The sequence below is a fragment of the Electrophorus electricus genome, chromosome 4, assembly GCF_013358815.1.
Source record: "Electrophorus electricus isolate fEleEle1 chromosome 4, fEleEle1.pri, whole genome shotgun sequence".
Classification (NCBI taxonomy): Eukaryota; Metazoa; Chordata; class Actinopteri; order Gymnotiformes; family Gymnotidae; genus Electrophorus; species Electrophorus electricus.
Genome location: NC_049538.1, coordinates 10,859,724 through 11,001,784, shown reverse-complemented (window position 1 = coordinate 11,001,784; position 142,061 = coordinate 10,859,724). Strand labels below are relative to the sequence as shown.

The 142,061-nt window shown below is 45.7% G+C and overlaps 7 protein-coding genes across 13 annotated transcripts; 4 read left to right on the top strand and 3 right to left on the bottom strand.

Annotated features, from left to right (window-relative positions):
* Positions 1 to 2,981: 2,981 nt before the first annotated feature.
* On the bottom strand, positions 2,982 to 5,220 carry rap2b (RAP2B, member of RAS oncogene family). Of its 2 annotated transcripts, XM_035525492.1 has the most exons (2): positions 4,581 to 5,220; positions 2,982 to 3,951 (listed from the first exon to the last, which is right to left on the bottom strand). In XM_035525492.1, the coding sequence occupies exons 1-2, from the start codon at positions 4,892 to 4,894 to the stop codon at positions 3,924 to 3,926; spliced, it is 342 nt and encodes a 113-aa protein (XP_035381385.1). In that variant the 5' UTR covers positions 4,895 to 5,220; the 3' UTR covers positions 2,982 to 3,923. The 2 variants fall into 2 exon arrangements, with proteins under 2 accessions (XP_035381385.1, XP_026887868.1); XM_027032067.2 differs by having other exon boundaries at positions 2,982 to 5,208.
* Positions 5,221 to 24,695: 19,475 nt separating this feature from the next.
* p2ry1 (purinergic receptor P2Y1) lies at positions 24,696 to 27,472 on the bottom strand. The gene has a single exon (XM_027032071.2). It carries the CDS (start codon positions 27,082 to 27,084, stop codon positions 25,960 to 25,962), a length of 1,125 nt encoding a protein of 374 aa, XP_026887872.1. The 5' UTR covers positions 27,085 to 27,472; the 3' UTR covers positions 24,696 to 25,959.
* An 11,723-nt stretch (positions 27,473 to 39,195) lies between these two features.
* fam219b (family with sequence similarity 219 member B) lies at positions 39,196 to 47,392 on the top strand. Of its 2 annotated transcripts, none has more exons than XM_027032068.2 (6): positions 39,196 to 39,400; positions 40,247 to 40,358; positions 40,640 to 40,721; positions 43,558 to 43,629; positions 43,979 to 44,024; positions 44,456 to 47,392. In XM_027032068.2, the coding sequence occupies exons 1-6, from the start codon at positions 39,329 to 39,331 to the stop codon at positions 44,603 to 44,605; spliced, it is 534 nt and encodes a 177-aa protein (XP_026887869.1). In that variant the 5' UTR covers positions 39,196 to 39,328; the 3' UTR covers positions 44,606 to 47,392. The 2 variants fall into 2 exon arrangements, with proteins under 2 accessions (XP_026887869.1, XP_026887870.1); XM_027032069.2 differs by lacking the exon at positions 39,196 to 39,400 and adding an exon at positions 39,941 to 40,049.
* A 961-nt stretch (positions 47,393 to 48,353) lies between these two features.
* Positions 48,354 to 78,301, top strand: LOC113591534 (AT-rich interactive domain-containing protein 3B-like). Its single transcript, XM_027032066.2, has 9 exons — positions 48,354 to 48,389; positions 49,703 to 50,371; positions 63,367 to 63,441; positions 63,641 to 63,713; positions 73,493 to 73,676; positions 74,435 to 74,706; positions 75,615 to 75,884; positions 76,107 to 76,196; positions 76,449 to 78,301. Exons 1-9 carry the CDS (start codon positions 48,354 to 48,356, stop codon positions 76,625 to 76,627), a joined length of 1,848 nt encoding a protein of 615 aa, XP_026887867.2. The 3' UTR covers positions 76,628 to 78,301.
* Positions 78,302 to 81,552: 3,251 nt separating this feature from the next.
* Positions 81,553 to 92,084, bottom strand: LOC113591539 (semaphorin-7A). 2 transcript variants are annotated; one of them, XM_027032072.2, is made up of 14 exons: positions 91,563 to 92,084; positions 91,106 to 91,251; positions 90,568 to 90,609; positions 90,099 to 90,197; positions 89,824 to 89,902; positions 89,004 to 89,111; positions 88,397 to 88,536; positions 87,273 to 87,451; positions 86,452 to 86,566; positions 86,104 to 86,281; positions 84,065 to 84,180; positions 83,463 to 83,608; positions 82,509 to 82,552; positions 81,553 to 82,210 (listed from the first exon to the last, which is right to left on the bottom strand). In XM_027032072.2, the coding sequence occupies exons 1-14, from the start codon at positions 91,669 to 91,671 to the stop codon at positions 81,861 to 81,863; spliced, it is 1,851 nt and encodes a 616-aa protein (XP_026887873.2). In that variant the 5' UTR covers positions 91,672 to 92,084; the 3' UTR covers positions 81,553 to 81,860. The 2 variants fall into 2 exon arrangements, with proteins under 2 accessions (XP_026887873.2, XP_026887874.2); XM_027032073.2 differs by having other exon boundaries at positions 89,824 to 89,899.
* Positions 92,085 to 93,643: 1,559 nt separating this feature from the next.
* LOC113583352 (synaptotagmin-11) lies at positions 93,644 to 105,709 on the top strand. Of its 2 annotated transcripts, none has more exons than XM_027019656.2 (5): positions 93,644 to 94,066; positions 95,576 to 96,573; positions 101,267 to 101,435; positions 101,633 to 101,799; positions 104,043 to 105,709. In XM_027019656.2, exons 1-5 carry the CDS (start codon positions 94,057 to 94,059, stop codon positions 104,190 to 104,192), a joined length of 1,494 nt encoding a protein of 497 aa, XP_026875457.2. In that variant the 5' UTR covers positions 93,644 to 94,056; the 3' UTR covers positions 104,193 to 105,709. The 2 variants fall into 2 exon arrangements, with proteins under 2 accessions (XP_026875457.2, XP_026875466.2); XM_027019665.2 differs by lacking the exon at positions 93,644 to 94,066 and adding an exon at positions 94,473 to 94,771.
* Positions 105,710 to 119,871: 14,162 nt separating this feature from the next.
* On the top strand, positions 119,872 to 136,066 carry LOC113583413 (collagen and calcium-binding EGF domain-containing protein 1-like). 3 transcript variants are annotated; one of them, XM_027019750.2, is made up of 12 exons: positions 119,872 to 120,029; positions 120,127 to 120,269; positions 121,376 to 121,456; positions 131,922 to 131,974; positions 132,274 to 132,408; positions 132,761 to 132,898; positions 133,063 to 133,196; positions 133,357 to 133,477; positions 133,584 to 133,723; positions 133,841 to 133,876; positions 134,006 to 134,041; positions 135,033 to 136,066. In XM_027019750.2, the coding sequence occupies exons 2-12, from the start codon at positions 120,157 to 120,159 to the stop codon at positions 135,207 to 135,209; spliced, it is 1,164 nt and encodes a 387-aa protein (XP_026875551.2). In that variant the 5' UTR covers positions 119,872 to 120,029; positions 120,127 to 120,156; the 3' UTR covers positions 135,210 to 136,066. The 3 variants fall into 3 exon arrangements, with proteins under 3 accessions (XP_026875551.2, XP_026875559.2, XP_026875566.2); XM_027019758.2 differs by having other exon boundaries at positions 119,872 to 120,269; XM_027019765.2 differs by lacking the exons at positions 119,872 to 120,029; positions 120,127 to 120,269; positions 121,376 to 121,456 and adding an exon at positions 130,489 to 130,727.
* Positions 136,067 to 142,061: the final 5,995 nt, after the last annotated feature.

Sequence of the window (142,061 nt, the reverse complement as noted above, 5' to 3'; positions counted from 1 at the left end):
AGAGTGTGTGGAAATCTCATGTTAGTTCACCACCCTGCAACACACACACACACACACACACACACACACACACCTTTTAAGCTCTCCTCACTCACACTGGAATCTCAGAGACAGGTCCAGGGCCAAACGCTGCAGCCAGGCAGGATGCTTTAAAGGGTAGTTACCGTCTGCTGTTAGCGCTAACGCTAGCTGAGCCACTAGTACGCCCCTTCACTTCCGATCCCAGCTGTTCTCTAGAAGCCCAGGTGCTAGTGTTAAAATCACAACGACCGGGGAAACCCAGCTAAAAGACACAACGGCTTTGACCACGAGGAGCAGAGAGAAAAGAACCTTCACAGAGTGCACGCGCTTCAATTACAGTCAGCAGCTGCACAATACCAACCTCCCTCCATCACAAACTTAGAGATAGAAATATGGGGCGAAATATTGGGGGCGGGGGGTTGCTTTGAAAAATGTTACACCACTCTGGTGATGAATGTTGGTCAGATAATGACCGGCATATTTATGGACTCTCGCAGCTTTCAAACCAAAACAAAACAAAAAAATCCCTAGACCTGCAGCTCTTGAGTGGTTCCTGGGACCAAAGTTCACTCTTTAGCTCTGAAAGGCCAAGGGCAAGCGGCACCAGGCTGCAGCCGCAGGAGGCGTCTGGGTCCTAGCACCTCTTCTGTTTTTAGCACAACACCACCACATCTCCAGGCATGCTCCTCCAACCCTGTTCAAGACCAGGGACGCACCGCTAACACGTCCTGCGCCACAGCACAACCTGCAAACCACATGACACCACTGACAATTTCCATTCCAACCACTAGAATCATGGGAACTTATTACTATGTAACACTTTATACTATGTAAAAATCACTTTCATAATGTCATTTAAAAATGGGGTTTTTTGCATTTTAATGGGAAATTGTATAAAAACTGTTAACTTTCAAAAGAAATTCTTCTGAACCACCTTGTGGGTAATACAATAAAGGGCAATTGACAACTTATAACCTTGTGAAATAGTCTCAAAAAACAGCACTTCAGTATACATCAGATTAGTTGACTATGATACAAGAAGCACTGAAATCAAATTTAGAGAACTACAAGGCAGTAAAGACAATGCAGAAAGAGGGTAAGGGGAAAGCAGGAAAAAAACGTGTTTCTAACAGCACACACACACACGCACGCACGCACGCTGTGGGCACAGTACTTCCTCCAAGTTATCTGCTGCAGCAGACAGCGATGCATTGCCCAGGGCTAAGAGTAAAGGCACTGCAACAGTGCAACTGCTATTGCAGGCCAGTAGAGTAAGTGCTCCACAGCACATCTCACACTAATCTACACAAATCAATATAAACCAGCGCGTGGCCGACTCGCGGCGAGATTTCAGAGGAACTAACCTCGCAGCTCCATGTGACCTCAGACACATGCTAATGAACGATAATGGGAACAAGCAGAAACTTTGACATGAACACAACAGACTGCTGACTGAAAAGATTACATAAACACCAATGTGTCTGCAGCCACAATATGTTTTTTCTGCCATGCACAGAAACCAAAAGTTGTCTGATGGACACGAGCATGATGCAATGAGTGTAACTCTGGATCTTATGGTGTCTTTTAAAACTCCCCAAAAAAGAATCTACTCTTCACACCTTTGGGCCACCGTCTCCAAGGCAACAAAGGTACATAACACATGCACCAGCGGACCTGTGACAGTGCAGTCATCAACAGCTGACTGTCACTTACTGTTTGTGAAAGGTTTTTTTTTTTTTTTTTAAGAAAATAAATAAATAAAATAGTAGTGAAGCGGATATTCGAGGAAGTGAAACTGTCAACCTGTTTAGAGAGAGAGAAAAGAGGTCATGGCAGGAAAGCACCCAGTCCTGCCCTTTCTAAAAAGGAACTTTAAACATATTTGCAGTAAACAAACTTTAAGAACTAGTGAGACATGTTAGCATTCCTGGGTTATTCTGTAACACGACAGCTAAACTCGACACCTTCCACCCCGACAGCACGCGCGGCCAACAACGTTAACAATTCAAGGGCGTGAGGCAAAGCGCTCCAGTCATCGTCCCGCGTGCGCTCGTCGAAGGCCGGAGGCCAGCGCGGTTCGGTGGACGCCGCGCGCCACCGTGCTGTTCGCTTCACGACGGTTAACTGCAGGGGGCACGCGCTACGTCTGCCAGCGTGACTCAACACCGACACGTTTCAGCAAGCTAACCTGAGCACCGCGAGCGTGCTCCGGGGGAGCACTTCAAGCCCACCTTCATTAGCACCTCAAAGTCCGGAGGTCTGGCGAGAAAAGGCGGCATCACCTGGACGCTCGGTGGGCTGACTTACGTGAAAGAGGAATGTGACGGGCAGGCGCATATGCAATTATAAGAGGAAGGGGGGAAATACTGCTCGTGCCAGGTTTCCAGACACAAAGGGGGGGGGAGACACACAACCTATACTACATCACAACCTTATAAATGTAGTTTGACAGAAACCACAAAAAAAAAAACCCACTAAGAATGCTCCGTCCGCGGGTGTCCGTACGCGTCCTTGCTGAGACGGCTACTTCTGTACGATGTCATTTACTGCACGAACGTTTTTTTTTTTAGCTCGGCCACCGAAAACGAATTTTACACCTTCACCAAGAGGATGCCCAGGTCACGTGACGCGACGAGGACTGCACTGCCAAACCGCTTCCAACGTGCAACTGGTTTCCCCAGTTTCAGCTCGAGCGCATTTGACGGCCAAAATTCCCCACCGAGCAGAGCTGTCAGTCAGAGCCTCATAATCTCATACCTGCACCCCAATTCCTCAAAGCAGCAAACTGACTGAGATGAGACCCACACACAGAGCTGTCTTAGTAGGTATAAAGATCCTTGTCAGTAATATCTACATAGCAATCTCTATTATGTAATAGCATTTTAACAACTCAATGTTATATACATTTTAAAACTATACACCTTTTAATAATCTTACAAAAGGAGTGCAAACACTGAACATATTTTTTAAAAATTCAATTTGTATTAAAAGTCTTTTAAACAGTCAGAACAGCTGTTAAAAAACTGGTCTGAAATTAGACGTACAATCGGATTAGAATTTCAATGGTACATCACTTTGTTAAAAAAAAAAAAAAAAAAAAAGAAGAAGAAGAGAAAGGGAAAAAAAACCAACAACATTTGTTTTCACTGGTCTAGAAGACATGAACGAGGGTTTTGAGTCGTGGGGATCCAGTACCTGTTTTCAAACATTTGGCCAGGTCTAGACCGGTTTTTCAAGAGGGAAAAAAACAATAATAAAACACTATTAAAGGCCAAATTGTGGGCAAAAAGAAAATCATTCGTTTGACATGGAGGTTCGATGTATATTTTAAAACCCCTAAAGATTACAGAGTGTAACAGTTAAGTACTCTGGATTGCCATAAAACTCCTTTCAAACTTTCTCGGGTTGGCACTAAAAGCTGAGCAACTTTTTTGGAAGGCACTCGACACACGGGCGTAAACTCCACGCCCCTACGTCACTACAGTAAGGTCCTCGCGCACGCTGAGTTAAAAAAGGTGGCACTGATCAGAGTGAAGTGGTTTTACATTAGGACGCCATCCGCTGCCAAACGCTCAAAAAAGCGCTCCTTCAACCCGAGTCATTTGCAGCAAGTGATGCAATATAGCCATTAGTTTCCCCAAGTTCGTCCTCTGAAGAAACGCTCGAGCTTATGTCGCAGTTTCCACGTCTCTGGTTAGGGATGAGTTCCAGTCACGAGTGCAGGCCGAGACGAGCTAGGCGCTGGGTCGGCCGCGCGTGTTGACATCAGTGGTGTACATCAAGTGTGCTGCAACAATACTCCAACCAAGCGGAACTCCTGAAGTGTGAGCGGCTGCTCCGGGAGTCTCCACCTCCCCTAAAGTAGTGCTGCCAAGACCCGGGGGGGGAGAGAGACGCGGAGCTCAACAGTTAAGAAATCCTGCAAAACACCTCCAGAACAGAAAAAAAGAATTACAAACGTCCGTTTTATGTCGCTAAAGACAAACTACCACACAGCTAGGCACCAGGAGATCACGTTTCCAGACTCGAGTGCCCATGGTTAAGCGTGTCGGGTTTGTCTAAATCCCAGAACGTTCAAGTATTGTGTCATTGTAAACACTGATGCACGTTTGTCGTCGTTGTATTATGCGTGTGCAAGACAATATAGGACACTTTAGAATACTGATGACAGCTAACACCAGAAAGAAATCTGCAGAGACGAGCGCGTGCTTTTGTCCTCGAGCAAACTTGTCGGTTCCATTCCTCGTTCTTTTGTCTTACGGAGTCGTGTTACGAGTTGCTAACTCGCCATTGCAAACTTAAAATACTACATGTATTTCTTTTAAAGAATAACGCAAGAGGAACAGCACTGGTCGTCTCCGTTTGGCGCAGAAGCGTAGTTCATTTGTCTGACAATCTCCGCGAACAGTTCGTCGACTGAGCCTTTATTTTTGGCTGACGTTTCCATAAACGGGCAATTCCACTCGTCCGCCAGGGCTTTGCCTTCCCCGGAAGAGACCTCTCTCTCGCCTTCAAGATCCACCTTGTTCCCCACCAAGATCATGGGCACTCGCTCGTACCTTTTCACGCGGATGATCTGATCCCTCATCGGTTTGATATCTTGGAAGCTCTGCTGGTTAACCAGACTGTAGACAAGTATAAACCCCTGCCCATTTTTGATGTACAGATCTCGCATGGAGGCGAACTGCTCGGTCCCCGCCGTGTCCAGAATCTCCAATACGGAGGGCGACGAGTCCACTTCGATCTCCTTGCGGTAGAAATCTTCTATCGTCGGGTCGTATTTCTCTATGAAGGACCCGGTAACGAACTGCACCGTTAACGCCGATTTCCCCACGCCGCCGGACCCCAGCACCACTACTTTGTATTCTCTCATGGCTCCGGACGGGCGCTAGTTCGCTCGCTCGCTCTCGCCTTCCTCTAGCTGGCCGCCCTGCTCGTCCTCAGCCCGCTCGAGGCGCCGTCGCACCGCTGGTGGATTTCCACCCAAAAGCGTCGGACTCGGTGATCCGTCGTGGGTGAGCGCGGGCTTGATTTGGGCCGTGCCTCAGCATTAGAGTCCCGTCATGCTCGGCCCCCCGTGGGTCCCTCTGCGCCGTGTCTTGGTCGTGGAGTGATCGACGCGCTCTCGCACACTCTTCCTGCCCACAGGCCACGGCGCGCAGCGGCTCACGTCACCGAGCGAGAGCGTCTTAAAGGCGCAGTCGGCAGCTCGGATCAGATTCGCCCTCCTGAAAAGTTCTTTTATAGTCAACAGGCACCACGCCTTGTTCGAAATCTGTGTCGCAGTCGCCTGATTCACGGTCGATCCTCGATTAAGTTTAAAATTTAACTTCTTAACGTGCAGTGTGGGGTTACAAACCAATTCAGAAAACTAATTTACCCACGTTGGCAAAATTCCGACGTGTTTGTTTTGCACAGATTCGGTGATTTTTCACTAAAACATGTACATCGACAGTAGCCTGGTGAGTTTTGGGTTTAAGATTATAGTTTTGTTTTTATATAATGATAAAGCCCATTGATTTTAGTGTCAATGATATTTATAATACTCTTCTAGTTGTAGGTTTATTTTCGTGTGTTTTCTTTCTTTTTTTCTTTCTTTCTTTGTTGTTGTTTTTACATTTACTATTTCCTATTTACATTTACTATATTTTACTATTACATAAACATAACTACCTATCCAGGCCCTGTCCCTGGTACACTGGACCATATTCTAATCACTAATTTCAGTCAACATAAATTGACTTTTCAAACACAGATTAAGGCCTCATAGCTTTAACATTGACTGGATCATTATTTTCCTTCCAAAACCCGGATTAACTGTTTCCGTGGAAACACTGATGTCACGGTGTGAACATACATATGCTAGTCTAGACTTACACACACAGGCTGAGGCTGGATATTCCCCTCAATAGCTGGGTCACTTAATTACTGACTTCAAAACCAGTCTGCGCAAAACAGGCTGTCTCAGGTGTGATGAAGACAAACAGTCTATAAATAGCTGCTAACCTGTGGCACTGACTGAATCACTCTGCATTTCCTGTGCATCATACGTCCCAGGAGGAGCAAGACTGACGCTTTGTCAAGAAAATGCCATTCTTATGTAAATGGCCTGGTTAGGTCGTGCTGAGCAACTGCCCTCCTGTGGACAGGTATCACCACGTACCCTGGGGGTGCCTTTGTTGGGTCATCGATGTCGTTGCACCAGAGCAGAAATTTTCACCGCAAGCAGAATGGACAAAAAAATACGGCGTAAGAATACGCGTGGGATGATTTCCAGAGTTTCGCCATACTCGACTGGACACACCCACCCACTGTCCTCTGTGCCATGTGTTGGATGTTTTTACAGTAGACATGATTCGCCTGTTATTCATTTTATTTATTAGTTCCAGATTGCTCCTTCAGCACCCCCCACCCCCCAGTACACAGAAATGACTCAGAGAGAAAAGAAACATGTTTCACATGTTTTCTCAATACAATATTAACTCTGAGGAGCTGTGGCCAGCCGATTAATACCATGCCTTCCAAGAGATCTGCAGCCCTCCCCCTGGACATCTAAGAGCAATTGATGTCTCTATTCTCCGTCAACTCTTCCTGTTCAGCAGTGAGCTGATGGAGCTCAGCCAATAGGAGTGGTCACCTTGCAACACTCATTCGTGTGTGTTGACTGATTCTATGTTCTGGGGTCCTGAGGGAGAGATGAGATGAAAACTGCTTGGGCAATACCACAGACACCTCGGTACAGCAGGAAACAACGTTATTACAGTTTGTCTTTTTTTAAGTCAGCAACAAATCGGCATCCTATGGCCCATTAATTCTGTGTACCAGCTCACCTACTAATAAGTGCATTTTGGTCTTTGTGATCAGTGCCGATTGATCACTGAGCATCCTCTAACTTGGAGAAAACACAATTAAAAAGTGAGTGAGAACAACCAGCATCACTCTCAGGTAAACATCCAGCTAATCAGCTCTGGGCTTCAGGAAAGCTTCCATCGATCTCCTCCCATCCACACCAATGAAGTCTCTTTTGGTGCCATTGATCGTCTTTTTCTGTAGACACACACACACATACACACACACACACACACACTACAGATGTGGATTGACAATGCAGGGAGTGTAAAAGGCAGTCCCATGCAGAAGGCTGGGGGGTGGGTGTATCACACCTCTGAACAATTCTAATAGGCCTAGGTAAACACATTCAGACAGGTGTATGTGTTAACAAGAGTAAAAGACCAGCAAATCAACACAAATTTATTGAATTAACATCATTCCTCTGCCAGTTAAATGGCTGTTTTTACAAAGTGGAGAACTGATTGGATTAGGCAAAGTAATTTAAAATTGACTCCCAAAGTTATCTGTTTTGGGGGTAAGCTACAGTGATTAAGATAAAGCTGAGAAGGGTTTGTTAACGGTGAGGTGAGTTCTACTGCAAATGCCTGCACACAGACTGCCACACACTGGAAACGCTCTACAGGCCAATCACAACAGGCCGTTACATGTTTCATGTTGCTCTAGGAAATGTAGTGTAAATTCACAAAACAGACAGCCAATTTACATAACCTGTTCTGTACAGAAAGTGTGTATGTGTATATATACACACACACACACACACACACATACATATATATATATATGTGTGTGTGTGTGTTGGTGGGGGGAGGGTGCAAAGTGTTCCCTTCACCTGATTAATTAACTGCATGCCACAGAACTGTTCAACAGGTATAGATTTCCTGCATGACATTTAATTAGTCTCTCAGCCTTCAGGTCTGACAGGATAGCCTAAGTGCTACAGGACAGAGCAGGATCAGACTCTTAGGAGTGTCACAAAGAGGAGTGTCCTGAAGCTACAGCTCCCCAACCCTCTTCAGGCCAAAGTGGGAAGCCCGCTCCTGACTCTGAATGCTCGCCCAGCACGTGCAGTCACTGCATTCTGGCTCATTCTGCTTTCTTAGGCTTTTCAAACTGTTTTGTTTAAACAAATCTGAAAAGGGCCATAAGCTGGTGGGGAAGAACCGCCCATGAAACAGCACATGACAGTGAGACACATGGCAGTGAGACAGTCGCACAGCTCCTGAGATTTTTAGACATGGTCACATCTGCACATACCTTCAGTATAGAAGTCACCGCAAACCTGTTTCTTACATGTACAGTGCACTAGCATTCCTGCTGAAGTAACTGTGTAATAAGAACACCACACAATTAAGACAGAGTCTTTTTATATATTACCTTTATTCATTTAGCCACAAATGAGTCTTAATCCCTGATTTGAGCAAATTAACATGTGAGCGATAGGAATATAGCTAAATACAATCTAATTCCATTCCCTTCCCTTCCCATATCCCTAGCATACCTTCCTGCTAGAATGTGCTGGGCAACATTCTAGACTAACGTATCAGTACCAGCACATGACACAGGGAGGCTAGCGTAACAGTACCAGCGCATGACACAGGGAGGCTAGCGTAACAGTACCAGCACATGACACAGGGAGGCTAGCGTAACAGTACCAGCACATGACACAGGGAGGCTAGCGTAACAGTACCAGCACATGACACAGGGAGGCTAGCGTAACAGTACCAGCACATGACACAGGGAGGCTAGCGTAACAGTACCAGCACATGGCACAGGGAGGCTAGCGTAACAGTACCAGCACATGACACAGGGAGGCTAGCGTAACAGTACCAGCACATGACACAGGGAGGCTAGCGTAACAGTACCAGCACATGACACAGGGAGGCTAGCGTAACAGTACCAGCACATGACACAGGGAGGCTAGCGTAACAGTACCACCACATGACACAGGGAGGCTAGCGTAACAGTACCAGCACATGACACAGGGAGGCTAGCGTATCAGTACCAGCACATGACACAGGGAGGCTAGCGTAACAGTACCAGCACATGACACAGGGAGGCTAGCGTAACAGTACCAGCACATGACACAGGGAGGCTAGCGTAACAGTACCAGCACATGGCCCAGGGAAGCCAGCGTAACAGTACCAGCGCATGACACAGGGAGGCTAGCGTAACAGTACCAGCGCATGACACAGGGAGGCTAGCGTAACAGTACCAGCACATGACACAGGGAGGCTAGCGTAACAGTACCAGCACATGGCACAGGGAGGCTAGCGTAAAAGTACCAGCACATGACACAGGGAGGCTAGCGTAACAGTACCAGCACATGACACAGGGAGGCTAGCGTAACAGTACCAGCACATGACACAGGGAGGCTAGCGTAACAGTACCAGCACATGACACAGGGAGGCTAGCGTAACAGTACCAGCACATGACACAGGGAGGCTAGCGTAACGGTACCAGCACATGACACAGGGAGGCTAGCGTAACAGTACCAGCACATGACACAGGGAGGCTAGCGTAACGGTACCAGCACATGACACAGGGAGGCTAGCGTAACGGTACCAGCACATGACACAGGGAGGCTAGCGTAACGGTACCAGCACATGACACAGGGAGGCTAGCGTAACGGTACCAGCACATGACACAGGGAGGCTAGCGTAACGGTACCAGCACATGACACAGGGAGGCTAGCGTAACGGTACCAGCACATGACACAGGGAGGCTAGCGTAACGGTACCAGCACATGACACAGGGAGGCTAGCGTAACGGTACCAGCACATGACACAGGGAGGCTAGCGTAACGGTACCAGCACATGACACAGGGAGGCTAGCGTAACGGTACCAGCACATGACACAGGGAGGCTAGCGTAACGGTACCAGCACATGACACAGGGAGGCTAGCGTAACGGTACCAGCACATGACACAGGGAGGCTAGCGTAACGGTACCAGCACATGACACAGGGAGGCTAGCGTAACGGTACCAGCACATGACACAGGGAGGCTAGCGTAACAGTACCAGCACATGGCACAGGGAGGCTAGCGTAACAGTACCAGCACGTGACACAGGGAGACTGGTGTAACGGTACCAGCGCATGACACAGGGAGGCTAGCGTAACAGTACCAGCATGTGACACAGGGAGGCTAGCGTAACAGTACCAGCACATGACCCAGGGAGGCTAGCGTAACAGTACCAGCATGTGACACAGGGAGGCTAGCGTAACAGTACCAGCATGTGACACAGGGAGGCTAGCGTAACAGTACCAGCATGTGACACAGCAGCGTAAAGGTACCAGAACATCCAGTTAGAGCACTAGATTTCTCTTACAGTAATGCTGTTTCAAGGATTAAGAAGTAAAGTGTAAAACCAGAGAATCATATATATTAAACTCAACTTGAAGTGATTTAATGGCTTTGCTGTGTAGATGTGCAAATGAAAAAGTGTTGGGACACTTAAGAGTGGTCACTACATGTGCTATTGCGCCACCTACTGGTAAAGGGAAGAAATACACCACCTAATGCAAATGATACATTGAGAAGGAAATCTGATATAAATGCAATTAATTCATAAAATTATTATTACAAACACAACTCCAAAACTATAGGTTTCTGGCTACTGTTTAAAAATGGCAGTGAACAATAGTATCAGTTTAAACCCTGTGGAGTAGCGTTAAAAGATGAATGAGCATCTGAGACATCTGATCTAGGATCAGACACTTTGAACAGGAAAGGTAATTTCATATCTCATGTTCATACTAGCCATGGTCCCACTGTCAGCTGCTGCCGTTTAGATTCTCACATCCACTCCCACAGATCCCATGCACTGCAGTTTATTTCTAATTAGTAAGTAATTATTGGGTAATTATCAAGACGAGGGCAGCATGTTAAATCAGGAAACACCAATGTGCCATGTGTGCCCAGATAGTGAGTTTAATAGCTTCTATTATCATTATGTTTTACGCTTTTTCTGTAAAACTGGCTGTAAAACTTCTTACAAAGCAAAATCAATTTTAGCCTCAAAGCTTTATATCTAATTAGTCAATCTTTTGTAGCCGAAACGTCTCTCGTGTTGTCTTGTGTGTACTTCGCCAGAAGAGGGCAGCATTGTAAAATGGAAAACGCCCCTTCTGCAGTTGAGGCAAGAGAACGCTGTGCGGAGCGAACTGGACTTCTAGGAGCCACGCTAATGACTGAGAAGCATGCTGAACTGTCTGACTTTGCACAATACAATTTGTTTTGTTTCAGTCTCTCATAAAACGCAGACAAAAACGTCTGTGACGTGGCGCTCGTGTGCGTGCACGTGCGACCTCCGTCACGGCCCCCGTTCACAGAAAGTGAGCTCACGTGGTGTTTTACCTCTTTTACAATTACCAAAGCGAATAAGCTGTCGCGCGCTTCCCAGAATGGACATGTGGCGAGGGAACTTGTCAGAGGAAGGGAGTAAGTCAAGGGAGAAGCTCGAGAAGAGAATAGGGAACGTGTGGAAACGGCCGTGACGTGAGCTCCGCTCGGCCGCGCGGCGCCCAGGCCAGCGGGCACAAGCGAGGTGCATTGTTCTCCCAGCGGAGCCGCAGAAGCCGGCCGACCGCGGCACCTCACAGCCGCGCGATTGTCCGGGCCTGCGGAAGGCCCCGGCGGCCGGATGGGGAGGACGGCGCACGCACACAGGCTCTTTCAGCCGGCCGACAATGGCCGCCTTTCACGCCCGCTGTTCTCGCGCGCGGGCGGCCGATAGAAAGCGCGGTCAGGGGTCGCGGCAATTGTGGCTCTGAGAGCGGAGCGCGGGGACGCGCTCTGGGAGATGGGCGGATGGGTGGCTCAGGGTCACGGAGGAGCTGTCCAGATGTGCGTGTCTAGAAGGGGAGGAAGATGAGAGCAAAAGCACTCAGCGCAGAGCCATTAGCGCCGGAAGCTAATCGGATTTGGCAAACGCTGAGGCGCAGGAATGCTTATCTTTTGTATGTTAGCACAAAGAATATGGACCGCTTAGGAAAGGACCAAGATTCCTACTCAGAGCTGTGTCTTAGTCCAGGTGTTGAGACTCCGCTGAGATCATTGTAAAGGAAAGTCCTGCATCTGCTGGCGTTGGTGGTGGTGGGTACGGGCGGACTCCCGCTCCCAGGACTCACCCAAGCGCTGTGAGGGTGTGCAGGCAGTCACGTGAGCAACCGCGACCCTGGAAAACTGCAAACATGGCGCCGTACAACAGGATCTGCCACAATCCCATTTATGTCCCTTTTGCCTCCTATCTGTCAGACAGCATATCTTGGCATCTGCATGTCCTGGTTCCCGCACACGTGAGGGTTTCTAAAGCTGGCGTGTTTAAAGCATTCTGCGCAGAGCTGTTAGCGTGCAACTGACAATAACTGTTCAGTTCCGGGAAGCACATATTTAGCACTACAGGTTTCCAGTCACTGAAGGCGAGTGGAGACTGTGTCAGGTGTGCGGGCTTACTGCTGGAACACCACACCGCGCCAGGTCCATATGGCCACTAGCACTTTGGACAGGTTCCTTGAGGGCCTTTTAGATAGTTGCGACTCTGGAGTCTGTCTGCCCACACACACTCACACAGCCCATCACAGCTGCCATCAGCAACACAACAGGCAAGGCTGAGAGGCAGGAACAGAGGCGATGCTAGACATGTAGAAATGGATGGATTGGGCGCTCAGGTGTGTGCGCTGGGTGCCAATGGGTTTTGTCTGTGTTGGGGAACGGAAATGGCCCGGGGGGGGGGGTTAAAAGGAAGAGGAAGACAGAAATGAGGTGGATGCATTTCTGCTACCCACGGAAAAAAAAAAAAAAGATTAAATAAATGCATGACGCAAATTGCACAAAGCGATGCTGTAATATCCACACAAGTCTAATGGGTACGAGTACGTACTGGTGAACCGTACAGCAGGACAGGCGTGCTTCTGTGTGCCATGCGAGGGGGTGCATCATTGCACATGCACCGTGCACTAGGGAGCCTAGAGCTGACAGGACGGCAGGCCGAGTTATTTTCAGAGCCTGTGCAGGGAGAGAGGGGCCACGTTTAATTAGATGCTTTCTGGGTGCCGGTATCAGTTTGCCCTGATATGCCCCTGCAGGCAAACAGACAGACAGACAGACACTCGTTACACTGCAGCACAGGACACTCACACTCCAAACCCGGTCCAGTGACACCAACAGGCGCAGAAACCCCTCACCCGCAGGGCCAAAAGCATAACTTAGAGGTGAAGAGAGCTGTTCTGTAACAACTGAAGCCTTTTAATAAGACCTCAGACATGCTGGGGTATCATGTAAACGTGCCTCAATGAGACCTATGCCCCGGTGCATTAGAGATGCACTCAAATACATTAAAAGCTGCACTCATATTCATTCGTACATTAATTATATGTTAATTAAATACATTAAGAGAACTCACACTACAAATATTTCATGTGAAAACCCTACTTTTATTAGATTTTCCCATAAATCTCTCCTGTTGCATACCCAAGGCGTAACTGTCTTTGCAGAGCTGCTCCACTAGTTCCCATGAGGCAGTTCTGCCATTTAACTAATGAGAAAGAGGAATGGCCCTCGAGCTGAAATAAACAAATGCAGAATTAATCGTGATGAAACGTTTACTTTACTTATTTTCTGTGGTTTTGCCTGTTTGGGGAGGGGCCAGGTTCCTAAGAGGCTTGACTGTGTACGGTTCCACTCCACAGTCAGAAGACTGCGATACTGAAGCCCAGATACGCTGAAGCCATCTGACTGCTAGTCCAAGGCAGAATAATTGGCTCCCTCTCTGGGTGTGAAGGATTGTCTAGTCCCTCTCGTCCTGTCAATCAGAGCGCTGCTAGCCAATCACGTGGCTTGCCAGTTGCCAGGTTCCATCTGGTTGCATACGCAGGACTTGGCCGGTAGCCGTTTCAGATGCACGCCTAAATGCGTCTCTAAATAGACGTGAGTCTCCGAGAAAGCATGTGTGAGATTCCGGGCGGAGACGGGCTGGTGGACGGTGGGAACTAGAAATTAAGGGATTAATAATCTGTGGGCTACGCTCAGATCCTGTGATGCATCTCTTCCACACCAGACCCAAGAACACAACGCACTGACATGCTTTAACAGACAAAGCGTCTACCAGCAGTGAATGCAGGAAGCGCTAAATCCTGGGGCTAAAAGCTAATGCGCAACACCAGCTTCCTATAAATGCACTCCGTATGACATGGAATTATGAGCATCATTTTCATGATGATAGTAAAACAAAAATGTAAAGATAAAGCTGGTAAGTGTCTGCACCAAGCGTTGGACCTCGTGAAGGCAGAAACATGATCTCAGATTTCGCATTTTGAAAATGCCGGGGTGCCGACGGCCCCACGGCTGCCCCGCTCCACACCCACCCCCGCCACAAAAGTGGCTCCTAGTTTCTGTCCACAAAAGAGCAACTGAGCAAAAATGGGGGGAAAAAATTTGGATCATGCCCATCCAAATTGGCATCACACCACTAAACTGTGCACCCTACACCCTCTGTAGTGCAGTGCCTAGTGAATAGGGAGCTATTTGAGATTCAGCCGGCTCCTTTGCTCTGTCTCTTTCAGAGAAACACCGGCAGGCATCGAGGGCTGTTTTTTGTGGGGTTTGTGCGGATAACCTCACGGGCGAGCGTTGCTGCGCGCACGAAACAAATCGCTGCTGCCTGCCGACCTACGCGCTTGGAGAGCAGAATGATCGGTTCGTGGCTCAGCCTGTGTCCCTAGGCCCAATAGGACATAAAAACACACTGGTACTGGACCATCTTACTAGTGAGAATGAAAGTGAGCGATGGAGAGAGAAAGACAAAGAAAAGGAGTATGAGAGAGATATAATAGTAAGAATTAGATATAGTCGATGGTTATTGAGTTTTCATACAAGGTTTCGTCATCCGCAGAGAAACATCAGTCTGATGGTGACCGCAAGGCAAACCGGACCTCCGAGAGCAAACCCCTAGGCTTTTAAAGTAGATCTGTATGTGCTGACCCACCAGAGGTCACGTGCCCCCGATCCAACCTGCGGACGGTGCGATGGGGCCGTAATTGGCGGCGCGTGGCTTCCCGGATCCGAGGCTTTGGCTTGGCGTCACGTGTGCGTCAGCCCAGGGGCACGCTGGGAGGAGGGTTCGGATTGTGTCTCTATGGCCTGCCTTAAAAATAAGAGCCATAAATTATCCATGAGGACAAAGCGCTGAGGGGGCAGGAGACAGGCAGCGGAGAGAGCGAGGATGATGAAGAGTGGGGGAGAGGAAGGCGCAGCGCAGCAGGAGATAACCTGGCAGACTCTACACCTCCCTGATTAATGAGCCAAGGTCCCCTTTCCCTCCCAGTCTCTCTCTCTCTGCTTAGATATCTCAATGCATCTCTATTTCTGTTTATTTTACTTTACCACTCTGCATCTTTACACATCTCTCTCTCTCTCTCTCTCTCCACCTGGAGAGGTGCTGTAATAAGGTCAGTAATAAAGCATCAAGTTTTATATGAAAGCAAACAGAAAGCGGAGTCTGGAAAGTGGATGGGGCTGCGACTTTTACGTGGAGGATTTAGAGTGGGTAAACACATACAGTCCTTAGGTCAGGAATGAACGAACCCTGGTTTATGTAGAGAATTGTTTCTCTGTAACACAGTGTGAATGTGCTCTCTCTCTCTCTCATCCATAACCACTTAAGGGAGATGAAATGGATTTCCTTCATTCTGCCAAACTGTGTATTTGTGAGAAGGAAAGAAAAAGTGAGGGAGAGAGAGAGAGAGAGAGAGAGAGCGACAGACAGACAGAAAGTCAGGCGGCATCGTCCACTCCTAGTTATACACATTAACTCTGGTTAGTAATTAACATAACTGCAGCATAAAGTGCAGTACAGACTGCAGCAGCTGTAATCTAGATAACAGCGAGCAGGGTCCGAGAGAGAGAGAGAGAGAGAGAGAGAGAGAGAGAGAGAGAGAGAGAGAGAGAGAAGGGAGCGGTTTTATTTGTCTATCATGCAGGAAGCTTACAGGGTGGTGACAGAGGCTCCGTGGCTCGAGTTGTTGGAGTCTGTTGGAGAACAGCAGAGCTTTGGACTTGGAAGTCCCTCCCCTGACTTATGAAGAGCGTGCATGTTTGACTCTTTAATGACCTTTAATGACCTTCCCTGCCCCCCCCCACATCACGCTCACAGATTTTACTTCCGTTCAGACACTGACACCGCAAAGAGAGACGGAGAGGAGGAGAGAGAAGGGTGCCAGGCTGAGACTATCCGTCACCCACCCCTCCACACGTGCACGCTGGACACAGCAGCTCGAAGCGTGGTGTTAGCAGGGGCCAGAGATCAGCCCAAGCTGCAGGGGTGGGCAGGGCTGCCTCCGGGACCCGCCGGCCCCACTGCGCCCGAGTACACACCCAGGCCGCAGTGTTTATAGGCACAGCTGGGCCTGACGCTGTCAGCAGTGTTCTTGGAGTTAACTGAGAGCGTTTATCTCCTTTTACTGGGGAACCACAGACAGGTTTTAGAAGCGTCGGCAATAATTATTAGATATCTCCCTCACCCTCAGTTTGACCATATCCCAGATTTCAGATTGTGCAAGGTATGTTGTAAATGATTAAGCAAGATGTGGTGGATTTCCTGGTGTCTCTCTCTCTCTCTCTCTCTCTCTCTCTCTCTCTCACACACATTTCAAAGGTGAGCAGACCGCCATGCGGACACTTAGTGTGTCTTCTCTCCTCTCCCCTCATAATCCTCTCCTCAGATTACATCCTTACATCATAGCTTCTGTTAGGACACCTTTATGTCACCAGCATGGTGGCAGGATTTAAGACTGGAGCCAGGAAAGATCTTATCTCTCTGCCAACCAGATTTTATCTTTACTGCTTTCTAACTTATTAGTCTTAAAGTACCACGAACTTCTAAAAGGTCTAAAGGTTTGACGTTTTCACTCTCCCCCATGGCGCACTTATGTGGTCTCGTGCTCTTCATGTAAATAACATTTTCCTCCGGCTCTTCTATATCATAATCTGGTATACTGTTTTTAAACAGTGGACGTCTGGGGCTGCCCCCCAGGGCTCTGGGCACTGCTGAGAGTTCCTCGTTCCTGGAATGTCAGAGCCTGAATCAAAAATATCCTGAATGTGAACCATCACCCGAAAGGCCCCTGTGGAACCCGCGGCGGATCAAAGACAAATCGCCACTCTTAGCAAACTGAAACTACACATCGCAAAAAGAAAACATCTTTTGCTTGAAAAAATTGGAACCATTCCTGTGGTACATTTAAGGTGGACACTTACCTGTTAGTAGGATTAACCAGGTGTGCTGCGGTGGGTTCTTGTGGCCTGGACCGTCTCGCTGGGCCCTTGTGATTTGCATGTTATCAAGGTCCTGTGATGTTTGTTATGCATTTAAGGAAGACTTGCCTTAAGCCTCTGCACAAATGTAACAGTGTATTTGGATTTGACTTCATTGTGAAACTATGATATCAATTTAACAAACTTACTCTCTGCATTTGGGTGTATCAAATATGCACACATGCGCTGGCTCGCATTTATTTGATTATCACACAGGGAGAGGCACCGAGTTTGCACACAGAGGTGTGTGCACCTGAAAGGATCAATCACACACCAGAATGAACATGGGGTAATCTGTAGTCCTTAACATAGAGTAATCTGTAGTTCATAACATGGGGTAATCTGTAGTTGTGTAGATGGGCTAATCTGTAGTCCTTAACATAGGGTAATCTGTAGTTCTGAACACGGGGTAATCTGTAGTCTTTAACATAGGGTAATCTGTAGTTCTGAACATGTGGTAATATGTAGTCCTTAATATAGGGTAATCTGTAGTCCTTAATATAGGGTAATCTGTAGTCCTTAATATAGGGTAATCTGTAGTCCTTAACATAGGGTAATCTGAAGTTCTGAACACGGGGTAATCTGTAGTCTTTAACATAGGGTAATCTGTAGTTCTGAACATGTGGTAATATGTAGTCCTTAATATAGGGTAATCTGTAGTCCTTAATATAGGGTAATCTGTAGTCCTTAACATAGGGTAATCTGTAGTTCTGAACACGGGGTAATCTGTAGTCTTTAACATAGGGTAATCTGTAGTTCTGAACATGTGGTAATATGTAGTCCTTAATATAGGGTAATCTGTAGTCCTTAACATAGGGTAATCTGTAGTTCTGAACATGGGCTAATCTGTAGTTTTGAACATGGGATTATCTGTAGTTCTGAATATAGGGGCATGCTTTTCTGTAAAACATAGAGGGATTTCACATTCCCTGATGCTGGCAGTGAGGCGCACGGATTAATATCAGCGCATAGCGAAGACGTCTGTGTACATGTAACTGCAAGGTTTTCCCTTTCTAGGCTGTCGTTAGTCGACAGATGACCACTTATGCCAGCCTCATAAACACCAGCACACACACACAGACACACACTTATCAATAGACACAAACCTTACAACTGAACCCCTCTCAGGCAGGAACACACAGACAACACACAGATGCATCTGTGCACAGTCCTCTTGAACAACCTCATGCAGTTTTCTGTGATTAATTCTCTAATATGATGTGTGTATACACTAACCCACAAATGTAATGGGAGTAAATGGAGAAAGTTTTAGGAGTGTATAACTTGAAGGGAAAAAAAACTTTAGTGTGCCATGCTTTTTCAAGATAAAAACAAATGGGGTAAGATCTATGGTGGTGTTAATCTTATGTCAGACTCCAAGCCAAATTGTAAGAGGATGCAGCTAAAATTGGAAACAACCTGTCATATGGTTGCTATTCCAGAACACATGTGGCACAAGGACAAAAGTTTACCCTTAGCAAACATCTTCAAAAATAAAACTGCCCTCCCAGCTTGAAATCAAACACACACACACACACACACACACACACACACACACACACACACACACACACACTTTCCACATTTGGACAAAGAATCAGGATGTATGATTTAAGTGACTATTCCTGAGGTGTCAGTCTGTCTGACTCTCTTTTCTTTGATAATTCCACCAAATTAATTTATGTGATTTGTTTGATTCTGTAACTTATTTTGTGTTTCCAATTTAATACATGTGAGAAGCAGCAGTTGGGAATGTGTGATTGGATCTCAGTGTCAATACTAGTAGCAATTTTCAATCTAATCTCTGTGCACATCTTCAGCATGTTGTGGGTTATCATGGACATTCATTCTGAAGTAATTCCCAGTGAAACACAAACATTCACTGAAAACACACTTACAATGGAAGCCTAAAAATGTTGCCAAATAGGTAAAAAAAAAAACTTCCCTTAGATCAAAACAGTATGAGGGTGGACATGTTTTCTGGGTGTTTCAGGCAGTTACATCAGGAGTGGCATCAGTATTTTGTCTTACTTCCTTCCTTAAATATGCATTTAACAATCTTAGACATCAATTCCTTTTACTTTTCACTTCCTCTGTGTTTGTTTATGTTAATGGATAAAAGCACATGAATCCCACATGAATAGAACAATCCCACCAAGAACACATGTTTTTGGAACTAGAGTTTGGTTTGGATCTGAGCTCCTGTCGCCACCTCCCCGCCCCCTCCGCGGCCGATCCTCAACGTTATTTTCACACAGCGCCTGGCTCTAAAGCAAATGTCATCTTACTTTGATTTTGGCCAAGCAGACTGTATTAATCCTGGAGGAGGACAGGGTTAGCAAGGGAGACAGGCAGCGTTATCCTGCGTTTCAAAATCATGAGACGGAGAGATGTCGCGACCCATCCTTTTGGTGCTGATCAGTGGCCGCATTTGTGTTCTGACCAAACAACAGATGCACGGCACCCTACTGTCCTATTAAAGCAAGGAAGGAGATCACATTGAACCAGACAAAACTGCAGACAAGTGTCCATCCAGCCCTGTGAGCCGCATCCCATGATCTCTGACCTTATACAGAGGCTGTGAGATCCAAGGCACGTTCAGCAGCTTAGAAGATTGCTATAGATGCCTTGGGCCTCAGGGAACACGTGCTGCTGATCATTAAAGATCACCTGCTAGAGTTTTTTGAGCACAGATAAATACTATTACACTCAACACTGTTAACACTCAACCTGACTACTGTGCTTAGGAAAGTGTTTGTTCATAAAAACGCTGCATTAAACTTTGCATGAACAAAAGTGAATTTTCATGGCCAATACCAATATGAGTGACTTGTCATTAAAACTACTTTTTGCTTTTTGTCATTGAAACATTTTTGTCTTCTTTTTACAGATATCTTCAAGAGAGCACAGTGTTAAATTGTACCCAAAAGAGTAAAATATGTCTCCTTTAACAAATATAGAGTAAACGCAAAAGCATTACTCAGTGCAGCAATTAGGAATGTTATCTAATCCTTGTGAATCTTTTGCCATTGCCAGTCTAAAGTTCAGATGAGACAGGACCAGAGTCAAAAACAGGACTTGCAATTTGGCCCCAAAAACCTCCCGGAACAACTAGAATGAATTCAAACTCCAATGCTATCAGCACGGAATCAGAATTCAATCACTATGACAGTGGTGGAACAATGTTGTGTCCTGGGCCTAATGAGGAAATCTGAAAGATGATGATACATCCACTAGGTGTCAGGATAATGGCTTCAGCTTTTATTGACATCCTGAAAATGTGCCTAAATCATCACACAGATTGGAACAAGGAACGGACAGACTGTGTACCAGATACCAAATATCTTTGGTATCAGTGAAATTTGATGGACAGTCAGTTATGGCATCCTTTGTCAGATGGAAGCCAGCCAGTGATTGTATCATCTCGGCCCATTTTGTCACCACCCACATAAATGACAATTGTTCAGGTTTACACTCTGGCATAAAATAGTAAAGGTTTGGATACAGATGAGGATAAAGGATGATTTTACGGCCAACTCCAAGACATCACTGATGATACAAAGAGGCCAACTGAAAATTATTTCAGGTACCTGGAGAAAAGGGCCATTGTTAAGCTTTCAGAGGCAATATTTCCTTGTGTACCAACTGGAGAGGCAGTATCCTCCTCTCAGTACCTGTGAAGACCTTCTCTGTGGTCCTCCAAAGGAGGACCCACGCGGCCATTGACCAGCAACTACAGGAAGAGCTGGACAGGTTCCAGAGTGGACCACCATACTACGAGCAGATGTTCAAGCTGCGGAACATCTCACTATAAACTTCGCACACCATAACCTTTGTGGAGCTTTGTCAAAAGCACCGATCAGAAATCACTCTGGCATATGCTTTGGTTGTATGGGGAGTCTTCAACTTTTACTGACATCCTCAAAAGTCTATATTTCCAGTCGAGTTATTGTGTCAAGACTGGAGCTGGGCACCGGGGTAGAACAAGGACACATCCTCTGCTTCCTCTTCCTCCTCATTGCCCTGGATTATATTACACCGTGAGCAGTAGCTCACCTTGGTGACTTGGGTTTTTCAGATTCCATCTTTAGAGGAGCAATCGGTCATCTGTACCACTTTAAAGTAGCAAACAATATTTATGAAAGTGATTATGTATCTTTACATTTTTTGTATGAAGTGCAGCTCACAGGAGATAAAGAATCGGATTTCTTTGTAGACCTCAAACCATGGATCCAAGTCCCACACATGAAAGCAGCCATGTTTAAAATAGATTTAGTATAGACACTTTGATACATCCAGATCTCTAGGTGTCAGCATAATGAGAAAAAGAATCATTGGGATCATGAGAAAGGGAAACGGTGCCGCGCTCTGGTCTTCTGTTGTCCCGCCCAGTGCCTCTGCCCTCTTCCTGAGAAGTGAAAGGCAAAGCAGGCCCAAGCTGAGGAAGTGAAGGAGAAATGAGAAATGTGACACCAAGACATAATGATGAAGAAATAAGGGATCATGATCTTTTCCTTAGTTTTACTGGCGTGTTGCTAGTTGCCGCCTACATGTTGTGTGGACTGTTTCGTTACACTTCGCCCACTTTCCCCCATTAGTTGGTTCCCTTTCTGCTCACTTTTGCTGTGTGTGTGTCTCTCTAAAAGTGCTTGTTCCTCACGCAGAAATCTTTCGACTCTTCTTCTGTGTCAACAATACAATATGTTGGGCTTTTTTTGCTTTAATGTGAGGTTACTGATGCTGAGGTCACTGGGGCAGGGCCTGGGGGGCTGTGGGCAGGAGGGACTGGTGCTTGCTACTGATCTGTAGGCAGCAGAGGCACAACTCGGTAAAGCTGCTGGCACAGAGCATTCATATTTCACCCAGCTTCATTGCCATGGTAACTGACTTGGCCCCTCCAAGTGGGCTGTTACTCTTCTACGACTGGAAAGCTTTGTTCTGTCCGTCTCTCTCTCTCTCCTCAAACGCTTTCCATCCTTTCTTCTCTCTCTTTCTCTTCCCACTCTCTTCACGTCACAAGGCGGTTTGTCACAGCAGGAAAGAGAAAGACAGAAAAAGAGAAACAAAGAGTATGTGAGGGCAAGAAAGAGAGACGGTCAGCCAACCGGAGAGAGAGAGAGAGAGAGAGAGAGAGAGAGAGAGAGAGAGAGAGAGAGGAGAAAAGAGAAAAGGCGAGAGAGAGGGGAGAGACGGGCAGAGCTCATTGTGTCCTTCATGCCTCAGCAGGCCTGGCACGGAGACCATGCACCCCTTACTACACAGGCAGTGTAGCACTGGCGCTAGCACTGGCACTGACCTGGCACGGAGACCATGCACCCCTTCCTACACAGGCCGCGGCACACAAGCGTGGGCTCGCACACACGGCCTGAGCAAGCGCTGACAATCACTCCATTCATTCCACACATCCAGCCATTCATCTGTCAATGTACTCGAACTCCTAATCAAAGGAAGAACAAACCCATTACGAAGCACTAATAGTGTCCGTGGTGCCATGGAGGGAGGATGGCCCCCACACACAGGCGCTAGTGCCTGGATACGGCACTAGCAATGACTAAAACGACAACACGATTCAGTAACCCGTCACAGTACGGCAAAGCAGACAACAGGAACACAGCCACCTGTTTGTCTAAATGTCAGGCTTCTGGATCTATAGCCAAGTCCATACAGCACTCTGTAAAGCCAGGAAATAAGTCACTCGGTTTACACAGAGGACTGGGGCGGGCGGTGGCGGTGAGTGCCAGTCCAGACCTGCAGACACCCAGAGCTCTGCCGCAGGCCCCCGGGCCCCCTCCGGACACCCTGCCCGGCCTCCGTGAAGCCCCTCCTCCTTTGTCCCAGGGTACAAAGGCATGCGTGGGAAAGGGCACGGAGAAAGGGAAACGGTGCCGCGCTCTGGTCTTCTGTTGTCCCGCCCAGTGCCTCTGCCCTCTTTCTGAGAAGTGAAAGGCAAAGCAGGCCCAACATGAGGGAGGGAGGGAGGGAGAAAAGGGAAATGTGACACCCAGACATAATAATGAAGAAATAAGGGATCAGCACATGAGCCGCTGGCATCTGTGAAGCTGTGTGTGTGCTGCCTCCGCAACGCTGCGTTTCATAACGCGATGCACGGTTTTTCCTCTTCGTCTTCTTTCGATGAGATTTTCATCGCTGCCACTAGGCAGCTGGCGAGAATTCTTCACAGCAATCTAGACGCTTGGTAACAGTTGAAATTCCTTTCTTCCAGAGTTTTGATTTGTTGAGAAGCTACATTTGTCTGACAGCTGAGAAAACATTAAACTCTTAGCCATTAGAGAAACTACATTTGGGATTTGAAACTTACCTTGTTCTTACAGCAGAACTGCTAACCGGTAGAAGATTTGTGTTTGATAGTATATATTCATCCAAGACCTGATTCTTGTCTGTTTTTTCTTTTTTAAAGTTTATCTATCTGTTTTTATTTACTATGGATCTACGCTCTAGAACTTTCTACCTTAAAACATGAGAGTGATTAAAAACACTTAATTAATACAGCATTTATTTAGACTTTGATTATGTTTATAATTGTCCTGTGATTTAAATGTTACTTTTACTCCATAATGTGTCATTTTGTTTTATTGCCTACTATTTTACTATTTATATTTTTTAATCTATTGATCATCTCACACACACACACAGATCAATGCCACTGCTGACTGAGGCAGTCCCACCAATATAAAATAAGTTTACTCTCAGCTAATTCCTTATTACAAAAGACACGTCTATAACAACATCGACTTGATGGGACGGGTTTAAAATAAGAGGCTATTCCTTCCCTGATATTATGCAAGTGTCTGCTGTAATTAGGATGCATTACAAGAGCATTTCACTTGAATATACATATTAGAGATGCGCGCCAGACTCAGGCGGTGGCTTGCCAGACATTTTAAATCCCCACAGGCTTCATGGATGTCTGGATTAATCCATCGGAACAGAAAAAACACAGATGACGAGGTGTTGTCTCCTCATCACCATGATGCTAATGAGCATGTATTTCCAAGTCATCGGAGGGCACGTTCGGAGCCCCTCCTCCTCACTTTAGGACATGGAGTCGTTGTCCAAGCATTCCAATATGCCTTGGATCTTAATGAGATGGCTTTGGGGTTTAATGGTGTTTGGCAAGGCTGAGGAACAGCCGGTACGAACTACGATGCCCGACCCAGGGCTGTAGCTCTAAAGGTGCTAGCTCACACACACACATACACACACACAGATGCATACATACACAAACGGTCCACAGGAACCACATATTCCAATGAGACTCTGTTAACATGGAGAAAGTCTGCAGAATGTATACCGCCTCCTGTAGTTGCAGCTTTTGTAGTTAAACATTGGACAAAAACAAGAGTTGCCTCAGCTGCACTGTGTGTCTAATGACTTCGTCATTGATTATTCTATCCCTACGGCAGGATCCGCTGCAGTAAGTCGCTGTTTTGTTTGTGGTTTGGTTTTTGTCATGACATAACAGTACATGCCAAAGAAACATACAAAACACATGTCAATATACAGCAGGGTGTTTACTGGGAATTTGAACACACAATTCAAGGTAGTTCCTTCATGTGTCACAGCATAAATTATGATCCACAAGACAGTGTTCCGGTAACAGAGCTTTGCTCTGCATTGTCAGCAAGTCTTATGGGCTTTTACCCACAATTTCGCATTTAAGCCTTAGATGTACACCTCAGGTCCTTAGCGACCTGTGACCTTTCTGTCCTTGTCCATTTTTCAACCGTGATTTGAACTATTTACAACTATATTTGTTTCAAAAATAAATTAATTTAAATAAAATTAATTTTTAAAAAATCTAATTCATGTTGCTGCAATAAAGTGGTTATTAACCATAAATAAAGTGGTTTTGTAATTTGTAGTCTGTGTTATATAGTGACAAACAAAATGTCAATACTTAAAATATAATGCATTATTTTGTTTTTGTCAATAAAATTGGACAGCTTTAGTCCAACACGGTAGTTTGTTTGTAGATCAGTTAAGTGTTGGCGTGGCAGGTCACTAATAACCTGAGGTATGCACTCTACCTTCTGGCCACCACCAGGTGTTGGGTGATTTCAGAGTTTAAAAATCAGCGAAAGTTCTGCCTCACATTCTTCTTCATCGCCGAGTGAGGGCATGTCGCTTCTCAACGTCCGCGTGTCTTGCAACACACCCTCCTTTTATCAAGTCGGGACCTTCTGAATTAAAATTGGTAGTGGATAAACAACTCTGTAGTGGATGAAGGACTCCGTAGTGGATGAATCGCTCCATAGTGGCCTCTCCAAACTCCTTTCAGACATGATAAAGAGAAGGCTTCTTGCCTCATATAACTTTTAATGTTGCTACTGTATAATACATTTGTTACCTTTTGCGTGATATGTGCCTTCATGCCCATCTACAGTTGCCCTGCTGACCAACTCTGACATGTTGGTTTGGGTCAAGCTTTGGCAGAACCCAAAAATAACATTACCCACCAGACAGCAGCTTTTTTTTTTAAATGTTCCACTCGTATAATACTGACAAATACAATACAGTACTATGAAGGAATATTCACACAGAGAATTACGACTGATTACGACATACACGACGTGTCAAAGATCCCATTAGCCTGGAAGGAATGTCTGCTCCCACATGCGGCTCTGGCTCAGGGATGGATGTTCAACAGATTGACGACGCATCATGGCATTAACGTGGCAAAAAAAACCAACCACAGTTCAGCGCTTTTCGGCAAGCGCTTTCTCGGACACAGGCTTCATTCTATGGCCAGGTGTTCCTCACAGAGGCCTGTTCCCGTTCTCTGTGAACTCGGGCAGGCTGTTGAGAGCGGTTTCCTCGCTCTTGGACTGGGTTGGCGCGTCACCCTTCCTGGACTGCTTCTTGGTGGCCCTGGAGAGCCTGCGCCGGAACGTGTCTCCAGCCAGGAAGTACAGAATGGGGTCCACACAGCTGTTGAGGCTGGCCAGGCCCCTGGTCACCTGGTAGGTGGCATACACTCTGTTGTTAAAGTCGCACATCTCCGGGCTCTGAAAGTACAGCCGCGCCCTCATGTTGAGGTTCTTCATGACATGGAATGGCAGATATGAGACGGCGAAGACGGCGAGGACTATGATGACGAGGTGGATGGATTTCTTCCTCAGTGGTGCGTTGTTCATGTCCTTATATATGAGAGCTCTGACAATGAAGCCATAGCAGCCCAGGATGATGAGGAACGGCACGCAGAAGCCGAACACCGTCATGCACATGCTGTAGACGAAGTAGCCCGGCAGCTCGTCCTCCGTGGTCGTGTCGTAGCACGTGGTCACGTTCCGCTTGGGTCCCGTACGTGAATAGTACAGGATCGGCGCGATCCCGGCTATCACTATGAACCACACCAGCGCGCTCGTGCGTATGGCGTTCTTCTTCTTGAGGCGGCCGAGGGACTTGAGCGGGTGCACGACCCCGGAGTACCTGTGCACGCTGATGCACGTCAAAAAGAGGATACTTCCGTAGAGGTTCACATGGAATATGAAACGTTGCAACCGGCACAGCACGTCGCCAAAAATCCAGTCAGTTTTATTAAAGTAGTAAAATATGAGGAATGGAAGCGACAGCACGTAACAGAAGTCCGCCAGCGCCAAATTAAACATGTACACCGAAATACTGCTCCACGGCCGCATGTGGCAAACAAACATCCATATCGCCAAACTATTCCCGATGAATCCGGTGATGAACACAATAATGTACACTATCGGCAGGTAATAAAACTGAAACCCGGTTTTTGTCAGCGAGCAGCCTTTTGTGTGATTAGGAATCTCAGTCACATTGAGAAGTGAGGTAAAGTTCAGTTCCGCTGTCATGTTGTCGGAAAGACGTGTGGCTCGATAAAGAAAACACCCGTGAAGATGGGCAGATACGGTCATCAGTCACGCCAACATCGACTCTACGGGCATCATTAGAAACAAGAGTTAATAACATCAGCAGGGAAAACCGTGTCCTCGTGTGGCAAAGTTCAGGGGCATGAGTTACCGCCGCAAAAAGTGCATTGCGAAATCCGCCAATCCGGTCCCTCGATGAAGAAAAGCAAAAGTTGATCTCACTCACCACGGAGACGCGCCTTTACATTCTTCAACGCGGTTACTTTCACTTTTGGCGAGCATTGCGGCGCTTTCCGCCCTGTGCTGGACAGAGTCGTCCTGCAGAAACGACGGTTGAGCCGGTCGAGCCTCAAGGCTCTGGTCCCGCACGCGCTGACGACGGTAGCAGGCGCAGGACAGACGGCGCCGCGAGCCCGTCTCAAGCGTCTCGCGCGCTGGCACTTCATAAGGAGCTACGGCATCGCGTGAGCGCGTGGGAAGGGGCGGGGCGAGACAGTCTGTGTCTAACTGTATACGCACCGTTGTTTCGTTCAGGTGCCAAGCCGTTTCTCCAGGTGCGAAGCATCCTTCAGTGAGGTTATAAGCAACTCATTCTCCATGTCTTTATTTATTAAACCCGCGTGTACGTGTTCAGACAGAGAAAACTGGTTATATTGCATTCGTGCAGATATTGTGTTTAGATTTCGGCTTTTGCATGTATGAAGGACAGTGTTTAAAATAATTTTCAACAAAACTCCTAGATTTAAAGATAAACGACTTTTATTTATTGAACAAGTAACTATTTATACTCTCCTACCAAAGAACAAAAAAAATATTGCATGCTTTAGTGGTGTCTCACACACACACACACACACACACACACACACACATACAGAGAGAGAGAGAGAGAGAGACAGACAGACAGACAGACAGACAGAGACAGACCTGCATTGCTGTTCTCACTAATTTCTTCTTCCTTCAGGAGAAAATGTCAAGCTGCCATTTTAACTCTCAAGATTCATTTATCACTTCTTCTCACACACCAAGTCCTACTTCAGCAAACAGGGTCCTGTTGTTTTCCATCATATATCAAGGAGACATTCCATTTCATTTCAGATTTCTCTCTCTCTTTCCCTCTCAGTCCTGCCTTTTCTTCCCATATGTGCCCTTAAAAATCACATTTTACATCAGACAGAAGAGGTGGTATTACCACACCCCCTATATTAGAACAGGTTCGATTTGGCCTTATTACTTTGATCTGATTCATGCTACACAGACAAGTTTAATCCAGATCTGAGTTCCCAGGAACCTGAAGATATTGTCCCCTTTGTACATTTAGCGTACATTCTTTGCCAGGGCAACAGGAAACAGGAAACAGCCCATAGAAAGGGCATTGTTCACCACACAGAGAGGTTTTCGCATGAACCCTGTTATCTTACACTGCACCTAAGAGGAGTGCACCAACAGCAATTAAGGTGTGGCAATTGAAAAGCAATTTCCATGGCGCAGAGAATCAGACGAGTCGGAAATAAGATGGAGAGGTCCTAAAGCCTCAGGAAAATCCTCTCCGTCTGCTGTCCTGTAACCGCATGATGTCACGGTGATGTGCAAGATGTCCATCATGCTCCACCTTCCATACCTTTCAAACGCCTTTTCCCCGAAACAATGTCGCTAAGCGGCAGCCTAACTAATCAATAAAGACATTTATTGTCAACAGTTTTTATTAATGATGTTATCAATGTGACCAATGAGTTGTTGAGGACCTAGAAAGCGGAATACAAGAGGAAGTGAGGGAAGAGGCGGACAGAGAGGATAAAGAGAAATACAGAGGGAGAGGGAGAGCTGCAGACCTAGACAGAAATAGGAGAGGAGGATAAATTGCAAGAGTGAGAGGGCTGATTGCATTGAGGAGTGCGTGGGCAGTAAATCAGTCAGTGCCATGGCCATCTGACACCTGATTTCCGAGGGATTATACCTGAAAAGTATCTACTTGCCACGAGTGCAGTCAAGGATTAATGAGAATTAATACACCTGAAAAAGAGAAATGACATTACTGCGTCCAAGAGGAAACGTTTCTCTCTAATAGTATGGAAACCGGTATCATGTCATTTTTGGGTTAATTTTCAGTGGCTTAATTAATGCTGAAAACAAAACCAAACCAAAACCAGAAGGAAGAAGAGTTGCTGGTTTAAATGTGAGGTGGAATTGTGGTAGCGTCACACCTACCACATGAACACAGTCTACCACGGACTACATTACCCACAAGCCTCCTGTTCATTCCCAGTCTCCTGATTATTAGTTTCACCTGAGTCTCATTTACCCCCTTGTGTTTCCCTATATAAACTGTTCTGTTAGTCTGCGTAAAGTCTTGTTTGCCTAGTCATCCCTTTCTGAGATATTCCCTTTCCTGCTCCTATAATGGCTTTTGTCACCTGCTACCTGGAGTTTGACCTCTGCCTGTTTTGTGCCAACATCTCTGGATTAGCCCTATGATATTAAACTACGTTTGTGGTCCTGCGGGGAACCCTGACAGGTTGAACGCTGGGTTAAATGTCATGTAGAATTCTGATTTAAGTCTCACATAGATGTTGACTCTAACCTTTCTCTGGCCTCTGTTATCATCTCTTCGAAGGCTCATCCCCTTCTGGAATTAAATAAAGACAGAAAGGAGGGGGAGAGATCAACCAAATTTTGAACAATTACAGCATCAAAATAAAATTGTGGGGTGAGTCCATTGGCAGATATGTTGAGGGACAATCTCAACTGCTGCCTGCAGTGACAACTACAAATTAAGCTCAGGCCCGTGTAGGCAGCGGACAGGGCACAAACCGATACCACTTACACAAAACGTCATTTCTGTTAAACGGGAATATGGACAGACATCATTCCTCTGTGCAGGTCAGCATGTCCTCATGAGTTCACCCCTGGTCCAGGCTAAGCAGATGTCCTATGCTTGTGTGACACAGACCAATTTCCTCTTCCTTCCCCTGCTCTGATTTTCCCTGCATCATCATCGCATTACTGTAAGAGAGCAGATAGCGTTTCGAGACTTTTCGGTGAGATGATTTCAAATCCAGCACAGGGGAGCCACATCAGTGCGCACACACTCGAACGGTTTCAATGCTCCGACATGCTAAGTTGGAGAAAACCCTAATGTGGGATGTGCTTTGATTCGATGGTGGAGCCGGGAGCCCAGTGCGCTGGCTACGGGAAAGGCTTCCTACATCCAATAATAATGAGGATGTGTGTGTGATAGATATGGGGGAATTCATGTGTTTTTAATCTCATCCTCACTGATGACGTCAGCATTACTGTCGTCATCACCAGTAATGCTGTTTGTTAGTCTGCTGCCTTTGGGATGCTAATGGGCCCAGTGGACCACAGCCCAAGCAGTGTCCCCACGCCCATATTTCGGCTCGCCTTTTCAGCGCATGCAGGGCTCGGCTAACAGGCCGACGAGCTGGGTGGAGTGCGTGAAAGCACAGGGAACGGTCTGGTGTAGGCAGCTGCAGCGCCGCTTTGAGGAGTGGGCAGCATGCAGGAAAAATCCCAGCCTGCTCTGCCTACTTGTATTTTTACTTATTGTACTCTATATTGAATTAAATAATGATCTTCATCTTTTTTCCAATTTCCCAAATTTGCATTTCTTGTTAGGTTTCTCTCTCATTAACAGGTCTGTATCTGTCTCTCTCTCTCTCTCTCTCTCTCTCTCTCTCTCTCTCTCTCTCTCTCTCTCTCTCTCTCTCTCTCTCTCTCTCTCTCTCTCTCTCTAATGTGTCTTCAGCCATTTGTCTATCTGACATTATTGATTCTCCTCGTCTGTCCTCGGATACCTCGCTCCCCAGGATAGTCTGTCTCTCTGTTCAGGATAATCTGTCTGCCTCTCTCAACATGTCCTTCCCTGAAAATTTAAATCGCTTTAGTCTGTGTAGCAGGAAAGTAGGTGTTTAGACCATAAAATCAGCAGCGCTTAAGGAACAGTATCTGAAATATGCTTCCCCAAATTAGCACCAAGGTTGATAACGGAAGCTTTTAATTATTCAGTGAAAAGAAATGTCAATTTATGTCCTTTATCGCGAGCCATTTCAGCTCCTCCGGCAGTACGAATTCTTCTCCCAGATGCGCCCCCCGACATCGTAACATAACATTTGGATGGTTTTGTTATAAAGGTGGCTGCTGTTATATTTGTTATATAGGCTGCGTCTTTTCGTAACAAGCTACTTAAAACGTTGGCGCTTGTCGTGGCCGCGCCGTCGCTTTTCGGCGGCGCTCGGTTGTTTAACAGGGTGATGAACGAGCCCGTGGCAACAGCGACTCACCGAAGACTACGAGAACGGAAATAAGTGGGAGCACTGGGGATGTTCAAGGCCTTTTGTGTTTAACGAGGCCACTGGGACGACGGAGTCAGACTGCATGATTTTGATGTCACAGACAAAACCGTCGTACTGCCAACAAACCCAACAAGTGGGATATAGCGAGACAGGTCTGGGCGTCCCCTGCAAGTCCTCGGATGTGCTGACAAGATGCTGGCAGCAGCAGCGGCGATCCTTCGCTGAGACGGAGCAGGGCCACTTCCTGCCCGCACAATGGACGCAGATGTTGTGGTGATATCAGTAAACAAAAAAAACCCAAATACGCAGAGCAAAGGGGTCGGCTATGTAAACACACCGTCCTCTCAAATTATAGCAGACTTACGACTGCGTGTCTCATGTGTCTGTCCTGTTGTGAAGCGAGCCAGTTTTGGGAGATGAGGTGCTGGGTTATTCACCAGCTGGTTAGACATACGGAGCTATTCTCATAGTCTTGCTTGCCGTCTGCATAAATAAGACATGATTGAAATGTTAGCACTCAGGCTCGTCTTCGCTGCTTGCCCCAATACATCTCCAAACATGATCTAGTTCGTGTGGAACATGACCTAGTTACCTCCTACAATCAGGCAAATGACAGCAGGAAATGTAGGTTGTGTTTTACCAGCTGGCCAATGGGGACAAAAACCAGTAGTAAAGACTTGGTATTTAGCTGACTTGGTATTTAGCTTGAATTTGCACTCGGTTTCACTTGAGCGCTTTTCACCTTCCAATTATAGTTGTATTTATCCCAGATAAGTTTTGCTATTCCATTTTGCCTACTTAAGCCCGGCATCCTGCAGGTAGAGGGATCCTGGAACAGTGACATGATTAGGCGGGAAATGTCCCGTAAGCCAAAGCAGCTGATCAGTGGCAAATGACTTGCAGTCACCTTCACCCTGACGCTCGCCTGCTCCCTCTGTCTTTCTCCATGTGCACACGCTCAGATCAGGGCTGCTCTAGATCTGATCTCAAACCCTACCAATTACAATGGATACGATACAGCGAATGGACCAGGAGATGAAGCCAGTCCCATGATTCCAGGCTGGGAAGTTGCAAAGCAGACAGGAGCATTTCGCGCACCATGCCAGACCACTGACCAGAGTGTACACACCTTCTTCATCGTCACTCCTTCATCACCAGTCATCACTACTCTACACTATTTTTTTCTCCATCCATCCATTCATCTCTTCACTGGAAGTCAGGCATAACCTGTTGGTTCATGGATGCTAGTTTTCACCAGGGTGGCCCATGATTGCCTATCTGGGAGAATTTGGCCGAGTTTTCTGACTGTAGGTTCCATTTGATTGCCAGGAAGGGTGAGGACCCACTGCTAGTGTGTGTGATGAACATCTATATGCTTGAACACATGATTCCTGCAAGTAATACATCCATCTACCTACCATCTACCATCTGTCTACCTGACTCTTCATCTGTCTGCCTGACTGTCCGTCTGTCACTTAGATCATTAATCATTTATAAAAACATTATCGTATTCTATGATGGAGGCTTTTGTGGTATTCATAAGACAAACAGTTCTGTTGCTACATATATATTGAAATGCCACAAATATGATGTGCTTGTTCGAGTGAAACAGATCTGATAAGCATTATCAGATAATAGCTGTAGCTGTGAGGCTCAAGAGCTAATGGGAAAGACTGCATTAAGGTACACATGGTAATCGTGTGCATTAAGGCTCTCTACTCATAATTCCACAGATGAGAAAAGCTGACAGGAAGTGCTCTAATGCATCCCCTTTGTTGCCCGAGAGATCGAAATCCTCCATCTCCTTCAGAACTACACAAAAGCAATATAGCTCGGTTTCTCTGACCATAACAATGCACGGAGACCACTAATGTGCAAGCTTTGTGCCACCTACCTCTTTAACCTTGGGGTGGGGGGGATGGTTTGCATGCTGCAGTACAGCCTACCTTGGAAGAGTATGTCAACAACTGCTGGTGAAAAAAAGTATAACAGAAACGGAATATGTGAAGCAAGTGTCAAGGTTCCGCTGGCATGAAGATGCACCGCAATGAATCACAGCTCGTCTTCCACCTACGAGTGATGACAGACAGCCAAACAAATTTAGAGGTGTGTCCGTGACTCACCTGTAAGCCAAGCGGTGTTGACACCCCAACACACACACACACACACACACACACACACACACACACACACACACACACACACACACACAACCCCAGCATTCAGATGAGCACATCTGCACATTAATTACCACAGAAATATTTACCTGAATGAAAATGCTATTTTTGTTTTCACACTCAGACCAGTTTGGCCTATGGAAAGCAAAGCTTACCAGAAAGTAAACACGTTTGTTGTGGTACAGGTAGAACTCGATATGGACATTCTACAGCATGCAATCACATGAAAAGATACCATAGTTATCAGTTGGCCAACCTCACAGTGCAGATTTTACACAAGCACAAAGACTAAAGGTGTGGAACTGTTTTTTAAAAAAATGACATTTTGAGACAATTACTTTCTTCATGTCGGACTCGAGTCATTTGCTGCCCTGAGCTGTCAGATATGTTTATCTTGTCAGTTCCACCTCTTCATGCCAAGAGCACTGAGTTGTGAGGTAAAGGACAAGCCTTGCCTGAGTTAACAATCCGACTCCAGAACGTGCCAGTGTACCTACAGGAGCGTCACTGGTACTGGCCGTTGGCTTCCGTGGGATCTGGCGCTATGGGCTGAGGACAGGAGACTCCAGTCTCACCCAGATGGATGGGACACCTGTCCTAGCTTGTCTAATCCCAACTCTGCCAGCCAGCCACTGTTATGCGAACTACACGGATGGAGTAGGCAGTACTATAGTCAGTCTTACATAAACTGCACTCCACTTTTGAAAATATAAGCCTGTGTGTGCTTGTGTATTTTGGAAAATCACCCCTTGGGCTTGGAATGACCTCTGCCAATTATCGGGGCAGGTTATGTTGTGGAGGGAACCGGCGATATAGTATAAGCTTTCTCACACACAAATGCATGAGCACACCAGGGTGGTTTCAAAAGGTCACGCTTTTCTGAATGGTATCAAAAAGACCACCGACTTTGATGTAACCTGTTCTCATAAGTGCTTTGGGAAGGTTGCCAGGTAGACGAGGCTCCTATTAGCTTGCTCTGATTTGTCACTTATGTCTCTAAAGTTGAATGAGCTGCATGGATACATGTCAGTCTCAGACTCTCAGTACATAAGATTCCTTGGTAAGTGAAGACACCTTGAAATAATGACAGTACAACACTTGCCATATCTGAACAGTTCACTTAGCCTATACAGGAATGATTAATTTTAAGTTTGATTCCATATTCTGAATCTCTCATAATTTTGTTCTTCTGTTCCTGTGTTGTTTCATTACACTTGGAAATAATTTTACTTGGGCACAGTTGAGTTTATTATGAGCTTGGCAGCACAGCACAACCAAACTAAATTTGGCTAATACATCAGTATGTCAGAGAAAGCAGTGAATGTTATTTCATCATGATGGGCTCATGGGAGAGAGAGAGAGAGAGAGAGAGAGAGAGAGAGAGAGAGAGAGAGAGAGAGAGAGAGAGAGAGAGAGAGAGAGAGAGAGAGAGAACTGTTAATGAGAGAGAAACCTGAAAAGAAACATAAACTTGGGAAATAGGAAAAAGATGAAGATCATTATATAATTCAATATAGAGTTAAAGCCTGTTTTAGATTTGTCTCCCTATCACAATATGTGACCTGATTAGAGATCAACATAATTTACTCTGACAAACAACACCCCTACACGCTAATAAAGACATTCATTTTATTCTGTCAAGAGCACTTCTTTTTACAACACACATAGGGTGTACCTTTAACACACACAAACACAAACACACACGTGTGCACACATGCACCCATGCACATGTAGACAGATGCATGCAGAGTATGTGCCTGAAGAGCTGCTTCCAGCCCTTTGGTGCCAAACTCTTTCTTTCTGCACTTATTTCATTTCTTAAAGCAGTCAGCTAGTGAGATGAAACATTTTATGACTGAAGAGTGTGTGAGAGAAAGGGGCCTCTGACAGACATCTACTTTGTGTGTGTGTGGTTGACAGAAAATGGCTACAAAACTTTCCAAACAAGAGAATAACCGATAAAATAAGGGATGATCTTCAATAAAAGAAAGAGAGAGAGAGAGAGAGAGAGAGAGAGAGAGAGAGAGAGAGAGAGAGAGAGAGAGAGAGACATTCCCCTGCAGAACAATTCTGCCCTTTATATGAGAGAGTTGGTATATGAGAGAATTGATATATGTGAGTTGGTATATGAGAGAGTTGGTATATGTGAGTTGGTATATATAAGTTGGTATATATAAGTTGGTATATGAGAGAGTTGGTATATGAGAGAGTTGGTATATGTGAGTTGGTATATGTGAGTTGGTATATGTGAGTTGGTATATGAGAGAGTTGGTATATGAGAGAGTTGGTATATGTGAGTTGGTATATGTGAGTTGGTATATGTGAGTTGGTATATGTGAGACTTGATATATGAGAGAGTTGGTGTATGACATAGTCCTTCTAGGATGAGAGTAAAATACACGCCTCCTACCATCCAGAAAAAATAGCACTGCTACTGCTTAATGTGCATCAGTGTGTTTCCCGAGCACTGAACATGCTTAGTAAAAGCTTTTAGTGCATAAGGGCTTTCATTGATCTGGTTAGTAACTGGCATGAGGAGACTGGTATCGACTGACAGTTTTATCCTTGAGAGGGGTAGAGTGTAGAAGCTGATGAGCTTTCCGTACTAGCTCCATGGTAAGGCCCTTTCCGGGTGCACACCAGGGCGCATTCCTTGCCGGAGCGTGAATTAGAGCTCCGGACTTACGGACAGGCATATTGTGATTCCGAATGGGGATTTAGGAGATTTACAGTCTTGAAGTCCAGACATTAGTGACTCAAAACTTTGCTCCCTCATTATGAGGAAAACTGTGGTCCTGGACGTTGGATCCTGGAACTGTCAGCCAACCAGACAATATTTGCTTTGACATTCACTACAGTTACATGTACACCTGTGGTGGTTCAATATTAGTCCGAGTAATACTGTAGGTCAGATGAAGTTGTAGACCACGTAAACATCCTGCTATAGCTGTCATGGTCCAACTAAGGCCTTAGTCACCCTGAGGCTAAGCCTAACCTTAAGCATAAGCCTAAGCCTCAAAATGTGCAGGCCATGTGCAAGACTGTTGGAGGGAAATTCTAACAAAAAAACGCTCAGATGGAGGGCCTGACTCAGGAAATGAGTGGCACTTGCACACATCTGATGCCAGCTTTATGATACCAAAACAAACAAGCTTCTGTTTGGGCTAAAATAAAAACAAAAAACATGCAAATGAGTAACAAAAGGGGAAAGAGTCCACATTTAGCTGGGGTGGGGAGGGAGAGGCCATGTCCCTTCTGGTTGCCGGGTAGTATGGATTTTTGTTTCTTTTTAACTGGGAAACTTGCACATGGGTTAAACGTTGTTGAATGAAGGGGGCATTCACTGCTGTAAAGTCAGACTACGCATGTAAAGTAGTCTTATATTCAGCTCTTATAAACATCTTTGGTCCACTTTCATAGACTGACAAAAAGCTTTAGTCAGGCTATTGTGTGTATGTAAACACAGTCGCTGACTTTATTACAGAAGAAAAAACCTAGTGCTCTGTAAATCTGCACCTAGCAACGAGAGGTAGCCTTTCCACCGTTTTAGGGATAACAGAGCATGAAATAAAATGAGCACATGTGTGAGACACACAGCATTTCACCCCTCTGTTCTGGTGGCTGGACTGATGAATTGAACCACTCTATTCACTCTTTTCTTTTGGCATTTCACTGAAAAAAAAAATCACCTTAAACAGTAATGTTAGAAACTTCCGATATGTAGCCGATATTATAAGCTTTAAGTAAACTAATTAATTCAATGTATTCAACTTTACTACTACTACTACTACTACTACTACTACTACTACTACTACTACTACTACTAATAATAATAATAATAATAATGACCATAACCACAACAACAACAACAACAACAATGTATTCTATTAGAGGAGCAGGTTATTAACCTGTTTCATGTATACGGTACAAGTCTCAGCCCTGAGGGGGGAGGGTGGTTGACTGCTGCTTTCTTGGTAAACACAGAGCGTTGCTATTACCAGCATTTACCCCACTGCGGGTGTCCTGTGTCATGACTGCTGGCATTTTCACACTGGGTTCTCTCAGGCTCCGCTTGCCTGAGCTTTCGTCATGGAGTCTGCACACACTGCAAGAGAGGAGCATCATTCTGTGTCCTGCGTGAGTCTCTACTGCTGTCCTCCTAGGTCCTGTCGTTGTCACCTGCTGGACTGGTGGTGTTCTCCATCCTCACAGCAACTTAGAAACCGGTTTCTCCCATCACCACCCCCAATAGTGTAGCTGCGGTTCTGACATCACGTGGAATAATCTCTCTCTCTTTCACTCACATACACACACACGCACACACACACGCACACACACGTACACACACACGCACACACACGCACAGAGAAACAAAGACATCTTTTCTCTCTCTCTCTCTCTCTCTTTCTCTCTCTTTCTCTCTCTCTCTCTTTGTGCTCAAGTCATGTCCATCTTCTGTAAAAAGAATTCTTAATGTGTTGAGGGTCAGGAAAGGTCTTTTGACTGAAACAGCCCCGCCTCCACGCCTTGCTTACTAGCTGCATTATAAAGTGAATGAATCTAACTGTCTTGCATAATAAAGGTCTTCTCCTGTGCACTATTAATCCAGCAGCTAATGCAAATGGCCAGAGAGAAAGACATGGCAGCAGTAAGGAGTGCCATATCTACTCCAAACATAGTGACTTCACATTAAGTGCTAGAAGTTCGAGTTGCATCTCTGCCATTATTGAATCAGCACTGTATCAAATCACCACCAACAATAAATAGTAAATGCACCTAAGAAGGACAAGAGGAGAGAAACAGAGAGTGAGAGAGAGTGTGCATGAACACACACATTAACTCATCACATTGTAATGCACAAATGCATAAATTATCATTTACATCTGAATTATGTGATGGTACCTGAAAAATATTGTTTACATGGAATTTTTCATTTGCTCAAAGCTTTACAGTACAGTGAGGATTTGTTTCATTTCAAGCAAGAAAAAGTCATATCATAATCATATTTTTACAAACCTGATGAATAATTTTGAGTACGCTGACGGTTAATGTAATTAGTGCGCATTAGTTCCACCTTGTGGTCATCCTTTGCAAAACACTGCTTCCACTTCAAATTCGTTTGGTAGTTAAATGTTTGCTAAACGTTGAGCTATGTAACTTAGAATCACATCTAATCGCATATTTTCATTTTTATTTCTGATTATATTTGATGAATTCATATATTAATAGTGAAAATTATACACATTAACCCAAATAAATAAAGATTTAAAATTCCATCATGATTTCTAAATTCATAATGACTTATAGTTGGTATAAGATTCTCTAATTATTTTTTTTTTTTCATTTACAATTTTTGCAAGCCTAATACATTTTTATATATCTTTGTTTACGGAAAAACTCACGCAAACAAACGCAATTTAAAACTGGCCTCAAGTAGGTGTAACTGGGGTCAGGCAAAGCCATTCAAAACCTGGCATTTTATCCAACTACAAGTGATTCTTCAAAAGCCTTAACCACTAACCATAAACTACAAAAATCTCTTATGCTACGCTGCATTTAGTATTACATCAAAGTATGTTTGGAACAATAAGTAGTATTTTATACGTACGGTAGCCAGCTAGGCTAACTTGCTTTGGTACTTTTAATTTGAAAATACACCTTCGCGGCCGCCCTGTTGGAAAGCTCCTGTTTTCATCACGTTTCTGGTTTTAGTTGACCTGTGTAAACATGACATGCATTAGGATTATATGAGACATGACTTTTGCCTTTGGGGTTTTTTTTTTTTTAGTTTTTGGCTGAAACATGAACGATATCATGGAAGAACAAGAGACAGACAATCTTGCTGGTGATTCTTCGAAGTCGACGCGAATAACGGTAGCGTTAGCTAACAGAATCTGACTAAAATCATAACGGTAGCGTTAGCTAACCGAATCTGACTAAACTCATAACAGTAACGTTAGCTAACCGAATCTGACTAAACTCATAACGGTAACGTTAGCTAACCGAATCTGACTAAAATAACGGTAGCGTTAAGTAGCTAAACTCATTTTTACTGGCTCGCGAGCTAACAGTAGCTAGCCTAATTTGACAGTCGGCTAACTAGCTGTATATCTAGCCAGCCAACTAGCTGTCAGACAATCCAGTTTTTCAGCCTTGATCATTGTTGAGATGTATAGGTTAGCTTTGAAGCTAGCAATGTCAAATTATATCTAAATCTAGAACTATGTTGTTTCCATGAACCGCCATACGTGTCGCTGGTTAGGTTAATTAACCGCTAGCTTGCTGGCTAGCTAAGTTAGCTATTTTGTCAAACAATGCAATAAATTGTAGCTAGCTATTTGTAGCAAACAGGCTACTTGTTGATTTCATTTCCAGCGTCCAATTTGTAATGAGTAATATGCGAAATACATAGCTAGCGTTAATTATTTTTATTCTGGTTCGTCAGTAAACTCGTAAAGCCCTTATGTGCGGTACGCCAGACATTTTGTCCTTGCCTTCCATGTCATCATGGATTGATTACTAGGTAAGATAGATAGTTATCCAGCAACTCATGATGTAGCTACTTAAAAAGTCTGACAGACAACCAGACACACACACACTTTTCTACCTTACCTGGGCTAGGTTACCTTAGTACGTCCTACCTTGCCAGAAGCAGCTATGATTTCGATGTCGCATTGATATAATGAAACAAAGTATGTTGCTACATTTCTTTACCCGCAGAACGCGGGTTGTGGCGACAAACCCAAGGCCGTTCTAGATGGGGGAAATAAACTGGTTGAGAAGAGAGGACCGTATCTTATGTCCAAGGTTCCAGCTATACACATGAAACTACGTGAGGAGTACTTCTCTGTTATTGCAGAAATAGCTCAAATAACAGCTAAGCTTCCACTTCAATAGAGAGATGTCCCCAGTCGCTGCTGGCATTAACTAATTCAAGCCTGTTTGAATGTTATTCCTTTGTAAATATACTCTGCGTACTTAGTTAATACAACCAATCACTTGTCTTTCTTAAATATGAGATTTTCTGTAGCATCTGGGGACTGATTAATCTGATTAAAATAGTGTTTCTTTGGTTGTTCTGCTGCTACTCTGTCTGTATATGAACATGTGCAGAGAAACACAGAGAGATGGCGAGGAGAGCGTTAAAGAAGAAAGGCAAACCCCTTGTACTGCCACTCAGGCATGGTGCTAAAACGTGAGTGAATTCACTGTTGTTCAGTGTTTTCCCAACAACCTTTTGCTTGTCACATTAGTTTTGCTAAAATTTACATTAGTTTTGCTAAAATGTGCTAATTGTCTTAACATTGCTTGCTTAAGATACACTGGACAACAACAAAAATGCTTCTGAATTAATAAGGTGCAATTCTTAATGATTTCAATGTCCTAAACACGGATATAACCATGAAAATTAGTTATTGGCTCTTGTTTTAAAGATAAGTCCATGTGATCCATAAGAGACATTGTATTAGGTCCAGCTATAAGATACAATTTTTAATATTTCAAAATACTGAGAAATATTGTATCTCATCATGATGATCATACCCAGGAAGGTCTGTTGCATCACTGTCTGACATAAGATTACGCAATAGGGAGATAGATAAAGCAAGACACCATAGGACAAGTAATTTATTTCTGTTACTTCTTGTGCTAAGCGTAATGTTAGATGTAAATTCAGCTGCGTTAGGTTAAATGTAATTCCAGCTGTGTTATAAACACTACTGAAGTAATTCAGATAGTGTCCATCAACAAGTATCAATGGCTCATAACTGTATCAATATTGTGGACAATTCTTGTTACATTTGTGGAGAAGTGACTTTTTCAAATCAGAAGAAGGACATTGCTTCAAATGCAAAAGTGAAGAAGGCATATCATCTGTATTTCGGATGCAAGATCGGTGACTTTGGCCCCACACATATGTTGTTGTACGTATGCAACAAATCTGTCACAATGGATCAATGGAAAAAGAAAGTCGATGCTCTTTGCCATTCCGATGGTATAGAGGGTGCCCAGCAATCACATAACTGACTGCTACTTCTGCATGGTGCCTCCTGTTTCTGGAGGCATTACAAAGAAGAAGAAGTGGGCAATAGCATATACAAATATACCTTCTGCTATCTGACCTGTTCTGCATGGCAAAGGACTTCATGTTCCCGAACCTCCGACAGAAGTTTCTAATGATCCTTCAGACGATGACAATGGAGACTAAATGACTCTGGAGTTTCCTGGACCTTCGACGTCAGATGATCATCAGGAAACTGATCCTGACTTCAGTCAAAGTGCATCAACTGCACCACACAGAATAACACAGGAAGAACTGAACAATCTCGTTAGTGATCTAGAGCTGTCCAAGAGCAAAGCAGAATTACTAGGCTCAAGATTTTCAGCAATGGAATCTTCTTCAGGAAAATGTACGAGTGACATTGTATCGAAAGTGGCATCTGCAGTTAGAGCCTTTCTTCAGAAAGGTAGATAAGCTTGTGTTCTGCTCTGACGTCAACAGCTTGTTGAATGCCCTCGGAATCCAACGTTACCCGCAAGAATGGTGATTGTTTATAGACTCTTCAAAAATGAGTATAATGCAATATTGCTGCATTATAGAAATCGTCTTCCATCTATTCTTGTCTGACACGCCATGGATATGAAAGAGACATATGACAACATGAAGCAGCTGCTGGATTGTCTTGAATACAGTAAGTATGGCTAGCATATCTGTTCTGACCTTAAGGTAGTTGCTCTGTTGATGGGTCTGCCGCTGGCATATACAAAGTACTGCTGTTTTCTATGTGAATGGGACAGCAGAGCACGTTCTTTGCACTATGTGAAGAAAGAGGAAGTCCCTGAGGAAGTCCCTGAAGATTGGAGAGAAGAATTTGCAGCATTCAGCACTGGCAGAACCGGACAAAATACTTCTACCACCCCTACACATCAAACTCGGTTTGATGAAGAACTTGATAAAAACCATGGATCGGAATGGATCAGCGTTTAAATACATGTCTGAGAAATTCCCTCTGATCAGCGAAGCAAAATTTAAAGAGGGAATTTTTGTGGGTACTCAGATCCGTCAACTCTTCATAGACGAGAAGTTCGACTACCTGCTTAAGGGTAATGAGAAAAAGGCTTGGGATGCCTTTCGTCTGGTGTCAACTAAACTTCCTCGGGAATGTCAGGGCTGGAAACTACAAGGAATTGGTTAAAGACATGTTGTCAGTGTATCTCAAACTTTAATTGACAATGTCCTTAAAGATCCATTTCCTTCATTCCCATTTGGAATTTTTCCCTGAAAACTGCGGCATGGTAAGCGACGAGCATGGCGAACGCTTTCATCAGGACATTTCAGCATTTGAGAAAAGATACCAGGGGAAGTGGTCCACTTCTGTGTTGGCTGATTACTGTTGGGCGCTAGTCAGAGATGATCCTGAGCAGGTCCATAAACGACTGGAAAAGCAAAGTCACAAATAGACAGGACTTCTCTTATAGTATGTGTTATTTCATATTTTTTCTAATGCATAAAAAAACTGAATTTCTAAGAAACGGTAGCCAAGTCAGCATTTATATTGTCAAATTCGTGCTCAGCACCTTCAACCTAATTAAAATTGGCTAATTTTATCTCAGAAGCATGCCTTTTGTAAAAATTTGTTGTCCAGTGATATCAGTCAAAACTGGCCTTTTTGGACTTCTGAAATTAGTTGCTAAACTTTGTTCTGCAATTCAAGTACTTTCATTATTTCGATTTACCAAATTTGTGGAAATGCAACAAAAAAGCAATAGCAACTGAAATTACAACCAGGAAACATGCCACAATGTTTTTTCTTTCACAGACAAATGTGTTCAAATGGTTACATCCTTTAGCAAACACACAAAGAACTGATGCTTGTTAATGTTTAAACAGAACTGCACTTAACACTTAAGTGTTTTTTCTTCACTTCACAAAGCCACCTGTACTACAATAAAAGATGAGTGAGTTTAGATCAGTACGCTTGTTTTCTTTTCTCAGTAATGAGGTGAATGATGTTTCTGGGTTTCCTTTTTAGTGTGAAGTTCAATAAGGGATATGCAGCACTTAGCCAGGATCCAGAAGATGCGATGTCTTTGGAATCGGACAGGTATATCAATAAGATACACTGAGGTGCTTTAATGACCTCACACTTTAAGATCCACATTCACTGCATGAAGCAATCATGGTGGCCTTCCAGCTTTGAGAGTGTGAACTTGCCTACTTCCTCATTACTGCTGATACTGGTAGTTGATGCCTTCAGTACTTTGCCAAGAACAGCCAGACTTCTCTTGTGAACACATCAGTGTCTTGCATTTTGGGGAAACCTGTACTTTCATACAAAATCCATTAACATCCAATCTCCAGTTGCAGCAAAATTTTGAAAACTACTGTGTATGTGCATCCCCGTGAAAGTAGACTTCTGTTGTGTCTTTCTGATGTCCTGATTTCTCCTGCAGTGATGTCGAGCTGGAGCAGAACTCATCTGGATACTCTTCTGCAGAGGTGGGATGTGGTGGTGAACGGTTCAGATAGTGATTAAAAACCACTCAAATGAGAGGGATGATGAACTCACTAACATACAGCAGCTGGTATTGTGTGCTGGCACTGTGGTCAGCTGGAATGCTAGGGTTGGTTGGTTCGATAGTGTGGTGTGTGCTTTGACCCAGATTCAGCTGTAGATGACGAAGGACTCCAAAAACAACTGCCTGAGAACTGCTTTTCACCTGGTGACATCTCAGAGACTGGTTTACAAAGCCCAGTTGTGTAGTACATGTTGTCACTTTAGCGTGGCATGACTCAGTGATGAAACAGATAACAAAAATAAAAAACAACAAAAAATAACACAGCTACTGTGTGAGATTCCCATTCCAGCTTCACCCATCCCCACTCACCTCCTTCCTTTTCCCATTCTCTCGTCGCCTCTGCTCCTCAAGGTGCACCCGGAGGTCAGTCGGCAGCTCCTGCTTGATGGCTATCGGCTGGATGAGATCCCCGATGACGAAGACCTGGACCTTGTGCCTCCCAAAACTGTTGCTTCCTCCATCTGCTGCTGCCTGCCCCACCCGTCCTGCTCCATGCAGTGAGCCCTGCTCCACCAGCAGTGCCCTTAAGCCTTGACCTTAACCTTCAGCCCGTAGCCCACTGTGCTGGCCAGCACGGCCAATGTTCTGGTCAGGATTGTCGCCGAGGCAGTGTAAATCCTAATGATTTGCTGTGTAAGGTTCCCAGAGCCTCTGTGATGATCTCGGTCATCTCCTGTCTTTTTCCAAAGATCATGACTGAATAGAGCTGTCCTCTTTGTGACCCTTAATTATGCGTTTCTTCTTATGATGACTTTGCATTGTGCTTCTGGTGACACTTTTTGGAAAAGCATCAAAATGCAAAGGTCATTGTAAGTTGGCAGGATGTGTGCAAGCCTTCAACACTAGCCTTGTCTAGTAGGTGACACGTTTTGTTTTTCTTTCTTTTTTGGGTACAACAGTCACCTCAGTAAACTTCAGCTTTGATCCAGGTTACATGTCCTCCTCAGGCTAGCTCATAATCCCTCACCACTCTGAAACTGTTTCGCCATCCTTGACATTACCAAACATTTGTTCACAAACAAAAAAATGCGTGGTCGTCTTCCTCTTTTTTTTTTTTTGGTTTGTTTGTTTTTACAGTGACCTTTCAAGGGACTGGTCAGGTAGCTCGAATATTTAGGTCAACTCAAGAGAGATTTTGTGGGGATTTTCACAAGACACCAGAAGTCTCATCGGCTGAGGACTTCACGCTTTGCTCATTCCTCTGTTTCTGCTGAGCAAACGCATCTTTGTGATTTAAATGGAGCTGAATCGGGCATGTCAAGTCATGGCAGGCAGAAATGCCATCTGACTAACAAGGCATCACTAACAAGGTTATTTCATTAGTGAGTGGGTTTTGTGCAGGGTTGGAACACTTACCTATACACGTTGGCCTTCGTACTAAAGTAGCCACATCGTAGGCTGTCTTCTCCCAACTCAGTCCTCGGAAACACTGATATAGTCCACGTCTTTGCTATGTACGAATTGTGCTCTTGATTGCTCATATCAGCTGGGATAGATCAAATACATTGACTGTCTGGGTGTCCCTGAGGACTGGACCGGACAAATGTCCCTCCTTTTTGGACAGTTTTAACCAGGTTGTAAAGCGGAGTTCTCAGTCTGCCACCCTGCATGGCTACAGCCCAGAGTGCTGAGCAGATGTGGCAATCTGATCTGGGCATGGTAGGGAAGACCCTACACAATCACATCTGCGACGTTCAAAGCCTGGAGCTGCACAACATTAACGGTGACATGGAAGGAACACGCAGGGCCCTGCCTCCAAAAAGATAATCTTAAATACTCACTCTGCTGTTTTATGATGCTTTTGGGAAGCCCAGCCCTGATCTGTTACAAATGTAGTGTTATGTCATGGCCTGGACACTCAGCCCGCATACTACATGTTTCTGTCATTTTCACCTGTACTTGAGGGAAGACACCTCGCTCTGCTCAAGCATGTAAGGCTGTTTTCTCTCCTGGTCTATGCATTTATATTACACAAGCTTTACTTTTTAGCTTGATGTTAAGCTTTAAACGTTTGCTGTAACACTAGCACTTTTATTTCTTTTTTTTAAGGTTATGCGAATGTGAGATTCTCATTTTTGCCCTGTTGAAAACCTTTGTGTGAGTACACAGGGAGGCGTGCTCCTGCCCCCGTGTGTAATACTGGACGCTGTGTAACCCAGAACAGCAGGGAACTATATTTTAAAGCCTCTCTACAACAGCATGAATACCAACATGGGCTGGCATTGAGTTTACCAACACAGACGGCCTGTAAATGTTAATCTTATGTCCACCGCAGGAGATCTGTTACTCAGAAGCTGCTGGAGTTTTGAAAAAACAGCTGACCACCTGCAGTGATTTTGGACTTTTTCTGGCAGAAAACAGCTGCTTGCAGTGATTGACTTGAGTGCAGTATTTTATAAACGCACTGTGTTCTTAAGGTTTAATTGTTACTGGTTTGTGGGGAAGCAGGTCTAGTTTCTTTCCTTTTGATGATGTTATTCACGTACTTTTCGTTTCTGTCCAGTTTTGTGAACACTTCTTCATCTCCTGGGTTTTTGAAAGTAATGGGGCATTTCTGGGTGCAGCACACGTATTCTCTGAGTGGAACGTGGTCGGAGTGAGCTAAACCACTCTCCCTGCTAGAGCAGCCAGAGTCAGCACAACGCAAACACATGCTGCTCCACCAGATGGACCCCACCCCCTGACAAAAGAGGGAGAGGAACTGTTGGATTTGACTTACAGCTTCATACTCTTGGCTGTAACCATTCCCAACATTTTACTATTATAAAAATAAGAATGAAAAAGAGGGAAACCAAGAATTAAAGGTATTTCCAAGGATTTGCCAGGTGCTAGCTATTGTCAGGAAATATGGAGTCCATCTTATACGATGTGTTACACATATAACTTGAGAGGGAGGCTGGTTTCATGGTATGTTTTAAGTTACTGCAGGTTTTGGATGGAGAAAAAGAACTTTGACTCTGTAGCTACTGACTGAAATATTATTTACTGTGTGTTCTGTGAAGGGGTGCATTTTGAGTAGGTGACTTGCACATAAATGTTGCACTCAGACCACAAAACAGTCTGTTACACCACTGTTCTATGCAACTAACTGGACAATCTGTTCACATAGCATATGGTGACTGCTAACCAATACTCGGTTTAAGATGCAATATAACGTTTTGTTGGGGGGGGGGATTTGTATCTAAATGTAACCATATTTTTGGAATAATAACACACCTGTGTAGTATCTGACCGTTTATTGTAAGCAAACTGATAAATATTCCGTATTAAAGTTTACTTCGGATTCTGTTTATGGGTGGAGCTGTTTTTCTCTCTGCGCTGCTTGAGGTTTATATTTAAGCAGTCTTTCAGAACCTATTACATGTGCACACTACGTGAAAGTCGAACAAGTAAGATATGCGATTATTACCTTCGTTTTAAATTTGCGCATTAAAACTTTTAGATTCGTCTCGTCAAGTTTGCCACGTTTAGGTTGAGTGTTATCCTGCACCTTCCATGTATTACAACTAGGTGGTGAACTTGAGCTACACGAATTGCTAGAAGCCCGCAAGCAAACCTATCCATACCTGTTCAAGGTGCTTAGGGTTCGCTCCCTTTCCACACGTGAATATGACATGTTCAAACCTACTTTCTGAAAGTATTTCTGCTCTTCGTGAAACAAATGCAAAATTATTAATTTTGTTGATGGCGCTTGACATCACACGGCACGCTTAGTTCCATAATGCCTCAGCTGGCGTTTGTGCCTGTTGCAGAAATGACAATACAGCCCTGATCATAGTGAGACTAATAAAAGCTGGAACATGTCGAGTACGCTGCTCATATGCTTAGATAAGCAGTAATAGCCGTAACCACGCCGTTCGCGGGGTCATGCGTTTTGTAACTATTCACCAAATTAATCCAGCGCAGGAACTCTGGAACTTGTTGCTATCACTGGGCGGGTCCTATTGATGATGTGCGCTGCGGCCGGGGGGGTGCAATGCAAGGGGAAGAACTAAAATCGAGTGAAAAGGAGTCGTAACCTGAACGCGAGCCGTATAAGATATGTGATCGGGCTCTTTTCGTTTTCTTCCCCCCCCCCCCCCCTTTTAAACACAAATCAACGTCACGAAAGCCGATTTTGGCGTCCGAATATAGTTGGTTAGGATTTTGTAACGGAAGACGTTAATTGTATGCACGCTTTTCCGACGCGTTGTTGGCAAGTGAGAGAGCGCTCGAGAAGGGAGGGAAAGGATAAACCGAGGAAGAGGGGATGGTGGACAACTCCGGCAGCGGAAAGGCACAAATGGTGAGTCGCCTACCGCGACAAGCTCTGGCACCGTGCCCGGCACGAGTGATTTTTAACTCCCTCATGTGCACGCGGTTTTTAAAACTCTATCCCCGGTGTCTCCGAATGAGACCACATCGGACTTCATTCAGAGATTTGCGAAAATGTTCCTACTCTGGCGAGAACTTGTAGACTGCACTCGGTGGCGCGTGGTTCACGATATTATTGTTCTGTCCTTTTAAAACTGAACACCGCGTTACTACGAGCTAAAAAAAAAACAGCCAATCGACCGGGATGGCTATCTGAAAGTAATTTTTTTGTATGTCTGTCTTCCATGTTGTCCAGGTTTACGGACTAAATGTATTCTGTGGCAGTTGCGCACATCATTGAGCTGTTTGTGGTCATTCATACGCGCGCGCCTGGCGCCCCGCCATATGCATTCACTCAACGTAACGCATGTTGCTTTGATTAAGGGCGAGACAGGAGACCTTCCTTTGATCGGACCCGAGCTTTTAAACAAAACAACGTTACCGATGTTACGTGATTTTGGAATCATACACATTTCTAAATAGGCTTTTAAAACTGTCATAACTCAACTGGCCTCCGGCGCGCGGGGCCCCATGTCCAGTTCAAGGCTCGTGGCCTCGAGAGCTGTCAGATGGTTTTTAGGCTTCGGAAAGCGTTTCTCGATCTCGCGTTTGCTTTAGTGTATGAACTCTGCTTAGTTTCTAAAATTTGCACCAAATGCATGTTTAAGTTGTTCTGCGATAAAAGGTGGTCATATAATTTATTGCCCCCAGTCTGTGGAAGGTTTGCCACATGATTAGGCCCACGCCTTAGCGAACGGAAAAGCTGGTCGGTCGGCCCTGCTCTGTCTCGCGCATTAGATCAGATAAGCTGTAAGACTGCTTCACGGCACTCGGCAAAGACACGGATATATTGAGCTCAGATCTTCTGGCGCTGGGGTTCGTGTATTTGGTGTGTCGGTAGGCTTTGTCAATAAAGAACGCTTGTCTGTCGTTGGGAAAGGTGTGTTATGAAAAACGGGTCTCTCGGATACTACGCTCGAGCCGTTTTAATTGCTGTATTAAATATTCTTGTGAGAAGACCGTAATGTTGTTGTCTCCTGACTTAAAGCAAGGGCTCAAATACACTCATTCAGAAGTGTCCCTTTTAACATTCACCAGCTCAAACGCGACCTATGGAAGCTGTCCTGTGTAATTGCACCCATCTGCATTAAGAAGCTCAGCTTCCAAGACGTAATTTGACTTGTGCTTTTATGGCAGGTCATTGATGTCTTTGTTGTTTCCTCTCTCTCACTCGCTTGCTCTCAGGAGGGCAGTTTGGGGGGTGGTGCTTACCCCCAGGGGGGTCCGGCGGGGGTGAAGCTTGAGGCCGTGATGGAGCAACTGCAGAGGCAGCAGCAGGCGCGCCTGGACACGGAGCGGAAGGAGCGGCGTTTGCGGGAGGCTCACCTCATGTACGCGCAGCAGGTCGCTGCCCAGCAGGCCATCCTGGCTGCCGCCAGGGTGTCCGCGGCCAGTACGGCTGGCAAGGCGCAGAGGCTCGGGGACGCAGGTCCAGCCCCCGGGGCCGAGCGTGGCGCCAAGCAGCAGGACGACAGGGGCCACGGCGGGCGGGACTCAGGTGACGATGACGAGGATGACGACGACGAAGGCGCCGAGGAGATGATGGAGGGGGACGGAGGCAGCGAGGATGAAGAAGAAGAGGAGGATGAGGAAGAGGAGGAAGAGGAAGGGCCGGTGAGCGGCTTGGAGTTTCTGAGGAAGCAGACCCTGGCTCTGCAGCAGGGCGCGGCGAGGTCGCAGGGGCCAACGTTTGGGAGTTACACCGGGAGCGCAGTGCCTGGGCCGCGGAGGGAGCCGTCGCCCCCTGTCAGGGTCAAACAGGAGCCCGAGGACGGCCTCTCTCCGGCGGGGCCGCCCTCTGCCACCTCCCCTAACGGTCAGGCTGACTGGAGCTTTGAGGAACACTTCAAACAGGTAAGGGAAGGAAACTCCATCCTCCCCACACCTTGATTAGAAGGGCAGGCTGTTGGGACACGATTTAAGTCATGTTTTAAGTCATGTTTAAAGAAGTGCTTTTTTTTTTTATATAGAAATAATGGTTTTACCTCTGATGTAATTCGTGACCCCAGGTGGGCTGACAGCGTTTTTTAGCATGTCACCTGCCCTCCTGTCTCGACTGGGGTATAACTCTGTACCCGTGTGTTTTGAAACTCGAGTGTGTGTGAGTCCGAGCAGAGAGTCTGAGTCATGCTAAGCTGTTTCCATAGCCATTCTGCTGTCAGTCACCAAAACCTGGAAGTGTGTCCTGGCAAGAGGCCAAAGCTCGACATCACTCTTTCGCTTTCTCTCTCTCTCTCGCTCTCTCTCTCTCTCTCTCTCTCTCGCTCTCTCTCTCTCTCTCTCTCTCTCTCTCTCTCTCTCTCTCTCTCTCTCTCTCTCTCTCTCTCTGTTTCCTTTGCTCTTCGTAGAGGTTTAGTTGTACTTGGCTACCCTCCAAAGTCTAAAGAGATTTTGGGCTAGTTGTGACAGTTATGGGGTGAGCATGCAGTACTGTGCATGTATGCATGTGTCTGCGTGTATGTCTGTGGTTTTGTGTGTGTGTGCACATGTCTGTGCGTCGTAGTTGGCAGCCTGGCCCAGAGTTCAGTGTCCGTTTTAAACAAACTAAATTCTAGTCTACAAACAAGCGAGTGAATGGTGCCCAGAGCCGAGCCCGGGGCCTAGAGGGCTCACCTCCACGAGCCTGGAAATCTGACGGCTGCAGCCGCATCGCCATGGTGACATCATGGACAGGGCTGTGCACCTGAAGGATCAGGGCGGAATTAGTTCTTAAAAACAGTGGGTGAGGCCAGTCCGTCTTGGGGCATCCTTCCCAGCGTGCACCAGGCATGATGTCGGAGAAGTTGCCAGGCTGGTTCAAATAACTGAATCAATCCCTAAATGATCTAGTGACACTACCACAAAATGAGGCACACTTTAAAAAATATTTCCCAGGGAAAACAGCAGCAGCTTCGTGACAAATAACCAGGTGGAACTTTGTCAGAAGATAAAGCTTTTCGCTTCTGTCTGGCAGTAGGATCCGGTGCTCAGTCTCGTGTTGGTAAAGGTGTGGCCAGCAAGGTCCCTGTCGCCAGGCATCTCTGGCTCACAGGGTTGCAGCAGCTCTGTTGTACAATCAGAAACAGTTTAGATGGTTTTGGGGTGGTTTTCTCTCTCTGTCTGTTTAATGGCTGGCTGTTATATCACACGTCGCCGGTTAATGATCCTCAGCACTGCCCCCCTGCCTCTTTCTCACTCATTTCTCTCTCTCCCCATCCCCCATTTCTGTCTCTTCTCTCTTTCTCTCTCTCTCTGTGTTTTATATGGTATTGACTACATGGCGGTCTCCGTGAGGCCCCCAGATGCCACAGATTCCGTTCTGAAGTGAACGTTTGTATAAAAGTGGCAGTTGAAGGCGTGAGTTCCCCCCCACCTCACCCCCCCCCCCCCCAACGCTAATGGGCCTAACCTCCGGGGGAACTCGCCAGCTAGGGCACTGACCTCCGGGGGAAGCCAATTCTAGGGCACTGTTAGCATTAGTTTGTTAATGCTAACTTTTAATACAGCTAACTACTTTATGCTAACTGTCACAAGATTCTCGTGGGATAATGTCCGTCATAGAGTTTTTGGTTGAAGTCTGTGCATGTGCACCATGAATTGGAGGCTGTCGTTTGAGGTATTGATTTATGTCCTGTGACCTCGCCCCTTGTCTGACCACAGGAGTACATAATGGTCGAACAAGCAGGAGGGACAAAAGCAGAGTGTGCCCTGGTCACCCAGCTGTTGGGGTGGGGGGGGGGTCTCACCCAGCAGTATGGGGAGCAGTACAAGCTTTTCCCATGGCAAGGCGCAATGGGGCAGCCAACTGACCCCGATGACCCCCTGTCTCCTGTCCCCAGGGTCCTCTGCGGTCCCCCCGCCTGCTGGAGCTAGTGCTACCATTCTCTCTAATCCCACGCTGATTAATAGGTTTTTAATCATGGAGGAAGGGGGTGGTGTATGAGACACACTAACTGCACCATATGTTTGTGTGCATGTGTCCAACGCAAAGTTTAGAATGATGGAATTAGATTTATAGTAGCGATTAACGTTTGTCCACTTCTGGTCTTGAATCGATCTTGTTTTATGATTTTATTATTCTCCAGCCCTTGATCGCTATACCTGTGCCCCGGTGTTTGGTCACACACCTTTCTCAGTGTGCCTGGAGTGGATTTTTCACTGTATGAAAAATGCATGGGAATTTCATATGGGAACATAAATGTCCTGTTCCATAATAAAATCTCAAAAGATTTATTTCTTGCTCAAATTTAACTAAAGATAGTTATTTACAAATAATCTAGAACGACAAGAATAGAATGTCATGTTGGATGTATTTTTTTCCCTCTGCTGTGTTGTTGTAGTAAATATGGATATTAGGAACATATAATAATCCAAGCTCAGTCAGCCCTACCTGAGTGCCTAAAGAAATGCCCCCAGCTGCCCTGCGTATCTATGGTTTTATCCCAGTATCAGCCTTACGTCAGCCCCTGACGACCCTCCTCCACATGCTTCCCTGCAAAGAGATGCGAAGGCCAGTTTGTTGCATAATTTAGCCATCTCTGCGGTAACGGGGGCTGGGGGCTCGTGGTGCAAGTGAGGAAATCGATGGGGCTTGCGCAAGAGAGGACAATTGGCCTCATTTGTCCCTCATCAATGATGGATGGAGCAGGGAGCAGGAAAAAGACTGCAAATGATGAGGCCCCGCCCCCATCCCGAGACACCCCGGCTGCCAGAACAGGGTGTTTTAATCTGCAAGGTAGACTGTAGATGTGTGAACCAGAAATGGCTGAGGTCGCGACAGCCCTTGCGGTTTCCACAGAGTAGGTGTTCCTGTTCGAGTGTGTCGCAGGTGTGTCTTCTGACCTAGTTGCGATGCCTCCAATGCCGAGCGCTCGCGCCGAGATGCAGCCGCGCCACACGTCGTTTTTCCAGTCGGGCGTGCTCCTCGGCACCCCACCCCACCCCACACGACAAGCTACGTCTGTCATCCGTGCACCGGTGCAGAGGCATCCTTTGCAGACACCTACCAGAGGCCTGACCTCTGCATGAATGAACTGGAAGGGTGCAGCTGATTCAGAACATGAGACAGCATGTGAAGGCACTCTGAACTACTGCTAACTCAGCATTGAGCGTTGATGTTTCTCTCTTTTTTCCAGTATAAAATTTCAGCATTCAGTATTTTTATTAAGGGGTTTTGGTACGATGATGTACCAGCTGGTTCCAGTTTTTGGTACTGACAGGTTATTTTAGGGTTGCTTTTTGCTGGTTATTTCAGGGTTAGGCTTGGTTTTTGGTGGTGAGGGGTTATTTTAGTGTTGGGGTTAGCTTATGCAGCTTTGACATCACGTTGCACTGGCCCTTTAGTTTTCCCGCAGCCAGTCAGGATTACGGGATCATTTTATTTTCTTAGGCCGAGCCTTTCGGAGGTCGTCCAGCAGCACCTGTGCACTGCAAGTAACAGTTTTTGGTTTTGGAGGCAGACGCATCATTAGCACGTGCCTCACTCCACTGCTTCGCAACGCCTACCCGCCTCCATAGCGGGGGCGGAGCCTTCGTCTCCGAGACCAGCTTGGCGCCCTTGTTCTGCGGGGCCCACCCACCGAGCGCATCGCTCTCAGATGTTTCTAGAAAAGCGATGTTTAGAAGCACACACCCACGTGCAGTCCCAGGCTTGGAGAGAGAGAGGGGTTCACTGATCTGTGAAGATTATCCAAGTGCGTGCTTGCTGTGCGCGTGCTTTTTACAGTTGTTTGTATGTATGGTGGTAATACCTGCACTGCGTGCTTGTCTCTTATAGACACGGTATTGGCCTGCAGCCTGTCCAATTCTGCCCCTGACATTCACTTGCTGGAGATTCCTCACAGCCAGAAATAGAGGTATTGAATGCAGGAAGATGATGGCAGAGGGGGGAGGGGCGTTGGGAGGGCGGTGTGAACTCGGTGGGGGTTAGAACTGAGGAGTATTGCTGTGTTTCAACACTGCCCTGCCCCACCCAAGGCAAGCATGCCAGAATTAAAGAGTTAACTCTTCAAACAGCAGAGCGCTCAGTGTCTGTGTGGCTCTGCACAATTGCCAGCCAGCTTCTATAATTCTGGGATTCCAGGTTCAGGCTGTTGCCGTAACAACACACGTCCAGTCTGCTTGCTTCCGTAACACTGAGTAGCCGTTAGCATGTGGATGTCTGGTTAGCCATATGTGTCCGATATCTCCACTCCATGTAGAAAAGTCCAACACATGTAATGTATTCATTTTCTCTAGTCAGAAAATAAGCTTGCGCCCATGTTTACATCAGCTAGTAAACATGTGGTCCTCAACCAGCATTCCTCGCCAGTCGGATCGGCTGACGGGCAGGGAGCTAGCTGGCGTTTTCAGTCTGACTCGGTTACGTTGCTTCTTGAAATGGGAGCAATTGAGTGTGGTGAATGATGGGATGGTTAACTGCGGAGCACAGGTATGTGCTGTTGCAACGCCTCCATCAGTTGTCATGCCGTTGCCATGCAAATAAAATACCTGAATGCTTAGAGATCTCAAAAGTTGTTGTTGTTGTTGTTGTTGGTGTTGTTTTTTAAACTCTCCCACACTCCTCCTCTGCTGCGTTTTAAATAGTGTCCTGCTACCATGTGGCTGCATACTTCTCCTGAGTCTCGCGCTTTACGAGAAGAGGGAATCTTTCGCTATATCCCAGTCCCAGCTGTTCATTCAAGCTGTCCGATACATTTGGGCGCGGGGGGCTTGCAGAGAGAGCAAGGACCCCATGGAATGGAATGGAATGGTCCACGCGCTTGTTACCAGGGCGAACGTGGTCATTTGGCACACGTGCACTACCCAGTCCTTCAACGCTGGTGCCACTTTCAGATACTCAAAGCGCAGTTCTTATTGCTCACATCGCATCATTCAAATCTATATTAAAAAGTACCATACTGGTTTCACCTGCTCATTTAATCTCTCTGGGAGATGCTCTGGCAAAAAGAACCCTGACAAATGGACTTCCTTTTGAAGAATGTCAATGATCCCACGTCCGTGCTGGCCCGCACCTCACCATGTGCGTGTTCCGTTCGTGTGAAGCTCGGGCTGCCCCCGGTTGGACCGAACCGGCCCCTGGCTCGCCGGCGGCGCTGGTAGTCTAGCGTGGCCCGGCTACCCCCCTGCTGTGTGTGATCCGGAGGTAGGGTGACGCTGATTGCTGGATGTGGTATACCCCTCTCGCCCACCTGTCCCATGTCTTCTCAACTTCCCTGGATTTCATACGTTTCATTCTCTCTCTCTCTCGTGCTCTCTCTCTGACCCCGAGACACCTCCCCCGGGATGGCTCAGAGTAGGCCTGCATGTCTCGTGCGCCACATTGGCAGGCCTCCAGTCCAGTGGCTGCTTTTCTGGAAGCACTACAGGCTTGCCTGCGGTGCGGGTGGGTTGGTGGGTGGGGGCCTCGGCAGCCTGGTTTGGCCCGGGGCCACCAGCTACTGAGCAGACGAAAGAAGGAAATGTTTCATTCCATTGGCTTCGTGTGACATCGACCCTGTCGTGCTGCCAGCCTTGCTGAGTGTGCCAAGAGCTCCCATGGAAACGAAGCTGCTGACTCAGAGTGGGAGCGCAGCGATGTGTGTGTGTGTGTGTGTGTGTGTGTGTGTGTGTGTGTGTGTGTGGGGGGGGCTGGTCATATCGATGTTGAGCGGAATGACGCATTTTTCACCAAACACAAAAGTGAAATGCTTGTGGAGTGATGTCACCCAATGCACAGTTCATAGTAAAAAAAACAAACAAACAAACAAAAAACATTCCTGTTTCAGCGGTGTCTCGGCTCATCAGAACTGCGTTGAGCCAGTGTGCCCGGGACACTGTGCTTGTGCCTGGCTGAAGAGGGATGGCTCATTTGGCACTGGTGGCACTGGGACACAGTCCGAGTGGGACTGGGAGGAGGAAAAGGTTGTCCTGTGCTGAAATGATCGCAAAAATGTGCTCCCTTTTCAACAACACTTTAATAAAGTTAGAAGACAGGAACTGCTGGTTTAACGTGCGTGCGTGTGTGCGGTTTGGGGATGCGGGGGAGGTGGCATCTACCCACGCACTAGCATGCACAGGTGTGTGAATGTCTGTGGGTGTATGTTTGGGGGGCTGTTTGAATCTGTTTGTTCTGAACAGAAATTTCACTGCGTTTGGTCACAGCGGTGTCCAGAGGCACTGCATTCTTCACACAGAAACATTTTTGAATTTCTGTTAACATCAAACGTACAGCCCTTTTCAGTGGTTGAGTTTGTCGATAGATTCTTTCCTCGCTCTGGAGCGTTTCAGCGTGGGTATAGTAGGCCCACCTGTGCTGCCGGTCTCCAGAATCTTCTCAGTCAGTAGCCTCTGGTAAATCGGTGGTGAATTTTGTCTCCTACCGAGGAACTTTGCTGCTTGGCCTTTGGAGTAAGTTTTAGTGGTAATGTTTAGAGACTTCAGTATGTCTGGTTTTTCCTCAGTGCTGGGTTTGGGTGTGGTGGTTTTGTTTTTCTTTTTTTCTTTAGATAGCTGAGAGACACACACAATGTATACCCCTTTGTGAAGAGGAGGCCCTCTTCCAGGAAGAGGTGTAATGTACCTTAGCCCTTGACAAACAGATGCTGGGCTCCCAAGATGGGTCAGTGCCATCAGTTCTAATGCTAATATTGATGAAGGTTTCCGTTTGCGTTTAGCAGACACTGTTCTCCACAGCAGCGAAAAAATAGCTTCAATATCCAGATTTCGACATCTGTAGCAGTCTCCTAAATAACTACAGTGTCATAATATCTGTTTTTAAATGTAATGATTTTTATTTTATTTTGCAACCTCAGGTACATCATAGATTTTTAGATCTGAGAACGTCTTCTTGAAGACTGCTCAAAGAAATGTCCTGTTGTACTTTGTGCGCGTAGTGTAAGATGCGGGGCTGCATTGAGAGTCAAAGCTGTGGTGTGTTGAATGGTGTGCTTTGACTTTCAGACTGATTAACGACATGAAATGGTAGGGTTTGTTTGTGAAGCGTTTTAATGAAGCATCGTTTTTTTCCTGTGTGTGTGTGTGAGTGAGAAGGGATAGTAAAACTGGTTAACCCCTTTCTCCTCTTTTCTTTTGGACCGCTCTGAAGGACCCCTGTCCGTCGGAACGTCCTGTAGTGCACAAGGTTTTCCTCTTTGGGAATGCTGTGCACTACCCTGCAGTGTTTACATATTTTACAAATTGTATATATAGTACACAGTGTGGCATTTATGGTCATGTATGTATATGCTGAAAATGGTTACATAAGCACACTGTCCTGTTCCTGTCCGCTACTCCTGTGGCTGTAGTATAAAAGTAGAACTCTATACGGAGGCTCACGTGCACGTCCACATGTGCACTGCTCACATTTACTGCCTTGGCCTATGTTTTGGGGTTTTGGTTTTTTTTTTTTTCTCATCGTAACAGTGGGGGTACTTTTAAGTTGGTTTTCATCAAAGAAGCCACAGACCTGAGGTGAAAATGTTAAATAGAAAATGTAATAATATAATAAATAAATAATTTCGACGCTCGAATCGTATCGGAATCGAACCTCTTGATTATTCTATAGATGGCTGAGAATTTTCTCTTTGTATCTTGCTTACTTAAAGCATTTGACTTTTCTGCTGTAACAGACTTGGTGGTCTGCCTGGCAGGGCCAAAACCCCAAACACGCTTTCAGGGCCTGGATGAATGTGTATCCCCGCGGCCCCATGCCCATGGAGTGAGTCAGGGTCCCGCGCTGTGGCCCGGGGAGCTTTGGGTAGAAGGCTCCCTCTCCCTGCTCCGGAGTTACTGCTGTTAGGCCACCAGGCTAGGGGTCGGGGGTCGGCGGTCGGGGGTCGGAGTTTGTGTGTTTGTGTGAGGAGTGAGTGAGAGAGAGTGCTCGGGTGAGTGGGGGAAGGGCTATGGAATGTGGAATCTTGGTGAAAGAGGTTAGAACTGAGCAAATGTGGCGAGTTTATTTGGCCTGGTTGTGTTTATCTGGCTCTTGTTGGAGCTGTTTGAGAGAGCTCAACAACTGCCCCCCCCCCCCCCCTACTGGTTACTGGCTTTCTCTCCTTCTCTCTTCCCTTCGTTTTCCTCACAGCCTGACTCTTGTTCTCTCAATATCTGTCCAGCTGAAATGTAGCCGGGAGGTCGTGGGGTGTGAATCACTACAGCAAGAAGCTGCATGCAAGTCTGTACAACCCCTGTTTGAAAGCGCCCCCCCCCCCCCCCCAATACACACACACACACACACACACCATTCTCGGGCTCTTGCGTTCTCTCGCGTTTTTTTTTTTTTGTTTTGTTTTGTTTTTTTTTTTTTTTTTTTTTGACCAGGCTCACCATGAGGCCCTTGGTACCAGTTACGGGATAAAGGGTCTTGGCCCCCCGTCCTCTGTCACTCTATAAACTCTTCCATGGGGAACCCAATTAGGGCATAAAACCCCAGTAATCTGACCTGCACTAAAGACTACAACCCCCGCTGTGAGCGCCAGGCGGAGCAGAGGAGACCTGGGGCAGGGGCAGTCTGGCCCGCTACAGCCCTGGGGCAGGGGCCGTTTTTTCTCTCTCTCTCTCTCTCTCTCCTGTTTTTATCATTTCTACTGGATTTCAGATTATTCTCATGCATTTATATGTACAGACCATATAGTTTAGTGTAGTATTGTGTTTAAAAGAAGCACATAACCTGATATTAACTCTGGAGACTGAGCAGTCATGGTCATGCATGCGTTTAATAAACTGTCCTGTGGGGTTCTGCCCCGCGGTAGCCGGTCGTCACGTTTGACGGAGCCTGGCTGCGTTCCAGGAGCCTGCTCAGCTCTGGCCGTTTGGCCCTCGTGGCCCAGAAATAACCCCTCGCCCGATTACGTTACCACAACCTGTGCGTGCGTGCGTGCGTGCTCGCGTGCGCACTCCTGACAGACTCCCCGAGGAGTCCGCTGTCTGACGGGTAGTAATTTTACAGAAAAAGATTAGCGCAGCAAGGGAGAGGATTGGGGCACAATCCCAAGGCTATTATATTTTCTCTCTCTCTCTCTCTCTCTCTCTCTCTCTCTCTCACTGGGTGTTTTTAAGCCCTCTATTCCTGTCATTGCTGAATGGTGTTATTAAAGCCCCATTTGAAAGATGTGTGTGTGTGAGAGAGCAGAATGAGATGGTAAAAAAAGGGTGTGAACAGAAATCACAAAAACAATAAAAGCAGTTTTATTTTTAGATGCTTCTTCTTAATGTGTGAAAAGCACCCATAATTCCCAAAGGTTCCTTATGGTGGATTTGACTTTGGCCTTCGGAAGCACAGGGTGTTCCAAGTGCTGGAAGAGTCTGTGCATTGACAAAGGCAGGACCGGCTGGCCGAATGGTTGGGTGGGGGGTGTGTGTGGGAGGGGGTGCGTGCGCGCGAGGTGGTGTGTCTAGCCTGCAGTGCCAGTGACCGGGTGGTGGTGGTGGTGAGTGGAGTAGACAGGAGTGTTCGGGAGGCTCCTGCTGTCGAGTCATTATACACACTGCTGCTCGAGGCAGGACTGACCCTGTGGGGACAACCACACACAGGAAGACAGTGAGAGGAAGGGAGAGAGAGCAAAAGAGAGTCGGGCCCATTTAGCTTTGTCAGCAAAGAAGGCTAATAGTCATTCAGTGCAAAATAAGAACTTTACTGTGGTCATCTCTCTCTCTCTCTCACACACACACACACACACTTTTCCAGCTGTAAGCGGCATGAGGCAGTGTCCTGCTTCCCGCTTACTTTTGCACAAACCTGTGCAGGTGTCCATATGTACTTGGTTAGGCCCGCCTTCTTCGCTCCTACTTGTGACGTGGTAGTCAAAGCCCTGCCCCCTCTAAGGTCCAGAGGCTTTGACCCAGTGCAGTGCAGTGAGGCCACCTGAGTTAAGAGCCTGCTCACGTCTGGGGTGTCGGGGAATGACTCGTGTAAAAGCACCATGGCCGTTCCAGGCTGCCTGACTGCACCCGTCAGAGTTCCCGCTCAACACAACGTCTGCGTCACCAGAAGATGACAGCAACTCTCTACTTTCCTGAAGGCCCAGAGAAGAGGTCAAAATGAGAGAATTAATGCCCCGACACATTGAGTTTTGGCTTGAAGTGCATGCCATCAGGGTTCAGTAATATGCACTAGCAACCTTTCTGAAGTGGCATGTGGGAATCTGCCCAGTAGCTTGTAATGCAAATCCTATACCTGTTCCCAGTTTTTTTTTGTGTGTGTGTGTGTGTGTGTGTGTGTGTGTGTGTGTGTGTGGGGGGGGGGGGGGGGGGGTTGTTTTTTTTTCTTTGTTTGTTTGTTTTTTCCCCTCCAGGTTGGAGAGGAAATGTGGCTTGGTGTGTTCTGGAGGATGATTTAAAAAAAAAAATAAAAATAAATTTCCCCTCTGTGCCGTTCACAGGAACTTGTATGTAAAGAGAGGTGACCCATGGTCCTCTGCTCACACAAAGGCCTCACTGAGAAGCAGCAGGCAACTCGCTGAGCTGTTTCATACTTACTGTAATCCAGTGAGTCTCTCGCGCTCGAGCGATTTATGGTCCCAATAAAGCAGCAGCTCCAAAGCCTGGGGAGAGGAAGCTCAGCTAGTGCTGGTCTACCAGCTCTCTCTCACACACGCGCACACAGAGGATCAGACGGGTCCTGTTGGCCAGTGTGTGGTCTTCCTGTCTGGTAGATGAGGGCAGGGACTGTTTCCTCCAGGGCCACAGTTTGGAGAGATTCCTGGGGCGGGGATTGAGGGAGTCGGATAACGATGTAAACCCGGTCATGCCAATAAAGAACTAGAAAAATAAAATGGAATGAATACAGAGAGAGAAGGAGACAGACAGACAGAGCCACAGGGCAGTGGGAGCTCAGTGGTTAAGGTACTTGACTAGTAATCAGAAGGTTGCTAGTTCAAGCCCCACCACTGCCAGGCTTCCACTGTTGGGCCCCTGAGCACGACCCTTAATTGCTCAAGCTGTACTCAGTTATAATTGTAAGTCGCTTTGGATAAAAGTGTCAGCTAAATGCTGTAAATGTAAACAGACTTTCTAGAATATCAAGCAGGGAGTGTGGTTCTGTCCTGAACCTCCTGATGGTGACCTGTGACCTTTGCCCTGCGCACTGCTGGCCACGTGCTGTGCCCCTTTTGGTGCGGCTCTCCCACAACAGCAAGTCATTGACCTGCCAGTCAACATGTGACATCATCTGGCTCCTCCCACAGTCAGGCTTCGTGAAGTGGAAGAAAAACAACTCAGTGTTGCACGTTTGCAAGATGCGTGTGTATGTGTGCGTGCACGTGCATGAGGGATTTTTCATTTCCACATAGCCATATGACCCCTCGAAAATGAATTACTATACAATCTAACAAGATCTTTTATATCCTGTGACTTTCTGATTTTAATTTAGGAGTTGCAGGCATGTTGATCTGATGTGGATGACCTATAGGGACCAATGAATCTGTTGGTTAACCCTGATTTATATATATTCTCTCTCTCTCTCTCTCTCTCATCACAGTCCACCGATCCATACCTCCCCCTTTCGCGGTGCGGTGTGTGCTTATCTGCGCTGATAGGGTGGTCCACACATCGCCCCCTCGTTTGCTATAGCAGGTGATATGTGACTGGTGAGCACGTGGTACATTTCAACCACAGGCTGGGATTAAAGATTAACCCTGTCCGCGCCAGGCCGCTCTCCTGCAGTCTGGGTGGGTGCGTTTATGGAGGGTAGGCTAGGGCCTCCAGGCAGTGAAGGAAGCATCAAACGGGCTGTTAAATAAGCGGGAGAGAAATGATAGGGACGTCATGGAGGATATCGAGGGCAGGGCAAGGCTGGCAAGGCTGATCGCGGCACAGAAGGACCCACTGCTGATATGATTAGAATCTGACTTTTCTGGCCCAAACGCATGGGATGTGGTCCTGGGGTATGGGCAGATAGCCTCTTGGGTAAAATGCACTTCAGGTGGTTGATTGGTACACCCCCACACACCCAAACGCGTGCAGCCAATGCATATGTAAACATCTTTTAACAAGACGTCCCTCGGCGCAGATTAAACTGTTTACATTTACTCCTGAACTGCGTAACGTATATGAGCACACTGACTGTTTTTGTTTTTTGGATGGTTTCGGGGGGAGGGGGATGTGGTATTCTTCCCAGTGCTCACACTGTCTGAATGACTAAGCAGTCAGATGATCCCACCCGTGCCAGTCGGTCTAAGGCTTGTGGGGTTTCACTTCCCCTCATCGGTGTCCTAGAGCCTTTGTACTCCGTCATAAGCAGACCCTCCTCTCTGGCTCTTCCCGCCTTGACACGCGGAGGCTTGGTTTTTGTTCCCAAAACTTTATTGCTGCTTTGTTGGGCAGAAATTCCTCTCCGGAACATTCCGCGCACCTCCGGCCCTTATTTTCTTTTACTTTGCCTCCTGTGCGGCCACCCGCTATGAGCCCCTTCAAAGTGTGTGTGTGTGTGTGTGTGTGTGTGTGTGTGTGTGTGTGTGTGTGTGTGTGTGTGTGTGTGTGTAAGGAAGGGGACCACTTTTTGACCCTCACCCCCCACCTACCCCTGATCTTTCACAACAGCTCAGTCCATGAACTTGGACTCTCTAGGCTGCAGTTGCTTAAGGTTGAGATTCTGTGTGTGTGTGTGTATGTGTGTGTGTGTAGGGGTGGCTGCAGATGGCCCAGGTCAAAACGGGGGGAGGGTTAAGAGGTTGGACGGCTTTATTTACCGTTTCCTGGGACAAGACACCTGTGAGAGTGGATCTGAAACACGTGTGTTTATGCGCCAGTGTTCTGTGTATGTGCTCGAATGGATTGTGGTCGTTTTGAAGGTTGAGTCTGGAAATGAAGTTTGTTTTAAACTGAAGGTGCATCTGAATTGTGTTTACTCATGTATGAGGGCGATGATGATGACGACACTCTCCTCTTTGCAGAATGGCAGTGGTGTGTGGACTGAGGAGTCGGACGGTAGCAGAGGAAGAGGAGAGGCCTCCAGAGACTTCGCCAAGGTGAGGTGGTCTCCTCAAACCCCTCCAGCATCGGGCCCCTGAAGCTCACTAGAGCTTCTCAGAGGTTTAACTGAGCCGCGCGCTCATCTGTTTAGTAATCGGTCGTCCATCTTTCAGATCTTCCCAGAGACTTAGACCTTCCACACATGCAGCATGCTTGTATCTGATTGTAAGCTGTCCTTTCTGTCTCACGCTCTAGCTGTACGAGTTGGACAGTGACCCGAACAGAAAAGAGTTTCTGGATGATCTCTTCACGTTCATGCAGAAGAGAGGTAAGGGACACACTTCGCTCACTTCTGTCCACTGATGGCCCACAGCTGGTGAGCTTTGAATCGCTGGTGAGCTTCGATTTCTTTAGCCTTGGTTCGTTGTTGAGCTCCGGCTCTGTGCAGGTGTGTGTATGTGTGTGTGCGTGTGCGTGTGCATGCGTGCTGGTGGCTGTTATTTAGTTTCAGGGACCTGAGCTGCTGATGTCAGAACTTCTCACCCTTTGTGGACCCAGAAATCCTTCACAGGCCATTTGGTGTCTAGTCAGGAGATGGTATTGCACAATGAAAACACTTGCACGATCTCTCTATCTCGGCTTTATTCCCCTGTGGAGCACACGTCAGGGTACAGTATCACTCCCTATAAATCAGTGCCCTGGTGCTACAGGGAGTGAGAGCTAGTCTCAGGTTAGTCTTCATGTTCTCTGATGTCACTGCCTATGATGTGCAAGCGTTTTGGCAGCAGAGGGCCAAGTTGCTGCTCAGGTTTCACAGAAGCCGGAGTGGGCTGAACCCGTGGGCTGCCTTGGTGGGCTGCCTCCAGTGTGGTAGAGGCAGCCTACTGTGGACACTCCCACCTGCACCTCCTCACAGCTTGGACAACCAAACCCCCTCCTTTTGCTCTGTGGACATCTGTTTAACACATCGCCAGAACCTGTGGGTGGGTGTGTGGGTTTTCTGGAAGCTCCATCCTGGACAGGTTCAGTGAGTGTGCATGTTTTTGTTTTGTTTTCATGGCTTGTATTAAAACTTCAGTGATTTCCCACACATGTCTGAGCACAAACCTGAAAAGCAGGTTTGACTGTTTGGTGTGAGCTGAATGCGTCGAATCTCACATGCCACATTACTTTTAGGTATGGTCTTGGGCAGAATAATACAGGGAAAGCTTTAACCAGAGACATCGTTGTGTACTTTCTCACATGTCAGTGTTTTATAGCAGTGACGTTGTAATGGGTTGTTTAGTCTGACCTGGGCAGCCCTAGTGTAGTGTGATGCTTGTAGCAGCCTTAGGGAAGCCAGTGATCCGAACTCAATCCCCTTCTGTGTGGTATAAGTGCTAATAGTGTTTGGAATGAGCTGGTGTGTTATGGAGTGGCAACATTAGCATCAGGTAGCTATTCTTAACGCTAATGGATGGAGGTGGATACCCGAGTGTTGCCCTCATGGGCTGGTAAGTTTGTTGATGTAGAAGTTGGCCATCAGGCCAGGGTGAGTATCTGGTGGGGTGTGTTTGAAGTGTGACAAGTTAGGCAAGGACATTGTGTGTGTGTGTGTGCTCTCACTCCTCCACTGCATTGAGTAACAGAAAAATGAGTTTGAGAAAAGCAGGTGGGGTGGTAGTGGTGCTGATGGTTTTGTTTTTGGAGGGCAGTGGGTATGGCCGTGGGTAGTGGTAGCTCAGCAGTTAAGGTACTGAATTAGTAATCAGAAGGTTGCTGGTTCAAGCCCCACTGCTTCCCACCGTTGGTCCTCTGAGCAAGACCCTTAACCTTCAATTACTCAAGTTGTGTTCTGACATTAACTACAAGTGGCTTTGGATAAAAGTGACAGCTAAACACCATAAATGTGCATGTGGGTGTGGACTGCGTTGAGCACTGGCTATTTTAATATCCCTTTCCTTTATCATTTTAAAATCATTTTCTTTTTACCCAGAAACGTTCAGTTCCTTGCTCACCCTTGCCGGCTTTCGCGCGTGAAGAGATGCACGCTAACTGAGTGATCTGCATCCGTTTCTCTTCCCGGCTCGTCACGGTCTCCCTCTCCTTGGAAGGTTCCCACCCTCCGCTGCACGGAGCCACGTGTCCTGGGCGAGCGTGCGGCAGGCTGCTCTGCTGTCGGTGTGGAGAGTTCAGGCATCTTGCTGTTGCTCCGAGCTCTTCCCGAAAGCGTTAAACGATCCCCGCTTACTCGCTCTTTTGATGCCTCCTCTTGCTTCTCTTCCACCCTCATTGTTTAGTGCTTTCGTTCATGTTACCTGATATAGGGTACCACTCTTCTATTGTTTCATGCTCTCCTTTCATTCTGTAATTCATCTCTCTCTCTCTCTCTCTCTCTCTCTCTCTCTCTCTCTCTCTCGTTTGTGTCTTTCTCTTTCCCCTCAGGCTTCAATCACAGTGAACAAATTGCTTGGCCAGCTTCCTGCTCTGTGTGTGGGTGTGTGTGTTGGAGGATGTAAGGCATCTCACTGTTGGGAGAAATGCCCCATGGTGTCTAGGAATGTCCTGTCTCTGTCTTTTCGGAAACGAGGCCAAAAGAAGGAAAGTTGTTAGAGAATCTCACTTCTGTCCTGAGTGCATAAATGGAAGGAAGGGTGTGTGTGTGAGAGAGAGTGTGAGTGAGTGAGATCAGGGCAGTGGAATTTCACCAGCTGTCTTAAACAGTCTCTTTGGGGCCATAGATGGGGCCCCCTGTGTAGACATGCGCTTAACCTGGGCCTGAGCTTACCTCCCGGCTAACTAGCCCCCCACTGCTCCTCTCCCACCCCCCACCTCCCAGCTGTGTGAACAGCCAGCTGACCAGTATAGATGTAAAGCAAACGGTGTGGCAGTTGGTTTGTTTTTTCCCAGATAGGAGTGGAATGCACGCTTTCTCTTGCACGCACGTGTTCTTGTGTGCTCTCTTGCTCGCTCTCTCTCTCTCTCTCTCTCTCTCTCTCTCTCTCTCTCTCTCTCTCTCTCTCTCTCTCTTCAGTGGACAGGAGAAGACAGTGAGATGTGAGGCTTGTCTGTGCTGTCCAGTTGAGATGATGAATGCTTCCCTCGTCACTTTGACAGACAGGGCCCCCGAGTGGGAGACGTCTGTTTAAAACATCAGGAGTCGGGGGGGGGGGTGGAAGGGGACTGTGTGTGTGTGTGAGTCTGTCTGTCTGGTGGCAAAAAAGGAGAATACGCAGATAGGTGGGGTGAGGGTGGAGAACAGACACGTGGAGAACAGACAAAACCAAGTAGCACTGTTGGTGGTTTGGTGCAGTGGGAGTTGTAGTGAGGTCACTTCCTCCCTGCACGGTGCCTACGTAGTACACACCAGCACCCGCGCACGGCCTCCGGAGCATGCTCTCCAAGCGCCACGGAGCGAAGCGCCCACGCTGGCACACTGAGGAGCCACGTGGCTCCCTCGTACCTCAGGTGACGCGGGCTGCATTTGGGCAGGTCGCTGTGCGAGACCTTGGCAGGAGTCTCCGGGACTGGACCTTTTTTGTAATTCAAGTGTGCCCAAATGGGCAGTTCTGAGTGGGTGTGGGGGGTGGGTGTGGTCTCTCTGATGGGGAGGGGTTGGATTAGGGGGCCCCCCCCTCCCATCCCTCATGGTGATTAATGAGGTTGTAAAACGCCGGACCCTCCCTAATCTACTGCAGCAGTCCTGAGCAACTCCAGACCAGAGAGGGCGAGATGAAAAGAGCATATGGAGTGGAGATGGAGGGGATATGTAGATGGAGACCGGGGTGGGTGGAGGGGGAGGGGTGGTGCTGCCAGCTTTCAGACAACGAGACGACGGCTTTCCTTTGTTCGGGAAGAGGGCTTCTCCAGGAACGGAGTGGAACGGTTGGAGCTGAAGCTCCGGAAATCAAAGGGCTGTTGGAGTGACGTGTTTGTGTCTGCGGAGGGATCAAAGACGAGAGACGTTACTGCCGTGGAGAGAAGAGGTCCTAACACGCCACACGCACACATGAAATCATGGGGACCCCAGACGACAGGAGTGTCTCGCTCTGCTGTCTGATTTTGAAACATTTTGTTTTGCATGTGGTTTTGACCGAGCGCAGCCATAGAATGCTTGTTGTGTTCTATCATCATGATCTGCTCAGTGTTTCCTTCCCAAAAAGCGGACAGAGGCCAAACAGCACAGCAGTAGTTGCGTTAACCCTCCCCAGTGAAAAGGGCACATAAAGTTACAATAATTGATAAAGATTCTGGATTTGTTGAAAGGCAACATGTCTGAGTCATTTTTGAGCACTGAACTATGCATCTGGGCGCTGGCGTATTTTCCCTCGACGGGAGTCGTCTTGGAGCCAGCGAATAAGGTGGGCCTGCAGCGCATCATGGGAGGATCTGAATCTGGCCAGACAAATGAAAGAACTTGACAAGAAATGGGCAAGATTGCTTGGGAAGGTTTAGACTTGGCATAAGGCGTCCCACGCTTCCTCTCTCCGCATTTCACGTGTTCCTCCTCCTCCTCTTGCTCTGTCACTGCAGAATGAATGGGTGGGGGCTCGAGGGTGGAGGGAGTTGGAATCTTCACTCTCCCCCCTCTGACCCAGGGGCACCCGGCTTACACAAACAGTTTACAGATGACCCCCGGTTCTGTGCCGGCCCACGGGAGGTATGCTGGTGTGCTCGAGTGACCAAAGCGCGGTGAAGACAATCCAGGCTCTGTTCAGACGAGCAGGCAAACCTGATTTGTTAATTTTATTTTTTTTATCTCCTTTTTAAAATCCATCATTCTTGTCTTTTCACGTTTGACAGATGCACTTATCCAGAGCGACGTTATCCAATCAGATCCTTCTTCCAGCTTAAAACAGGTGTGTCTCTGTTCAACACAAGCATGTTTAGCCGAGGAGCGTTCTAAACCCACAGATCCAGTCGAGCGCATTAAAGGATTTGGTCCAACTGGTGTCTGAATGTGACCCTGACTGCACAATAAGGAACGAACGTGAGTTTTCCTCTCGGCACACGCGCGTTCAGGACCTACTGGAGGGCTCGGGGAGGCTTCTTGAGCTTGGCTTCCGGTGCTGAGGATCAGGACGTTTTTCCCCTGGCTTCAGGTGGCCTCCAAGAGCCAAAGCTCAATGACTGATCCCTCGCCATTGAGCTGCTGATCTCCAACCCTGCGGCTTCCTAGGCCTGCGAGCCCACGTATCGATCGCACTCGTTAGTTGTTAGAAGGTTTGGGGGAGGGGTGGGGGGGGGGGGTGGAGATTTCCAAGGAGAGACATTTCTAAGCAAGAGTCAGTCGGGATGGGGGTGGGGCGTCGGACACGTTCTCCCTAATGGCCCATTCTGACAGCACGCTGTGGTCAGTCGTCACGGTGACTAAGGAAAAGATTGGCTCGTGTCTTTTTAGAGAAATGGCAGTTAAGTGTGTGTCTGGTGGACCGCGACAGTGCCACACACCACCACTCACAACATCTCCCTTCAACATGAGCCTCAAAGCCTTCATGAATAACTGCACACGCTGTAGACCCAGGAGGGTCAGCCTTCCCCGTCACCTCCACTTAATCTGGTGTGCCGTGTCAGAGGATTAAGCAGTGCCGTGCGCACACACACACACACACACACACACACACACACACACACACACACACACACACACCCCTCCTCTCCTCCTGTTTCGATGAGGTGTTGATTAGATTGCGATCAGCTCTGACCAGCCAGTTCCCCCGAGAGCCCAAAGTACTCCGGTTACGCTCAGAAAGGCCTCCTCACTTTTCACGCCTGTGAGCCTTCTCTGCTCCTCCCTGTCCTCTGATCCTCTGGTCTCCCCCTCTCCTCCTCCTCCTCCTCGTCCTCTCTCGTCTTCCTCTGTACAGGTGACCATCACTGTGAACGGGAGACGAGCGGCTCAAGTTACCACCCCACCCCCTTCTGTTTTATTTCCTTTAGGGTTTTTTTGTTTGTCTCTTAAAGCTTTTGGGTTTTGTGGCAAACATCATCCAAAAAAATGAGCAATTTTGTAAACTTCCCAGCCCAGTTCTACAATGTACTGCAATAAAACTGAATGAAAAGTGTTTTTCTGCATGTGCCTGCGCACAAGTGTGTGTCTGCTAAAAGTGTGACTGTGACACTGTGTGTGTGTGTGTGTGTGTGTGTGTGTGTGTTCCTGTGACTACATTCAGATAACGCCACCTGGTCGAGATTCAACCCCATCACACCCACTTGACTCACTTAATTTCTCAACTAAAACGGTTCCACATGTTGCTCGTGAGGCTTCTCTGCGGGCCAGGTGAGGAGCCGTGGCTGGTGTTCACACGCCTGCGCAAGTCACGCTACATCCACTTATATTTTCAGAAAAATCCCTTGTGATGTAATTTGGCAGATGCAGGTGTCTGTCAGCCTGTGTGTTTAATGCAAGGCTGAGTCACTGGGGGTGGTGCAGTAATGAACTCGTGTCAAAGTTATTTTTTAAAAGGGCTCTCTGCTTAAAGTTGGAAGCTCTGGGGGGAGGCGTGGCGCAGGGTGGTCTTGCGTGTCGAGTGTTCACGCTCGCGTGGTCAGACAGCTGCCTTATGTACAGCTCGCTTGCTGGCATGGGAGGGAGTTTGTTCATCACGTTTACTTTAAAAGTACAGCGCGCCTGAGGCCAGGACAGACGCGTGTCTGCTTGCAACCCTGGCACTGAGAGCATGCTCTCACACTTGGGCACACAGAAGGAGTGTTTTTATATGGTTTGAGAGGGGGGCCTCCTTGCTGGTTAATGGAGGCGCTGGAGGGAGGTGGAGGTCCTTTTTTTTTTTTTTTTTTTTATGGAGCAGATTCTTCTCCGGTGTACTGAGGTCTCTCCTGAATGATGACAGCACTGGGACCAGCGCACAAACCCTGACTGACGCCCCTTGACCTTCACAGGTGTGGAGGCCATGCCGTTTACCTTCGTGCGAGTGTGTGCGTGTCGGTTAATGTTTCTCACCTCAGCGCTTCTCGTGCTCACCATAACGCCCCCCCCCCCCCCGGCTTCCTTCCTTCCGGCTCTTTCTTCCTCTTTTTGGGAGCGTGGAGGGGGGGGAGGGGCACAGGACTTCTGTGAAACCTCACACCACTTTGGCTGCAGTGACCGCACAATGAAAAATTTATTCTGCCCTTCACCCTGGCGGACACCTCCAGCAGATGCCTAGCGCTGACCCCCGCTAATGATGAAGTTAAAGAATGGCCAGCCACAGTGTGAAATCATTTGGTATTTAATGCACTGCACCGGTATTGGTGCCCTGTGCCCTCACCCACTGCCCCCCCCCCCCCATCTCTGGGATTATTCTAGAAGCTTCACAGCAGCCTGTTGTAATCGGGTCAGGGGTCAGCACCTCTGACATTCTACCTGCTTTCCTTTTAACGTCCTCTCGTAGTTCCACACAAGTGGACCGAAGAGAGCGAGGCCGTTGCCCAGCATGCCCGCCGCCTGCCGTTCTGGCCTCCGCTCCCAGTGCCTTACCCCGCTGCACCTATAAATGTGTTGCAGTGTTTGACGAATGTCAGGCTGTAAACGTTCAGGCCACATGATGTCTGATGCACAGTACACGCCTTCAGCTGTGAACCTGCCTCAGCGCAGTCCATGCCTCGCGCTCTCTCTCTCTCTCTTTTCTTTTCCTAATCTGTCACTATATTTCTTTCTCATTGTCTCACGTGCTCACAGGCACACATCTTTTCACTCTTCTGTTTCTCTCTCTCTCAGTAGCATTAGGGTGTTCTTTCACTCTGTAAAGTTGTTCCATGCGCCCCCTCCTGCTGCAGAGCATTGCCGTGGCTCCCGGGCGGGGCCTCATCGGTGGGGGTGGGGCCCGGGCCCCTACCGCACTGCTTCCCACCCACCTGACCTCCGACCCCAGCTGCCATTAATCTCCCTGCTCCTGATCGGTCTGCACCCAGGGGGAAAATCAGGCAGGCAGGGCATGATGGGCCAGAAAGCCTGCGGCCAATTAAAACGGCCTTCTCTGTAGTGCTGGAGGCCCATTAACCAATAGTGAACTGTTAACCCGTACCTGCAGGAGGTCCCACTTCTAAAGCAACTGTCTCCATAGCAGACACTGTGTGTGTGTGTGTGTGTGTGTGTGTGTGTGTGTGTGTGTGTGTGTGTGTGTGTGTGTGTGTGTAAAAGGGTTGTCTGTACAGCCGGAAGTTTGGCTTGATGACTAAAATTCTGATGTAGGGCTCATTTGTACGTGCAGAGCGTAGACTTGAGGCCAAACGTTTCCTATAAACTATAGGAAATCATTTTTACGAAGACCAGTTAAACTGGTCTGTATGTTTTATGCAGTTTTAAATCGATCGTAGATCATGCAGATATTTGTCGATACTCAATGTCAATACTGCACTTCTGGAGTAAACCTTTCATCACAGTAGTTGTCTCACGTGGCGGTGTTTAATTCTAAGTAGTCCATACCCGGATGGCGTCTGGTCCACCACGGATGGCAACAAAAATGTATTTACATCATGCTTACGTCAGAATGATTGGTCTTTTTCTGTATAACAAGGTGACCATAAACACAGATCATACCAATATACAGTGGATGAGGATGAAGGCTCACAGTAGGCAGTGTGAATGCATAAGTGTGTTGCGTTGGGAGGTGTGTGTGCGAGTCGCCTGTGCGTGTCCGTGGGTGTGGAGACCTTGCTGGCGGCCGACGGCGTAGTGTCCTGCTGACCTGCAGTTTAATTCACACGTCAATAACCCCCCCGAGCTGACCTCTGACCCTTTTGCGGCCGCGCTAATTGTTTCATGCGGGAGTGACGAGTCTCTTGGCACAAGCGCACTCTTCCGGCGCCGCGGAGTGTGTGCTCCGAGTGGTTGGACATGGCGGCGCTTGTGCCCAAACACGCACGCGCGCTCACACGTTGCGCTAATGACTTACCCCCCCCACCCCTCCCTGAAAATGACTCTGATATGATGTCACCCTTCAAGTAACAGGGGAGGGGCAGACGACACATTCACAGGCTTTCTGCGTTACCTCCTCAAACAGTAGTGTAGAGATGGGTATCTGCAGACCTGCATCTGTGGGGGCAGGGTATCTATGGAGCAGTATCTACACAGGACGATTGTTAGAGAGTGTAGGTTAATGTGACCATTTCCGAAGGCAACCGAGGCGCTGCAAGTCCCGTGACACGGTTGTAAGGTCTCCGTTGTACATGGCCATACTTAACTAGACGGGTTGGTTGGTTTGGTGGGTTTTGGTTTCCAGTGTTCAAGTACCTCATAGCAGCCTGTGTAATAACACTCAAATCCTTTTTAGGTTGAATGAATGGGACCCTGCAGAGATGAGATGTCTGCCCTTGGCCCCTGTTTAGTGGCTATGACTAAGACTGCTCCCTCTGCATTGCGTAGGCGCACGTGCAGCTACACGCCAAGGGCAGAGAGGGGTGGGTGAGTGTGTGTGTGTGTGTGTGTGTGTGGGTGTGTGTGTGGGTGTGTGTGTGTGTGGATTTAATATTCACAATCCTCCAGATAAGGCCCATTTATAGCACTCTCTCCTCGGGTCCGCCTTCGGGCTGCGGATCGGCGACGCCGCTCGATCCTTATGTAATCTACGGTGCCAATGGGGGTGGACAGGCGGAGCAGTGGGCTGGAGAGGGTGGGGCGGGTTTCTGCCCTGCCCCTGCCCCTGCCCCAGCTCCTGATGACCTCACTGTAAGCTCCTGACGCGATTAATGCACTATCAGAAGTCTGATGCGTGACCGTCACAGTCATTAGGGCCTGTTCTCCAGGTCGGGCCTGTTTTGGCTAAAGCATTTTTCAAACGTGTTTCTCTCCTCTTCGCCCCCCCTTGCTACAGGGTAGCTGTCGAGTGGTGCTCTCGTATGGGAACACCCAATGCACACCTGAGGCAGAATCAAAGCAGTTGTTTCCTTCATCTTTCTGATTTGTGTCTGAATCATTTGGGCTGTGCAAGGATTCCTCTGAAATACCTTTGGTTGGGAGCAGGATGGACATTTTTTGCAAGTCGTGTTTAAAAAAATGCGCATGATTGTCTGGACAAATGTTATGGTAATTATAGCATTTTAAAAAGGTCAAGTTCTGATGTTTAGGACGTGCCGCTGCTCCAGGTGTGTGCCGGCGCGTGAACTTGTGTTGCGCTCATGGGTTTGCAGGGACACCGGTGAACCGCATCCCCATCATGGCCAAACAGGTGCTGGACCTGCACATGCTGTACAAGCTGGTGACAGAGAAGGGAGGCCTGGTGGAGGTTATCAACAAGAAGATCTGGAGAGAGATCACCAAGGGCCTCAGCCTCCCAACCTCCATCACCAGTGCCGCCTTCACACTCCGCACCCAGTAAGGAGACGCGCACAGAGTTCCTTCTGTTTTCTCGCACTTTCTGTGTCATTCTGTTTTTCATTTATTTTACATCCTACTGGAGCGGAGTATTGATGGCATGGATGTATTGATGGCATGGATGTATTGATGGCATGGATGTATTGATTTCATTTGGCCAGTGTTTCCCATGACTGTGGTGAATTGGACCTGAGATAGATAGAGAGAGGGAGACGCGCGCACTCACTCACACACTCTCTCTCTCTCTCTCTCTCTCTCTCTCTCTCTCTCTCTCTCTCTCTCTCTCTCCCCCCTTTATTACCTCTCTTTCTTTGTTGTGCGTGTCCATTCCCCTGATCTAAAGCACTGGAAGCTCTGGGTATTGATCCACTGTGTCATCATCCCTGCTACACACTCCAGAAAGCTCATGATTTATGAGGACATGAAAATGACAATTTCAGAAACCACAAAGCAGTTTTAGCTTCTTTTTTTTTTTTTTTTTTTTTTTTAAGTCCTACTCAAGCAGTTTCCATGACAATACAGTCTTTCAGATGTGAATTATATAGTAATCATGCACTAATCATTGTTATAGTCATCTCTGTAGCTACCCGTCTTCAGATAGCTGGAGTTCAGGACTTCCATTTAGAAGGCATCCCCAGACTGGTCAGCGCCGCGAGTGAGTCAGTGAAGTAAACGACTCCTCCGGCACGACTTAGTCATTGAATCTCATCAAAGCATCGTTTGCCAAGTGTCTCACTTGCATGTGCATGTGTTTTCAGGTACATGAAGTATCTGTATCCGTACGAGTGTGCACGGAAAGGCTTGAGCTCCCCCACCGAGCTGCAGGCCGCCATCGACAGCAACCGGCGCGAGGGGCGGCGCCCCAGCTACAGCAGCAGCCTCTTCCGCTTTAGCCCCTCCCACAGTACTGCCCCCCACATCCTCTCCCCTCACAAGATGCACCTGCCCCCGCTGGGTGCCGGGGCAGGGGCGTCGGCTTCGCTCAACGGGCTCCAGGTCTCCCCCGGCCCCTCCCTGAAGAAAAGTCACGGTGAGTGAGCGTAGACTTTTAAAACAGCTACCACACCTTTTAAAGGGGGGAGTTGCCATAGAGCGGTTTGGTTGCCAGACATTGCGTTTATGTAGTTGGTTTCATTTTGTATTTTGGCAATTCTTGCTTTACGGTCTTTCTTGGCAGGCAAGAGGTCCGCATTTATCTGGTGAAAATTCCCACTGTGTCATCGTATTTGTGAGTTGAAGGCACGTGCTCGTGATCATGCGTTAAGTTTAACTGCCGTTTATAACAAGGCCGCGCTGGCCGCTGCAAATTCAGTGTGTTGGACAAGAGCGCCCTCTGCTCCGCAAACACTGGTAAATGCAGTGTGGCTCACATTTGTTTTTCCCAGTTTAGTCCTGGAATCCTGATTTGTAATTAGTGGGCTCTCAGTCCTGCAACCCCACCCTCAGTATGGATGGGTGCAGAGGTGTGTGTGTGTGTGTGTGTGTGTGTGTGTGTGTGTGTGTGTGTGTGTGTGTGTGTGTGTGTGTGTGTGTGTGTGTGTGTGTGTGTGTGTGTGTGTGTGTGTGTGTGTGTGTGTGTGAGAGAGCTGAGAGCCTGAAGGCGATTCTCTACAGCTAATTATAGTGCGTTCACAGTTCCAGCCCCAGACGGGTCCCACGTCTTCACCCTGGGGATGGCTGTGGGGATCGGGGCGAGGCTGCTCTGTTTACTTTGGCTCTGAGCTGCACGTTTATGGTGTTAATATGAAGAGAATGGATCCATTTCATTTCTTTAACTTCTTAATGCTGTTTGCAAAGTGATGTCGCATTGATTTGGTATGAGACTGGTCTGATCACTTCATTAAACATGACCTTTACTGCTTATAGAAATGCAGTAAAAATATTTCTCTGTCTGTATGTCCTTTCTTTCTCTCTGTCTCCATCGTCCTCTCCCCCCAGAGGAGGCGTCCCCCTCTCTCCTCATGCAGCGGGCCCCGTCCATCGCCCTGGCCCTGGGGCCCCAGGTGGCCGGCTTGGCCCGGGCTGCAACTCTGGAGCAGCTGCGGGAGAAGCTGGAGACGGGCCCCGGGGCACCCGAGGGCCCCGAGAGGAAGATGGCCCGGCTGGCCGAGGAGCAGCAGAGGCTGATGCAGCAAGCCTTCCAGCACAACCTGCTCGCCATGGCAACCCACATGCCCATGAACCTGCGCCTGGGAATGCCACCAAAGGGTCAGTACCATCTGGGGGTGGGGGTTGTACCACGAGCTGGATGAAAGGGGACAGGTGATGGAGGAGAGCAGTTTGTCCCACTGGATGACAGAGTAAGGGCGGGGTTGTTCCATGGGATAACGGAGGATGGGGTAGGTTTATTCCACCCGGTGACGGTGGAAGGGGGTTTGTTCCACCAGGGTTGACCCCTCAAAGCTTTGTTTGTGCTTTGGATTTCCGCAGACGACAAGCACGACCTCGCCATGAGCATCTCCTCCACCGGAGCGGCCAGCATCAGCGTCTCTGTGGAGGTGAACGGCGTACTCTACTCAGGTACGCCCCACATGCAGCACCGGACATCAGCGTCCAGCCCCGGCCTTCAGCACTCTAGTTCAGCGGTATCTTGACCTCTAACCTACTGTACTGGGTATGATGCATTCTGTGAGGAAACGACAAAGCACTTTTGTACGTCGCTCTGGTTAAGGGCGTCTGCCAGACTCCGTAAATGTAAAGAATGACACGGTTCACTTTCTGCTGTCATACTCATGCCAATAAACGTGTTCATGATATTTTTTTCTCCCTCAGGAACGCTGTTTGCACAGAAGTCCTCAGCAGCGGCTGCGAGCGTGTCCACGGCAGTGGGCGGGGCGTCGGCGGGCCCTGGATCCGCCTTCAGCTTCCCCAGCCACAGCCCCTCCCCCTCTTCCTCTTCCACTTCCAAGGCCCCCAGCTCTGCGGAGCCGCCCACCGGCAGCTCCCCCTAGCCCAGGCGAGACACTCCAGCTTGGCGTCGTCTCCGGAACAAACCAGTCATGGATGTTTGGAAAATCGTAACTGTTGCACAACTAGTACCTCGTTTTTGTCCTGTCAGCCTTGGCTGGCTACATACGCTCAGACATATTTGCCATACTTAAGCAAGCAAGCAAGCAAGCGCGCACACACACTCTCACTCACACACACTCTCACTCACGCACACACACACAATCACTGTGCTAAGGAAAACGCTAAACACAATCAGGGTGTTGAGCCAAAATCAACTGACAGGTGTTCATGATGGAACTTGAAGATTTTATTTAGGAAATGTTTTTTGCTGTTTGACTTCTGATTCTGAATTTAGGGTTGTTGTGGGGTTTGTTTGTTTTTTTTCCTCTCTCGAGTTTTCTTACATACCTCAAATGGAGCGATCCACAGTGGTTGAATATTATCTTTACCTCACAGATGCTTTACCTCATAAATGCTTTAGCTGAATTCATTATTTTTCTTTTTTAAGAGTCTTTTTGAATTTGTCAGGATCAGGTGAAGAGGTGTTTTCAGCACTCATGTTGCTATGCATGCGTTACCCTCTCACGGCACGTAGATGAGACACCACAACGCTGCACTATAGTGTTCATAGGAATGCGCTCTGCTCCGCCCACTGTGGTGTGCCTCTCCGGGATGGGGCCGCCCCTCTGGCTGAAGTGCGCCACATCCAGCCGCGCTCCCGGACCTCGCCGAAACCTGCCCGGTCACGTTGCCACCCGACCCGTGCCGTTGCGGACGTCGCCAGGACGACAGCAGCTGACCGAGGCAGGATACGGCATTCCCCGCGTCTCTTCCTGCAAAAGGGCGTGGGATTTGTGTGACGGCGTTTTAAGGTTCAAGTTTGGTTTCCATTGAGCCATTCAAGCCATCTCGGGTCAATGTTGTGGCTTAGTGGGGAACAGGGACCCAACGGAGACTCGGGAAGGACGATAGGCTGGGTGAAGGTGTCGCGATCCGAAAGATTTAGGGCACGCCGCCTAGATGCTGGGGCACCTACGTGATGTTTGAGCAGTCAGTGGTTGCTGAAGCAACCAGCGGCTCCCCTGTCCATCACAGGTAGCCGTTTAAACCAGTCTGCTGCGTTAGGGTGTCTGAGCCTAGTGCAGGTCTCGCACCAGAGCAGGGAGAGAGTCTGCTTTTCAGGGTCAGCCATGCTGTGGTGAACGCCTGACCTCCAACCTCAAGGATATTTGTCTCTGGCGACATTCTCAGGAAGGATTGTGACGTCTTTCGTTGGAGTCACATGGTCTTTTTTTAAATTAAAAAAAAAACAAACAATCATTATTCAGAATTATGCACAAAAGGTGGATGTTTTTAAAGGATACCTCAGGCTGTGTTTTGGAGAGCTACACTACGTACCCCGTGCTGCCATGGCAACAATAACCATGGGAAAACATGCGGACTGATCCAGAACTCAAGCCTCACTCCAGATTGCCTGATCGGGGCTCCAAACTCCAATTTCTTTTTCTTTCTCTGTCTTCTGCCCCACCGATCTTTCCCCTTTCTCTCCACCACTCGGCGTGCGTCAGACATGACTGTTACGTGCTGCATTTGTACAATCAGGTGTTCGTTTGACACCAAATTTGGATTGCCCTGCTTACCTCGCACTGCTAGAAACCAAAGAGCAGCTCGGCCACTTCCCTATGCCCCGCCCCCCCCTCCCCTTTTTGTGGGCACAGGACTGAAACACTTTTCCTTTTAGTTCATTGGAGGATGTTACCCCCCCACCCCACCCCCCTCCACCACCTCGGTGAACTGCCTGCACTTGCATGGTTTAGTACAGCGCAGTTGGCCCTGGGGAGGCCGGAGGGCTGTATGGTTCTGTGTTTTGACCCTGCAGTTAATCAACTGGGTGCATTTTAACAGGAACGACATGGGCGTAAGGTACAGAACCCCTGTAACAGGCTACATGTAGAGAGATTTTGCTGTTTGTTTTTGTTTGTTCGTTTGAACAATAAAATATTATTTGGTAGGAAGCCAACCAGGATCTTTTTAAAGGAACATAGAAGAACTAAGCGAACAGGACAGTGATCATATACCTTATGCAGCTGTTTAATGAGCATAAAAACGATGCCTTTCTTAAGCTTCGCCAGACTGTCTGGTGAGTCAGCGCCTGGGGAAAATGGAAGCACAATGCAACGGCAGGCGTTTGTTGAGGGACGACCCCCCCCCCCGTGTTTGTTTGTTTTTGTTTTTTCCCTCTCTCTCTCTCTCCTCTCTCCCGCGTTATGCCGTCAGGCTTGCATTCGAGGCTGCCTTTGGGAGATGACCTGAAGCTCTGTTCCCAAGTGTATGAGCTGCCACATGGTGGCTTCCACGATCATGAATATTCATAAGCGATGCTCACGTGCACTTGTGATTAAAAGCAGTGAAATTCCCGCCGCATCGGTAACAAAGTGGGTGGAGCTGCCTTAATTGCCAGGGAGCTCAGAACGGGTTCCAATATTTCGCCAGCATGGAATGTCGAGGCACTCTTGGGTATTTAATCAAACTGAAGAGAATTTGACCTTTTTAAGTTTGACCACAATCAGGTTTACATATGATATCAGGCATATTTATTTTCATTTTTATGAAATACTGAACCCAGATTATACAATTTATACATTTTTGAATTCCTTGCTCTAGAGATCTCCTGTGTGTGGTGGTGGGTGCACATTTGCACATCAGATAATCGGGCGATGTTGAAACTACTGGTTACGTTTGTCTCTGGGAACGTCATCATTCACTAAATGTGTTCTGGAAAAATCACCACCGCGTGTTCTATATAATGATCGCTGTGAGTGAGGGAGACCAAGAGAAAGAATGAGCTCCTCTGTGTGGACATTGCTTAGACTTATAGTGTAACACTGAGCCACAGAATCTTCCGAGTCCGAGGCGAGATGAGTTTCAGCGCAGTGTATGCTCTCGTCCAGAAGGGGACAGTGCAGTCTCGCTCAGCTGCCGTTCTAGCGCTCCTGTTTTTATATACTTATTCTCTGTATTATAGATGCATATGCAAGTGGTTACGGAATACCTCATTTATCTTTTTGGTTTATTTGTGGTATTTTTTTTTGTTTTTTGTTTTGTTTTTTTGTTAGTTTTTTTTTGTTGTTGTTTTTTTGCTTAAAGTTGTACAATGCTCCATTTGGAAACTGAGCAGTGAGCTTTGTGCATATTTTTGTACTGTTATTACAATGTTATTATTGATGTATTAATAATATTACTGATGTTGGGTTTCTCTTCTAATTAAACAAGATTTAGGACAAAACCCATGTGAATGCTCGTTAAACTGGTTTGTGTTTGATTGTATTTAAAAGCGGAGCACTTTTGTTTCCCCTCAAAAAGGTGATTTTTTTTGACAGTTCAGTTTTGTTCACATCAGTAATATTAAACTCTATGGTTCTCAGGGCTTTCCACAGTTACATGATAAAGTTTTACTTTATATCTTGCTCTGGTGTGTGGTGTGGTGTGTTGTTTTGTTTTTCTCTGCTCTTTGGTCTGCTAAAGCAAGCGTGTGTTTTTTAACGGAGTCACTGTTCTGTTGACTTCAGACTGACCAGCAGTGCTTTTGAAACCATCCCACAGTCCCTCCCATGCATGGGATCAGCAGACTAAACAGGAGGTAATTACAACATATTAGCTGACATCTTCATCCAGCGACTTACAGTTGACAGAAAACAACTGAGGGTTAAAGGTCTTGATCAGGGCCACAACGGCAACTTTAAAGTGGGGCTTAAACTGTCAACCTTGTGACTAATAGTCCAGTACCTTAACCACTGAGCTAGCCCAAACCCTCTTTACAGGATGTCTGGGTGGTCAGTACTTTTGTGTCCCACCACTAGGGTCTCGCTTCACATCTCCCAGCCGGGTGGAGTTTTCACGTTCTCTCAGCGTGGGTTTCCTGCAGCGTCTCCAATTACCTCCCACAGTCCAAAAAAACCATGGTGGTCAGGTCAGTTGGTTTAAATTGTTGCTGTGGGGGTGTGTGTGTGTGTGCACCTCCATGTCCAGTGGTAGATGGTGCTCTGCCCTGGGTGTTGTCCTTCTTCCCTTTCTTGCGCCGGACGCTGGCCCCACAGGGGGCTGAGCTCTCTGGTTGAGGGTACGTGAAAGGCAGGCGCTCCTCACTGGTGTGTGTCGGTTAGATGTAAAGTTTTAAAGTAGACTTGATTTTGTAAAGCATCCTTTACTTGTATAGTAGTAATAATAAGAGGTTGAGAAGCATTCTGTTATGTTCACATCAGTAATGTTCTATTTTTCTCAGAACTGAACATTTGCATCTTTTGTTGAGGTTTACTTTATAAACAGTCTTTGACGTGTGCTTTTGCTTTGGGTTTTTGTTCACCTCTGCTCTGCATCTTTGGACTGCTGCTTTGTTCTCATGTTAAAGTGCATGACTTTTTAAGTAACTTCCGCAGGTTTTTCACATTTTGCTTCCCGTTATGTAGTGCCACACTATGCATGCTGGTGAAAAGGAAGTGTTTTAGTTTTTTTCCCTACCAGGGTTGGAGGGCAAATCTTCTCCCAACACACACTGTAAATGAGCTCTTAAACAGGAATCAGTGGTGAGACGAGAGTATAAGGTGCGCCTTTTCGAGGGGATTATTTGTGGTGCATTGTGGGTCATGGGGGGGCGGGGGGTTTCCATTCCCCAGTCTGCCCCCAAAACCACAAGCAGGAGCCGTTGCACTAAGCTGTGGAGGCCCAGGTGATGATGCAGACCACCGGTTCACAGTGGTGTGAAGGCTCTATGGTTGTGAAATTACATTTCCTTACCATCATAGTGCATCATGCTTTGACACCATGGCCCTGCATCAGTGCTCTCTCAAACACAATTGGTGGATATTTCTGAGAACACCCACATGCTCTGAATACGAGAACCCAGTGGTTTGTCACACCACCACACATCCAGAAGGTCAAATTAATTTATTCAGCGCTTTTTACAGCAGTTGTCACAAAGCAGTTGTCTCTCTCCACCTATCTTTACAAATGCCCGAGTCTGAGACCCCAGCGTGCAAGCCGGGAGCAAGGAAGGTGCCATTCACAGGCGCCGTTTGGGGGAAACGTTGTGTGGGCAGTTGGTGGCAGCACTGGTGCACTTTGGGGAAACGGGGGGCAAACGCAGTGCTCAGCGCGGCCGACGCCACGGCGGTTTGGTTACAAAGGGACTCTTCAAATACACAGAAGTGAGTCCCAACTGCACTGGTTCAGACAGTGCTAGCAGATCACAGAGAGCAGGAGCAGAAGGCATACTGACACCAGAGGAGTCGCTCTCGCGCAGGGGCCGCTGTTAATGCTAAGCTTGTAAGAGGCAAGCAGAAGGTTTTGCCCGTTCTCGGTGGCGAGGCAGCGGTAGGTCCCCTGGTCTTCCTGGCTCACGTTGGCTATCACTAAAAGGCAGCCCTGCCGAGTGGAGAAGCAGAATCTCCTCCTATTTCCCTGGTACCAAGTGTATGATGCATGGTGGGAGAGTGCAGGACAGTTCAGGTGGACTTCTGAGCCTTCTGTGATGATCTTGGTTGGTGGTGTATTTTGGGGTTTGTCCTGCAGCAAAGCTTTGGAGGGCTCTGAGAAGATGAAACGTATGACAAATACCCGTCAGCATATCAAGTCAAGGTTATCAGTCATCACACACTGTATGGACATCCTGGAGAAGTATCCCTCACACCCACTCATGCGGAACTGCCCAGTAACTCGCTTCTCTGATCCCGCCGACTAAGGGCTTCATAACTGGCTTTCACACTTGTGACCGTTTATGAACATCAACCTATATGAACATCGGTGTATTTTTGTCACCAATTCTGCACGTTCTCGTTGACGCCTTGGTTACAAACCTGGCAGCACCTGTGGGAACACTGGACTCACCTTGACAAACAGAGCAGTTTCCATCCAGGTCCTGAATTGAATGTCTATTTTAAAAAAAAAGATGCAGAAATTAGTTTGTTGTCGAGTTTGTTGTATTAGGATGCACTTCCGTCACGTCTGATGCGTCTTACTCGCACACTTTCACCTTTCAGCCCGTGTGTCATAAATTCCTGTGTCCTTATAGTACTCAACTCCAGGAAACTAATACTCTCTGTGACGCATTTTAACATGTCTGTATTGGACACTGGCATCCGGTTACGGATATGATTTGCTATGAATAACAGGTGTGCAAAACAAACTTTACAGACAGGCTGACAAAGTGGGATGAAGCAAGACTTTGAGTGTGGCAGGTAAACGTGGCGTGCTTGTAGAGGAAGGAGTGTATCTGTGGTCTAAATAACAGGACCTAACGATACTGACAAACATCAGTGTGGGTGTAAGTGTTAGTAGGTCATATGAATAAACGTCATCTGTTGAGTCTGAACGGCTCTGGGTCAAAGGAGCTGTTCATTACTCTCGACTTTAGATGTGCAATATAGTCACACTCCACTACCAGCATGTACGTGGGGATACTGTGCACTACAGCTGTGACCTTTTTGGTTTTTTAAAACACAAATGTCCTCTCAAAACAGAAATAGTGCACGCATGAACTTTGTTACTACGGTGCAGACTGCCAGTGCTGCACAACTTCCTCTTTTCTGTAGCTGATGCATTTCCCTACAACAGAGGAAGGAAGAAAAAACAACAGCAGGCCACACACTTACCACAGAAGACCCTGCTTCCCCTAAACCTCCCTGCTCAAAAAGCCCTGATCTTCTAATGCTGTTCTGGAAGATGACAGCGTTTTATTTTATTACACACACACAAACCCACACGCTTTGGCTGTTCCCCTTCTCCTCGAAGACCTGCTTTAAAACTGGAAAAAAGTGTCAGCGGGTGTAGGTCAGAACTTACTTCTTAGCGGGCAAGCAGCTGGATGTGCTCCACCCACAGTAAGGGTCTCGGGCCAGTACGCAAGAGCAGCACTGTGTGCCGTACAGGCTGCAGTTCCTCAGCTCCACCCTGACCACCTCGCTGCTCGAGCTCACGTACAGCTGCTTCTGCAGGAAGGACAGACGGGCAAGCTGAAGCCGGCGCGGCCGGCCGTGACGGGAGAGTGGCTCGCCTTTCCGGATGCCACCTTTCCGCTTTGCCCGTCGTTTATACCATGACGGATAAAAACTCATCCGGCGGCCTGCGCTTGCCCGCCACGTTAAGGAGGTGGTTTGGGCGACCTCGGGTCGTTACCATGCCTCGCCTCCCTGGTTAAAACGTGTTAGCGGACTTCATAACGGAAGTGAATTAGATGGGAAATGGAAGCAGCCCAACAGTTTTTAAAATGTCTCTCTAAGCTGTGAAGCATCCAGGTATATCAGAAATAAAATAAAATGTATTATTTCCTATATTGTTTTGAAACCGTATGGATGTTCTGCTGGGTTTTTGGTTTTTTGGTTTTTTTTGCACGTAACCATAGCAGGGTTGAGCGTGTTGGGTCACGTGAGAGCGGAGCTGCTTACGGTCAAGCTGTCCAGCAGCATGCTCTGCACGCGGGTCGGAGATGTGAAGGGCTGGTACTCAGCAATGAAGAAGGCCTCCCCATCCTGCTCCAGGACCTTATGGACCCTGCCGCTCTCTGAGGTGAGGAGATTTTTTTAAAAAGAAGAGAAAAAAACAATTAAGAAAAGTTGGCAAACCGTCCCGCAATCACGTGGCCCTGGGCCCTGTCCTTGCATGTCCCCCAACCCCCGCAGGGAGACAACTAACACGTACTGAGCTGGATCGGTTTGGGTAGAGTGGGCACACCTCCCCAAACAGAGAAGCATTACTCTGAAAGGTCCCACCCTCTACTGATCACCCATTACAGGAAGTAACTAAAGCAATAGTGCAAGCTTCAAAGGTATAGAACAACAGAATTGATATATTTATGTATTTATTTAAATACTTAACATCATTCAGTTATCATTCGTGGCTGAAAATAATTATGTGCAATGAATGAATGTTCTTGTGCGTACATGCTGGTGTTCCTCAAGGAACAGGGTAATATCCGTTTATAGTCGCACCTTTGTACACATAGACTTCTAAAGAACAATAACTAAAATAACCTGGGCAGAAATATGACTTTAGGTACTTTTGGAGAGTTCCAAAAACCCCAGATGTGTTAAAGAACAGAACTTGGGATTAAAAGGAAAGCCAACATGAATACTGTTCCCATCAATGAGTTAGGTCTGTCCTGGGAAGACTGACCCTAAAGCTGTGAAGGAACACGAGATCTGGGCATTGCTTTCACCAGTGCTAAGATTGTATCTCACTTTTTACATAAAAGAGGTGTGTGTGTGTGTGTGAGTATTCCAGGAAATGTTTTGAATAGTTAAACAGGCCTTAGTCCGAATGTGAAACCCCACATGTCCTGAATACATAATTGTTAGGCGATGCACAAATCAGTTATTGTCTTTTGTAGCTCAGTGTCACTGGTTCATGTGTTTCACAACCATGTGATTTAGCTAATCACTCGTCCATGTGGACGTGGGTCATAGTGGGACTGACCACAGTTTGCATTGTGGCCTTTTGTTGCTTTTTACAACACTGGGTGGAAAAGCTGGAGTCAGCTGTTACTGGCTAGGATTACAGAAATAAAGCCTGTGAGTGTGTGATATAGAAATTCTGGCTTGTAACTTTTTTGATCCATTCATTTGTTGACATCAACAATATGCAATACAGGACTTTTTACACTTACACAGCTGGTCACACATCAGTCCTCACCATACCAATGACAATCACATAACGACCACAGTCTAGAAGGTTGGCGTTATGAAAGAAGGAGAGCTTTCCCCTGTATTCCAACAAGTGACCTTGCCGCATCTTTAGAATATAGTTAGGTCTTCAGATCTCTAACCCTAGTCCAGGAGAGCTGAGGAAAACACACTGAAGTTCCCACTAAACATTATCCAGCGAGATGTCAACACTGAAGTGTCAGTGTTGTGATGTGCAGTGTCATTTGAGCCCTTGCATAAACAACAAAAAAAACATATCAGCCTTTTCCCATTTTTGTGTAATCAGCAATTTTAGTTTTTCGTTTCATTTTAAGGTCCCTGGTTCAAGCTCCACCACCACCAAATTGCCACTGTTGGATCCCTGAGCAAGGCCCTTAAACCTCAGTTGCTTCAGTTGTATTCAGTCATAACTGTAAGTCGCTTTTGGATAAAAGCATCAGCTAAATGCCATAAAATGTAAACCTGTGAGCATTTAAAAATAAGTCTTACAATAATGCTTTATATTATTGTTTTCATTTGGTAGAATGTGGGGGAAAAAACAGTAAATGGACATGTAGAGTTTTTTGATTCAAGGGCCCATTTGATAAATAAATCCTCTTTTGCACCTCAGGTCTCAGTGTTCATGTGCCTCTGTGATTAAACAGAGACCAGCACACGACATGACCAGTAAAACCTGCTACCGGGTGTCTTCATCCTCTGCGTCCTGCCCCGCGTTTCTCAACCACAGTCAGACATCATTACACTCACAAGACATGTCACTCCTGGATGTGGGAAGGGTTCCCTACCTAGCGCAATGACGAGGACGGTCCCTTTACCCTCCACATGGTCCACCTGCAAGTGGGTGTATTGGTGGTGGTGGCTGATCAGCACAGCGTCGCGTGCCGGTCTAACCCAGTCCTCCATCTCCGGACGGTTTTCCATAAACTTCAAAAAGTTGGGAGGGAAATTCTTGCCTGGGACACACTGTTAGAAACACACAGACAGCTGTGCTTTCAGGGATCTTCATACTGCCACGTGTGTACTCTTAACAAAAGTTCTGCTAGAGTCCGACTTGAAACTTTAAAATTCAATATAGACTGTATATAATGTAGATTCTGTTGTACATTGTCTTTGTACTACAGACAAGGGCCTACCTCTCCAGGACGGTGTAAGTTAGAGTCAGGCATCTCATCCTTCTCTATGAATTTGGACTTTGCGAAAGTATAAATGATGTCAGCCATCTTGTATACACAAATGGCACTTAAGTTGCTGTGGATGATATTACCAGTTTTACAGACAGACACACACAAACACACACTCATTCTTTCAGGGTTTAATTTTGTCTGTCTAAGGGAACAGAAAGAAACTGCTACCAGCAGCACAGTCTAACTGAAATGAGACCATTCAGCTAGGCACCGTGTCCATACAGAAGACATCCAGCTGGACACTGGACCCTATTGTAGGGTCTGTGGTCCTTTCTCGATATAACTCAGCTTCGTGAACTCGACATAGTAAAGGAAGTGTTCTACTTCCCCATCATCTACGTATCACCTTATCACCTTAACAGTTATTTTCATTGTTATTCACTCTGATAGTGTTTGCTGGTTGTCTTTTAAATAAAGCAAATGAATGATTTACTAAGCTGAAGAGAACTAAGAACTCGACAGGCCACAGACGCCACGGCCACCTGGACCCGTGGATGACACTTCGGTCTGTCCAACGTTATGCAAGCAAGTCATTGCCACAGTGACACTGTTAGATGCCAGTAGGCTACACTCCAGTTTAAGAAAGGGCAGCTTGAGTAACCCCCACTGGATCTTCACAAAGAACTGGCACTGCAAAATCGTTTCACTAATCGTTGCATTTGCTTGAATACATTGGGAGTTGCGTTTGAGAATGTGCGGACGAATTATCTGGGGGCCATTATCGGGAAAGAGCTAAGGAGCACGTGTAATGTGTAACCACATTGTCTTACTATTCATTTCTGAAGAGGGCATAGATCTTAGTGCTGTTCCAGTGTTCCGTCTCCACCACGGCCACATCCAGCAGCTCTGTGAACGAGATTCGCTTCTTCGCGTCTCCGCAGAACAGGCGAGCGGTGAGCATCGACGTCCACCGGAACTGCAGTTGGTTTTTAACGCCACCCTTGTCGTCCTGGTAGAGGTGCGGAAAACATTTACAGCAGTCTAAACAAAGCAGAGTGTCTTCAGAGTTACAACCAATGCTTCTCCGGATCCTGGACCGGAGGTACGCCTGCGATTCAGCGCCTCGGTGCACCCGAACACCAGACCGTTAAGCACCTTTAGCAGTGGAAGCACGTGTGTTCCGGGCGAGAGCAGAAATGCTACTTGAAATATAAACATGCTTGAACTGGCCACCATCTGTGTACAGCACAGCTCTATTAAGTAGGTGCTGATTCATTCTAAGGCCTATTCTAGCTCTGTTCATTGCTAATTTAAGTTGCAATATGAGTGTTGGTGCAACACTCTTGGAAGTGTGGACTTCCAAGTGAGTATGTGGTTATGTAATAAAAAGTTGGGGAAAACTTTTTGTTGGGGAAAAGCTAGTGTAATAAGAGGTGGGAGTTCTCTATAAAGCAGAAAACCTAGGGTAAAAATGACACGTTCTAGAGTTAAATGAGTACAACACTGCCTATTATGGGTTCAACTCTGGAGTTTCTGTAAGTTTCTTTTCCTTATAAGTACAAGTACAAGCATGAGAAGTTCCTGGTTGAAGTCAATACAATAATACAGTGACTGAAAAGAACTTGATAGTGGAAATAACGATCACAAATCAGCGGATCTTGAACTAATGTCACAATCAGTTACTGATAAACCATTACAGGAATACAGAATTGAGTAACCTTATGAAATGACTTCACTATGTATCACCTATACACTACAAATGTGGAGTGGCATTAACATACACTCCTTGAGGAAACCATAGAACTGTGGGTTAAAATATTTACATCATTGCATAAAAAGGTTTAGAGTGTCTTTTTAAGGGGATTTTTTCAGTATATTGTATATCTCTATAAAACTAAATGGAACAAAAACATTTGGATGGAAACCAGTCTCAAAATATACACTGACTTCTCACCATGCAGATCTGAGAAACTCTGGGAATCCAGAGTGGCGTCTCAGGGTCTGGGTTGGTGTTCTTCTCTATGTATAGGAAGTACAGTTTACCCTTCAGTGATCCGCTGCCTCTGTCCGCTATGATTTTTATGTATCTCTGTTCTGAATCCCAATGAAAGACAAAAATTGTCATGCTTAGTTATCTCAAAGATATTTCACCAGAAGATGAATGCTACTAACTGTCACTTACAGCATTTAGCTGATGCGTTTATCCACAGCGACTTACAATTATGACTGAGTAGCAATTGAGGGTTAAGGGCCTTGCTCAGGGGCCCAACAGTGTCAACTTGGCAGTGGTGAGGCTTGAGCCAGCAATCTTACAATTACAAGGCAAGTACCTTAACCACTGAACTAACACTGCCCTGCTACCAGGAGATGAATGCTACTAGCTACCAGGAGATCACCGGGAGATTAATGCTACTAGCTACCACTCTGCATAGTGCCAGCGACTTATTTCAAGGGCATTTGAGTATAGGAGGTTCCTTCAGTAATGACGGCCTGGTTGGTCTCTTTATGCCAATGGCAGACGGCTTGCAGCTTCTGTCTGGGAGTAAACGCAAGCTTCTCACCCCTGTCGCTCGACGACGGCCAGGTATAGCTGCTGTTTGTGTATTTGTAGAGTCCAACAGAGCCCTGATCATCACTCACTCCAGAGAAGGTGAAAAACAGCATGCCACCTGCCATGCGACACACATGAAGAGGGAGAACACAACTTCAGGCAGAGACCGCTATTCTTAGAGATCTGTTAAGGCTTTAGGGCTTCAACGGTACTAGGCATTTTTAATACAGCTGCAGGGGAGCTTCTTTATACATGTTGGTTATTATAGACATGTATTTTTTTTTAAGATTATGGCCCCTTTCGCATATATTTTATACATAGCTCATTACATATAGTGAGTCGTTATATTTCAGTATTTCATAAAGACTGTGTACTGTGTAAATAAGAAGTGTCTTGTACAGTCCTACTATATTGATTTGCTAATCTCTTTTCTCTGTATGCTTACTATACACATTTAAAGGTTATCGGGGTACAACACACCTAAAATCACAACGTTCTGAGAAAAAAATCAAGATTCACTCCCAGTAATTGTCAGCGAATAAGACAACCTATTAACTGCTCTTCCGTGCCCTATGCCGTATGACTACTGTAAGCTAGATGTGTTGTAGCCCATGTTCCCAGATCCCAATGATTATCGTTTAGCCTGCTGGAGGACCTGTTATATCTACACAGCTGAACAGCCAATCAACAGGATCTACTAAACGTTAAAAAAATCCAATACTACCACCTCGTCAACAAGTGGGCAATTTACAGGATTCACCCTTCCAACACGTAATTAAAAAAGGAAACACTCTATTCTGTGAAGAAGTTACTTCTGAAAGTTTCCTTACCAATATGCAAAGATGGCTCTTTAATATGTACTCTAGTTTCCATAATGAAGCAGTCCACATGCTTATGGTTTGAGTTCTGCTGTGAAAAAAAAATAGCAGCATATTGTTAGTATACGAATATTCATGCGGTTGATAAAGGCTGTTAGAATACAAGACCCAGTCAAGGATCAGCTTCCGTTCCACTTTAATCACAAAAACACAATATTCACAAAACCAAACCCTATTCTGAGATGCTACTCTGCCCTGTACTCAAAACTACATCGCTGGGTACGTACCACATTGCAGCATTTCTTCACATTCTCTCCCGTCCAACACATAAACAATGAATTCCCGTTGGTCCCTTCGTCCAGGACAGAGATGATATACTCACAATTCTAAAAATGACCATGGCAAAAATTAAACAGTGCACAGCAATATTTTATATAACCAAATTTGTTGGATTCAGTGCTGGTTTGGAAGAAAAGTAATTTCTTGGAGTAAATTTATTTCCAGACCAAAAATAGAGCCTGATGCTCTCTGAATCATGTATACCTTCACCAAGTACCTAACACCTGCAGAACAACGATTATTTGACCTACATGTGTTGCCAATGACAAGAACAGGAACTGGAAGACTGGGCTGAAATGTTAGACTAGAAAACCCCCAGACCACAGATCTTTACACCACCATATTATTCAAAGCTGTAGTTCTGTAGTTACCTGCACTTTCATTACAAATGAACTTTTATAGAATCTTAGAACTTACTGGCTTGCCATGGCAATCACTCTCAAATAGTGGCATATGTACCTGGCATGAGAACAAGAGATAAATATATATTTAGTTTCATTTGTGTAAGAACATCTGACGCATCCCTTATATAAAAATGGACAAAACAGACTTCAAGAAAGGCAGTTAGGGGCAGTGGTGTTATGACCAGGCGCTGTCTACAGGACCCATGGACCTCTTGTAAATGTTTTAATTAAACCGTGCCATCATGAGCTGAATATTCCATACCCTTTAAATGGTTTAATTTTATGTACCACAAGACCAAAATTCACACAAAGGGAAAATGAGGTAGTAGGCGTTTTTCTCTTAGCAGTTCCGGTGCAGGTAATCAGACTGATTTAGAGAAATGGGCCCTCCGATTATTTTCTGTTCTTAAGTGTGAGTGCTGGCTTGGTTAATCTCAATACTATATATACATCCTGGAGTGTTATGCAGAGCTGCATCATTAAGAATAAAGCAATGTCCAGAAAGCACGGCATGGAGGGGGAAAAAAAGACAAATGTTGATATTGCTTTACCGGGGCCAGCTTTCCCGAGTCACCCTTAAAGATGTATAAACCTTGGGGGCTTCCTGCATATATGTTTGTGCCACTGGGGTCCTTGACTAGTTTCACCATAGTGTTGATCTGTGGGTTTGGGAACTGTAGAGTAGGAAATGGCATATCTAAGAGAGAGAGAGAGAGAGTGGAAGAGATAGAAGTGAAAAGAAATGGAAAAAGAAAAAGAGTGAGCCATAAAACAGTTGTCTAATGTCGCAGGAGTGCTGCGCACGGCAACAATCTTGCCGCTCTCGACAGTTTAATTTTATATCAAATTCTAACGAAGTTCTGAAGTGAGACATTTCAGAGACAGAAAGAGATAAGTGCAATTCGTAGACCACGTCTCAACAATCAAGTCAAGTCTATATTCTGTTTTATACTATACAAGCACTGAGTTAAACCTGAAACAGATATGTATAAATATAACTCTGCTTACGAATATGGTTGACTTTGATCCTCACTTCGCTATGATGTCCGTCGTGTGTGGAGATGCAAGGTGTAATCCATAACACAGACAGAGATACGCATAATTCTGGGAAGGTCATTGTGGATCTAAAGCGCGATCGTGCTGTCAGGCTTCTTTCGTAAAGGAGGAAACTGGTTTTTACGACACACTTTGACACGTCAGACTGTTTGTTTGTTTGTTTGTTTGTTTGTTTCTATTTTTTGCATCTAATTTCGTTGTTCGATTTTCTTTTCAGAATAGAAAATCAGTTGAACAGAAGTCGCACTGACCGTTTCTTTGGCTCTGAAAACAATTTTCAGAAAAGTGTCGCACCCCTTGAAACATTGGATTACTTTTGGATTCTCATATTCAAATGTCTCAGACCAAATTTGAAATGACAGACGACCTTTTTAAAAAATAGAATATAAATAATATAAATAATAACTCATAGAAATAATAACTAGAAATAGGAAACAATAACCGACGGAACGTACACGACCCCTGTTCATTTACGACTTCTACAGCATTCTGCTAAAGATGGAGCAATATCGCACATCCTCTAGAGGGAGACGTTGTCCATGCAAAGGCGCGAACAGGAGGAATGGCGCACACGAGCAGTAAAACTGCACAGCCGATCTGTTTAATCAGACTGTCTCATTTGTTGAAGAACAAACCCTTTCAAAACGTTAACAAGAAGTAGTGTCACTCAAAAATCTGAAAACGACTTCCATAGATTCACCAGTCCTCCATTCATCATCATCGTCATCATCATCGTCGTCATCATCACCAGCAGTTGAGGTATGTAATATTTTTTTTTTTTAACCACCACCAGTGTTTTGTCTCCTTTTCTAGGAGTGGTTCCTCATTTCCTGTGAGTGTGTTGTATTCGACAGGATCATGTTCCATATGTCGGTGTCTGAGTGAAAGGGTTTGTGTGTGTGTGTGTGTGTGTGTGTGTGTGTGTGTGTGTGTGTGTGTGTATGCTAGACGTATAAATAACTAAATCAATTCAGCAATAACAATTATTTAATAAAAATTCTTTAATAATTGGCATTTGATAAACATTTTAAGTCTCATCGTTTATAAGGTTGAAGTTGCTTTTTTTTTCCGTGTTAATTTTTTGGGGGGGTAAATAAGCACGCAAAAGACGACGCTCCAACATTTTCTAAATATGACCTTCACCAAATGGGGTTATTCTGCTTTTGAAGTTGTTCAGACTCGTCGGGCCGTATGCTGACGTTCCCTCTTTACACCGAGGTCACCCCTAATACATGGCAGGCCTCCCCACTAGAGCACCAGACACTCCAGGTCGCAGAGACAGACATTCCTTAGGATGTGGACGGTGCTCTTAGCTCTCACCATGTTCTTTTTTAGTCTATGTCATCTTAAATGGACGAGGTTGCGTATTTGGTTCTTTTCTTTTGTTAATTTGTAGGCACACACACACGCACTGTGTAACAATAACAATAATATCAGGCTTATTCTATTACAGATATAGCTGCATTAGCCCGAGTGCGACGTTTTGCAAACAGACATATCCTCTTATATTCACGGCAGCAGCACAGCCAGTGAGACTGCAGTGGGCCCGAGAACTCTTATCAAGCATTAAAAGTTCGTCTAGGAAGGAAGAAAATAATTAACAGCCGCTTTGGCTCTAGATGAAAACCTTCAACCCTTCGGGGAATGAGTAGGTGGACATAAGAAACGTGAGTGAAGCTGTAAATAAGACGTGAAACACTGTCGTTGTTCCGTCCTAAAGATGGGAATCTCCCAATACTGCTGGAGAGATTTATTGGGACGCATTGCAGTATTGCAACCCAGAAACAAACGGATCAAATAAATCTGGTACTGCTAATAGCTGAGTGAGGGGGGGGGGCGCTGGGATGAGAGAACTGGCCGGCGCGGAGAGGAAAAAAACGTGAATTTCTGGTACTGCTAATAGCTGAGTCAGGAGAGAGAGAGAGAGAGAGAGAGAAAGAGAGAGAGAGAGAGAGAGAGAGAGAGAGAGAGAGAGAGAGAGAGATGAGAGAATTGGCCGGCGCACAGAGGAAAAAAAACCGTGAATTTCTCTTTCCATGTCTTCCGCGCGCCGCACTTTCTCTTAGTCCGTTTTGGCCCGTGACTAAACGCATCAGCCCACTAATTCAGCTGACTAATTCAGTTTTCTGGCCCGTGAAATCTGGAGCCGTGGTAAGAGCATCGGTCAACATTAGTTACAAATCCCAGCCCACACGCTGAAAAGCGCGAGTGACGCGGCGCTGATGGGCCGCTGCCATTGGAGGCTTGACCGGAGCTCGTGGTTCGGTTACCGGACTGGAGCGAGCGCACAAATCTGAGCTGAACATCATTCACGTCTGTGATAGCCGCACGTGATGCCTGCAGGACAGTGAGCGCCCGGGGCAGATATACCCGCACACCGGACCGCGGGAGGGGGGAGTCTTACTATTACGCTGTCTCAGGACGTGCGACCCGTTTAGCTGGAACGATGCAGGACGGTATGGGACTTTTTGCTTCTTATCTGTATATTTACTTTTTTTCGACGTGTCTGTTTTGAACCATTGAACGTTAATGTGGTTTGTTTCGTGTTCAGCTTTCCAGATGAAGCAATGGTTATTTAATTAGGATATAACGATTACGGTTGTTCACAGTCGTTCCAGTGGTAGCTTCGAGTTAATCGCGAACCGTATCTTAAGTCATTTATTACTGCTTTCTTAATATTAAAAATTAAGTATTTTTATTTAATGGCGACATAAAGCTTTAAACCCACAACTTTCCTGCATGACTTTAATTACACAACCGCAGCGCTCTAAATTTGTGCCCGTTTATCTATCTTGTGCCGGGTCCCCGCTTATCTCAGGCGCTTTAAGCGTTGCGTAAGTCAAATAGAAGGGTTTCCACCTTGTAACACGAGCTAGGACATTACAACAGGTTTTTCTCACTGCAGTCTACGTGAGATACGCAATTCAGCATGCAAATAAATACAGTGAAAATATGCACCTGGTCTTAGAGAACTAGTGAAAAGCACAACTGGATTTTTTTTTCTCATCTTACGAACTCGACTGAGTTCAGGTTTTGTTTTTGTTTTTTTAAAATGAGTGGATTAGCTGACTAAGGTCATATGGAGCAGGACAAGAGCAGAGCTGGATTAGCAAAGAGCGCCTGCATATGTCAGCATACGTCTGGATGACGCTGTGTGGATGGTGCGTGTGGCGCGTGAGGTGATGGCCTTGTGAAGAACAAAGTATTGATAAGTTATTGTTACTAAAGCAAGCGCGTCGTTACCGGAGGGCTTATCGTGCCCCGAAGTAATGGTTTTAATTTTGTATGTTTTTATTTGCCCTCGGGAAAAAGTTGGTCTGCATTAAGCAAAGCAATGACTTCGTTCTCCGATGTGCGCAAAAATAAATGTCTGTTGTCAGATTCGTCTTTAGAAGGAGAGGAACAACCTGTGTCCAGCGTAGGTCACATGGCGGCTCTGTTTTAGATCAAAGTCTTGCCTTTACCGGCTCCGCCTTCATCTCGGAGCAGTTAGTCGTGATTATGACCGGTGGCAATTTCCTGTGTCCTCTAATCAGACGATGAGCGATGAGCCGGCAGGAGGAGACGCGTCGGTGCTAAGCACGAAAACAGCGCCACGCGCGTCGTGAAACTCTCAGGCGAGCAACTGCCAACGCAACATTAGCGCTCCTCGTGCTCTTTGAGTCATCGCTGCTCGTGCGCCTCACTTTGCTTCTGCAAGTCCATCTGTGAACTCTCAAGAAGTCTGGAGAACTTTATCCTTGGCCATCAGTATTAAAAAGACGAGAAAATGTTAAGCATTAGAAGATTAATTAAGGGTGTGGATTGGTGTTGCTGTTTTGGTTTTTGGTTTGTTTGTTGGGGGGGGGGGGGTTCGTGACTGGTTGTCGGTGCATATTCGATCAAATTTTATGTAGCTGTAAAGGCAAGTTTGTTGAATGTTTAGAGAGAATGTATGGTGTGACAGTTGTTTGTTTGTACATCAGTTCATCTGCAGACCCTACTGGCTGTCGCCCTGGCCATCATCTGCTTCTGCCTCGTGATAGGCTTATGCATTTGCTGGCGACGAATGAAGTCCCTCCCTTCTGATGAAAAAGAGGTGGGGTTTTCATCTCCCTCAGCTCCAGTGGACCTCGTGACCGTGAACCTAAACTCCTGCCCGTCCATTAACATCCTACCAGTCAAGCAGCAGTACGAAGAACTGGAGGGAGACGTTTTTGCCTACCCGTCTCAGGACAGCAGCCTGTCGCCCTCCGATGACGATGCGAACGCTCTTTCCCACACCTCGCCGGAGGCAGTGGGGCCTCAGAAGCCTCAGCTCCCCCTTCGCCGCCTGAGCTCCCCGGTCGTCCCCACCTCCTCCTCCACAAAGATCGTCCGCAGCCGCGCCTCTCTCCCTTCCATACGCAGGCTCAGCCTGGTGGTCAAAAAGAACCGCCTCACCGAGCGCCGTTCCACAGTGACCAGCGACAGCTGCTTGTACACCGAAAGCAGCCGATTGACTGGCACCGCCGACCTCAGTTCGCCCTCCAGCCCCCAGGGGGAGCTCCAGCCGTCTCAGTATGGCTCTGGCTCCGGGCCCACGCAAGGCAAGCAGCTGCCCTCGCTCCACTTCACTTCGTTCTTCTCACCAGCGAAGAGCACTCTTACGGTCGCCATCACGGGGGTGTTCCGGGCCTCCAGGAGGGTCAGCGGAGCTGTGGTGCGTGCAAGTCTGCCTCTGCCCTGCCCCGGGTCCCTGCAGGTGGCGCCGAAACGCAGACAGAGCCTGAGCGCAGAGCCGCAGCCTCAGGTGTTCACGCTGCAGGCTGGATCGTTGGAGAAGCTCCAAGCCTGCAGGTTGCTACTGGCTGCGTTCTGTAAAGACTTCTCCGGCCTCAGGGAGACGTCGCTGGGGGAGCTGGAGCTGGTCTGTTCTGACGTGGAGTGGAAGCCAGATACCACCATCACATACCAAAGGCAGCTCACTCGCAGGCTCAGAAAGGTACCGCGCCCTGGAGAACCAGCTAACATCTTTCACAATAGCAATCCTGATCCTCACCTGCCAGTAATGTATTATCTATAACCATACAAATGTTATTTAAGCAATTTAAAATCACAGAAAACATTTTTTTGCAAGTGTGATTCAGGCAAGTTTTAAAAAAAAACAACCATCAAACCAAACAAAAACAACATAGAAATTCTTTGCCTGAACGTTTGATCATGTGTCACCAACCTCATCTCCAAATTAAAACTTGTGAGGTTAGGAAAACTCCAGGTTGGATGGAAAATGTGTCTCATGTAAGTGAGGGAGGAGGTTGGAAAACAGGTCAGAGGGAGCACTCCGCCCATCTGATTCCGCCGGAGCCGCTTGGACGAGCGCTGGGCTGCGTAATCAGAGCGGAGCTCCCGCGGGGCATGCCACACTTTCCACTCAGCGCCGGGAGACGTTAATAGGCCCCCGCACTGAGTGAGTGGATGGCAGATGAGGGCTGGCGTGGTGCCCACATTTTGCCCTCTGCAGAGGACAGGAGTTGTGCCTGGGGGGGGTGTACAGAGAGGGGTAGTAGAAAGAGTAGATGAGAGTGCAGAGGGGCTGCGGGTGTGTGTGTGTGTGTGTGTGTGAAATGAAACACAGGAAATGACATGAGATGTGGTCTCTCCTGTTCGTGAGATCTCTTGGACCATGAGTCATGCAGCGAGAGGTATTACTGTAGTCTTTGCCTGGATGTGTGAGAGGTATTACCGTAGTCTTTCCCTGGATGTGTGAGTGGTATTACCATAGACTTTCCCTGGATGTGCGAGAGGTATAATCATAATCTTTCCCTGGATGTGCGAGAGGTATTACCGTAGTCTTTCCCTGAATGTGTCAGAGGTATTAGCATAGTCTTTCCCTGAATGTGTCAGAGGTATTAGCATAGTCTTTCCTTCCACATGGGAGTGGTGTTACCACAGTCTTTCCTTGGATGTACGAGAGGTGTTATCATAGTCTTTCCCTGGATATGCGAGAGGTATTACCATAGTCTTTCCCTGGATGTGCGAGAGGTATTACAGTAGTCTTTCCCTGGATATGCAAGCGGTATTAGCATAGTTGTTCCCTGGATATGCGAGAGGTATTAGCATAGTCTTTCCCTGGATGTGCAAGAGGCATTACTGTAGTCCTTCCCAGGATGTGTGTGAGGTATTACCATAGTCTTTTCCCAGATCTGCATGAGGCATTACCCTAGTCTTTCCCTGAACGTGCGAGTGGTGTTACCATAGTCATTCCTTGGGCGTGTGACAGGTATTAGCATAGTCTTTCCTTGGATGTCTGAGAGGTATAATCGTAATCTTTCCTTGGATGTGTGAGAGGTATTAGCATAGTCTTTCCCTGGACATGGGACTGGTGTTACCGTAGTCTTTCCCTGGATGTTTGAGAGGTATTAGCATAGTCTTTCCCTGGACGTGGGAGTGGTGTTACCATAGTCTTTCCCTGGATGTGTGAGAGGTATTAGCATAGTCTTTCCCTGGACATGGGAGTGGTGTTACCGTAGTCTTTCCCTGGATGTGTGAGAGGTATTAGCATAGTCTTTCCCTGGATGTGTGAGAGGTATAATCGTAATCTTTCCCTGGATGTGTGAGAGGTATTAGCATAGTCTTTCCCTGGATGTGGGAGTAGTGTTACCGTAGTCTTTCCTTGGATGTACGAGAGGTGTTATCATAGTCTTTCCCTGGATATGTGAGAGGTATTACCATAGTCTTTCCCTGGATGTGCGAGAGGTATTACAGTAGTCTTTCCCTGGATATGCAAGAGGTATTAGCATAGTTGTTCCCTGGATATACGAGAGGTATTAGCATAGTCTTTCCCTGGATGTGCAAGAGGCATTACTGTAGTCCTTCCCAGGATGTGTGTGAGGTATTACCATAGTCTTTTCCCAGATGTGCATAAGGCATTACCCTAGTCTTTCCCTGAACATGCAAGTGGTGTTACCATAGTCATTCCTTGGGCGTGTGAGAGGTATTAGCATAGTCTTTCCCTGGATGTCTGAGAGGTATAATCGTAATCTTTCCTTGGATGTGTGAGAGGTATTAGCATAGTCTTTCCCTGGACATGGGACTGGTGTTACCGTAGTCTTTCCCTGGATGTGTGAGAGGTATTAGCATAGTCTTTCCCTGGACGTGGGAGTGGTGTTACCATAGTCTTTCCCTGGATGTGTGAGAGGTATTAGCATAGTCTTTCCCTGGATGTGTGAGAGGTATAATCATAATCTTTCCCTGGATGTGCGAGAGGTATTACCATAGTCCTTCCCAGGATGTGCGTGAGGTGTTACCCTATTCTTTCTCTGAACGTGCGAGTGGTGTTACCATAGTCATTCCTTAGGCGTGCAAGAGGTATTAGTATAGTCTTTCCCTGGATGTGGGAGTAGTGTTACCGTAGTCTTCCCCTGGATGTGTGAGCGGTATTAGCATAGTCTTTCCCTGGACATGGGAGTGGTGTTACCGTAGTCTTTCCCTGGATGTGTGAGAGGTATTAGCATAGTCTTTCCCTGGATGTGTGAGAGGTATAATCGTAATCTTTCCCTGGATGTGTGAGCGGTATTAGCATAGTCTTTCCCTGGACATGGGAGTAGTGTTACCGTAGTCTTTCCCTGGATGTGTGAGCGGTATTAGCATAGTCTTTCCCTGGACATGGGAGTGGTGTTACCGTAGTCTTTCCCTGGATATGGGAGTGATGTTACCGTAGTCTTTCCCTGGATGTGCTGTTGCAATGTGCACAGACGTCCTGTAGCCTTGTTAGTAGATCTCATTCTTTTCTTCGGTAAATGAGTGTAACAACGGGGGAGAGATGAAGGTGAAGGAGTCCTTGCTGATGAAAGAGCTTCATCTTGAGTCGCAAAGTGAGTCAGTCTCCAGGGATTTTAATCTGAGGCTGGAGACCATGTTTTTGGTTACTCACAGCTTCAGGGGACAAGAATTATTAGGAAGCCATGGCCTAACATTCCAACACTGTATTTAGAATTTCTCACATTAATCCATGCAGAACCTGATGTTAATCTCCTTGGATGGTTTATACACATTCTACACTTTGTACACACTGGAGAAAGTAAGCCACCCCACAGAGGTGCAGAGGTTGAGCAATGCTAAAAAAAATATGTAGGCGAAGTAGCTTTAAAATATCAGTTTCATTGTCTAAATATGGTATATTAGGAAAAATCATTTTATTTTTTCTGACTAAAACTGTCATTGTTAAATCTGCTCATGGCATAATGATTAGTCAGGATTATAGTCATCAAGTACAATGTCCCTGTAGACAGTCGTCCTTTATGGAACACAAACTCCTTCCCTGTGATTGAATTATGAGAGCTAGAAGGAGAAGGTGAAAAGATTATATAAGTATTATAACCACAAACATGACTGATATAGCAATCAGTGTGTGTGTGTCTGTGTGTGTGTGTGTGTGTGCGTGTGTGTGTGTGTGTGTGTGTGTGTGTGTGTGTGTGTGTGTGTGTGTGTGTGAGAGAGGGAGAGAGAGAGAGAGCCGCTGAGTGTGACTTATGATTATATCTTGGCATTAGATAAGCCAAGAATGAGTTACACTGGCCAAACTCAGAGAGCCGTGAAATCCGAGTCCAACACTCTGCCTACTCTCATGGTTCACACATTACCACTGTCACAGAACACAGCTGTCAAGAAAACAACAAGAAATCAAGCAAAAAAGCAAATGTTTCATCTGAGAATCAATATGTGTCACTCAGTGAGAAGGCAGGGAATTCAAATGAACGCTACTGCTTTAACTTCACAATAAACAATTAAACAGTATATATACCTAGTGCAATCCATAAGTATTTATAAGTAAAAGTAACACAGTTTTGATTTAGCATTGTATTTGGGCTATAGCACAGTGGAATTTAAATGTTTATCAATGAGTTTAAGGTTAAAGAGCAGAATGTTGTTCTAATGTCGTTGGTATTTGCATATATAATTTGCATTTGCATCTATAACATATCAGCCATACAGTACCCAATGCCTCTTTCATACATAGTCAACTCATTTTAGGGGACCATGATTAACTGTAAAAATAGTATAGTGCTACGTTTGTCATTTACAGTAGTCCTTTGCAAAGCCTGTCTTAAAACTGGCCCACAGACATTTCTTGACACCGGATCTTTCCTGGCAGTACTCCGCCTGGCATGCCTGTACCGCAGTCATTCTCAGCATCTTGGGGAATTGAGTAGGGTTCATTACTCTGTGCTCTTGGGCCACGTGGTCTTCAGTTTTTCCTGTTTTAAAAGTGACCCGTTTCAGTCCAGTCTTTGGTACAAAAAACAAAACAATTACCTGGTTCAGTGGCATGACTCAAGATAATCTACTTGCTGCCATGGTAACGTGATGTCTGTTAACCTGATGTTAGGCATTTGGATGAATCTAAACCAAAGAAAAGGTGTCCAATTATTTATGAACTGCACTGTACACGTAAATCTTATGTATGAATCTTATGACAAGTCCAAAACTTAATCCGTTATCCTTTAATGAATTTTTCAGTAAAACTATATCTTGTACATCAGTTTGTAGTTAACAATGTCATAATAAAAAAGATTCCCCATGTAAACTATTCCACCGCTCCTATAATAATCTGTCTGAAGTTTTCAGGCTTTCTCAGACCACCTTAATGTGATTGGCTCTTTCTTTGTCCCACGCTGTCCTCATTTACATTTCAGAGCACGAGCAGCCAATCACTAGGTGTGCGAAGGGCGTCGACATGTGACCCAAGGTCGCTGGGTCAGCTCTTCATCCTACTCCAGTACCAGTCCCAGGCCCATCGCATCAAAGTGATGCTTCGCAAGGCCGAGGGTCTGGCCAAGCTGACCAAGATGCCCGGAGCCCCCAGTGAGTTGACGTCCACGTCGCCGATCTACAGCCATTACAACAAAACTGCAAACGTCTTCCACAGTGATGACTGGATTACTCAAAACTGGAGTTTATTTAGGATGCTTATTAGTGAAGACCCACTAGTGACAACAGAGAACAAGTTAAAAGATGAGGTTAAGGGGCACTGTAACGCTTTGTGTGTTTCTTTCCCACAGATTACCACGTTGTCATAAACCTGCGTCACGGCGGGAAAGTGATCAGTACTAAGGAGACGAAGAGAGCAAGTGGCCCTAATGCGGTTTGGAACGCGCCCTTCCTGTTTGATCTGCCAGCTGGTGACATCACGAGGCTCCCACTGGTCTTGGAGTTCATCGTCGTGCAGGTAGGGGGGAGTGGTCTAATGGAATGGTATTTGCATATCTCAGTTAATTGATTTAATTAACATTCTCATTTTCATTTGTCTTCAAAAATAATATACAGTGCTGTGACTAAGGATTGGCATTAATGCTCTAATAAAGTCCTGCCTTTGTGCATGTTTGTAACACTAAAATGTTTCAGATTCAAAATGTAATAAAATATAAGACAAGGAAATACCAAAACAGGAAAAAAAAAACAGGTTATAAATCCTTAGCAGCAATTGTCCACTTCTTATAACTGGAGATGGTTAAGTATGTCTGGAGGAGGTTTGACTCACTCTTCTTTGCGGAGTGACACTGGGGAGCTTCAAAGTATGCCCATTTAAGGCTCTGCTACCACTCAGGTCATAACCTGTAGGAGCAGTGGCAGCTCAGTGGTTAAGGTACTAGTAATCAGATGGTTTCTAGGTTGCCACTGTTGGGCCCCTGAGCAAGACCATTAACCCTCAATTGCTTAAGTTGAGTCATAATTATAAGTCACTTTGGATAAAAGCGTCAGATGACCCAGAACCACTCCTTTCCTGTCATTTAGCTTCTTCTGAGCCATTCACAGGTGGGCCTTCCTCTTGTGGTCCTGATGGCTGCCTTGCTGCTTAAGCCAGCTGTGTTCTTTAGCTTCAGGTTAGGCACTGATGACTGGAAATACTGCTGTAGCGTTTTCTTATAGGCAGCGGAACTGACGGTCCTGTCAGTGACGGCATGTTGCCCAGATCCTGAAGCAGCAGAACCTCCCCACACTGTTGCACTACCACCGCCCAAAGTTCCACTTTTAACTCATCCAGAAAGCTTAGGACTCATAAATGTGTTTGTTTTTTTGTTTGTTTGGTTTTTTTTCACAAATGTGAGCCAAGCCTTTGTGTTTGTCTTAGTTAGAGTGGGTTTCCCCCTACAGCTCCCGTGGATGGCCTTATTACACAGTCTCGCACTACTGGAGGGGTCATGCGCACTGACCTTATCTAAAGTGGGCAGGGCTCGCAATTCTGGGATGATCGTCTGTGTCCTTTTGGGTCATCCCAGATGAGTCCCCACTGCACTCTTGGAGGACGTTTGGTTGACCACTGCTATTCCAAACATGTTCTCCGTGTGGGGATAATGACTCTTACCGAGCTCACTGTGGTCCCAGAGCTTTAGGGCTTTAGCCATGGCTCTGTAGCCCTTTTTACACAGATATATTTCAACACATTTCACACACTCTTTTTTATAGTGTTGTTTATAGTAATGTCTTTTATAGTGAAGTTAGATTCAGCAGGTCTGGAAGTAATGAAGCCTGTGTATGTCTAGTCTTCACATTTATTTGATAATTGATCTTAATTATCAACTAAATTTGATAACTAAGAGAACTATGTTACTATGCATGAATAAAGTTATATATTGCCTTTCTGAGAACCCAAGGACACTTTACAATCAATACACAGCTTTTACATCCAGTCAACGGCAGAACTCTGGACCGGAAAACACAGCCCCTCAGGGGACTACATCCATTACTGGGCATGCAGACACACAATCTTACACACACACACACAATTTTTATTTTATTTACTTTGGGAACAATTACTTTTTCACACCGTGGTGCTGGTTGCATTTTTCCATTAACAAATGAAAAAACAGACACAAACAAACAGACAAAATAGATAACATCAAGGGGGGTAAAAACTTTTCAAGGCACTGTAATAATATCATCCTCATTAATGTTAGCACATTACCATGGTACTAGGTATTAAATGGCAGTAGTAACAATAAGAATATTCTTAATTACTGCTGGTATTATACTTTTTGAGTGTCAGACCACTCTCAGAAGAGCAGTATGGTTTTGTAGTGACATGGTTTGGGGTGTTGGGCTGGTGTAGGTGTATGAGGCTCAGCAGGCCTGCTGGGGTCAGTATCACTGCTGGGTTGCGAGTGCGCCATCATCCAAAAGTATTCTGCCAAGAGCCATATCCTATGGTTAGAAACTGACCAATCATAAGCCCCCAGAGGAAGGCTAACAGTTTAGCATAGCCAACAAATGGGCTGTACGCAGATAGGCTATGATGTTTCTAATAAAGTGTATGGTAAATATATACTTCATCAAGCTGAAATGTAATATAGTATGCATTGAAGTTAAAGTAAATCTAATTTTAAAGTAAATTAAACTCTGTGGGGCTTTTACATGAGATAAACACAATATAAAGTTCTGAGGCTCTCTCTAATCACTGACTCTGTTTCATAGGGGCGGTTATATATGAAAAGCACTGCACTGGGCCATGTTCTGATTGGTTATGAGGGTCCGGAGGCGGGGCAGCAGCACTGGCAAGAGATGTATAACCGAGGCCAGATGGAAACCGTACGCTGGCACGCTCTCCAATCAAATACACCTTAGGATGATGGACACATCCTTTATCCAGTGAGAGTTTTGTCCGATCACCAATGGCCTCCCTTGGGCCTGTACAGACATCGATAAACTGCCAAGCTGAATATCATGCGAGTGTCTACCGGTATGAAGTGTATTTAAAGAATGTATTAATGTAAATAATTCCATCTATTTTTGAAGTTCCCACAGTGGAGTGCCAAAATACTATTGTGACGAAAAATAGAAACAACAGAAACAGAAATAACGTGTTATCAGAGGTGAGTAACCACACCAGTTGCTAACATAGACTGCTTCTGAAGTTGTTTGTGTGTTGTTTCCTTGGTCTTTGGGACTAGTACTGTCTTGTTCTTTATTTACTGTGTCATGTGTTATTCCTGACTGAAACTTTCTAACCTGTTCGCCACCATGTTTGTCTGGGTGGTTTTAAAGTTCAGCCATCAACTGTATACGTTTCTTGGGACCTGACCAACAGCAGGGACACTGATTGCATGACATTAGAAGTGAATGTCATTTACTGTGGTGTGGCTGTGAAGAAGGGTAACATTACATAGAAAGCCACATATGGCAGCCGTAGCCGTAAGCAACAGAGCGTGTCTGCCTCAGTGCTGTGTTTGATGCTCCACAGTAAAGAGCTCGTTCAGGAATACTGTAATCAGATAAGCTGTGTTTATTTTATTTTTTAAGTCGATGAGGCATCGATCAGTGGGTTTCTGTCCTTGAGCTCAGCATCACAACACAATGCCCTGATGGTGTAATACAGTGCCCCGGGAGCATGGAGTTATTATAGTGCTCTGATCCTGTATGTGAAGGCTCTTATGTCACTTATAAAAGATTTGTCTTGCAACACAACTCTGTCCTAAAAATAGGATTGTTTTATTTTGAAGCTAAGTAAACACAGCAGACCATGTTATTTTAGATGTGAAGGACAAAGGCAGCTGCCAGCGGAAATTGCATGTAACAAAAGAACAATTAAATTAAATTAATCTAACAGTTTATCAGTCTTATTAAGGATGGCAGGTCAGACATGCCGGTAATTCATGGTGGAGTTTGCCAGTGTGGCATTGTTTTTATTAAACGAAATTTCAGTTGTCAAAGGCAACAGTCAGGTCTTCTGTTGTACAGACGACTGGAAGCTTCCTCTTCGATGGACCTCTTCGAGAGAGGCATTAAACATTATTATTAAAAGCCAGAACACTGACCCCTAGAGGCAGAAATTGGTGTTGTCGTTTGATTCCGTCATTTATACAATAGAATATTGCAGTTTGTTGGGTAAGAAAAGGTAACATTCATTGTTTTTTGTTGTCACCGGTGTGCTTCAGATACATTATAGTGACATTACAACAATTCTATAAACTTCTAAAAGAATTAAGAATTTGGAATTAAAAAGTGAGCAAATGGTTAATAATCTGTATTAATCTACAGAAACACTGGATGTTCTTTCTATTAGTCCAGCACAGACTAGTTCACTAACTTTACATCTAATGTAACATAATGTTGTTGACATTATATTAATGCCTTTAGTGAATGATGGTGAAATTTGATTTATGTATTTATTGCATTGTATGCTTTTGTTGCCCATTCTTGTATAAGAGTGTATAAATATAAAGAAAGCACTAAAGCAACAATGGGTGAGATTTGTCACAGCACATTCTTGTATAAGAGTGTGTAAATATAAAGAAAGCACTAAAGCAACAATGGGTGAGATTTGTCACAGCACAGGAAGCCTTGCAGGTCCAAGTCATTGTCAAGCAACTGCAATTAAAGAAGATCCTTTGAAATAAGCAGGGACTGATATATTCAGTACTCCAGCAGGGAATGATATATTCTGTATTCCAGCAAGGATTGATATGTCCATTGCTCCAGACTCCAGCAGGGACTGATATATTCAGTACTCCAACAGGGACTGATCTATTCAGTGCTCCAGCAGGGACAGATATATTCAGTACTGCCTACATGTAAGAACACCATCTGAAGAGAGGTTCTTTGTCACTCTGCTGGCTGCAGGGTCTGCTAGGCTCGTGATGACTCACTTTACTAGTCACTTCAACCTTAAGTGTCTGTGACAGACTCAACAACCCTGACATTTATGGTGCGTCTGCCCCCTCGGTTTCTCCACCTAACCACAAAGCATTTTCTCTTCTTCAGGGCCTGACACACTGACCCTGCATCACATGCTGCTCATTGTTTTGTTACTGCTGAAGCAGGGGGCTAGGACTCAGCCAGGAAGGAGTCTTCTCTGAGTTTCTCTGAGCATATCTCAGTCTCTCTGAGCTTCTCTGAACATCTCTCAGTCACTATGAGCTTCTCTCAGTCTCTCTGAGATTCTCTGAGTTTCTCTGAGCATATCTCAGTCTCTCTGAGCTTCTCTGAACATCTCTCAGTCACTATGAGCTTCTCTCAGTCTCTCTGAGATTCTCTGAGTTTCTCTGAGTGTATCTCAGTCTTTCTGAGCCTCTCTGAGCATATGTCTCTCTGAGCTTCTCTGACCATCTCTCAGTCTCGATGAGCTTCTCTCAGTCTCTCTGAACTTCTCTGAGTCTCTCTGAGCTTCTCTGAGTCTCTCTGAGCATATCTCAGTCTCTCTGAGCTTCTCTGAGTTTCTCTGAGCGTATCTGTCTCTCTGAGCTTCTCTCAGTCTCTGAGCTTCTCTGAACCAATTTTGCTCTGCAGTATTGGCCTATGCAGTGATTATGGTGCAGGATGCATTATGCAAATGAACTTTCTAAACAGGTTTCTTTATAAAAGTGTGTTCTGTGAATCACGTTTTTCACATGATCCAGGTGTTAAAATAATCTTTAATAAGGCCAGTCTTTAACCAACAGATCGATGTTCATTAGTTTATATTCAATACTGTGCAAGCCATCTCTCACTGAACGTGGGGGTGTAATGCACATGCCACTGGTGACTCAGACACACATGCTGCACGTAATGGTCAGCCCGAGACACGGTAATGGATGGCCATTAGAACACAATCACACATCGTTGGCCATGATGGGCACTCTGATCAGTTTAACCCATTCCCAGACTTGGATGGCCTTACCTGTACACCTTGGTGATGGAAAGATGTTTATCATGAATGAAGACAACACATACGTCATGTTTGCTTTATTGTGGCTTTTCTGTGCATTTCATCAGACTTGTTATAACTGCTACTGCAAATATGATCTTTGATTTGTGCTTTTGTATCTCACTTTAAACTTTGTCAGATGCTAAATGTGTAAATACTAGTGCCCTCTAGTGGTGGGAAAAGAGTGACTTCCAAAATGTATCATTTCATATTTATTCTCCATTTCAGTTCAGACCCCTCTACTTGTTGTACACTTGATTGTATACATAAATACAAATGCACATTAATTGGGGCAGTGGTTAAGTTAACTACTTGATTAGTATTCAGAAGGTTGCCAGTTCAAGCCCCACCACTGCCAAGTTGGTCCCTTGAACAAGACCCTTAACTCTCAGCTGCTTAAGTTGTTTTCAGTCATAATTGTAAGTTGCTTTGAATAAACGCATCAGCTACATGCCATGAATATAATCACACCTAATGATAACATTTTAATAGAGTTTCAAAATAAACAGAGATCTCCTATTCAGACCTTCTATTCATTACTTTGGATGGGGTTTAACTGCATTCTTAGTCTGAGAGGACACTCAGAGCCTTGTCTTGAAGCCACTCCAGGGTGTTTTGCCTGTACGTTTCAGGTCATTGTCATGTTGTCGTGAACTGTTGTGCCCGTCTGAGTTTACATGTGCTCTGAAGGTTCCCTTCAAGTATGCTCTTGTATTTAGCTGCATTCATCCATCCTGCAGTTATTACCGCACTCTCTGTTCCTGCCACTAAGAAGCTCCTCAGAGCAGGGAGTTCCTACCATGTCTCAGCACAGGGGTGGCATTAGCCAGGTGATGTCACAGACCTTTCCGTCCTGCCCCTGCGCAATAAAGGCCTGATTTGTGAAGCGCTGCGGAGTTGGTTGTCTGTACAAGTTCCCTCATCCCTTCACAGGACATTTGGAGCTCAAAACAATGGGAAGGTTCAAGCTTGTGCCAAGCTGCTTCTATTTAAAAATGATTGAGGCCACTGTGGTTCTGGGAATGTTCAAAGCCATAGATATTGTTTTATATCCTTGTGCTGATCTATTTCTGACCACAGTTCGAGTTTTAGAAACATCCTAAGGAGAATCAAAGAAAATATGATACATCTTACCACAATCTGGAGCGCCACAACAAAACAAATAAGACTATTTCTGATTTTTAATTTAAGCATTCTCAAAACTCTAAAAACATGTTTTCAGTTTGTGTGTTATTCACCCCCAGTGTTGGAGAACTGCCCAGATTCTTTTGATTAAATTTTTTTTTTGTGTGTGTGTGTGTGTGTGTGTGTGTGTGTGTGTGTGTGTGTGTGTGTGTGTGTGTGTGTGCACGTTTGCGAACAATTTGTAAATGTTTAATTTGTTTAATTACATGAACAGGAAATTATGGAGCTTGAGAGCCATAATCCTACTGAGTGTACTTTGAATGCCAGTATCTGTTTTGTCTACACAATCATCCATCCAGACCTTCTAGCTTTTAGTAAAATTGATTAATCAGAGGCAAATAACCTTTCTGCATATGTAGTTTAGTTGAGTGTAGACTTCACACTTCAGCTGCAAAGCTAACAACAGCAACAGAAACATAGGAACAAAGTAACACAGGAATACAGGGACACAGAGACATGGACACAAGGACTCAGGAATACAGGGACACAGAGACATGGACACAAGGACTCAGGAATACAGGGACACAGAAACTGATGGAGGGGCTTAGCAGGATGCGAAGAGGAGCTGTGATACACAAAATGACGTATATCGACACAGAAGACAACGTAGCTCTAAGGCCATTGGGGGATTAAACACTGACAATACTAACGTTTACACAAAGGACTTATATACGCTCGCATTAACACAGTGAGGAGCAGCTGTGAAACCCATGGGGGCGTGGCCATGGCCACACACACACACACACACACACACACACACACACACACAAGGGTAGACGTTTGGGGGAGGGGCCGTACCGTAACAGAAACACAGGGACACAAGGACGTCTCTATGTAGAGCTGACGTAGGCTGTCTGTCTCTATGCAGAGCTGATGTAGGCTGTCTGTCTCTATGCGGAGCTGATGTACGCTGTCTGTTTCTATGCGGAGCTGATGTACGCTGTCTGTTTCTATGCGGAGCTGATGTACGCTGTCTGTTTCTATGCGGAGCTGATGTAGGCTGTCTGTTTCTATGCGGAGCTGATGTAGGCTGTCTGTCTCTATGTAGACCTGATATAGGCTGTCTGTCTCTATGCGGAGCTGATGTAGGCTGTCTGTCTCTATGTAGAGCTGATGTAGGCTGTCTGTTTCTTTGTAGAGCTGATGTAGGCTGTCTGTCTCTATGTAGAGCTGATGTAGGCTGTCTGTCTCTATGTAGACCTGATATAGGCTGTCTGTCTCTATTTAGAGCTGATGTACGCTGTCTGTCTCTATGCAGAGCTGATGTACGCTGTCTGTCTCTATGCGGAGCTGATGTAGGCTGTCTGTCTCTATGCGGAGCTGATGTAGGCTGTCTGTCTCTATGCGGAGCTGATGTAGGCTGTCTGTCTCTATGTAGAGCTGATGTAGGCTGTCTGTTTCTATGTAGAGCTGATGCAGGCTGTCTGTCTCTATGCGGAGCTGATGTAGGCTGTCTGTCTCTATGCGGAGCTGATGTAGGCTGTCTGTCTCTATGCGGAGCTGATGTAGGCTGTCTGTTTCTATGTAGAGCTGATGTAGGCTGTCTGTCTCTATGCGGAGCTGATGTAGGCTGTCTGTTTCTATGTAGAGCTGATGTAGGCTGTCTGTCTCTATGCAGAGCTGATGTAGGCTGTCTGTCTCTATGCGGAGCTGATGTAGGCTGTCTGTCTCTATGCAGAGCTGATGTAGGCTGTCTGTCTCTATGCAGAGCTGATGTACGCTGTCTGTCTCTATGCAGAGCTGATGTACGCTGTCTGTCTCTATGCGGAGCTGATGTAGGCTGTCTGTCTCTATGTAGAGCTGATGTAGGCTGTCTGTCTCTATGTAGAGCTGATGTAGGCTGTCTGTCTCTATGTGGAGCTGATGTAGGCTGTCTGTCTCTATGCGGAGCTGATGTAGGCTGTCTGTCTCTATGCGGAGCTGATGTAGGCTGTCTGTCTCTATGCGGAGCTGATGTAGGCTGTCTGTCTCTATGCGGAGCTGATGTAGGCTGTCTGTCTCTATGCGGAGCTGATGTAGGCTGTCTGTCTCTATGTGGAGCTGATGTAGGCTGTCTGTCTCTATGCGGAGCTGATGTAGGCTGTCTGTCTCTATGCGGAGCTGATGTAGGCTGTCTGTCTCTATGCGGAGCTGATGTAGGCTGTCTGTCTCTATGCGGAGCTGATGTAGGCTGTCTGTCTCTATGCGGAGCTGATGTAGGCTGTCTGTCTCTATGCGGAGCTGATGTAGGCTGTCTGATTCTATGCGGAGCTGATGTAGGCTGTCTGTCTCTATACAGGTTACACCATCCGTCATCCTGGAACAGAACTAAAAAGCAGTCAATGACTGCCAAAGTGTTTGACACCCTCTAGTGGTTGGCTGCAGTACTGTCTCTAACTCCTCCCGCGCCAACAAGTGAATGGATAAAGTTTGACCTTTCAAGTTGCCCGTCCAGTCAAATCTATGGGCAACTGTGGTCTGTTAGTTCCACAAGTTCTGTTCAAGTTCATATCTCCCCAGTTTATTTATTTAGTTATTTTCTTTTGATGAACGGGTTTTGATGGAAATCATGTGATATTTAAAGGAGCAGTAAAATGTGGTGATTGCCAGCTACAAAGCAGACAGCACCGCAAACAGGCAGCCACTTTCTGTTACATTACTTTATAGTTTTAAAGGAGCAAGAAGTCATTTTTACCACCAAAATGTAGCAAACAATATTTCCATCTTTTCTGTAAAGCTCAAGACATCCCCAGTGCTGCAAATGCAGAAGGATGCGTGGCCTTCCCTTGGCAGGCGGGGCGCTGCATCAGATTACGCTAGTGTTAAATGGGCAGAAGTGGAGTCACATTTAAGGTAAATTTGCATAAAGCAAGAAGGAAGGAATGTGGTGCTACATTACATCAGCTCTGGTGGCGTGTCCGTTGGGTCTACTCTTTGGCCGTCCTGTTTTCCTGAGCCTCTTTCTCTCCAGATGTAACCATGCGGAGCTTTGCCTGTCAGGGTCTCTCTGCTGCTGCGGTTTTTCCTAACTGAAAGCTCTGCATCTTTCTCCTAATAAAAGTGCTCTCTGCCCTGCACTCTAGGAAACTGGTACTCTTTGTGTGTAACCATTACTGAGCCACTGTTCCATCCTTCTCGGCCTGTGGTGCAGTGAATGCTGGACTCTTTTCTGGGAAGACCTGGGTTGCCATGTTACGATAACCAAAAAATGCAGGTCATGGACACCTGTCCATGTGGACCAGGTCTTAGTTACTACCCAAGAGAAATCAATAAGATTTAGTGTATCAGGTGATCACAGTGACTAAAAACCGGCTTTGCTAAAAGTAGTAGGCTGTGCGTTGGTCAGAGCAAAGACAGTAACACACAGAGTGCACTGAGCAAGGAATAAGGCTTGTCACAGACATCCGTTGTTATCGCAATAATTGTAGTAATCATAATAATTGCTGCCATTATTGCGTAGCCCTGTAACTAGGTAGCTAATTACTGTCATCCTATTATGAATTACTGTGTCATTGTCCTGAGATGCACCTAAAGACTTTCTCTGTAATTTCACTTCACTGTGTGAGAGGTTTCTGTGCATGCACTTCCAGTCTCAAATGTCCCCTTGCCTGAAATGCCTTTTCATTCATTAATCCTAATGGGCAGGGCCACCAGGCAATTACCAGGCCCCTCAGGAACAGAGGCTTGTGTACTCCAGCATACAGAAAGGTAATCCACACAGAACCTGGATATTCCGAGGCAGGCATGAGGACGCTGGTCTATATGAATGTTTAACTATTTACCACAACCTTTGTTCTAAGGCCATGGACTCCCACTGGTTTTCAGAGGCATGCCACCAGGAAGGCATTCTTTTGTTACTATATCACTAAATAAATTCTATACAAATAAAGTATGTATCAAAGTGGTACATTTGTGTAGCCTAGCGTAACAGTAGTAATTATTACCTGTTAACTAGTTGGTCTTTGGCTCACCATTGAAATACACCATAGAGGAACATGAATGACACAGATGGAGAGATTGTTGCTTCTTGTTTGGCTAAACTCAGTGTTGAGTTTGCGCAAAGCATCATGGGCATGCATGTGTGTTCAGCGCAACAAGAGACTGGGGTTTTCAGAGCCGTCAGGAGCAGTAAACGTCTCAACAGGACGAAAGAAGAGATTTATCAGATATAACAGTGACTGCACTAACCTACAAGATGGCATGCTCACTTAAATAATGCGTATTAACATATTCTCTGTCCATTTGCTCAGAGGGGGTCCTATGCTGACCAGAGCACTGATCTGAAGTCAGTTCTCATAGCTTTTTTTAAATGACTGGGCTCGACAAGCAGGTGAGTTGGGGTGAGCACTGGCTCAAGGTGCAGGTCTAATGGAAGATGACCTGGTGCTTTTCATTTGAACTTTTCATGCAAGGACAAAACACCCAAAGAGAAATTCTCCTTGCTTTTCTCTCTCTCTCTCTCTCTCTCTCTCTCTCTCTCTCTCTCTCTCTAGCTCTGTGTGTGTGTGTCTCTCTCTCTCGGTTGAATTCTGCTTTTAATTTGTAAAATGTGTGTGCATGCATGTGTGAGACGCGCTCCTTACATCCAAGCCTAACTAATTCAGTCCAACCATCCAGTTTCATAGACAGAATGCTGATGACGACATTCCTGGCGAGACACACGTAAACTTTCCTGTTTCTAAGCCTCACTGTGTAATGATGATAAATGCACACACCCACACTCAGGCAGCCATCTCTGACCTGTCCATGCTCTTAGCCTGGGTCCAGTCAGCCACCATGGCTCAGATTTCCACATGCCGGGTCTCCCCAGCTGCTGATCTAAAGCTCACCGGATGAAAAGAGACATAACTGACAATTCAAGCAGCCTGTTAAGATTCAGTACATATGCAAAATGGAGTAAATGCCTAGTTCTGTCAACCAGAGCAGATTGGGATTCCAAAAAAAAATTGGATAACATACAAAATTGGGCATGTGATTTCACCCCCCTCCCCGTTTCTCTCTCTCTCTCCCTCCCCCTCTCCCTCCCCCTCCCACAGTTGGCCTTTGCTAAAAAAGATATGCCATTTGACTCCAACAGAGGTCTGCTGCAGATATACATTTCCAACTTTGACTGTCTGGACAATAGCAAAGCTGATCTGGGTTTATCAGATCTTAAGACTGCAAAAAACTATAAAATGATTAATAGGAGACCTTATTTTTCTTTTGAATGTATTAATTGGTGCAATTTTGTCAGGTGACGTGTGATTGTGTAAGGCAGAAGGTCATTTGCAACTATTCCAAATGCTGATGCACTGTGCTTTAATGAGTCCGTCTGTGGAAGCGTTGTTTGGCAGTTAGAAGCTGGCCTGAGCATAACTTTCTATTATGATTGCATTAAAAAAGATTTTGGCTGGCTGAGTTTATTGGGAACACAATTACTTGACTGTTCCTTTATTCCCAAGTCAAAGAGTTTATACTGTCAAGTCTAAAAATTGTGTAAATCAGAAAATGTTTGGATCCATCACAATGTTAGCCACCTCTTTGTAGACACATAAGTAAACAACTGTTGCATATTAAACATATTAGTTAAAAACACATTAGTGAAACACTGTCATTAGGGATAGAAATATCTGTAGGTATTTACTGGAAATGCCATTTCTCTGTTTCTATTTGTGTCTCTCTCTCTCTCTGTCTCTTTGTTTCTCTCTCTCTCAAACGTTATGTCTTCCCCTTCTTCTTTAACGTTGCTCTCACACACATGGTTTACTGCTTGGTAACCAAGCTGAACTTTGATTCTAAATTCTGTGACAGATTTAACGCTCCCGATAAATACTTCCCTCTGTCAAGAGCCTCTGAGGAAAGTTTTCATCCCTGGCAACAACTCTTCCACTGCTACAGTGGGTCCTCTACCCTCTCCGTATAGTGTAACTACACAGACATGCATATTCACTCATGCACACATCAGAGTGGAGCACACAGATGCTCCACATGATTCCCATCAGGCCCTGTGAGCACTCTGGTCCAATGTGCGAGCACCAGGCACACTCTGCCTGGACCGGTGCGTGTGCATGGCGTTCACACATCCGCTGGGTGGATGCTGTCTACCTTCGTGTGCTTCATGGGAACCACGTGGTGTGGACTGGCACGTGGTGTGAACCCAGTCCAGTGCGGCTGAGCCATGATGTGTGGCCGCCCAGTGTGTCCTGTGCTGGAGTAGATGAAGTGTGGGCACCAAGGGGGGGTCATGGGGGGGCGTTCCTCTTACGAAGGTGTCCAAAGCTCCCACTAAAGGTTAGCCGCACCTCCAACACACACTCTGTGCCTCTGTGTCCAGCTGTTTGTAATTGCTTTGTAAAAGCTTTCAGAGATCACATCAACTATTGTTTAACCTCACGAATGCGTTAAGACCCTGTGCGCTTCGTTTGCAATCTATGAGACCATTTGTTTGGTGTTTATTCATATTACAAATACTATCAGATTTTTTATTTTTTGGTAATGGTGGAAAAGATTGTTTTTTAATGAATAATTAACAACTCCATCTTGTTTGGATTTTTCATTCTATTCATGTCACTGATGAGTTTAAAGTATAACCCTGGGAAAATTACCTCCCTGTTGTGAAGCCAGGACACGTGTTCTGAGTCACAAGCTGTGCTGAAACAAAAAACTAATATTGGCTCAAACTTTTATGAGATCTAAAGATCAACTTTAACCTCTTGGCCTTCTCTTAATGAAACGGCTCAAATGTGACCTCTGAAAGGTTATACCTCATGCAACGTTCTGACTCAGTGAAGTCATCCAATAGTGTCCAAGCTGGTTGCCCATGCACTAACAGTACACACTCATGCAATGGCAGCATGGTCATGTGTAGCACACGGTACATAGACTGTGGTTTCGGTGGAAGCCTTGGACTCCGTGTTCTCCGTGTCTGCGTCTGGACACGGGTTCTCGTCCACATCGGGAGAGCCACGGGAGACCTGCTTGCAGTTATTCAGTATTGTTTCCACTTGTGTGACGCCAAATGAAACAGAACAGAGAATCACCTGCTGGATAGACGAGAGCGCTGGGAGTTTGAATGATAAATCACCTTTCCTACTGCTCAGCTCCACACTTAAAGGCACACTTTCCCTCACTTACGAGACACCTCCCCATAGTTAAAGGGACACTTTCCCACACTTAAGTGGACAAAATGCATATAGGTGCTTGCAGTTCCCATCATATAAATTATTCAATAAATTAATGGTCAGTACTAACTAGAAACACCTTGCTGTGCCTTCTAGAAACTAGAAACACTTCACTGTGCCTTGCCCAGTTTGTGACAGCCATCCTCATTTACTCTTCATTTATGGTCCAGACAATAACACCCATGTTTTTTGGGGGGGGTTTGTTTTTTTGTTTGGCAGGTTACTCTCTAAAAACTCCGGCAACCCTGTCATGGTTGGTGTATTACTGTCACTAACATATCATTTCTGAATTTCTATTGGTCGAGTAGCCAAATAACAGCCAGTCATCAGTGGTCCTGTGGTCAGCAGGGTAGAGGTTGAAGAGAGAATCCTTCATAGCAACACGGACTACATCCTATAATCTATAAAAGACAGATCTGCCAAGGTACCTTCCAAATTGTTTAGCCTTGTAAAATAAATCACATCTATTTTTACATCTGGTTCTAATTATATGTATATCTGACACCTTGTCATATATATGGAAAGTATGGCGAAGTCAAAGATAATGGTTTGTATCAAATAGATGCTTATCTCTAGATCTGTAGCTCGAATAACAATATGTTTGTATTTAACACCAAAGGGGAACGGCATTGCTGAGACAAACTCCAGATGTTGCCTGTGGTAAATTCGGTCAGATCACTCTACCCACCATATGATGATGTGACTATAAAGACTTCTTTGGCTACTGTGTAAAGAAATACAGCTTGTCTTCCTCTGCACAGTATAGGATTACTTAACAATGCTCCATCGATCATGTGTACACTAATACAGCACCATTAAAATAAAATACATGTGAGGACATTATTTATTTGTGCAGCCTAGGGGACCGCAGGAGGTGGAATGTAGCCTGATATATCATGCATGGTACAGGACAAGATTTCCAGCCTTGTTAACATACAAAGCAAAGCACTTTATACCGTGCTTGTGGCTATAACTCCTAGATTTGCTAAAGCAAAACCCTGAACTTTTAAAATCTTGTTGCATGGTACAGGACAAGATTTCCAGCCTTGTTAACATACAAAGCAAAGCACTTTATACTGTGCTTGTGGCTATAACTCCTAGATTTGCTAAAGCAAAACCCTGAACTTTTTAAATCTTGTTGAAAAGTTAAACTTTTTAAAACTTGTGACATTTACCACTGTGACATTTTATTTCTTGTTGTTTTTCTAAGCATTTCTCAAAGCATGATAGGATTGAAGTTTAAAACTCTCACTGTGCTAAGAGGTTCATCTTATCACAACAGTAGACTAACTCTGAAAACGATCAATCTATCACAGCTGTAGACTAACTCCGTGGAAACAATCGATCCATCACAGCTGTAGACCAACTCTGTGGAAATTATCGATCCATGGTCCAGGGTTTCAGCTTTACCTTCTAAAGCGTCAAGACGCAATGACTGAATTCACATTTCAAACCGATTCTCTTTTTGTTGAGTGCAGTAGCTCAGTCTTGTTTTTTTTATTGCTGACCAAACAGCTACCCAAACCCTCGTCCACAGATAGAGCGACTTCGGATTCTAGTCTGAAACTAGTTGAAACATGGTATTTCTTCCACTTACCCTCTGCTGATCTGTGCACCAGTAGCACTTGGGTGGGGGGCAGCGGTATTGAACCACTTGGAGTACATCAATGTCATTGGCACTGCAAGAGCAAATGCAGGTTTTCCATGCTGTCATCTGTCCTAGCTCACGCTTCTGCTTATATAGAGTATTTTACATGTGTGTGTGTGTGTGTGTGTGTGTGTGTGTGTGTGAGAGAGAGAGAGAGAGGCGGGCGGGGGGGGGGGGAAGGAATATTTGATTTCCAGTGATCACACATAAAGAGAACTGATTTTAAGGAAGTCAAAGGTCAAACCTTTACAAAATGAAGCTGTAATGGTCTTATATGCAAATCAGTCCCTTGAACGGCCTACTCCAAACACAAATGTCACTAAACTACAGATTCAGACCTGCCATGCACTCAGGAAATGAAGGTTATGCCAAATAAATGGTCCTTTATAAAACTAATTTAAAAATCACCAAAAAGCCACACAGACCTTTACATATCAGAGCAGGTGTGATTTTTAGGCCAGTTTGTTGGTGTTCATAAAGATAATTTTTTGGTTTAGCACTATATTAGTGAGACGTCTAATGTTCCACCACTGCAAAGCAACAGCAACTAAGCGTATATCGATACCAGATTTTTTTGGTAAGCATCAGAGCACTGGGAAACGTGCATGCCAAACCTGCTTCGAGGCATTATCCAGCCACACTGCTTTCAGATATAGGAGTCATGCTGGAAGTGTAAACCCATCAGGAAGAGGACGAGAGCACTTTGTCCATCTTCTTGAGCCTAATGCATCGTGATCTCTGCCCATATCACAAGGGGTCGTGTTGAGCAACACGTGAGGCTACCCAAACCCCAAAAGCGCCTTATGTTCTAACAACAAAACCAGCCGCACAATCCAGCCATAAAAATGTAGAGCCTGATTATGTAAGCTGAATAAACAGACCATAAACATTTTCACCCTGGAAAAAAAAACAAAAAAACATAGACCTTATAAATTTGAAACCCACATGAAATAGCTGGACAACAAGTAACATCAGTGGAGCCAACCAGTGGATTCAGGCTTTAACGGCTCTGTTTTTCACAGTAATTTAGTGGGGGAGATAGTTAGGTCATATCACCTCCTTTCACTACCAGCTACACTCTACCAGCTGTGCTTCTTACTGTTAAATAACCCTTCCAGTTCCAGTTGGCGAGACTCAACCCAAACTCGCACTTTAAAAGCCAGCCTGTCAGCGCTGACGATAACGCAGCTGCCCCAGATGTGCCCATATTTGCATGTGCCTTTATCATACTTCTAAAAACATCTGTATTTGTCAGGATGTCATAGATATGGTATTTATGTACTATATCTGTACAAGAATGTTGTGTTTGTGCATGCACGTATGTATGTGCGCATGTGTTCGCACACACATACACGTGCGTGCGTACGTATATGAGTGCAAGCCTACTGAATTCACAACTGGCTTTGCCAAAACACATTGAACAGGGCTAAAGGTTAAACTGAGAGAAGTAAAAAACCCAGACTGAACCAAACTGAGCAGGGCAAGGATGGGAACTGCACAGAGTTCGGCTAGTGCGGTTAGCTCAAAGGAACCCACAGCTGTGCCGTTTCCATGACTGCCTCTGTCTGTGGACCTTCGGTACCCAGCCTTTAGGTTTTTTGTAGTGGGAGCAAAACAAAGGGGATTTTTAAACTTCAGTGTGTTTTTGAGAGGGAAGACGTTATGGTTATGGGGGTGTAGAGTTGGGATTTGGGTTGTCACTCTGGTTCACAGATCGTGAACGGAAGCATCTGGTTTACTGCAATGTCATTGGGAAAACGTTGAAGGTTGCTTAATACCATTGTTATTAGACACAGCTGAGCAGGCCTACCATATGCCTATGTGGTAGCTATCACTTATGGCCCATTCTTAAAGCATTTAGCATGCTGATATATAGCCTAAATCCAAACACAGTTTTAAAAAAATATTATTACAAGGAGTTAAGCAATGAGTTCAAGAAAACCTTTGAATTTTTAGCAGAAAACCACAAAGGTTCAGCTAAGGATTGCTACTCACAATAATAAAATGCTATGGCCGTTGTTGACACGTGAACACAGCTCCTCACTGCCAGTAAAATACACATTTACTCTGAAATAGCCTGTTTCACCTTGATTAACGTTTGTTTTCTTGAGCTTAATTTCAAAGAAAAAGCCTACGAGATAGAAATACTTAAGAGATCAATTTGTAAGTAATTCTAAGCCAGTTCCTGAGAGATTTGTTGTTGTTTTTTCTTCTGTAATTTCATGAAGGTAATTACGTTGTGTTTAAGTTACTTTGGACAGAAAGTGTATGAAAAGGAACAGGTTAGCTGCTCTATGTACGTGCATGACTTGTTTGTTTGTTTGTTGGTTAAATTGCTTTCCTGGATATGAATGAAGTCACCAAAGGCCAAAAATATTTTCAGTTCCGAATTCTCTTTAAATGCCGCTCACTAAACCCAAACGTTTACGAAAGAAGTCGCCATTCTGATAGTACCTATCTGGTTTTAGAAGTTAAATGGGTTGACGCTCGATTATTTTAAAAATTTACCTCAACTCTTTATTTCCGGCGTGACGCTCACCCCGTTTTACACGGTCGCACGAGTGTCGCAGCTGTTCACAAGAGAAGGTCGTTTTTTCGTCACGGCCACTTCAGGACAGGAATGCAGATCCAGCGGAGATGTACGTGCGCGCGCCTCCTCACGCGCGACGGCAGAGCCATGCAACACAGCTGCAGGGGATGCATCAGCGTGCAAAGGGGATCGGATGCATCAGCGCGCAAAGGTTTAGCCTGTCCCGCGCGCGCGAGGGGCACTAACACCGAGGCGACCGGCTTGACAACGTTTAGGGGTATAACGCATAATTAGTTCCCAGGTTTCCAAAATGCTCCTGTAAAAACAACGACCATGTAAGTTTACGTCTGTCCTTTTCCTCGGAGTGATTGCAGACGTTTTCTGGTGGCCGCGACGCGAGGGACATGACTCGGCTTCACCTCGCGGCGGTCTTAACACTTGCTGTCTTCGGCTCCGTGGTTCTTCGCGCGAGCGGTGGCAGTGCAGTGAACGCACGGGATGGAGTTGACATCAGCAGGTAAGCGCGCATCTGAAATCTCACGGGATTTCAAACTTGGTTTATGGCTGAACAGCGTTACCCGAGGTCCGGTCTACTGACTCTATACTCCAGCGCTCAGTTCAGAGGCGTGGGCTGCTGACAATCTTCCTCAGTCCTAAAGGAGAGCGCTTTGATCCTCACTGGATCATTTGTCTCCTGCAAATAGGCTATTTGGGATTTTTTTTTATAGAAAACAAAAAAGTATTAGCGATAACGACTGCTTTTTAAAATAACCCCCCCCCCCCCCCCCCCAAAAAAAACATATTTTTATTATTAGTACCATTGTTTTGTGTGCAATGGCACTAATAATAGTACTAACAATAGTACCATGGTACTAATAATAGTACCATAACAAATGTACTGACTGATGCCGTGTAGTGGTGCAGTAGAAATGGTTCAGTGGCTGGTAGTTACACTAGAATCTTTTTTATGATATGAATTCTTATACATGGCTAAATGCAATTTATATATTTCACAGTATAACAAATCATTATGCGTTGCTCCTTGACCTCAAGTCACTCTTCTGCATCGCTGTAATTAGCTTTGAAGTGTCTTCCTGTTTCTGACATTTCAATCTCTCAACAGTCCCTAATCAACAACCGTTCCTTACTCAAAACAGCACAAGATTACTGTGTAATTTATCTGCTCTCTCGCTCTCTCTCGCTCTCACTCTCTCTCTCTCTCCAGGACTGTATGAAAACTGGGCAGCTAGTGAAATTAGAATATTAAATTAAAGAATGTAAAATAGGTTATATGAATTTTTATAATGTTATGCCCCCCATAGGGTTCTTCTACAAAAAAATGAGTACACACATAATACAGACAACACACGTTATAGTTGAAGTGTGTGTGTGTGTTTGTGTGTGTGTGTGTGTGTGTGTGTGTCTTGGACTGCTATATCCAAGCATACACCAAATTAATTAAATCAATGGAGGTGCATATGTATAAAAAATTGTGTGTGTGTGTGTGTGTGTGTGTGTGTGTGTGTGTGTGTGTGTGTGTGTGTGTGTGCGTGCGTGCGTGCATGCGTGCACATGTGTGTGTATGTTTGCGTGTGTGCGTGCGTGCGTGCATGTGTATGACAGAGAGGAATGCCCAGATAATAACATCGTAACAGTGGAGTATGCCTGTACCAGAGCTGGAGGCCAGGCCGGCACATGTCTCAGGTAAGATCAAGCCTGCCTTATCTCAGTGTCTCTCAGACCTTTATCAGCATTCTATTCAAACCGCATGGGCAGGTGATGTTAAACTTTTAACACGATATAAAGGAGTTTGCTGTACCTCATCTTCTGTCAAGTACACTTTCTGTTTACACCTTGTTGGTGTTGTGGAATTTTGGCAAGCTACACTTGGTCCTTCATTTTAATGAAAGTAGAGAATGTGTGAAGGTTTTGAATGGTAGTTTATGCTTTGCTTGTACTCCCAGGTGAATTAAGAGTTATGTATTGCATGTAAGCAGTGTGAAGAGGACACTTCATCCTTATCCCTCTCATCTCCTTTCCTGAGTCACCTGTTGGATAATGTAACATCTTATGCATTTATGTGTGCATGATTCTGTGCACTTACAGGAGGAGAGTCCGCACTCTTGCTAGGTCAGACCTGGGTCCTGTGGAATAGGGCCAGTCCTTGTTACTCTAAGAACCTATCTGATCCTGGTCAGACCCGGGTCAGACCTGGATCAGATAGGTCTGCCAAACGTGGCCCATGACAAAGCTCATTTGAGAGCCTCAGTAATTCCTGCAGCGGGAGCAAAAGCAGACGTCTGGAAAGCGAGACCACAGCTCTTTCCTCTCTCCCTTGCTATCGAGACTCCATCTCCTCTCCAGTCCAAGTGTGACGGTAGCTGGCACTGAACACTGATGTGGGAGGCGGATCACGGATGTGGGAGGTGGCCAGAGGAAACCAGCCTGCTCACGGTCAGGCTTAACTCCAGAAAACCAGTTACTCCTTGCTCAGTCAGATTGGGACCCGTGAATGAAGGCCTGCAGTCTTTTTCTCTCATGTTCACTTTCTCTCTCTCTCTCTCTGTCTCTCTCTCTTTCTCTCTGTGTCTTTCTTTATCTTTCTCTCTCCATCTTTCTCTATCTCTCTCTGTCTGTTTCTCCCTCTCTCCCCTCCCCCTCCCTCTCACAAACAGTTGACTGCTAGGTCTCAACTCAAGCTCCCTCCAGTTTCACTGACAATCATGAGAGATGCCTGAATAAACAATCCCATCAGAAAGACACAGGTCTGTCTGCAAGAGAGTGAGACAGCCAATGAGACGTAATGAGCTGTGTCTGTTGCATGGGCTGTGGGTCCAAGGAAGCTCCACCGAACCTTCTCACCCAGTCTGCTTTGGGGGTCGAGAGCATTTAGGGCCAAGCCAAACACACATGCTTCATACAATGTTTCTTTATTGTGTGTGTGTGTGTGTGTGTGTGTGTGTGTGTGTGTGTGTGTGTGTGTGTGTGCGCATGTGTGTTTGTGTGTTTGTGAGCTCAGCTGTGCTGATACTCCACAGAGAGAGAGAGAGGGTACGATTATTTGATTTTTTGGATGCCTTTAATGTGTTATGCACCAAAACCTTTGCACGAGCGTATTCCCAAGTTCACATTTACACAGGTTACAACACACAACGCCCCTCAAAACAAAAGCGAAGCATGAAGAAGTTCTTTTCTGACATCAGGACACTGGTGATGAGGTGTGCAGAGAGAGATGAGAGAAATTGTAAAGTGAGAAATTACAAAGGTGAATGAAAGCAAAAAGGAAGAACAGTGGGAGGGAGGGAAAGAGAGAAAACAGGCTAGTTCTTACCATCGGTTTCTGCGAGACATTAATTCATTAAGAAGCTGCATGGTCTGTTTACTTTAATCAGACCCTGCCAGTTTCTCTTAGATCCATGAGAGCAGTTACATAAAAGTGCCATAAAGTGGAGTAGGGAGTTTGACTTGGCCTCCAGCTTATGGTAAGACTTCTGAGTAATGGCACCCTCATCTTAAACGTGAGATCGTTTACCTCAATCACAGCACGGGCTTATGTCCAGCGGGACCTTCCAAAACACTCAATATATAGCAATGAGAGGAACATGATTAGATCCATATAATATTTTAAAAATCTGCGGTGATAATTTTCTAAGCATCTTTATCCAAGAAAAAAGTGTTTTAGGTATGAGATTGGGGTTAATTATGCTAAACTAATGCAACATAATGCATGATGTAGGAAGAGCAACGGTAGTGAACAAAGGATTGACAAACTAGTTAAAGAAGCAATAAGTCATTTTTACCATCAAAACATAGTGAACAATATTTATAAAAGTGAGTAATTTCTGTAAAGTGCAGTCAACATAAGACAAATAATCAATTTGCTTTGTAGTCCTCAAAATAACCAGTTTATGCACCGTAGAGCGGGTCCCCCACGTACTGGTGGCCATGTTAAAACAGGTTTAGTACAGAAACATCCAGACCACTAGGTGTTGGTGTCATAATGTGGAGAAGAATCAATGGGGAAAAAATGACTTATTGCTTCTTTAAGTATGAAGGCAAATCTAGAATATAACAAATGCTGAATTGGGAGGTACTAGAAATAGGCATATAGAAAACAGAACCAGCAGGAAAAAAAGTCAGATATTAGTCAGTACAATACTAGTACAATAATGAAACACCAGTTGAATTTACGCATTTAATCTACGAGCTGTTTAGCATGGACCGAGCGCCGTCAGCTGAGGGTTGGTCACTCCCATTGGCTACTGTATTCAGCATGACTGGATGGTGCACTGGATGGCTGGGACTTCAGGTTGTTTTTGTCTTTACAGGATCCAGCTGCCCATATGCTGGTCCATACGTTGTAGTATAACATTCATCCAAACGTGGTCCCAGCCTCCCTACTCTGCGTCCCACAGCTCTTATGAATTACAGTGGAGGTCCCAACCAAGTTCACTTCACTTTTCAGTACTCATGGATGGGCAGATAGAGGAGCCTTTCTGCAACTCTAAATAGAAGCCAGTGAAAGCATTGTATTACCCCATCATGTGATATGAAAAGTACTTGAATGGTTCTAAAGGTTTTGTCCGATTTGTTTGATCTAAGAACAGACATTTGTGTGTCTGCCTGTGTGTGTGTGTGTGTGTGTGTGTGTGTGTGAGAGAGAGAGAGAGAGAGTGAATGAGAGAATGAGAGAGAGAGAACAGGAGGGAACGAGAGAAAAGGAACATTTTGTGGCCAGTGGAATTCCCCATTTCTTTCAAAATGACTTGTGCGAATGTATTGCAAACCCTTCTCAGCCTGTGATGTCTTAATATTTCTGTGCATAAATTTATCATCCATCTTTTATCTGACACATCAGGGCCAAGGTCACAGTTTTTTGAGGGGTTGCTGTAGGGAGATACTGGGAGTCTCAGCGCTGTAGTGAGAGACTGGGAGATATGTCTTGTGTGTTAGGGTCATATAGTCCTTCACTCATTAACAAAAGAAAACATTTGTTTTTTTCTGTGGAGTCTATGGTGTGTGTTACACCAGTACCATCACACCAGTGCCACACCAGTGCCACACCAGTGCCACACCAGTGCCACAGCAGTGCCTCTTCCTGGCAGGGGGAGGTTGCGTAAAACCAGGAGGTGCTGCAATAAGGCACTCCAGACAGGAAGTGGGAGAGGAAGGAGTTACCAGCGGTAAACGTCCAGGCTTTAATGTGGCTTTATGGGGTGTCTCACACCGTGGGCTGACTCGGGCGCCGAGACTGGCGTGGAGAGATGTCCTGACGTGAGAAAATAGAAGGTGTTGAGAGGAAGGCAGGGTATTCGGAGGCTCCTCAGACCTTTCTCATTTCTAAACCTCCTTTGTGCTTTCTCTTTTCTAACTTCCTGCCATTTGCTCTGATTGGCAGAAGCAGTGTTGGCAAATGAAAACTCAAGTGTAATAATGTATTTAGGACTTTCACATTTTTCTGATTAGTCAGCAGACCTGTGGTGACTCTGTGACTGTGACTCCTCTCCTATCCCGTCACTGCCAGGCCTTTTACTGCCAGATCTCATCTTCACCCTTCTGCTGCCAGACCTGTCTCACCGCCAGACCTGTCTCACTGCCAGACCTGTCATGGCAGCTATTATATCTGTCACTGAGGTGGAGTGTGGGTGCTGTTGGAATCAGTCGAATGTGCAATAGTGGTGAGATGAAGACCAGATGTGCATTTGTGTGTGTGTGTGTGTGTGTGTGTGTGAGTGTGTGTGTGTGTGTGTGTGGGGGGGGGGGGGGGGGGGGGGGTTCATTATTTTGCATTTCAGATCTGCTGACTGAATGCTGATATATAAATGGATTTAGGGACAATCATTTCCAGTATCATTTCCTTCAGGCGGTTAATTTTATTTATTTATTTAAAAGAGAGATTGTTCTGTGTCTCAAGTGGTATGAATCCATTTTTTAGGGTCACCTGTGATCATGTATGAATTCATCTTCATTTTGAGTAACCAGGGGGTGTATGTGTGTATAAATGGTGGTGTGACTGTGTGTGTGTGTGTGTGTGTGTGTGTGTGTGTGTGTGTGTGTGTGTGTTTGATCTGTCATTAGAATTTAAACGTCTCCTCTCTGGTGATCTGGCATTAGTTTGGACTTTCTGTCCCCAGTGCTTACCTACACTCAGAGCAAAACGCCCACCAGATCCCTGGGCTCCTGTTCACTCTCCACACTGCTCTCATTGGTGGGCTCTTGTCTTTGATCTGTCTCCTAGTCTCTCCCTCCATCATGCGTATGTGTGTGTCTGTGTGTGTGTTTTGCTAAGGGTCACATTCCAGTGACAGCGGGATTAACAGGGTCATAACCTTGCTTCGACACATCACTCATTGTCAGAACTGATGCAAACCGCTCACCTAAACTGAATTGCATCTGATTTTTCCAAAGCCTTGATTGAAAGTAATTGCATAACCTAGACAACAAGCAGCAATACATAGTTTAATCCTTTATAGTGTTTTGAATACAACCCTGAAATGACTTGATTTTTAGTCTCCCTAAAATGTGAAACACTTTGTGGGGAAACATTTTAAGAAGCACTTGCTAGTTTCTCGAGTATGATGTGAAGCGCAGCAGTTCCATCACAGTGTGACATCCTGCCTGTGCCCTTAGTTGTGGCGCGTACAACCTGTCACACCCTGTTTGCCCGGTCGCGCCATGACATCACACTCGACACTCGACAAGTGTTCTGCAAGCTCCCTCACTGTGACTCAAAGACTCTTATTTTGTCAGGCTGCTGCTGACTACTTCAAAATGGAATAATTCTAGTTAATGTTTGCTTCCAAAAGATACTTGACAATGAAGCTCTTATACTGTAAAAATGACTGCAGATCCCAGTGCAACCTTCTAATGGACAACACCATAAAAAGTAAAACTCTGACATACTCAGTAAACTAAAACTGAAGAAAAATGTTTAAAATATGACATCTATAAATTCACTCCTGATGAGTTTCACACAAGACCATCTACATTTATGGCATGTTTATCCAAAGCAACTAACAGTTATGACTGAGTACAACTTGAGCAATTGAGGGTTAAAGGCCTTGCTTAGGGGCAATTTGGCGCTTGAACCAGCAACCTTCTGATTGCAAGTCAAGTAAGCTAAGCTACCACTCCCCTACAGTTCAGACATTTCCAAAGCCATTAGGGCCTCAACTACCACAGTAAAATTTTTAACTGTAATTAAATTCAACTTAAATTAAAGGCTAAGGCTTTTAAAGACTCTTTTAAATAAGCAATTATAAATTATTCAAGGTTTCAAATTTTGATGCTTGTTTTGTAGATGTGTTACACAATGTAATGTGAACTGATCAAAAACTGTTAATGTCATGATGACTTTGGAAAATACTCCCTGAATATAACTAATAAATCCATGTGTTTGTTAAGGAAAGATCACCTTCAGAGATGAAAACAGAGCAACACAAAGATGGAATAACAGCTGTATTACCATAACGATGAATCGTATTGAGTATTTCCAATTCAGTGATGGATGGCTGGATGGACTGACTGACAGATAGGTTCTGTGATGGTAGTATTTCAGGAGTTTTAGAGGAGGTGGAGGGTGAAGGGGGTGTGTCCCTGCGGAGAAGCTTTAGTCTCACAGCTTCTCTTTCCCATGAGCCCCTGAGGCAGTGACCTGGAAGTGCACTGACAGACCAAATAAACACAGGCCTTCATACACAGACAGTTTAACACTTTCACACACACTTCATCCGTACACATACACAGACACACACACACACACACACACGCACACATTTACATACACGCATGCATGCACGTGCACACACAGACACACACACACACACACACACATCTACAAGGAAGCAGAAGATAAGACGCAGGACACACAGTCTTTTTGTCCTCGTGTGTTTGTAGGTCGTTGACCTGTAGCTGTAGTTTCTGACATGTTCTGCCTTCCATCTCTGCCCCTCATCTCTCCATCTCAATCTCAACATCTCCTTTCTGTTCCCTCTCCCATCTGTTTCAGCGGTGACCATGGGGCTCAACCCTCTTCACTTGGGGAGCCCTAAACACTTACCAGAGGATGCAGCTCTCTGTCTACAGGGGATTCAATCCGTGCTTAGCAGCACTCCACAGTGTAGTGATTTCACTCCACAGTGTAGTGATTTCACTCCACAGTGTAGTGATTTCTCTTAACAGTGTAGTGATTTCACTCCACAGTGTAGTGATTTCACTCCACAGTGTAGTGATTTCTCTTAACAGTGTAGTGATTTCACTCCACAGTGTAGTGATTTCTCTTAACAATGTAGTGATTTCACTCCACAGTGTAGTGATTTCACTCCACAGTGTAGTGATTTCTCTTAACAGTGTAGTGATTTCACTACACAGTGTAGTGATTTCTCTTAACAGTGTAGTGATTTCACTACACAGTGTAGTGATTTCTCTTAACAGTGTAGTGATTTCACTCCAGTGTAGTGATTTCTCTTAACAGTGTAGTGATTTCACTCCACAGTGTAGTGATTTCACTCCAGTGTAGTGATTTCTCTTAACAGTGTAGTGATTTCACTCCACAGTGTAGTGATTTCTCTTAACAATGTAGTGATTTCACTCCAGTGTAGTGATTTCACTCCACAGTGTAGTGATTTCTCTTAACAGTTTAGTGATTTCTCTTAAGTGTAGTGATTTCACTCCAGTTCTGTACATCTACATGTGTCTGGTTACTTTCCCCCTTTTCACTTTTTTTGGCAACCGGGTTGTAGATTCTCTAATTTACTAAGAACTTTCACATCAATAAAAGAGTTCTCTGTGATATTCAGTTTCTGTTACAAAACTTTTATAATAAAAAAACTGTCTAAACTAACAGAAGTATGTAGGTATTTATTCTTATGTGCCAGATCTGACAACCCAAACTTTTAACTCTGCTCAGTTTTCATTTGTGTTTGGAGTGTCTCATGCATTATGTAAGTCTGAGAGCAGGCATGTAGGCCTGTGCTCTTGTGTGAAAGACCTAGCAACCCACAGTTCTGGTCATTTTCAGTTTGTTTGGATGGAGCATCTAATGCATTATGGCAGTCTAACCATAAATGGAAACATAACGTTTGTTTGTTCTCACACACACACACACACACACACACACACACACACACACACACACACACACACACACAGTACATTCATAAAGAAAAGGGAAAAAAGATGCATATGGATATTACTCCACATTCCTTTTCCTAATGGGTAAATAAATAAATAAATCAAGCCTGCATTAACAGAAAACAGAAACAACGTAATCACCCCCCCCCCCCCTCTGGACTGTGTAACATGCTGATAGTGGGGGGGGGGAATGTGTGTGGTACCCAACACCAGGGTCATACAGATTAACTGGATGTAGCCATGCTCATTAGTGGGGATCATTCATGCCATTTGAGTTCCCCTAATCTGTTAGATAGGGACATGTGCAGCTGGTTTTGATTTGGACCTCCTTCCGTAAGGGGTGAACACACAGAGAGGCTGCTGGCTCACATGCCGGAAAAGCCAAGCAAGCTTACACACACACACACACACACACATAATAAAGAAAAATTGTATGAAGCATGTGTGTTTGGCTTGGCGCTAAATGCTCTCAACCCCCAAAGCAGACTGGGTGAGAAGGTTCTGTGAAGCTTCCTTGGACCCACAGCCCATGCAACAGGGTGATGGACACAGCTCATTACATCTCATTGGCTGTCTCACTTTCACTCTCTTGCAGACAGACCTGTGTCTTTCTGATGGGATTGTTTATTCAGGCATCTCTCATGATTGTCAGTGAAACTGGAGGGAGCTTGAGTTGAGACCTAGCAGTCAACTGTTTGTGAGAGGGAGGGGGAGGGGAGAGAGGGAGAAACAGACAGAGAGAGATAGAGAAAGATGGAGAGAGAAAGATAAAGAAAGACACAGAGAGAAAGAGAGAGAGAAAGTGAACATGAGAGAAAAAGACTGCAGGCCTTCATTCACGGGTCCCAATCTGACTGAGCAAGGAGTAACTGGTTTTCTGGAGTTAAGACTGACCGTAAGCAGGCTGGTTTCCTCTGGCCACCTCCCACATCAGTGATCCGCCTCCCACATCAGCATGCACACACGCGCACTCTTAAACACACACGTGCGCGCGTCCGCACACACGAGCATGCACATGCTGCCTCCTCCTTTCAGTGTGAATACTAAGTTATAACGTGGTTAGAGCCAGACATCTCATCTCAACAAATATTCACGTGAAGCAGTCAAAAGTACAATCGTAGAAAGGCATTTCCAAAACATCGCGGCTTCAGATGTTTCCCTATGGCATATGGCATAATGCTATGTAATGAGACTTTTGTTCTTCAGCAGGAAAGATATATTCGGGAAAATGGATTTCACAGCAGGAATCGAATGATATTATATATATATATATATATATATATATATATATATATATATATATATATATATATATATATATATATATATATATATAAATGTAGAAATATAAATCTAGTCGAAAGCATAAGATTCTTATGATTTCATTTTCGGCGCAGAGCCCATATAATAGCACGAGAGGAACTACCGCTAAGATTATCCTTCGGTGTTTTGGCACTTTAAAAGGCTGTTGGATTTCCTTACGCTATTTTTGTCTGGAGCCCTGAGCCAGCCTGTCCCAAATGTTTACCGCTGCGCGAAAGAGTCAGAGCGTGACGTTGGCTGTACATCTCTCCCCCCAGTACCCCTTATACGTGTACCAAAGCCCGACATCCGCCACACACTATCTTAATTCGAATTACATATATACACAGAATCGCAAATCTGAGTTTATAAGTTATGCAATGAAGACCTTTTTTTCTGCGTAAAGCTAAGCGCTAAGAGTCTGAAAACCCTTTAACGACTGATCAGTATAGTCACAGACTATAATTTTATACAGACTGGAGATATGGAGGGCTCACTATTAGCATGACCGCAAGCAGATTCCTTTGGATATTATTTTCTGGTAATGCTTCTGTTGGAAATTTACGAGAAGAGAAACCGCTCCACGATGGAGCAGAAACAAGCAGCTTTTAGCCACAGCTGCCCTCGTGTGTGCAGTGGTTTCATCTGAGGGGAAAAGAGCCTAAATGAAAGACAGAAGCAGTGTCTTCCACGGCCTTCCCGGAGTCTCCTCGGTGTCCTCCACGTTCCTGTATCCGCTTCGCTGTTCCGTGTTTGGTGCTGGATAAAGTCACGTAACTGTCTGCATTAGCCAAGACTAAAACTCATCATAACGTTGTACCCGGTTGACTTTATTAGAACGCCAAGACGAGAAAAATATGGCAGGATGACAGGCGTGCCAAAACCTAGCAAAACTCATCATTTTATTTATTTCGACATTGTAAATTTGGTTGCAACGCTGAAAACGCTTGAAAAGTCTGGTGGTGTAAGGCCGGCGTAAGGAAACCATATGTCTCCTTTCATCGTCGTTTCCAAAAATATGAGGGGAGCAGTAATATCTGTCATAAATATTCTAAGTGTAACATGCATGTTAACAGCTGGGTTTCTGAAACGGATGTCAAATATGGTATGAAAAAAAAATATACTGATGTCTGGAAATTTGAGTGGAAAAGTATGGAAATGGAAAATGTAGGAACCTTGTTCGTTGGTTCGTTCGTTCGTTTTTTCTCTCTGTTTGTCTGTTTTGTTCCTATATAAGCTCCTTAGTTTGTAACACACAGTGGTTTGCAAAGTGGTGATTAATTGATTGATAAATTAATTGACTGGCTGGTGTGTTGGTGAAAACGCTTGAGGCGTCTTGCAAATGATTTTTTATATGGTTAAAAATCGACAAATATAATGCCAAAACTACCAGCTGGGATCGATTTTCATTTGATACGTTTTACGTTCCCAGCAATCACACGCAGAGGTCATATTCACCAATGCAGAGGAAAGGTTGTAATGAAGGAGTAACGGTTTGTTCTGAAGACCATGAACATGTTCAAAAGTTTTTTTGGGGGGGGGTTGCGGCACTCTACAAGAATGGAAGTGTTTTGGTTTGGTTGTTGACCTCAGTTTAATACAGCAGATCCCTGATAATGCATCTGTTCAAGAAAAGAGACAAACTCAGCTGATGTTTATTGCTTTTTCTTTGCTTTAATGACACTAATATCATTAAAATCTAAACCTCTACACCGCTGTCTCTCCCTCACCCCAGGAGGAAATGCTGTAAAGGATTCAGGTTGGTGATGGGACAGTGCATACCAGAAAGTAGGTAAAATCCTGCCTTTTGTGTTTGTTACTTCCAGTGAATCACTTTTCCTAGTCACTTCTCTATTTTAGTAAATTATTAACTTTCATTTATTTATTTATTAACACTTATTTTGTTTTAGTATATTTATTAATCTATTGATGTTTATAGTTTCCAGTCAGACTTTTCAATTGACAGTTCTAAAACTCTTGGGACATGCTGTATTGTTCTTTGTCGACACTAGAGGGTGCTGTGGGCCTTCACATATTTCGTGTGTTGATTATGTAATAAATCCAGTGTCTTGCTGGTGTGAGTCTAGGTGTAGATGTGTGTGCTGGCTCTCCCTGCGAACAGCAGTGTACAGATAACTTTGGCCGGGTGGTATGCACCTGTTACCATGGCTACCGCTTCGATCGGGAGAGACACCGCCAGCACCTGCACCCATATTGCTTAGGTAGGTGTGGTTTGTTTGTTCATTTATTTTTTGCTTTGTTTGTTTTTGTTGTTTGCTGGTTTGTTTGTTTGCTGCATTTGATTGTGTTCATTTAGTTCCATCTCACAGTACCATAGCGATAAATAAGTTACCTTACTAAATGTCTGTCTGTCTGGGACCATAAATTCTAAAATATAATAAATATTATTGTGATTACTAAAGAGTGGCTTGTGGGTTCTTTTACATTTTTCACACAAATTGGCAGCACTGGCAATATTGAATAATTTCTATTTAATATTTATCTATTTTTATAGTAACTGTAATTCATTTTTTTATTTAGTAACCCCTCTGTGTGTGTGTGTCTCTGTCTCAGATGTGGATGAATGTGAGGAGTCGAATGGCACGGTGTGCGAGCATGCCTGTGAAAACACACCTGGCAGTTTCCGCTGCCTTTGCAGTACTGGATACACACTGACTCCAGACCAGCGCTCCTGTGTACCTGCACACAACCGTGAGTGTATATGTGTATGTATGTTTGTGTGTGTGTGTGTGTGTGTGTGTGTGTGAGCATGAAGGTGTGTGGATTAAAACTGTTTTTTTACATTTGTTTCATGTATTTTAAGTGTGATGGTGGGCCGTAAAACCGTACGTGTGTGTGTGTGTGTGTGGCTGCAGTCTCTCTCTCAGGCTCTGCAGGTCAGTCTGAAACTGCTGGTTCCTGCTCTCTCACCTGCCAGGACATCATGGACATGAGAACCAGCCTTCAACAGCTCAAACTCCGGCTCGGACTCGGCCACTCACCTGGACAGGTATAGAATATGTTAAACCACAAGCTGACCTGAACAGCATACAGGGCGCGCGCACACACACACACACACACACACACACACACACACACACACACACACACACACACACACACACACACTGCCCTGGTCCTAGACTCTCTCTGTTTTGTTTTGTGTGTAGGTGCTGCCCCCTGGCTTGGACAACAGCAGTGAAAAACCACTTCCTGGTAGGGTGGGTAAAAGTTCCGATAGCCACAACCCCCTGGGTCCCCCAGGGGCACCTGGACCCCCAGGCCTGCCTGGTACAACACACGTTTCTCTCATTTTTGTCAGAGCTGACGTTTTTAAAAGGCACTCAGTTAACAGCCTGGATGTTGGTTGTCCTGACTAAGACTCTGATGCTGACAGGACATCCAGGGCCTTCAGGACAGAAGGGGGAGCCAGGAGCCAGGGGCCAGCCAGGCACCCAGGGCCCCCGCGGGAACATGGGCCCTATAGGCCCCCAGCCAGACCTGGAGCACATCAAGCGGGGACGCAGAGGCCCTGTGGTAAGCTCTGTATGCCCCCGGGCTTGGAATCGAGATTCCCCTTAAAGGACTCTCACTGCTGTGAGGGTTCACCTGGTCTACTCTTCCTTACCTGGAGTTCTGCACCTGCTTCCACAGGGACCACCGGGAGCACCTGGAAAAGATGGCTTTAAGGTGGGTGGGTGTGTGCGTGTGTGAGAGAGAGAGGATTAATATTCAGTGACTGAAGGCTGATGAAACAGTTAATTTTAAAAGCTCTGTATATAATGTAAAATCATTAGCTCACTGTTTTTTCCTTCACAGGGAGACAGAGGTCCTCCTGGACCCAGGGGCCCCCCAGTGAGTTCACCCTTTGGCTTCTAGGGATCAATATATTTAATAAAGACTGATCTAGGATCAGTTACCTCTCCTCATATTTGTGGGATGCCCTTTTATAATTTGGTTGTATAGACTATACATGTTACATTTAAAGAAATATAATTAAGGCTTAAAAAAAACAACTAAATGAGTAGTTTGCTTTGCCTTATAGTTGCTTGTTTGAATGGTCATGTCCACTGTTGGGAAGGAAATCAGTCCTATATATGTACTTCTGTAAAATTAGGCCTGCTCTATTTGTAAACTCGTAATGTCTTACTATTGTCAACATAGCTACAGGCTAAATGAAGACGTTATTGGCTACACGTTGAAATCAAAAACTTGTAACCTAGATCTTCTTTCCATACCAAACCGCACTTTAAGAACTGAACATAAAGGACTTGCCCTTTGAGACAGTGTAAGTGAAATTGTCATGAAAGGATATTTAATATTACGTTTGGGTATGAGCTGTTATTGATTGATTGAGGCTGACTGACTATAGACGATCACTGTCAAACCTGTTCTGCGTTGCGTTCGCTGTCACGTCTCTGCAGCCCTCATAAATGCAGCAGGCCTACTCACTGAGATTAGCAACATCGTTCCCTAAATACAATTAATTACACAAACAGTTTTGCAAATAATGTTGGGTCAGGCCTGTAACATCACTTAAAAAAAAAATCAAGAAAATTACTATTGAATGGGATGTCTGGGGATGGGTTTAGAAGACAAATACAAAACGTGATTCACAAGGTATTAAAGCAGACCTCATCAGTGGAACTGGACGAATTTAAATGTAACTAAATACAATGAAATGTAACAGACCCCGAGATAGAAGCTGGATTTCCTTAAAAATGTTTCATCTATTTTGGTGAGCGGTATCAATCTAGTTGCACAGGCACATTATGTAAGAGCAGCTCAGATTGGTTTCATCAAAACAGCTGGCCGCGTTTGTGATCTGTGTACGTTTCTACTGTAGGGACCCCCTGGTTCGTTTGACTTCCTGTTACTAATGATGGCGGACATCCGTCAGGACATCACCGAGCTGCAAGAGAAGGTTTTTGGTAAAAGGCAGGACCTGTCCCTGGACACACCCCCACACTCCTCAGAGGAGCCAGAGCGTGACGGCTGGGGCTCAGGACAAGTCGACATGTAATGTGTGACTACTCTGGAGGTGTGTCACATGACCTGTCAGTCAACAGCAAAGGGGGGGGCGCCCATCAACTATTGAGGTCCTGAAAACTGAACTTTGTCCTGATAAAAAGTTTGGACCTGATATGATAACGAAAATCTGGACTTGAAATCAAGCCATCGAAACATAAAAGGGAGGCAAGATCTGGTCTGTGGACGAACTGTAGATGGCGCTAGAGAGGATGACGGAGAGAAAGTAAGAAGGCAGAAAAATGACTGTTAATCTCAAACCACTGTAAACATTTCCTGTTCCTTTGTAACATATGTGTCACATGAACTGTGTGCATTCATGTATGTGCGTTATGTATATATGCGTTTTTAAAGTGACAGGAGAGTGACATGTTGGCTTTGGAGTAAAGAGGCTTCTCAGAGCTCACTTGGCAGGGTATGAGGCTACAACAGTATGCGTGTGTGTGTGTGTGTGTGTGTGTGTGTGTGTGTGTGTGTGTGTGTGTGTGTGTGTGTGTGTGCGCGTGTGCTTGCACTTTGTGTAGCATGGGCCATCCCATAGTAATTTGTCCATAATAAGTATGGCTGTTTTATTGTGAGTTCAGAACATCTGCTGAACCTTGCATAATGTTGACCTATCATGGTGCATCAAAAAGTTAGTGGCCATAAAAGATTCATCCTTAAACTACACCCATAGCAGCACTATCTTCCTCATTTGGTAGAGAAGGTTCTAGCAACACCAAAGTCATGGGTTGTTTAGTCTCAGTGGCACTGTATAGAGTAATATGAGCCAAGCTCATGTAGAAATACTGTTAAATCAGTGAACAGTAACAATGATCTTCACCTTTACATGTCTGTGTTTCATGTTTTCTGCTGTTCTGCAGTATAAGGGGTCGTGGTTAAACGCAGGAGGTCAGCAGTTAAGAACTGGGAATTTAACCATAAAAAATACACCGGGAATTAGAAAGCAATGACATTACATAACTGAGTATGAAACTCTTCTTTCAGCTGGTCCTGTTGGGGGTCGCCACAGTTGATCATTCGTCTCCATCTTGTCCTGTCCTGGACATCCTCCTCCGTCACCCCAACCACCTTCATGTCTTTTGGCACCCCATCCATAAATCTCCTCTCTTCCTCTCTGATCCTCCTCTCCTCTCCTTTGGGCACATCCCCAAACCATCTGTCTCGCCCCCCTTAACATTCCGCTTTGCTTTGTACACAGTTTGCACAAACTCAATCTAAACTCATCCACTTTCATCACCTCAGCTCTGTGCTTCTTATTTTTTCTGCGGCCTTCCCTCTCATTCGCTCAATCCTCACCTCTTTTCTCAACTTAGTCTTATCCAGCAGAGGGAGACAAAAAGACACTCATCATCTCTCAAAAGGGAAAAGAGGCGAGGCAATGCAAGAGACCGGCTCTTCAACAGGACCGAGCCTAGCTTGGGTCTGCCGGGCTTGATCTCATGTCTAATCTCTCTTTAGATATTCAGTGTTTTTAACAGAACTCTCTATTAGCACTGGGATAACAGGACCTCAGGACATTCAAGACCTTGCTTAAAGCCCAACCTCAGCCTTCTGTTGGCTGCACTCAGGTGTGTCTGAGTGGGTGTAACTCGTGCAGTTCTGCAGGGGGTTTTTAAGCCTTGTTCCAGGTATCACCAGATGAGGGTCTGTCTGAGTCACACTCACTCCAGCACAGCACATTCAGCCCGTCAGAAAAATCACCCACCACCGAGAATACAAAGGTCTGTGCACTGGCTGTTTAGGATGGCCTAATGACTTTCAGTGCAAAACTGATTGAGTTTGGTCATGGACAAATCATCATGCTTAGGAGGCAAGTCACATTTTTTAAAGTGGGTACCAATGCACTGTAATACAGCATGCACGCATGCACGTACACGGACATGTAATCTCAACATGCGTGCATTCGAAAAGTCCATCTCCTGTCAGGCACACCCTCTTTCATGCAGCGACAACTTGTGTTGTCATGTTGCCCGGCAACAGAGCATGGGAAAACATACATGCATCAGTCCTAGTACTATGTCAGACTATGAGAATGGGCGATGAGCTCATATCCTCACCTCTTAGCCACCTTCACCTACAACACTGCAATACAATCTGCTGCCAACAGGGGGTGGCAGGCAGAGGTTAAACAAGTTGACGGCTCACTTGAGAGCCGCTGTTGGTGACCTCACCTACAGTTTCGGGTGTTTGTGTAACTTGAGGTGAACTTCAAGGGGTGAAAGCGTCTTAGTGCTTTCCCCTGCGGTGATCCGATTATGGTCACATTTATAAGATGAATAGGGTATTGACAATGAGCCTCCAGGCCCGTGCAGGTAAAGTCACCAGCTTATAATTAAGTGCCACGCCGTCACGGCTGGTCCGCTGCCCATCATCTCATGTGTCGCATGCCGAAAAGCACGGCAGCTACTAACTGCTCCATTGTTGTCTGAGAGCTGATGTGTCACCGTTTTGTGTTCTTGTATCGTTCTTTGAAGACTGTAGTATAAACTGAGCATCGCGGTGGAAATCAACAGAAAGTTTCACCTCTGTTGGCATGTCAGATTACCCAGTTTCATTAAAGTGATCACCAGGTCATGGCCGACGTGCTGTCTCCAGGAGAAGCAGCAGTAGCTGCTGGTAGAGAATGACCAGGAGAAAGCTCCTTAAGGGGACCAGGGGTGTGGCACATGGGAACAAACAGCGAGAACAGGACATGTTCAATTTTTCACGTCCTCCCTTTAGGAATCAGGTGTGAAGGTGGAAAATCACTCACCACAAACGTGTGACTAAATGCCACTGTTGAGGAAAACACAGGCAATGCTTGACGGGGGTGGGCGTGCTGGGCTGGTGTGTTTTCTCCCCTCATGGCTGTGAGGAGCTGCAGAGTGAATCTCGCTGACTCCACGCTGCCAATTGTGAGCAGCAGCGTCTGCGGGCAGCTTGGGGCAGGGTGAGGAACCGAGCCAGTGCTGGACAACAGCCAACAGAGACAGAGAGAGTGCACGCGCGAGCGCATCTTCAGCTACAGAACACATTCCACTGACGATGATATGAGAGATCATGTTGCACAGTAACTAATACATACACACACACACACACATACACACACACCACTGAAACTTGTTGTGATTAGAAGAGTTATAGGATGTGTGTTTATGGTTACAGAATAATTGGGAAAGTCCCTTGTGGTTATGTTATTGTGTCAATCTTTTTGGGGGGGGCAGTGTTCACTAATCAAAACATGGCACCTGCAGACACGTATACTGATATGAAGGTCATATCAGTTCATCTTATTATGAACTGATGTAATACATGTTGTACTAAAGCTGGAATTTCATCTACAGATTTTAATCCTTGGTGTGTCCACATTACTCCTTTAGCTATGCAGGTTGATCCATGTATGGTAAAGCAGACTTTTCCTGCTCTATGCAAATGCTAGAAATCCTGATCTGAGCCCGGATCCAGAGATGGTGGCTGCATTCGGATCCTGCACCGTTCTGGAGTCAGAAACAGGTCCCGAAGGCACTCAGCATGCACGTCAGAGCAGCCCGCACAACCTGCGTCTGACATGCCATTTGACACACGGCTGTAGAGGCGCAGCTGCTCTGGACACGCAGCTGCTCTGGACATACAGCTGTAGAGGCGCGGCTGCTCTAGACACGCAGCTGCTCTGGACATACAGCTGTAGAGGCGCAGCTGCTCTGGACACGCGGCTGCTCTGGACATACGGCTGTAGAGGCGCGGCTGCTCTGGACACGCAGCTGCTCTGGACATACGGCTGTAGAGGCGCGGTTGCTCTGGACACACGGCTGTAGAGGCGCGGCTGCTCTGGACACACGGCTGCTCTACAGAGCTGTGGAGCACAGATGGGGAATCCCATCGGAAGTATCTGCAACTCCGGCTGCCTTCTGTTCAACAATGGTGTTCACATCTGAGGCAGGCCGGCTTTGAGATGTGTTCGGTTCCTTCTGGTTCAAACAATCAAATCCCAGAAATCCTGTAAATTATATTCACTGAAAACTTCTAACTTTTCGATGCAAGATGGATTTACCTGATTCCGTTTCAGCATGGGAACCTAATTATTTACCTGTATAATCTGGATCATTCTGAAGGACACTATTGCAGGGAATTTTTATCTAAAGCCCCTGACATAGCTAGCGAACTGTGCATTAAAACAAATGACATCCCGCTAAAAGCCTACTGCCAAGTTAGTATTTTCTGATTATTTATTCCTGTAAACAGATACAGGAATACAACATACCGAAACATTTTTTCGGTAGCTAAATTGTTTTTTCTTTGACTCATTACAACCATTCAGCTAATGGTTTTGCATAAGCCATGAAATCCTTTGAAATTCGCTAATATCTTTAGTAAGCCTGTTGGCTACTATATATCTAAGTGCATATACTTATATTCACTGGAGAACATTTGATCATCTTTCGTCTGCACGCAGCAAAACCCTTTTGAAAAGCTTCCCAATAACGAAACCTTAAATATTATGAATAGAGGAACACTCGAGGGTAAAGCCCCACTGCATGCCGAAAGGTGTCCGTTTAACGAACAGACTTACGTAAACTGGTATGATAAGGGAGGTCAGAGTGTGGGGTTTCCCTGTCCGACACACCTGATTCAAAGCAATGCACTGTGAAGATGAATCGGGTGCCTTCGGGCTTGGGTTGTGCTAGCGCTGCTCTCGCGCTTTCGCCTTTTCCCCCCACGAGCGTGCCGCTTAATGACCTAATCAGCTGGTGGGATGAATCACTTGCGTGCGCTCTTGTGAAAGCGCCAACGTACTCCACGGGATATCGCACACTATTAAGAACAATATATGACTACCGCAGTGTGGTACTTAAGTATGCGTTTCTACATCAAACAAGAATTCAGTCGTGCAGGCGTTCAGTTTCTGCGTATTCAAAGCGCATTACAGGCTCCGTTACAGTGAACATTTCACACTTCAGAGATGTATTGCGTTCTGTTTTTAGGACACCTAAGAAAACATATCAGAGAGAGAATGACCATGTAAATATTTAGCTGTATCCAGGGCTGCATAGTCACTGAAGGCATGTGTTAAATCACAGGTGTCTGTCACAGCCAGGTATGCAGCTGCGTGTGGACCAAGAGGAGTGAGTACATGCAGCTAAGATATGCACTCTCTCTCTCTCTCTTACCCCATCGTCCGTCCGCACGAAACGCAGGCATGCCACGGAACACCTGACGAGTGCGGGCGTGGTGTGCGCGAGACACGCCATGTTCACTCGAGACACGCTATCTTCACACGCTAACTCATTCTTAAATCTGCTACGTGGCTTCGGGCAGGAAAAACCACAGTTCGTTCTCGTTCTCTCGCTCTCTCTCTCTCTCTCTCTCTCTCTCACACACACACACACACACACACACACACACACACACACACACGGTACTGAAGACCAGAATTATGCAATTAGAGCAGCGGATAATACGGATAATTTTCTTCTGTTTTCCAGTAGTCATGAATGTTTTCAAAATAATACCTATCCCACAGCTGCGCGCGCGTATGTGTTAAATGTAGTTTAGAGCCAAGGTAAAATTCTCAAATATTTATCCAAGTATATCATTTACGAACCCACAAAACGTTTTGTCACCTTGCACTGTAAACATTTCCTGGAGAATATGCCATTTTCACATAAAGCTTGCGCTCTGAGGACACTGCACAGTTCGAAGGGGGTGGATGACTGCCGCGCCGCTGTGTAAACTACCTTAGCCCGGAGCGCTCGACTCTGCACCTCTACTTCCGCTCTCTTTTACAAGACGTTCGCATGCACATCCATCGGCAAGAATCGGCAAACCGGCCAGACAAGTCTGCAAGAAAAGGCCGAACTCACATTTTCTTTTTTCTTTCTTTCTCTCCCTCTTTTATTTATTTATTTATTTTTTTGTTAAGGGTGACTTGCCCGCAGGTCTGACGCTGCCTAGCTTGCGTGAGGAGGGCCGCTTTATCTCAGCGTCTGTAATGACCCTTCCACCTGGCCCTTTGACAGGCGGCATGTTTACGACCCGTTTCTGTCTCGCGCTTGAGGCGCCCTCGCAAGTTTTTGCAGGCAGCAGTTTCGAGGTCACCTCCGTGCTAGCCGAGGTGTGCAAACAATCCACCTGAACTAAATTTATATAAGTTAATTTAGTGATTTCCCTTTCTGGAGCTCACCAATTTGACTGCCGTTCAAAAGCGCAGAATTAAGCGTGCGCTTTCTTGATCCCGTGATGTAGAGTACCTAGCGTGTTAACTTATTAATGATTAGTATGCGTGTGTAAGTGTGCTCATCAGTGTCTGATGATCTTACTCAGGTCTGTGCCGGGATAAGATCTAGATTATTGCTTGTGCAAACACATACGCCACATGTTTCATAAGGGGATTGCCAGCTTAATGCTGGTTTGAAAAAACCGCGTGATGTTTATATAGAACGGAGAAAAGGGAAACATTTAATGACATATCATTTCACGACTCTGACAGACCTCACGGAAAGCACAAGCTGTGGCATGTAAATGTATTTCATCCCATTTCGCTACACTGCTACAAAACGGCTATTTAATTCGAGCAGTTTGCGCTCCAAAAACTGTCACGAAACGGCAAACCAGTTGATTAATTGGATCCCAGTTCTTGACTGACGTGAGAATAACAGGGTAACGTGATCAGACCCGAACGGTTGTATCGCTCGATAATGGGGACACTTGAGGTCAGATGATATGAGATCATTTTACAGAGAGGATACTGAAACAACACTCAGAGGACAATCCTTGAGCTGTTTATTCCATCAGCAATTCATGTTATTACAATACTGTGGTAGCCTGTCGAGCAGTAACTATAATAGTAAAGCATACCATTGCTGTA

Excerpts from the sequence above, each read along its gene's own strand:
- rap2b (XM_027032067.2), bottom strand. The coding sequence starts at position 4,894 with ATGAGAGAATACAAAGTAGTGGTGCTGGGGTCCGGCGGCGTGGGGAAA.
- p2ry1 (XM_027032071.2), bottom strand. The coding sequence starts at position 27,084 with ATGACCGTATCTGCCCATCTTCACGGGTGTTTTCTTTATCGAGCCACA.
- fam219b (XM_027032068.2), top strand. The coding sequence starts at position 39,329 with ATGAACGATATCATGGAAGAACAAGAGACAGACAATCTTGCTGGTGAT. Across the intron at positions 40,359-40,639 it reads AGCTATACACATGAAACTAC|AGAAACACAGAGAGATGGCG; the intron begins GTGAGGAGTACT and ends GAACATGTGCAG. Across the intron at positions 43,630-43,978 it reads ATGTCTTTGGAATCGGACAG|TGATGTCGAGCTGGAGCAGA; the intron begins GTATATCAATAA and ends TTTCTCCTGCAG.
- LOC113591534 (XM_027032066.2), top strand. The coding sequence starts at position 48,354 with ATGGTGGACAACTCCGGCAGCGGAAAGGCACAAATG. Across the intron at positions 48,390-49,702 it reads GCAGCGGAAAGGCACAAATG|GAGGGCAGTTTGGGGGGTGG; the intron begins GTGAGTCGCCTA and ends GCTTGCTCTCAG. Across the intron at positions 63,714-73,492 it reads CACGTTCATGCAGAAGAGAG|GGACACCGGTGAACCGCATC; the intron begins GTAAGGGACACA and ends ATGGGTTTGCAG.
- LOC113591539 (XM_027032072.2), bottom strand. The coding sequence starts at position 91,671 with ATGACCTTCCCAGAATTATGCGTATCTCTGTCTGTGTTATGGATTACA. Across the intron at positions 89,112-89,823 it reads AGAGCCATCTTTGCATATTG|GTGGCATGCTGTTTTTCACC; the intron begins GTAAGGAAACTT and ends GTCGCATGGCAG. Across the intron at positions 86,567-87,272 it reads GCCCTCTTCAGAAATGAATA|CAACTTAAGTGCCATTTGTG; the intron begins GTAAGACAATGT and ends TATCATCCACAG.
- LOC113583352 (XM_027019656.2), top strand. Across the intron at positions 101,436-101,632 it reads CAAGATGCCCGGAGCCCCCA|ATTACCACGTTGTCATAAAC; the intron begins GTGAGTTGACGT and ends TCTTTCCCACAG. Across the intron at positions 101,800-104,042 it reads TGGAGTTCATCGTCGTGCAG|GGGCGGTTATATATGAAAAG; the intron begins GTAGGGGGGAGT and ends TCTGTTTCATAG.
- LOC113583413 (XM_027019750.2), top strand. The coding sequence starts at position 120,157 with ATGACTCGGCTTCACCTCGCGGCGGTCTTAACACTTGCTGTCTTCGGC. Across the intron at positions 133,478-133,583 it reads TGGACCCCCAGGCCTGCCTG|GACATCCAGGGCCTTCAGGA; the intron begins GTACAACACACG and ends TGATGCTGACAG. Across the intron at positions 134,042-135,032 it reads CTGGACCCAGGGGCCCCCCA|GGACCCCCTGGTTCGTTTGA; the intron begins GTGAGTTCACCC and ends TTTCTACTGTAG.